General features: G+C 47.6%; 4 protein-coding genes across 4 annotated transcripts; 2 read left to right on the forward strand and 2 right to left on the reverse strand.

Annotated features, from left to right (window-relative positions):
• The first annotated feature begins 7,239 nt into the window (after positions 1 to 7,239).
• Positions 7,240 to 50,838, forward strand: Ttbk1 (tau tubulin kinase 1). Its single transcript, XM_036167938.1, is given in 16 exon segments — positions 7,240 to 7,291; positions 10,730 to 10,891; positions 15,497 to 15,644; positions 16,076 to 16,149; positions 16,383 to 16,523; positions 17,265 to 17,369; positions 17,582 to 17,647; positions 18,223 to 18,315; positions 18,393 to 18,518; positions 20,921 to 21,075; positions 23,646 to 23,877; positions 24,050 to 24,228; positions 26,853 to 27,414; positions 45,565 to 45,747; positions 45,749 to 47,115; positions 47,735 to 50,838. Coding segments are annotated over 15 exon segments (3,921 nt in total). The 5' UTR covers positions 7,240 to 7,291; positions 10,730 to 10,783; the 3' UTR covers positions 48,117 to 50,838.
• Positions 50,839 to 61,704: 10,866 nt separating this feature from the next.
• Slc22a7 (solute carrier family 22 member 7) lies at positions 61,705 to 68,784 on the forward strand. The gene is made up of 10 exons (XM_036168303.1): positions 61,705 to 62,185; positions 62,789 to 62,892; positions 62,993 to 63,147; positions 63,263 to 63,431; positions 66,058 to 66,181; positions 66,468 to 66,577; positions 66,985 to 67,199; positions 67,305 to 67,413; positions 67,915 to 68,121; positions 68,509 to 68,784. The coding sequence occupies exons 1-10, from the start codon at positions 61,793 to 61,795 to the stop codon at positions 68,540 to 68,542; spliced, it is 1,620 nt and encodes a 539-aa protein (XP_036024196.1). The 5' UTR covers positions 61,705 to 61,792; the 3' UTR covers positions 68,543 to 68,784.
• Positions 68,785 to 69,121: 337 nt separating this feature from the next.
• On the reverse strand, positions 69,122 to 71,855 carry Crip3 (cysteine rich protein 3). The gene is made up of 8 exons (XM_036168228.1): positions 71,790 to 71,855; positions 71,380 to 71,474; positions 70,948 to 71,005; positions 70,728 to 70,859; positions 70,011 to 70,082; positions 69,793 to 69,887; positions 69,643 to 69,700; positions 69,122 to 69,489 (listed from the first exon to the last, which is right to left on the reverse strand). Exons 1-8 carry the CDS (start codon positions 71,830 to 71,832, stop codon positions 69,428 to 69,430), a joined length of 615 nt encoding a protein of 204 aa, XP_036024121.1. The 5' UTR covers positions 71,833 to 71,855; the 3' UTR covers positions 69,122 to 69,427.
• A 15,473-nt stretch (positions 71,856 to 87,328) lies between these two features.
• Znf318 (zinc finger protein 318) lies at positions 87,329 to 117,605 on the reverse strand. The gene is given in 11 exon segments (XM_036167351.1): positions 87,329 to 91,467; positions 91,751 to 91,869; positions 92,353 to 92,452; positions 92,914 to 93,114; positions 97,692 to 97,996; positions 100,339 to 100,438; positions 102,729 to 104,186; positions 105,700 to 105,846; positions 105,848 to 106,346; positions 114,688 to 114,839; positions 117,023 to 117,605. Coding segments are annotated over 11 exon segments (6,702 nt in total). The 5' UTR covers positions 117,509 to 117,605; the 3' UTR covers positions 87,329 to 88,332.
• Between the last annotated feature and the right edge of the window lie 25,908 nt (positions 117,606 to 143,513).

The raw sequence follows: 143,513 nt of genomic DNA on the forward strand, positions 1-143,513 counted from the left end.
GGTCTCACATCCTGTGACTGCTTAGTAAATCTTTCAGAGTGTGCTGACAAGAGAAGCTCCGAGGCTTTGTGCATCCAGAGCAAGCACTCGACCAACTGAACCTAACCCAAGTCCCAGACCCTGTCTCAATTACAGCAACAATTAATAAGTACAGGACAAACGAGCTCATTACCACTGCTTGTGTTGAGAAAGATGTTCTGGCTGGAGAGATGGCTCAGAGGTTAAGAGCACTGGCTGCTCTTCCAGAGGTCCAGAGTTCAATTCCCAGCAACCACATGGTGGCTCACAACCATCTATGGTGAGATCTGGCGCCCTCTTCTGGCCTGCAAGGACACATGCAGGCAGAACACTGTATACATAACAAACAAACAAACAAACAAATACAAGAGCTGTTCAGGTGTGGGGTGGGTAGAGCACTTGTATGTCCTGCTGGAGGCCCAAAAACAGGGAGAGAAGGGAAGGGATATAGTTTCAGTTCTCCAGAAGTTTCTATGAGCCTCATTCAATTCACAACCCCTCACACCCTTTAATCCCTCCAAAAATAAGTACTGCCCTTATTTTCATAGTAAATACCAAAACGCAATAGCTAAGATTTATCACATTTTAAAGATTTCATCACAAATTTGCACCTTACACACTGTGGTTTAATTTTTACTCATATTATGTCTTTTTTAATAAGTCTATCTTTGAAAAAAAATATATGTTTTGTTTTTGGTTTGGGTTTTTTGTTTGTTTGTTTGTGTTTTCATTTTTTGGTTTTGGTTTTTGGTTTTTGGAGTCAGGGTTTCTCTATGTAGCCCTGGCTTAAAAATATTTTTCTGGCCAGGCGGTGGTGGCGCATGCCTGTAATCCCAGCACTTGGGAGGCAGAGCTAGGCAGATCTCTGTGAGTTCAAGGCCAGCCTGATCTACAGAGCGAGTTCCAGGACAGGCTCCAAAGGTACAAAGAAACCCTGTCTCGAAAAACCAGTATTTATATTTAAATTTTATGTATATGGGTGTTAGGCCTGGATGTAGGTCTGTGCAACATGTGGGTACCTGGTACCCAAGAAGAACAGAAGAGGATGTTAGGTGCTCTGTAACTGGAGTTAAAGGCAGCTGTGAGTCACCATGCGGTTGCTGGGAATTGAACTCCAGACCTCTGCAAGAGCAATCGGTGCTCTTAACTACTGAGACATCTCTAGCTCCATTGTTTTTTCCTTCCTTCCGTCCTCCTTCCCTCCCTCCCTCCTCCTCATTTCTTTCTTTCTTTCTTTCTTTCTTTCTTTCTTTCTTTCTTTCTTTCTTTCCTTCTCCCTTCCTTCCTTCCTTTCTTCCTTCCTCCCTCCCTCCCTCCCTCCCTCCTTTCCTCCCTCCCTCCCCTCCTCCCTTTCTTTTCTTAAAGGTTTATTTTCTTGCCAGCAGGCATGATGGCCACACACCTTTGGCCCCAGCACTCAGGAGACACAGGCAGACCAACCTCTGAGTTTCAGGCAGCCATTGCTACAGAGTGAGACCTTTTCCTTTTCCTTTATGTTTGTGAGCATTGTGCCTGCATGTATGTGTGTGCACCACACATATACAGTTGTGCCCACATGTATGTGTGTGCACCACACATATACAGTTGTGCCCGCATGTATGTGTGTGCACCACACATATACAGTTGTGCCCACATGTATGTGTGTGCACCACACATATACAGTTGTGCCCGCATGTATGTGTGTGCACCACACATATACAGTTGTGCCCGCATGTATGTGTGTGCACCACACATATACAGTTGTGCCCGCATGTATGTGTGTGCACCACACATATACAGTTGTGCCCGCATGTATGTGTGTGCACCACACATATACAGTTGTGCCCGCATGTATGTGTGTGCACCACACATATACAGTTGTGCCCGCATGTATGTGTGTGCACCACACATATACAGTCCCTGAACAGACCAGGAATGGAGAGTGGGTCCCCTGGCACTGGAATTACAGGCAGTTGTAAACTGTGCTGGGAACCGAACCTGAGTCCTCTGAAGAGCAGCAATGAATGCTCTTTACTGCTGAGACATCCCTCCAGTCCCTCCTAGTGTGTGTGTGTGTGTGTGTGTGTGTGTGTGTGTGTGTGTGTGTGGTGTGTGTGTGTGTGTGTGTGTGTGGTGTGTATGTGGTGTGTGTGTGTGTGTGGTGTGTATGTGGTGTGTGTGTGTGTGTGGTGTGTATGTGGTGTGTGTGTGTGGTGTGTATGTGGTGTGTGTGTGTGTGTGTGTGTGTGTGTGTGTGTGAATGTGGTGCATATATGTGGTGATGTTTGTGTGGTATGTGTGTATGGTGTGTGTGTGAGTGAATGTGTGTGGTGTATATGTCTGGAGTGTGCATGTGTGAATGTGGTGTATATGTGTGATGTGCATGTGTGTGCATGTGCAAGTGGTGTGCTTGTGTGGTGTGTGTGTGATGTGGGTGTGGTATGTGTGTGATGTGTGTTTGGTGTATGTGGTGTGTGTGGTGTGGGTGTGTGTGGTATGCATGTGTAGATTAGAGGACAACTTGTGGGGTATGCTTTCTCCTTCTACCCTGTGAGTCCCAGGTTCCATCTCAGGTTGCTGGTTTCACAGTAGGTATGACCTGCTGGGCCATCTCACCAGGGCCCATAGTATGTCTATCAGTTCTCCTTTAACAGACAAATTGGGACACATTTTTAATGTGTCTGTTTGGGTAAGACCCTCAGTGGCACTGAAGGAACTATAAAAAGGAACGTGAGCCTTTGGGGTCTATTTGGCTTTGGAAAGATGGAGCCCTAGCTCCAGAATGGGGAGGAGGGCCGTACCCAGTGCCGCGATATGGCTGTGCTGGGAAGTGTCAGAGCACTCATACTGCTGAGAAGACAGAGACAAAGCCCGTGGAAGGTTCCTTCCAGCTCACCTCCACATTTTTGCCATTTGACAGCCAGACTGGATATGCTCCCTGACAGGAAAAAGTGGCCAGATATAAACCTAGAAAGCTGGACTGGGTATGTTCAAACAATGGTGTCAGGCTGTGCAGGGCCAGGTGTGGGAGAAAGCAGGCGCAGTGGACGTGACATTGGCCCCAGCTCCCCCCTTGTCGAGTTCCTGGCTACAGCGAACCAGCTCAGGCTGAGCTGGCTATGTCAGCTTACACACCACCACACACATACACACCACACACACACACACACACACACACACACACACCACCACCACCACCACCACCACCACACACATGCAGACACCACACACACACACACACACACACACACACACATGCAGACACCACACACACACACACACACACACACACACCACACACACACACATGCAGACACCACACACACACACACACACACACATGCAGACACCACACACACACACACACACACACACACACATGCAGACACCACACACACATACACCACACACCACACACACACACACATACACATACACACACACACACACACACACACACACACACACACACACACACACGAGGGCAGAGTGAGAAATCCATGAGGCTGGTTCACAGTGTTTAACCGAATAAAAAAAGCACTAGGTTTGGGGCTGGAGAGACGGCTCAGCAGCTGAGACCACACTCTTCTCCAGCAGAGGACATGAGTTGGTTTCCAGCAGCCACACGGCAGCTCCAGTTCCAGGGAATCCAACACCTGCTTTTGACCTCTGCCAGCACCAGGCATGCATATGGTACTCAGTCATATATACAGATGAAACATCCATACACATAACGAATAAATAAATAAAAATTAAAAATAAGTTTAAAAAAACCATCAGCTCATCTGTTAGAATAAATTTTACTAAAAGAACATTGTGAGCCAGGTGTGGTGGCATATGCCTATGATCTCTGCCTTGAGAGATAGAGGCAGAAGGATCAGGAGTTCAAGGCCAGCCTCAGCTACATAGAATATTTGAGGCCAGCCTGGGCTCTGGGAGGCCTTGTCTTAAACAATAACAGTAACAAGCAACAAGTAAAAATCTACACCAAGACTACAGAGAAGTGTAGGCTGGGTGGTGAGGGGCCAGAAGGTATGGCTTAGAAGCCATGAAGAAAGCACGAGGCTTCTCAGACGATTCAAAAGGAACTCCATAGGGTCCAGGGACCAAAGCTAGGGATGTGTGTACTAAAGAGTTTAAGTCAATAGGCTGGAGAGATGGCTCAGCAGTTACGCACACTGGCTGCTCTTCCAGAGGACCCGGATTCGATTCCCAGCACCCACATGGTGGCTCACAGCTGCCTGTGACTCCAGTTCCAGGGGTTTGGACCTGGTTCCCTCAGGCACCAGGAGTCTGCACAGACTTACATGCAGACAAAACAGCTGTACGCATAAAATAAATAAACAAAATCTTTGTAAAAGCCATTTAAATCAGAATTGCTAAGCAACACATGCACTTCATATACTTTGCAGTGCTATGCACAGTGGACAAGCAGCAGGCGACCCAAGCGCCCCGTAAGAGATGCGTGGATGAAAAAACATCTCAAATAAAAACAGATGGTAACAACAGAACAAACAAGAAAGCCAAACCCCAAACAGCAACAACAAAACCCTGAGCCGCAGCAGCTCCTAACCACTGAGCAACCCTCCCTCCAGCCCCAACCTAACCACTGAGCCACCCTCCAGCCCCAACCTAACCACTGAGCCACCCTCCAGCCCCAACCTAACCACTGAGCCCACCCTCCAGCCCCAAGACCCTGGACTTTTGTTTTATTTTGTATTTTTTTTATTTTAAAGGTTGAAAAAATGCTAAGTATGGAAATAAACGGGAAAATGTATGACCAGTAGTCAGAAGATAAATTAAAATTAAATTACCCAGAAATTACTCAGACAAGGAAGTTAATAGATAAGTACATTAAAACAGTTGTAATTATTTCATACTTTGAAAGTTACAAGAAAAACTGAACATGTTTAGAAATGTAGATAGATGATCTGGGAAGGAGAGGATCAGGAATGTTCCCCGGAGCCTTGAGCATGCAAAGCGGGCATCCTACCACCTGAGCTATGAGACATAGAAAGCTTTTTTTAAAAAGACAGAGTCTCACTCTGCAGCCCTGGCTGGTCTGGAACTCCCACGTAGATCAAGCTGGTCTTGAACACACAAACGTCTGTCCACATCTGCCTCCCCAGTGCTGGGATTAAAAGTGTGCACCCGCTCACTGGCCTGGACTTCCTTTTCTCCTTTTCACTCTCCATTCTCTTCCTGTCTCTCTTCTTGTCTGTCTCTCTGTTTCTCTCTGTCTCTCCTGTGTGTGTAGTGTGAATATTTGTGTATCTGCGTGTGAGTGTGTGTATCTCTGTTAAGTGTGGGACTGTGTGTATCTGTGTGTCTGTGTTTGTGTGGGTATCTGTGTCTGCATGGTTATCTGTGTCTGTGTGTGTATCTGTGTTGTTTGTGTATCTGTGTCTGTATGTGCATCTCTGTGTATGTGTAGCTATGCCTGTGTGTATATCTGTGTCTGTGTATATATCTGTGTTGTGTGTGTATCTGTGTTGTATGTGTATCTGTGTTGTGTGTGTATCTGTGTCTGTGTGTATATCTGTGTCTCTGTGTGTATCTGTGTTGTGTGTTTATCTGTGTCTGTGTGTGTATCTGTGTCTGTGTATCTGTGTCTGTGTGTCTGTGTCTGTGTGTCTGTATATCTGTGTCTGTGTGTGTATCTCTCTGTGTGTATCTGTGTGTGTGTATCTGTGTCTGCATGTGTATCTGTGGTTTGGCCACAGGCTCTTTTACACACTGCCAGCCAAAGTCCTGCATATGATAGAAAACATGAAGCAGTTGTCTTTTTGAATCTGCTTCTTCACTTAACATAGTGATTTCTAGTGGCATCCACGTTCCTGAAAATGCCATGATTTCATTTTTAAAAATGTATTGTTATTGTTATCAGTATTGTGTATGTGCATGATGAGTGTGGGAGTGTATATGTTAGGTTGCATACATGCTTTAGTGCATATGTGGTGGTCAGAAGACGTTTGGTGTTCTAGGGTTAGAACTTAGGTTGTCGGGCCTCTGAGACAAACAATACCTGCAGAGCCATCTTTCCAGCTATGTGTGCACACGCATGTGCCTGTGCACAGGTGCACTCACATATGTGGAGGCCAGAGGATTCTCCTCTTTGATTGCTGGGTGATATAGGGTATCTTCTTTCACTGAATCTGGAGCGAAATTGGCCAACAAGCTTTGAGGATTCACCTGCCTGCTTCCCCAGTGCTGGATCTGGAGACGTGCACCACAGCTCCTGGATATTTACACCTGTCCTAGGATCCAAACTCCGGTCATTATGCTTACGCAGTGAGTGTTCTTGCTACATAGGGCGTTTAGAGAGAGTAGATGATTTAATGTGCCTGGCAGGTGTGGCTACTGTTATTATTGTTGAGGATGCTCACTCTGCATTTGTTGAGGACATAAGCAATGGGAGAAGGAGCCGAGAGAGGCGGGGTGCAGAATATATTCAGAGAATATTGAGTAATCCCATCTGTCAGAAGAGTAATAGCCTTATGGGCTCACGTTGTAAGAGTTTTTAATGTCACAATAAAGAGTGTGCATCTTATTTGGTAAGCAATAAGAAACAATGACAGAGTGTGTCCTCAGTTGGAAGAAAGGGCCAAAGAAAGAGAAGGTAGACCAGGAGAGAAGTACATGATGAGGAGAGGGTTCTAGGTGAGGGGTGGTGTGTCCGAATGTGGGACGGTGTTAGAAGAGACCATGATAAAGACATATGGGAAGGATGGGTACAGGCCGAGGAATGGGCTTAAGAGGGAAGTACGACGGCTATGTGGAGGATGGAAGGGGGGTCAGGGAGGCTAAATGGGGGATATCCTGGGACGTGGGGGAGATAAAAGGTGATGGAGGCAGGTAAGGAGCCAGTCAAGTGAATGGCACAGGTCATTTAAGACCGGGCAGCTCTTAGGGGACCATCTGAGCGTGCTCAGGCAGGGTCTAGGGGGGCAGAGTGGAACGTGATGTCAGAAAAAAAACGGCAGTGATGTAAAGGCTGGGGCGGTGGGGCGGTGATGTCAGGGCTGGTGCTGATGCTGGCGGCGCAGTGCATTGTGGGCAGCTCCCCACTCCGCTGCTGCCACCGCCGCCGCCGTCGCCCGAGGAGGATCCGGGTCGGGCCGCGCCGGGCCGGGATGGTCGGGGTCGGGAGGCCGCCGCCGCCGCGGGAGAGAGCGGGCCGCCCAGCGCCGCACTGAGCCGCCCCCGCCCCGCCCCGGCCCCGGGGGATGCGCCGCCCCGCGCCGCTGCCTTCGCCGCCGCAGCCGCAGCCGCAGCCGCAGCGGACACCGAGCAGGTGAGGCGGGGCGGGGCCGGGCGGGCGGGCCGGGGGTCCCTTCTGGGGTTCATCGGGCCTCCCGCCGGCCTCACCTCCGTGGCTCGGCTCCCATCCCGAAGCGGGCTTGGGTCTCCGTGGCTGCCGTCAGGAGCTGGGACGCTGGCCTACACTGCCTGGGCCGCAGCCTGAGGCCTGGAGCCGCTCCCTGCCCCCGCACGGACCCACCCTTCCCAGCCCATCCCCAGCGGCCCCCTCCCCAGCTCTCTCCCTAGGATTTCCCTCCTCGCTCTCCCGTCACCTCTGACAGGTCACTCAGCTGTCTCCAGACCCTCTCTCATCCCCAGTCCCTCCCTTCCTCCCACCAGCCTCCCTTTGACTCCCCAGCTGTGTCCAGAAGCCCCTCCCGTGGTCTCTTGGGGTCACTCCGTTCCTGCCACCACGGTCTCCTCCAGTCTCTAGACTTTCCCCCTCCCCTCACTCATCCCGTCTCTCTGACAGGCCCTGTTCTCTGCGCTCTTCTCAGCTCTTCTCTCCTGTTCTCTCCTCCTCACCTGGCCTCTGAGATTCCCACACCCACCTGCCTCACACCTTGCACAGCCACACATCAACACTTCTGCTCCCAAACCACAATATGCTCCTAAGCACTTAGCGCTCTCTCTCCACTTACCCCACATTCTCGGGCATGCACACAGCCATGCCTGCACACACACACACACACACACACACACACACACACACACACACACACACACACACGGACCTCAGAGGGCAGTAATCAAGCACCCAAGCTTGTCAACCCAGACTGGGATAGCTGGAGTCCACGGAGGCATCCTCTGGGAAGGGTGGTGGATAGAATGGCCAGCCCCCCAGCCCCATTCCTTTTAAGACTTTCCCAAGTATCAAGTGAGCAGCACACAGATTTCCCTCATCTGCCTGCAGAGCCCACCATATAGGACTAAGGCCCCTCCAATTGTTCAATTTTTTTTTTCCCAGAGCTGAGGACCGAACCCAGGGCCTTGCGCTTGCTAGGCAAGCACTCTACTACTGAGCTAAATCCCCAACCCCTCAATTGTTCAACTTTTTAATTTTTTTTTTTTTTCAGTACTGGGAACTGAATGTAGGGCCTTGCACTGACTTGTTAGGCAAATATCTTGCCATATCTCAATCCTCCCCTTTGGATTACATTTTATTTATTTTGTGTGTGGAGGGTGTGTGCCTGCCACGGCACACATGTGGAGGTCAGAGGACAAGATGCAGGGGTCTGGTTCCCTCTATTCATCACATGGGTCTCAGGAATCGAACTCTGGCTATCAAACTTGATGGTGAGGGCCTTTTCTCACAGAACTGCCTGGCAGGCCCCCAGGCCCCTTTTTATTAAAAAGTACATTTTTGGTGGTGTTGGGAGTTGAAGCTGGAGCCTTGACTGTGCTGGATGCGTACTCCACCACTGAGCTTCCTCCCCAGCCTGAATTTAACTCTTTCCCTTCCCCACTGTGCTGGGGCTCGGGCTGGGGCCATGGCCTCCTACACATTAGGAACTAAGCTCCAGCGGGTTCCTGCTGAGGCCTCCTCCACACATGTTTGACTGCATTGCCAATCTTCTTTGTTTAGTTTTGGTTTGGTTTGGTTTTGTTGTTTTCAGTCAGGGTATCTTGTAGCGCAGGCTGGCCTTGAACTTGCTGTATAGCCAAGACTGGTCTCAAATCCCTCATCCTCCTGCCTCCACCTCCAGAGTTCTGGGATCACAGTCTTGTCCTGGACTTATATTCTGGAACCCCACCCCATTTCCTTCCATCTCGCCTTTGTCGTCCCTGTCTTCTGAACTCCTGACAGCCTATGGCCCTGGCGTTGTACAGATTGGAGGAGACATTTCAGCTCAGTCATTTCAAAAAAAGCTAAAAAAGAGTGATAATGGGCATGCTTTCTCTTCATGTCCCACGGGAACACTGTGACCTGGAGAAGATGTCTCAGGTCCTTCACAACCCACCCTGCCCTTATCAGGATGTCTAGACACAGGACCTGAGAAGTTAGCCCTCTCGAGGAATGTCAGGCTCATGGAGTAACTGTAATGTCCTTTTCCCCATTTACAAAGAGCTTAGCTACAATTAGCAATTGTAGTGTCCCAACCTGTTTACAAAGAACTTTCCACTTCTCCTATGCCCAGTCCCCAGCCTGAATGACTCCCTTCACTCCTGTGTGAGGCTCTCCAGGGTCATGGTTAGTGTGGCAGAGAGCACATAAAGTGTCTGTAGATGAAAGATGAGGAGAAAAGATGTTGTATCCAAATCCTGTGCTGGCTTGGCAGAGATACCAGAAAGTCATCTTTATTGGCCCCTTCTCTACACATGCGCACACAAAGCAGAGGGGTCCGTGAACACAGGCACACACTGATGCGCGCGTGCACGTGCGCGCGCGCGCGCGCACGCACACACACACACACACACACACACACACACACACACACACGTTTCTTTGGATAAGGTGTGTCTTAGTACCTCTGAAGGTTGGGATACTGGTTCCAATGCTCAACTTCTATCTACCTAAGCACAGTAGAAGCTGCATCCCTCCTGGCTGGCTCCACACAGAGGTAGGAAGGGGCTTGCTGGCCCCCGCCTACCCAGACCTGTGGTTCTCTATTGCTCTCTGCCTTCCCTCAGACAGCACCTGCTACTCTGCTCTCCCCCAGTTCAGTTTGGCCCCCATGGAGTAGACACTGGGGTACCATCCCTCTGAAATCCATGGCCTGAGTCCATGGCCTTGTGTTCACTGTTGGCACACATCCTGGCTTCCCAGTCCTGCGGCTGCCAGCGGGGTCAGTGTCCACTGAGGGTGGTGGTCACCTCTCAACAATCCATCTGCCTCCATGCCACCCTCAAGGGGCTGTTGCACATGTCCTTGTTTTTCTTGATGGTCACATCTCTCTGGTTGGCTGGGTGGCCACTCTGATGAGGGTACCCCATGGCTTACCCATGCTCAGCAAGTCCTGCCTCTCAGGCAGCCAGCAAAGCAGAGCTCCACAGGAGTTGTGTGGCACAGGCTAGGTGTGGATGACTAGGACCACAGGTAGTGAGTGACTCAGGCTTGTAATTCTTGGGTCTCAGCCTTGCCCCCTGGCTAGCGCATCTTCCCCTCCTTAGTTTGGAATGTCTCTATGGTAAACGTTTCCCCCATGGCTTGTTCACATATCACTGCCCTCTCCTGTTTTTATCCTGTGTATCCTGTTGCTGATTTTCACACCTCCCATTTGTGGTTTATATTACCTCCCTTCCACTGACCTCCATCAGCAGAAGTATTTCTCCCAGTAACTCCTTGGGCATCAGACCCTCCCCCCAGCCCCACTCCACCCCACCCCGGCTTGGGAAGGATGCCTGCCAGCAGGATGGGGCTCCTCTCCACAGCTGTCAGGTGGTCTAGGGTGGCAGCCAGGCTGTTCACTGCCCTTCCTCACTCTCCCAGGTAGATGGCCCACCAAGGGCAGGCCCTGCGGACACCCCTCCCTCCGGCTGGCGGATGCAGTGCCTAGCGGCTGCTCTTAAGGACGAAACCAACATGAGTGGGGGAGGGGAGCAGGCCGATATCCTGCCGGCCAACTACGTGGTCAAAGATCGCTGGAAGGTGGTGAGTGAGAGACCTACCTGGGCAGCGGGAAGGGTCTGGGAAAGGAGAAGAAGAGATCTGGAGACTCCCTAAGACTGGTGCCCTTGGAGCCCTTACCCTAAATGGGAGGTGTCCTCGAGCTCATTTGCATACTGCTCAAATGTTATTTTTGCCCACTCATTCTCCCAGTACCTTCTCTCCAACCCGGCTCCCTCTCACCCCTTCCCGGGCTAGGTTGTGCTGGTCCAGCTCAGCCTGAACAACTCCTAGTTGGATGTCTAGGTGTGAGCTGCAGAGCCCGGGTGCGGAGGAGGGTGGTGGGGGAGGGGGCTCCTTCTCTGCCGCACCTTGGAGAAGGACATTGAGTGAGCATGTGTTCCTCCGCTTCCGCAGAGGACGGGAAGGCTTGGGTCTGGGGAAAGAGGCCCTGCGGGCTGCTCCCACCGCATCCGCACTCCATCTTCTCCATCCACCCTCCTCCCTTCCCGGGTTCCTGCGGCAGGTGCAACACGCCGAGACTCCATCTCCCAGCGTGCCCTGTTCCTCTAACCCAGGACTTCGGGCTCCTTGGCCTGCTGGGAGTTGTAGTCCGAGTTTATTCATGTCGGGGGCGGGCAGGGGGAGATGATATCCTGGGCGGGAGGGGGCCACGTTAGGGTCGGGACAGTGGTTGTGTCTGGGGAACCTACTGTCGGTCAGCCTCGTCCAAACCCTGTTTTCTCCATCGTTTTTAAGCACCCTGGTGTCCCCTTTATTGTAGGGCGGGATGATGTAGGGTGGTATAATGTGGGAAAAGTGTGTGCGACTGTGGGGTATGCACAGAAATGGGGATCCAGAGGGGAAGAAAGAACCATAGAGGTCAGATGTTTTCACTGTGTACAGTCGTGGTGTTCGCGTGTGCGCGTCCCTGTGCTTTGGTGTGGTGAGGCTCAGCTTACTAGGGGTGCTGGGTTGGAGAGGAGGGTGGGGCCTGGGTGCCGGCGGATCTCCATGGCAACCGTCCCCCGGCCGCGCAGGTCCTCTAGAGGGCCAAGGAGAGAGGCAAAGTAGCATTTTCAGGAATTGGAAGTGGGGGTGTTAGGAGATTCTTAGGGTCTCTGAAGCGGGATTCCAGAGAAGGAGTAAATGGACAGAAATGCAGGAGGGCCGGGGCAGCCATTAAAAAGGAAGGGTGCTTGGCAAAGCGAGAAGCGCTCCTTCAAGACCTCCGGGTCCCTGGCACACCAGCTTGGTGTCTGGTAGATGGGAGGCTGAATAACATTTGTACTGAAAAGGCAAGAAAAAGACTGTTCACACACACTGAGTTTAGACTAAAGACCTTGTTGTGCTCTGCGGAAGAGGGATGTGAGTGTGCAGGGAGAGACTTGGGGGCTGCTATGGGGAGGGCGAGTATGCCAGACCTGGACTGTCCTTTAGGCTGTCTCACGGTACCTTCCCCTGGAGAGCGAGAGACCAGGTGCCAGATGCAACCACTTTTCCGGCAGGGATGGGAGTGATGTGTGAGTGTGGGAACCGGGAATCATGGACCAGAGAGGGGCTGAGCCAGGAGAAACGGGGGTCAGCGATCTAGGAGGGATATTTAAAAATAGTAAGTTGTAGATAAATTTCTTTGAGCTACAAAATAAAATAAAAACAGCAAGTCGTTCTTGAGGGGTGATCCATGCAAGCAGCATAGCAAACGACAGTAATAGAAATCCTTGTGCTTGTGCTGTACCTTTTTAAAGATAACTTATTTGCTTTTCGTGCATTGGTGTTTTGCCTGCATGTGTATCTGTGTGAGATGTCAGATCTTGGAGTTACAGACAGTTGTGAGCCATCATGTGGGTGCTGGGAATTGAACCCGGATCCTCTGGAAGAGCACCAGTGCTCTTAACCGCTGAGCCATCTTTCCAGCCGCTCTGTGCCTTTCTTGTTCTCAGAGGCTGTGAAGGTGTCCTCTGGGGGTTATCTCAGGAACTGATGGAGTAGACACAGCAGTCACCAGCACACCTGTTTCATAGGTGTGATCAGCTAACTTTCCAGTTTCATGATCAGAAGACAGGCTGAGGGTTGTCTGCCACATGAACACAATCAGTAAAAATATCAGTCCATGTGAGACTTGGGGCCTTAGGGGTGAAAGATCTTTGTGACTTGTTTCAATCTCTCTCTCTCTCTCTCTCTCTCTCTCTCTCTCTCTCTGACAGGGTTTCTTTGCGTAGTTTTTGGTAACTATCCTGGATCTCGCTCTGTAGACCAGGCTGGCTTCCAACTCACAGAGATCCACCTGGCTCTGCCACCCGAGTGCTGGGATTAAAGGCATGTGCCACCACCACCCAGCTCGATCCCGACTCTTTTATTGAGGAGAAAAAGCAGAGACTCAAAAAGTTTACAAAACCTAGATAACTTTAGGTTGTCCAGAGTGGGACCAAGAAAAGGGTGTCGGGCTGGAGAGATGGCTCAGAGGTTAAGAGCACTGGCTGTTCTTCCAGAGGTCCTGAGTTCAATTCCCAGCAACCACATGGTGGCTCAAAACCACCTGTAATGAGATCTGGTGCCCTCTTCTGGCCTGCAAGGACACATGCAGACAGAACACTGTATGTATAATAAATAAATAAATCTTAGAAAGAAAGAAAGGAAGGAAGGAAGGAAGGAAGGAAGGAAGGAAGGAAGGAAGGAAGGAAGAAAGAAAGAAAGAAAGAAAGGAAGGAAGAAAGAAAGAAAGAAAGAAAGGAAGGAAGGAAGAAAGGAAGGAAGAAAGGAAGGAAGAAAGAAAGAAAAGGGTGTCTGTGCCAAATAAACTGAGGCTCTCTTGTGTTGTGTTTCTTCTCTGGTTTAGGGAGGTCCTTCAACAGGGGTTGGGATCGTCAAAGCACACAGAAGAAGAGAAACAGGGCCTGCTGAGGGTCGAAGGGTGTTCTCTTAAGGGGCTTTGAGCAGGGACGCCTTGTGATGTTCATGGGCCCTGGGCACTTTTGTCTCATAACACCTCCTTCTATAACAGGGTACTGAAAATTGCATTTTTATGACACATTGTTACAGAGAGTAATACATTCATATTCTAGACTGAGTTTTTCTTTTGGGCCTAAAAGTTCATTACTTTATCTTTTGGTTGTGAGCCTTGCCTTCAACAGCTAAGCCATCTCTCCAGCCCCACTTTTCATGGATCCCCAAAAATGTGAGGGGCCTAGTCACTGTGGCCAGTGGATGAGAATGCCTTCATCACAGAGCAGAAGGAAAGGATGCTGGCTGAGTGACCCCTCCCTAGGGATGGGGAGAGAAGTAAAGGAGGTTCAGTTTGGGGGGAAGGCCAATAAAGAAGCTGGGGCCCTGGGAAGCTGGGAGCAGGCATGTTCCCACCAGCAGGGAGTCTGAAGCCTTGAGTGTCAGCATCCACACTTGGGGTGCTCAGTGGTCCACTTCCTGTAACCTATGGCTCCTACTCGGTAGGTTCTGTCTCCAGCTGATGCAGTTTGGAGAAAATACAGCCCAGTTATCTACTAGCTGTGTGGCCTAGCCAAAGCATGGCAGGCCCTGGGCCTTGTCACTGTCCCTGTATGCACCACTTCGAGTCAGGTGACCCTCCTCCCTTGTGCTGCAGAGCCTGGGACTGACTGTGGTGAGGTCTGTGAGCCCCTCACATACCTATCCTGTCCTCTGTGCTCACACGCAGCAAGCTGTAGAAGGATGCGGACTAGGTTATTGTCTCCTGAGGCTAGAGCTCCCCAGAGACATGCCGCTGTCTCTAGAGTCTGGGTCCCTCCCATCTGGTTGTTAGGTTTCTGTTGTCACTAGCTTCCATCAGAGGAGGGTGCTGTGTGCTTCTTCCTCTCTCTGCCCTTTCTCTTCCATGTTTCCTCCCCACCTCAGAAACTTCACCCTTCCTCATAGTTCTGGCTTCCTCTTCTGTCCTTTACTGCTATGACTATTACATTTATTGGTGTGTGCTGTGGCTTTGTGTGTCAGGATGTGTGTGTGGAAGTCAGAGGATAACATGAGGCGGTTGGCTCTCTCCTTCTTCCATGTGGGTCTTGGGGATCAAACTCATGATGTCAGGCTTGGCAGCAAGCGCCTTTACTTGCTAAGCTCCTACCCATGTGTTCCTCCCTCTCTCCTTCCCTCCTTCCCCTTCTTTGGAGACAGGGACTCAAACATCCCAGGCTAGACCTGCTATGTATCGCAGGCTGGTATTGAACCTTTACCTCCTTCCCCTTTGTGCACCACCATGCCTGGTGGATGTGGTACTGGGATCGAACCTGTGTGCTAAGCAAGCACTCACTCTACTAACCAAGCTACACCCCTGACCCTGCTCTCCAGATAACTCACAATCTCCAGAACCCTGTGTCATCAGGGCAGTCGCCATGTCTGCCTGAAGCCATGTGTCTCTTATATTCTGCTCCTGTTTAGATACCTGTCTGGTGTGTGTGTGTGTGTGTGTGTGTGTGTGTGTGTGTGTTGGAAGGGATCTATACTCATGGGCTGAGCTATCTGTCTCAGAGGAGAGGCGGTGTGGGCGCTGACTGGGTCGGGAAAGTGGGTCCTCTCCTTCAAGAATGTCACCTGCCCATCAGTGGAGAATATAGTCAGCAGAGGTGGGCTGAGGAGCTGTCCAGCTTGATCCCTGAGCACAATTCTTCCCCTCATCCACAGCTGAAAAAGATCGGGGGCGGGGGCTTTGGTGAGATCTACGAGGCCATGGACCTGCTGACTAGGGAGAATGTGGCCCTCAAGGTGGAGTCTGCCCAGCAGCCTAAGCAGGTCCTCAAGATGGAGGTGGCTGTGCTCAAAAAACTTCAAGGTACCACCCTGGGGCTGGGGAGTGGGCAGGAAGAGGTGATGGAGCCAGGGGCTGGGGAAATGATGAGATCGGAGGCTTGAGTGAGGAAACGTAGCATGGTTGAGGAAGATCCTGGTGATGGAGCCAGGGTCTAAGAAAGATGGGACCAGAGTCTAGGAGAGTGACAGGGGGTGATGAAGGAGACTGTTGGTGATGGCCACACGAGGTGGGTCCTGGCTTACACTCAACTCTGGGACCAAGGGTGGGAGTGCCGGGCTATTACAGAGGCATTCCCAGAACCAGGGCTGGCACAGGATTCGAGAGGGTGCCAGAGGGATGGCTAAATGGCTCCAGGCTCAAAGCAATTCAGATTCTCAGAACCCACATAAGCGCTAGGTGGGCATGGCATATATACACACCACACACAACAAAGTGTGTTTTGTGCCCTTCAGGGAAGGACCACGTGTGCAGGTTCATTGGCTGTGGCAGGAACGAGAAGTTCAACTATGTGGTGATGCAGCTGCAGGTGTGTCCCTGGGACCTGACCCCCTGCCTCTTTCCCCAAGAGCTGGAGTGTGACTTGGGTGGAGCATGGATGGGGAAGGGAAGCATCGGTCCCTGATGGGATGGGTAGAGAGTAGGCGCGACCCTCTGGGGGCAAGGCTGTCATAGTGGTGGTAGCTGGGATGTGGCAGAGATGAGTCTTCCCCTTTCCTTTCCCATCCTATCCCTCTTACCCATCCCGCCCACCCTGCCCAGGGTCGGAACCTGGCTGACCTGCGCCGCAGCCAGCCGAGGGGCACTTTCACGCTAAGCACCACCCTGAGGCTGGGCAAGCAGATCCTGGAGTCCATCGAAGCCATTCACTCCGTGGGCTTCCTGCACCGTGACATCAAGCCGGTGAGCAATGTGCCTGAGCGCTCCTGTTGTCTGTGGGGCCTGGCCGCTCCGCTCCAGTGGGTGAACCTCATGAGCCTTCTTCTAAAAGAAGTCTTTTAAACACTTCCTGATCCGCACCAAACCCCATCTCCTCCTTCTCACCTCTTGGCCATGCCAGGCGGAGTGCCCAGCTCTCATCTCTGTCCATTCTTCTTCATCCCTCAACCCTCTGTAGTCCTCCAGTCTAGAGGTGAGGAGGTCAGGGGAGGCCATCTTGGATCTTGGTGCTAGTCAAGGAAAGTAAAATCCTCTCATTTAAAAGGGTAAAGAGAGAAGCCTGGGAAGGCTGAGTGAACAGCCCCAGGGCACACAGCGAGAAAGTTGCAGGGCGCCTGATTCTGAGCCGGGCAGCCATACCAAACCCTACTGCTCCTTTGGGAGCTGAGGGTTTGGAGTAGGATGGAGCAGGGAGCTGAGGGTTTGGAGTAGGATGGAGCAGGGAGCTGAGGGTTTGGAGTAGGATGGAGCAGGGCTCGAAGCTGTTGCCACCAATTCTGTGACTCAGGGAAGCATCCTTGGACCTTCTCCTTTCAGTGTCTCTAAATGAGGATAGTCATTCCTGCTCTGATGCTACAGTCATACCCACTCGAATCTGGGTGGGTGTAAGAATCCATGGGCTGGGGGCCCTTCAACGCTGGCATAGCAAAACCTCAGTGAGTCTGGGGTGCTGGACCCCAGCTCACAGCTGCTGTCTTCCCACAGTCCAACTTTGCCATGGGCCGGCTGCCCTCTACCTACAGAAAGTGCTACATGTTGGACTTTGGGCTGGCCCGGCAGTACACTAACACTACAGGAGACGTCCGGCCCGTGAGTACCACTGGGCATCAGGATGGTGGGGCTCTAAGAATTCTCTGGTATGGGGACATTTCTCCTTGTAGCTGCCTAAGCAGGCTTGGTGTTCTTTTAAGGATCAGTACATCCAACCCTGCAGTGACAGCTGGTACCTGGATGAGGTGGGCAGTTAGTTTTGGTGGTGGTAAGGTTGGCAGTGTGGCTGAGATGTGGTCTCTTCTTTGCAGCCTCGGAATGTGGCCGGGTTCCGGGGGACTGTTCGCTATGCCTCGGTCAATGCCCACAAGAACCGGGTGAGTGGGTGGCATGCCCTGAGTCTAAGGGCTGAAGGTAGAAAGACAAAGCTGGGTATGGAGGGAGCTGTGGATGTCAAGGTGGGGAAAAGGAATTGGGGTATGGGCTGCAGCCTGGAGATGTAGGGAGGTTTCCCTGTTGTCTGCCCCTGATGTCCTTCTCTTCTGGGCCTCCATTATCTCTCTCCCCACTGAAAAGCCCCTTTTTTGAAGGGACAAAACATACTCAGGCTGGGCAGTGGTGACACATGGCTTTAATCCCAGCATTTGGGAAGAAGAGCCAGGCGGATCTCTGTGAGTTCGAGGCCAGCCTGGTCTACAGAGTGAGTTCCAGGACAGGCTCCAAAACTACACAGAGAAACCCTGTCTCAAAAAAAACAAAACAAACAAAAAAACCATACTCAGAACTTTTTACTGTGGTGTCTATGTACTGAGGTATAAGATGAGCCACAGCCTCAGAGAGACCCTAGCATTGTCTATCTGGGTCTGGGTGTCAGAGGTCCCCAGAAAAGGGTCCACCACCCCTTCCCAGAGGAGGACTGGAGAACTTGAGGTGACTCTCCCTCCCCTCTCAGGAGATGGGCCGCCACGATGACCTGTGGTCTCTCTTCTACATGTTGGTGGAGTTCGCAGTGGGCCAGCTGCCCTGGAGGAAGATCAAAGACAAGGTGAGGCCCCCACAGCTGGGTGGAAGAATCGGAGGGGACTAGCTGGGGCCTTACCTCCTGTGTCCGCTCCCCTCCAGGAGCAGGTGGGGATGATCAAGGAGAAGTACGAGCACCGGATGCTCCTGAAGCACATGCCATCCGAGTTCCATCTCTTCCTGGACCACATCGCCAGCCTTGACTACTTCACCAAGCCTGATTACCAGGTGTGACCCCCAGCCTGGGGCACCACTCAGAGGTCCCTGTCCCCTAACAGTGACCGTTCCCCGCCCCCGCAGCCTGGCATACTTCAATGCCCCTGCATCTGCCCCTGGACTTGTAACTATACCAAACTGTTCTTGCCCTTACAAACAGTAGTCACTGCTAAGATTTCTCACGAGCTGACCCTCCCCAGTATAAGTACTGTTCTTGTGTTATCACATTCAAGCTTCAAAATAAGGGTCTGGGGCAGGGGCATGATCATACACACCTTTAATTCTAGCACTTGGAGTTGGGGGGTGGGGGTGGATGTCTCTGTGAGTCTGAGGACAGCCTGGTCTCTGCTGTCCATAGAGAGTTCCAGGCCAGCTGGGGTACAGAGTGAGAACCTGGGTAGGGGAATGACCATGATGTCTGACAGCAGAACTCTGTAGGAAGCTACCTGGGATGATTGTTCACAGATGAGAAACTGAGATTAGAGAGACACCGTGGCTAAGAGCAGGGCTGGGCTCATTGCTTAGTGATGGGGCAGACTCTTTAGTATGTCACTGTAACCATTGTAGAACTCTCTTCCCAAACCTGGACAGGCCCTCCCCTTCTTCACCCTGTCCTACAGTGTGGCAGACAAGATCAGATAATGATCCAGAAAGAGATGCAGTGGACCTGAGACTCTCAAGCCTCTCCTGGCCTAACATAGCATGCTGTAGCAAATTACAATTTCTGTTGTTTTTGAGACAGGATTTCATGTAGACCAGCTGTCCTCACACTCAATATGTAGCTGGAGATAACCCTGAACCTCTGACCCTCCTGCCTCCACCTCCTGGATTTTAGAATGTGCCACCAGCCCTGTGTTTTACCATGCCTGAGAGTGAACCCAGGGCTTCCTGCATGCTAAGCAAGCAGACCTTCTACTAACATAGCCACATAACCAACCTCAGTAAACTTCTCTTTTGTAAGTAGAGGGTGTGTGTTCTAAAATTGTGATTTAAACAATAATTGGCCATGTGTGGTGATTCACAGCTGCAATCCCAGAACTCATGAGGCGGAGGCAGGGGCATCACAAATTTGAGGTCAGCCTGGGCTACATAGGGAGACTCTCTCTCAACAACAACAAAGATCAGGGCTAGGGAGATGCTTCATTGGTCAACAGCACATGCTGATCTTGCAGCGGACCCAAGTTCAATTCCCAGCACCGTGCCAGGAGTTTCACAACCTCATGTAACTCTAGCCCCAGGGGACCTGATGACATCTTCTGGCACCCACAGGCACCTGCATTCATGTGTATAACACCCCCCCCACACACACACACGCACAATTTTTTTTAAATAAAATAAACACAAAAACCAAAATCAAACACATAGTGTTATGTACTGCATAATCATATGACTATACCAGCACTACCACACACTGGATTGATGTTCTACAATGTCACAATGGCTGTGACATCACCAGGTGATAGGAATTTTCCAACTTCTCAGTATCCTCATGGTACCATCCTCACATTCATCACTGTGGAGAGGGAGACTGACTCCAGGTCTAAGGCTCTCCCCATGGCTCCGTCACCTCATGGGACCTATCATACTGCTGGGAGAATGTAGACACATATCAGCAGTGTTTGCCCAGAAGCCACTCTGGATGAGGCACAGTGCTGCACACCACGGTGAACTGGAGAGTGTCAATCACACAGCTGCAGCCACTGAAGCAAGTGGCCCCTGTCATCAGAGTGCCTTCCCTGGGCTCCGAGGAGAGCCAGCCCAACGCTGAACGGCTTGGGCTTCTCAGAGCTCTCGTAGCCACCTGCTACCTCTTGAACCCAACGTCCCAGTTGCTGGTGGAGCTGACACCGACTCCTGGTCCCAGCTCAGCCTCATTGAGTCCCTTGGTCCACACAGTCATGACCGCCTACATGCTGAGCCCTGTGATGTCGGCTAGAGGTGTAGAATTGGCGGGAAGCATGTAAGGAGTAATGCAAATGGATGCTCTGTGCCCAGTGCTGGGAGAGGAACTGAATGGGAGTGAGTCAGGTGTCAGCAGAGGACTGTGAGAGAGGCACCCATCAGAGGCAGTAGTCTGCAGAGAGTCCTAAGACCGTGAGGGAACCCAGTGGTTCAGGGCCACTCATGTGCCTGTTCAGATGATAGAAATGGCAGCAGAGTCTGGGGACTGTCCTCGAGGGATAGGTCTCAGGACTAGCATCCATCTGGTGGGGCTTAATCCAAGATGAGAATTTGCATACTGCTTTGTGCTATGCTTTCATTTAAAGTCAATGAGCACTGCTCCTTCCAATGCCCCCCTAGGCCCATCCCTGGCCCGGAAGCCCCCATTTCCCTCCTGCAATCCCCTCTGTTGCCCCTTCCACCTGGCCAGCCTGGGGTCACCCCTCTATCTTCCTGCTGCCCACCCCCCGCAGTTGATCATGTCGGTGTTTGAGAACAGCATGAAGGAGCGGGGCATTGCTGAGAATGAGGCCTTTGACTGGGAGAAGGCGGGCACCGACACCCTCCTGTCCACAAGCACCTCCACCCCACCCCAGCAGAACACCCGACAGACAGCAGCCATGTTCGGGTGAGTCTGAGTCAGGGGCATCATGGTGGGAGGGTAGCCTCACCTGGAGTGAGCCTCACCCGGAGCCGTCACCCCAGAAGCCAGCCCTCTCATCCTCTTTGGGCACCCCTAGTTGTATCTTCATGCTGGATGCCTGGCTGTCCTATCACAGTCTACCTTGAACCTAAGCATGGCATGGGTATCTTCTTCATACTTTTGAACTTTTGACTAAGGAAGAAATCCTGGAGAAACAGTTTGAACCCCACAGCCTGCCTTTCTCACTGTAAATAATGAACATGTATGTCTTACATCATCCAAACGCCACAGGGGCAAGGGAGACATTGATTCCTGTCTTCACAGAGCCTCAGCCGGTGCTGGGATGTCTGCAACCATGTGGCCAGTAGCTTCAGAACCATGTGGGGCATGTGGAAGGGAACCTGGGGAGGCTCCTGACTAAGAAGGGTTCCCACCTCTACTAGTCAGGATTCTTTAGGGGAACAGATAGAATGAATGTATTTATTAGAATGACTTTTAGGCTGTGATCCAGCTAGTCCAGCAATGGCTATCTATCAATGGAAGGTCCAAGAATTAGTAGTTGTTCAGCCCCTGAGGCTGAATGTCTCAGCTGGTCTTCAGTATACACCAGAATCCTGAAGAACTAGGCTCTAAGGCCAGTGAAGGAATGGATTTGCCAGGGAGACCTAGAGCAAGCAGCAAAGAGAACAAGCTTCCTTTTTCCATGTCCTTTATGTAGGCTGCCAGCAAAAGGCATGCCCAGATTAAAAGTGGATCTTCAGATTTTGAAAGATCTGGGTTAAAGGTGTAGCTTTCCACTTTAAAGATCCAGATTAGAAATGGATTTCAAATTATTTAATTAAGAAGACTCCCTCACAGGTGTGCCCAGCCATTTGGGTTTTAGTTAAATGCAGATGTAGTCAAATTGGTAACCCAGAATAGCCATCACATCACCTAACCCAGGGCCACCATTGGAGGGAGATGTCATAGAAATTGCTGGCACACCACGATGGCCCGATTCTGTGCTGAGGCTGCTTGGGGAAGTGGGGTATGATAGTACATGTCTACTTCCAGCATTTTTGGAAGGATGAGGCAGGAAGATTATGAGTTTGAGACTAGTGTGGACTACACAGGGAGACCTTGTTTTGAAAACAGAGAGGAGCCTGGGAATGTGGCTCAGTGGATAAAGCACTTTCAGTCCAAGCATAAGGACCTGAGTTAGGGTTCCCAGAACCCACATAAGGGGGACACAGTATTGTGTCCCTGTAATCCATGTGTCCCTAAGGTGAGATGGGAGGCAGGGCCAGAAAGCCCCCTGGAAGCTTGCAGCTCAGGCCAGCCTGATGCACAAGAGAACCTTACCTCAGTGGATCCTGGGAGCTAGCTGGCCAGTCTAGCTGAAATGGCAAATTCCAGGTTCACTGAGAGACCTTGTTGCAAAAATCAGGGTGAGGGCTAGGTGTGGTGACACACACTTTTGATCTCAACACTCAAGAGGCAGAGGCAGACAGATCTCTGGGAGTTTGAGACCAGCCTGATCTACATAGCAAGTTCCAGATAAGCCAGGACTGCATAGTAAGACCCTGTCTCAAAAAATAAAACAAACAAATGTGGGGTGATGGTGGCACACACCTTTAATCCTAGCACTTAGGAGGCAGAGCCAGGCAGATCTCTGTGAGTTTGAGGCCAGCTTGGTCTACAGACTGAGATCCAGGACAGGCTCTAAAGCTACACAGAGAAACCCTGTCTCGAAATAAATAAATAAATAAATAAATGAACAACAACAACAAAAAAAAAAACAAAAAAAAAAAAAGTGAGGAACCATAGAGGAAGACATTCCCATACTAACCTCTGGTCTTCACATGCATGCAAACATGTGAGCACACACACACACACACACAATTATGTCTCAAGATGGAGGCAGGCCAACCGCTAAGGTTGTCATCTGACCTCCACATACATACTGTGTCATATACACTTGTGTACACACACTCACAAAGATAAAAATAAACTAAACAAAAACAAAGTAAATAAAATTTATTAATGAGCTAACATGTGGAGCTGGAGAGATGGCTTGGCAGTTAAGGACTCTGGCTGTTCTTGCAGAGGACCTGGGTTTGATTCCCAGCACCCACGTGGTGGTTCACAGTTGTCTGTAACTCCAAAGCAGGGGATCCACCGCCCTCTTTTGGCTTTCTCAGGCACTGCACACACATGGTGCGCATACATACATGCAGGCAAAACACTCTTACACATAAAAGTAAATACATCTCTTTTTAAAAGGTCTCTGGATAAGGAGTATAAAGGGGTATTTACAGACTTGTTCTGGGGCCTGAAGGGAGCCAGCCACTGACAGTGGGCTGCAGCAAGGGTGGACATGTTCTAGTCCCTGCTGGCCATATTTCCTTGAAGCCCCTGCCAACTTGAGGATGGTCTGGTCTCTTGTGGGTCAGGGATGGCAATGGAGTGTTCACTCTGGAGGTGGTCCCCAGGGCCTGTGCTGGCAGAGAGTAAAGGAGAAAAGGGAGAAGGGCATCCCTACCAGCCTTACCAGTGACTCTCCCTGGCCTCCCCAGAGTGGTCAATGTGACACCAGTGCCCGGGGACCTGCTTCGTGAGAACACTGAGGATGTACTACAGGGCGAGCACCTGAGTGACCAGGAGAACGCACCCCCGATCCTGCCTGGGAGGCCTCCGGAGGGGTTGGGCCCTGGTCCCCATCTTGTCCCCCACCCTGGGGGTCCCGAGGCTGAATTGTGGGAGGAGACAGATGTCAACCGCAACAAGCTACGCATCAACATCGGCAAAGTAATTGCATCCAGGCAGAGGGTGTGGGCGGCCTTCCCCATCTGGGTTCCCAGCCCTTGACCCCATCCTCCCAGTCCACCACCACCTTGCTTCACGTCTCTTTTCCCCCAAGAAAGCCCCTTACCCTTAGCCAGCTTGTCAACCCCAACTCACAGCATCACCTCTCCTACAGACCCCCTGTGTGGAGGAAGAGCAGAGTCGAGGAGTAGGGGTCCCCAGCTCCCCAGTGCGTGCCCCCCCAGACTCCCCAACAACTCCAGTACGGTCTCTACGCTACCGAAGGGTCAACAGCCCGGAGTCGGAGAGGCTGTCTACAGCAGCTGACGGGCGGGTAGAGCTGCATGAGAGAAGGTGAGTTTGTAGACAGGGGTTCGGGGTGACAAAGGCCCTCTGGTCCCGTGCGCCTTCATCAGCGTGGCTGGTCTGTGAAAGTTCATATATGAGGCAGTAGTTGAGGAACCCTAGAAAGCATGGTGAGAGTATGCTTGGCCTGGGGTCAGGCTCAACAGAATTGGGGCCAGTTGGTGCCCTCTGGTGGGGTATCCAGAGAGGAAAGAGTGGACAGGCCAGTTTCTGGGCCCAGGCCTCGGTTCTAGAGGACTTTTTCCTAGATAACGATTCACAGATTCTGGAGAGCAGCAGAGGTGAGCTTCCTTTGGCCTGCAGGCAGAGAGCTGAGAAAGGGGTTTAAGGGGCTGCCGGTGGCAGGGTGGGACAAGTTTTGGGGGTGTAAGGGGTATGATTGGGGGCAAGGGGGACCTAGCAGGAACCTGGCTAATGAGGAGAAGGTTGGGGGGCGGCGCTGAGGGAACTGGCTTTTGGGAAGGGGGAGGAGTGTCAAGTCGGCCGTGGGCGGGGCGTAGCTGGCAGGGGGGGGGGGGGTGGGGGGGGGGGTGGGGGGGAGGTAGGGGGGGTGGGGGGGTGTTGCCGAGTCACCACCTGAGTGGGTGGGACACGGGGGGGGGGGCATCTGGAGGATGAAATGTCACGGTTTTCCTTTGCTCCATGGTAGACCAGGGCCTTCTGTGCACTAGGAAAGGAAAAGAGGCCCTTAGCCATGCAGGAAGAGGGCATCCTTTCTGATACCTGCTCAGTGTCTTTCCTAGTGACCTACATCAGCCTTGCCCTGGACCCTGCCCTAAACTGTCCTAACCTTCCAGATTGAACACAGTGCTAGTTTGGGGGCTAGACAAACCAAAGACAGGTCTGGGTCCCTGAGTGTGTAGCAGCACTCACTCCCGAAACTGGGCTGTCCTCCCAGGCGCCAGACACCTCACCTTCACCCATGGCGGCATGGAGTCCCTTGGTAGAGAGGGTTCTGGACACAGAGAAGGAAGGAAGGGATGTGAGTGGAGACAGAGGGGCAAGGACCTGAGCAAGACAGTTTGGAAGAGCTGCCCGCTCAGAAGGAACTTTGAGCAAGTCCGTTCGGGTCACAGGAAGTGCTCCTTCGGGGGTGGCAGGAAGAGAGTGTTACAGAAGGTTCAGGATGGCACAGGGAAGGGGTAGGATGGCCTAGTGGCCCTGGGGCACAAGAAAGTATGGAGCAGACAAGGCTGGGGTGTCCCAGGTCTCTCTCTCTCTCTCTCTCTCTCTCTCCCTCTCCCTCTCCCTCTCCCTCTCCCTCTCCCTCTCCCTCTCCCTCTCCCTCCCTCTCCCTCCTCTCCCTCCCTCCCTCCCTCTCCCTCTCCCTCTCCACATGCAGGGACATGCGCACACAGTCCACCTTCTGTTTTGTTACCTTCTGTCCTTCATGCCCCTCAGAACAAACTGCTCTCAGGAAAAGAGCTGTTTGCAGAAAGCCCCAGGGCGGCCTCTGTCAATGGTGTTTGATTGTAAGCCTTACTCACAAATACAAATATGATGTCAAATGGGATTGGGCAGTGCCGTGCAGGCTGGGCGGAGTCTTTTAGAAGCACTAATGGGAATTCTGCTCTGCACATCTCCCCTCTGCAGCTGAGTCTCTGAACGCTAATGAGCCCTGCTCATGGGTTAGGCCTGGTTTTCCTGGTGTTCTGGGGTCAGGAGCCAACACTTCCTCCACATGTAGCATCTTCCTTTAACACACACACACACACACACACACACACACACACACACACACACAAGCCCATACAGTATAAGAAGCACCCTCCCTTTGGGGCTGGCACCATGCCAAACATGTTCTGGGTGTTGGGTGAGAGTCAAAGGCATAGTTCAAGATGACGAGAAGATGACCCAGGCAGGATCCATGCCCTGAGGTCAAAGGTTAGAAGAACCCAGACCCTGCCAGGCAAAGGTCACAGTCTATTTGTAAGGAAGACAGATACACCAGCAGAACTGAGATCCATGGTGTGATGGGGGCTCAGGGTACCTTCTCGGGGCAAGTAACTGTCCATGCAGGAAGGGGAGGGTTCACTCCAGGAAGTGCTTCAGAGTAGGGTCAGAGAGCAGAGGATGGAGGCAATGGCTGTGGGGGTGAGGGTGGGCAGTTAAGGAAAAGTGGGTGATCTGAGACAGACCTGGTTAGGGAAAGAGAGGCCCTGGTACAGGCTAAGATGCAGACTCCAACTTGGGGCTGGGGACTGCAAGGCCCAGCCTACCTGGGGTTAAAAGCACCAGCTGGGCAGGACCAGAGGGTGTCAGTAGTGGAGCTGGAAACCATCTGTAAACTCAAGAGCCAGCTGGTACATTTGCCCTGGATGCAGCGGGAGGGAGCCACAGATGGAGCGTCAGTACCTGCTGAGTGTTGGAAAGACTAGCTTCCCTGGAGTAGCCCAGAGGAGAGGGATGGACTCGTTTTCTGCATGTGCATGTGCCTGGGATATGGTAAGCATCAAGGAATACTTATTGAATGAATGCATGGTAGGTGGATGGATAACTGACGTGTTTCTTAGAAAGCCATGTTGCAGGAGTCACCCTCTACCCTGCCCCTGGCTTGAGGTCCTGGGGATCTCAGAGGCCAGCACTGAGCTCCATTCGGGTGGCTCTTGCAGGTCACGGATGGATTTGCCTGGCTCACCCTCACGACAGGCCTGCTCCTCCCAGCCAGCTCAGATGTTGTCAGTGGACACAGGCCATGCTGACAGGCAGGCTAGTGGCCGAATGGACGTGTCAGCCTCTGTGGAGCAGGAGGCCTTGAGCAACGCCTTCCGCTCGGTGCCACTGGCTGAGGAGGAGGACTTTGACAGCAAGGAATGGGTCATTATTGACAAGGAGACAGAGCTGAAGGACTTCCCTCCTGGGGCTGAGCCAAGCACATCAGGTACCACGGACGAAGAGCCTGAGGAGCTGCGGCCTCTGCCTGAGGAGGCTGAGGAAAGGAGACGTCTGGGGACAGAGCCCGCTGTCAGGCCCCGAGGACGTGGCATGCAGACACTGGCAGAGGAGGACCTGCGGCAGATGCTGCCCCAGCCCGCACCACCTCAGCTGAGCCAGGCTGATGGCCGATCAGAGACATCACAGCCACCCACGCCTGGCAGCCTTTCCCACTCGCCCCTGCACTCGGGACCCCGCCCTCGACGGAGAGAGTCGGACCCCACAGGCCCTCAGAGACAGGTAAGACTGGGCTTAAGTATGACTTTCCCATCCTGAGACCCCCAGAGTTCTGCAGCCAGGCCTTGTGTGCCCCATTGTGGCCCCTCTGGCCCAGGAACCTGGCAGTGACAGGGCCATGGTGGAGACAACCAGGTATGAAGGGTCCACACCATGTGTGGAGACAGACAGGCTTAGGTTGTGGGATAAGTCTTGCATTATGAGGAGTACAGCTAGGTGACAAAGCAGGAAAAAGGCCCCCTGGGCCCCAGGGACTGCCACTAGTGGTGGCAGTCTTCAGCACAGTATCATGAGGGTGTAAAGCTGGTCCCGGGGCTGTCACAGAAGCTTTGGCACCGCACTGAAGGGATGGGACTGACCCTGGAGGCGTGGTAGCCCACTGAAGACTTTTACATAGTATGGCACTATGGTGGCTTTGAGACTTTTGAGCGATCCCCTAGGCTGCTTTGTAGAAAATGAATTGAAAGGGTAAAAAGTTAGAAGCAGGAAGGTCACGTGTCTTCAGTGGCAGGAGTACTCTGGTGGCCTGTGTAGACTGTGATGTGGAGCAAGGTGGATGGATGGAGAACAGAAGGGCTATGATGGAGGGCAGGTCGGGGGTGACAATGTCTTACTAGATGCCCGGGCTTCTGATGGCAACAATGCTGAGTGGCTTTGAGGGTGTGTGTGGATTCAGACTGGGCACAGTGACCTCTTGATATCTGAAGGATGGCCATGCTGTTATCCGTTGATCAGGAGAGAGATTTCACCTGGACTCATAGGAACCCTGGAGTGTGTGCTGTCACCCACATGCAGGGTGGGGGTCCAAGAGCTGGAGCAGGAGCTAGGAAATGCTCACATGTGGAGGAGTGAGGGAAAAGGGAGTCCTTAATCCCGACCAGAGGAACCAGAATGTGGAAGAAAGATTAGGGAGAGATGAGCAAAATCAGGGTGGGATAGGACTGGTGGCGGCCAGGGAAGAATCCGGAGAGCAAAGCATGGACAAAGCCCTGGGTTTGATTCCCAGTGCCACATAAAACCAGTGTGTTGGTGCACTCCTGCAATTCCAGTACTTGGGAGGTAGGGCAGGAAGGCTGGCAGGTCACTATCCTAAACTGCATCGGGAGTTCACAAGAATAGGCATGTTGGGAGCCCTGTCTGGCTTCTCCCCCCTCCTCCTCCTCCTCCTTCTCCTCCTCTTCCTCTTCCTGGTGTTTTGAGACAGGGTCAAAGGCTGGTTTCCAGTCCTTCAGCCTTCAGAGCTTGTGAGGTTACAGGCCCTCACAACTCTACCTAGTTTAGATGAACAGACTGAAGAAGCAGTGTGGGAGGGTAAAGGATTTGGAAATGCTGGTCTGAGGATCTGAGGCATGTCTCATGGTGGTAACGGTGGTGTGTGTGTGTGAGAGTGTGTGGGTTTTATGTTTCCTCTTAAGGACAACCCTGTCAGAATAGGTTTGTAGCCACTGTTCTGGCCAAGCTTCTCTATGTGGCATGCCAGCTGACCTCTGACTGAGAAGTGAACATCATCTCTTACACGGTCTCAGGGCCTGAGGCTTGTTACACTTGGTGGTCTTACATTGGATCTTTGTGTGGTGCCTAGGTACAGCTTAGGAACCAGCTCTGCCATGCACTTGGGTTGGGAGGTCTGGCTGGGATGGCATGGGAGAAGTGCACTGGGCCTTGTTCATGTCAGGAGAGCCTTTCTAGAAGTGATGCTCTGGTTCACAGTCTGGAGAATATCTGGTTTTGCCTTGTACTTGGAAATAGTAGTGAGACCCCAGCTGCCTGATGTGGAGGCAGTATGCAGGCTGGTATGATTTAGGCCATGACCAATGTTCCCACAATGGCTCTGGGGAAGGTGGGGGCAAACAGGATGTTCTCAGGACTTCTCACTCCCTGTTCTTCCTAATCAGCACCTCAGAACATTTGTTATCTGCCAGGTAGCAGAGATACCAAAGGGACAGGCACAGGGGATGGGGCTCCCAGGAAACGCAGTGTTGGGGCAAGGGCATAGACCGTGGTGCTGAGGAGAGGAAAACACGGATAAAGTTGGCTCTCTTTTCTGTTGTTCCTTCCTGGTCCCTGTGGGCTGGCCACTGTCTCCTTCCGGGCCTCAGAACAAGAGCCAAGCTTCCTCTCAGGTTGAGCTCTCCTGTGGATACTTTGTACATCCTAGGTGTCATGCTAACGCTGGGGAACTCCTCAGGACCAGGGACAGGCCTATTGTGCAGATGAGTATAACATGGACAGGGAAGTGAGTTGTGTCTGTGGGGTAAGGGGAGGCGGGGGTGTCTGCCAGCCTCGGTTTTCCCACACTGTGCAGAATTGAGGTGGCTTAACATTCTTACAATTATGTGTGTGCTTCTCTGAGCTCACTGATCTTGAGTGTGCACTGATGTGCAGATGTGGATGTATGTGCACACATCATTGCATCTGGGAGATTGTGGGGAAACCAGAGCAGGGAGGTCAATGGGAGAAATGGCAGAGATGGCAGCCAGCCTGGTACACCGAAGATGCACTTGCGGACTTACGTGAATGGTCCTCATGGCAACACTACATACACACTGGCAGCCTTGACTTACAAGTTGGGGAGAGAGCCTCAAAGTAGTAATATAAAATAAATGAGCAAGCTTTCCAGCTGGAGCTGATAAATGATAGAGCCTGGACATGACACCAGGCAGCTGGGTCAGTTTCTCTGCCTGGGAGCCCAATCTAAGGCATGTGTGTCACACATGTAGAGTAGCAAATGCAGGTCAGAGAAACAGACGGTCTGCGCAGGGTCAGAGTGCCTGAAGCATTTGAATGCATATGTGTGCATGCACATGCCTGGCACACCAGCTGGCTGGCCTCATTGGCAGATGTGCCCGAGGGCATGTCAATAGTGCCTTTGGGTGCCTACGGAGGAGACAGATGGAACAGGACATGTGCTCTATGTATTTCAGGACATCAGGGTGAGGCAAGACCTTTGTTCTCCAAGGCAGAGGGAGCAAACCGGACTGGCATGTGTTCACTTGGTTGCTGCGGGACAGGGGGTGCTTTGGGCTAGGCTGGGGTGGTGTGCTTTGTTACACGTTGCAATAAATCTGTGAGATTCTTCTCCGTTCCTGGATGACTAGAAAGAACACCCCCACCCCATCCTCCACCGCCTTTCTTCAAGGAATCCCCCTAGACCTGGTGTGGCAGGCTCTGAGTCTGATATGTGAACTGTCCCCACAGAAGTCATTACCACATGAACGCAATAACCAACAGCTGTGGGAGCAGATGTGGAGCTGGCATTGGCTTGTTCCTTGGTCTGCATGGTGTGGATATGGGAGTACCTGGCTCCCTTCAGGAGCAGATTGGCAGGAGCCAAGGAGACAGCTCAGCCTGGACAGAGGGAATACAGAGGGAATGCAGGTTTGGGGTTGACTGTGTCTTTCTAGATGTCTGAGGCCAATAGCACAGCAGGTTAGCATTCCTTAACCACACAGACATCTGCTGCAAAGCCACCAAAACACTGCCTTGTTAGGAGCTGGGCAGTGTGCTGGGCCTGGAGAACAAGGCCTCTTTCTCAGTCCTCAGGGCAGAGCTTGCAGTCCAGAGGAGTGGGCTGGAGGACCGGCTGGAAGATGAGCACTCTCAGTTAGGGCCATCAGGAAAAGGAAGAACTTTGATCTGCTCTAGGGACCTAGGAGGGAAGCTGGGGTGTCTTCACAAAGGTGACTTCACACTGGGTATTGAAGACAAGTGAGTGGTCACAAGTGATGCCTGGCCTGGAGCAGGGAACATGCTGGGGTCCGGTTTCAGCTCCTGAGGCCTCACTGATGGGGAATAAACTCTGACTGGGTGTTGTACCCGAGGTGCCCACACTTGCTGCGAGAGGAGCCTTTGGGCACCTGAGCCCCGTCTCACTGCAAACAGAAAATAAGGAGCCCAAACTTGGCCCCCAAAGAAGCTGACAGAGGAAGGAAACTGGTGTGGTGTGGAGCAGAGGATGGCATTAGTCTTCCCCTGCCCCCCCCCAAGGGGGTCTCTTGGGACCCCCTCCCTCTCTGACACCAGCAAGGCATACTGGAGCTGGGTGGCCCCAGTCCCTCCCCTCATTTCCCTAGAGCTGGCCCGGCCAGTCCTGGGCCACAGGGAGAGCAAGGGACAAGGAGAGGCAAAGTCTGCAGACACCAGGCTGCCATGTCCATCCCCATGTGCTTGGGAAGTGTCCCCTGTCCCCCAGGGGACAGGAGGGCACAAAGGGGGATGCTTATGGCCACCACTAATTTGTAGCTCCCCCTGCCCCCCCCCTGCGCGCACCCCAGCTCAGCAACCCTCTGGGCCTGTCATTCTGAAGAGTGTCTTTGAAGGACTCCTGAACACACAGCCCCTCACTGCTCTAAGTGCCCCTCATATCTGGTCCTCAAACCCGAGGAGGTGGCAGCCTCTTTTACCCCATTTTACAGGGGAAGAACTTGAGGCACAGAGAACTGAGGTCAAGGGTCACCCAGCAGTAAGTGATAGAGAGTTGGGGTGAAGACATCTTTGGTTTGGTGCTGGGTGTGATGCCCCATGCATGTAATGCCAATGCTTGGGAGGCAGACCCAGGAGGATTGCCAAGAGTTAGAGACCAGCCTGGACTACATAGTGAGTTTTAGGCCAGTGTGGGCTACAGAGTGAAACCCTATCTCAAAAAAAAGAAAAAAAAAAAGCTCTGCTGGTCGAGGGTCCTGGGATCCATCCCCCAAACTGCAAAACAAACAAAACACTCTCTTGACTTCTTTCAAGTTGAGTACTTGGACTCCAGAGTTCAGCCACTGTCCCCAGACTCCTGACACCTCCCTTAGGAGGCTGAGGGTGCCAAGGAGGGAGGGGCATGATGTTTTAGATCTCATGAGGAGGGCTGGGGGGTCATAGCTCACTGACAAAGCACTTGCTAGGCAAACAGGAGACCCCCGATTCAAGCTCCAGCACCGCAAATATGTCAAAAATGACCTGGAGGAGTGTGTGGTGTGGCTGGGTTAGCAAGAGTGGGGCGCTTGGCTAGGAGACCCAACAAAAGGGCCTTCCTGACTGGAAGGTTCCAGCCCAGAAGGAGCCCTGTGCTAGATGGGGCTAAGCCCAGAAGGCTTCCCGGAGGAGGTGAGTGATCAAGGTCTCTCACCCAGAGACCGCGCTGTGAGAGGAGGAGGCGGGCAGGGCGCTGGCAGTTCCGAGGCTGGACCTTGGGTGGGCAGTGCGCGCCCCCTCCTCCAGCGCCATCCGCCCCCTGCCAGGGACGCCGGTGCCGCGGGGGCTGTGAGCGGTGGGTGGTCCCCGAGAAGAGCTGTCCAGTCTGTACCTGATGCCTCTTTTTCCTCCACTCTCTTGGTCTCTTTCAGTTGGAGGAGGACAGACTCTCGGGGCACTCCCTCCCGCGGTACAGCCCCCTGCGACGACTGGCGTCCTCCGTGTTCTCCTCCTCCACGCTGGAGACGGAGCACTACCCTCACCCCGGCGGCGGCGGCGGCTCCTCGGGCTCCTCCGGTTCCCTCATTCAGCGCAGCCGCTCGGCCGAGAGCAGCCCCGTGCGTGCTCCCCACCGGCGCCACGCGCCCCTGGCCGCCGGCAACCACAGACTCGTGCCCTCGGTGCTCCGCATCTCGCGGTCCCAGCTGCAGCAGGTGTGGGCACGGTTCACCCACAAGACCTAGGCTGGGCCCCCCCCCCTCCTGGAGGGGGCAGGTGGGGGGGGCTGGGGAGCAGACAGAGACCGTGGTTCCTTCCCAGGACGCAATAATCACAGGCCACACAGCCCATCCCACCCACGTGCAATACGCCCCCTAGAAGGCTGGCCCGAGATACTGTAAAACTCCCGCCCCACCAGAGGCTCTGTCCCCAGAGGCTCTGTCCCGGGTGGGCTCCTTTGCTAGGGGTCAGCCAAAATGGTGCAGGGAGGGGTGGTGTGCTGGCGCAGTTGGACAGGACAGGGGCCCTGAGATGGAGCTACCAGCGGCTCCGAAGTCCAGGGGAAACCAAGGCGTAGGGGAGCTGAGGTGTTCCGGAGCAGGCTGGCTGTGGGGTCAGGTTCTGTTTACTCTGTAGTGTCTTGGTGGGGCTGGGTCGGAGCCACCCCTGACGGGTTGTTGGGACTCGAACCTCTGCAGATGTGCGGCTGTGTCTGTGTAGTTGGGATAGGAGTGTGATGCAGGCTGGTCAAACCCAGCTTGGGGTGTGGTGAGAGAGTGTCTACACTCAGTGATGGGGAGTGGACGGCCCTGTGACTTAGTGAACATTTCCCATGCCACCACCACCAAGGTCAGAGACTCTTCCCTTCCACATCTTACCCCATAGGTGCAGGCTGTGTCCACAGTGACCCACACCATCCCCAAGACCCTTATGTGTCACTGCCTGAGAGGCTTGACTGGCTTGTCTTCAGGAGCTGGGGATGCATAGAGGGGTTCCCAAGGACCAACCTGCAGGCGATATGGAGAATGTGGTAAAGGAGCCAGGACCCACCAGATCCTGGGCACAGGGACATCTTGTCTCAGAACAAGTCCTAGACAGACAGCTCAGATCTGCCATTCTCAGGGGACTCCCCCTGGCGGTACCCTGGGTGTGGTGCAGACGGAACACCAGGTAGGCAGGCCAGAAGATGGCCGAGACACTGCTGGGAGTGCACCCGACTCTTCCTTCCCTCCTGCCCACCCCACTCTCTCCTCTCTTCTTCCTGCCCATACCAGCCAGCAAGGCTGAAGGCGTGGTGGTGAGGAGGCTGCCGGGAAGGCTAGTGACTAGGGAGGGGAGGAGGCTAGAGTTTGCAGACCATGTGTTTTGGTGAGCTTGGGGGAGCATGTGAGTGTGCTAATCCATGACTGTACACACAGCAGGGCTGTCAGGGATGGATGCTCAGGCTGTGTTGCGCACAATTCCAGAGAATGCTATTTACGTAGACCCTGGTATGACCAGCACCTACTGAAGTTACACGGTGCTGTAGCTCTCTGTGTGTGCGTGCGCGCGCGCGCGTGCGTGCTGCGTGTGTGTGTGTGTGTGTGTGTGTGTGTGTGTGTGTGTGTTGTCCTTGGTAGCCTCCTAGGTCCCTATTTTTGCTCTGCTGTTTATGCATTTTTCCCTCTGACCTCTGTTTCCTCCCCACCCTGTGGCCCATCAACTTCCTCAAATAGCCCTGATTTTAGTAGAGGTCTTAGGGCCCCTGGACCAATATGGGGATGCTTACATCTAGTGGGCAGGGGCCAGGAGCCAAGCTATCCACATATGCACATGACCAACTTACTTCTCTAAAACTTTTTTTTCCTAAACACTAATGCCTGGGCCAAGAGCATCTTTTTCATGTAGCAACCAAAGCCAGACCCCAGTTCTAACCATATGCCCTTCTCAAGCCAGGCTGCTCACTTTGGAATGTCCTCCATCCCAGGGCTCTCTGGGCTGGTCTGGATGGCTTTGCCTTCTGCCCAGGCAGGAGTTGGGGTGGGGGGGGGGGAGTCCATGGAGACTGCTTGAGAAAGAACAGAACCCAGCACAAAGGGGAGGGGAGGGGCTGGCTACACAGCAGCCCCTCCCTGCTTCCAGCACTGCCCTCCTTACCCTCGGCCCTCCTCTCCCAGGTGACAGCAGGGGTTCTCTGTCCATCTGCTCCCTAAGTCAGCCTCTCTGGGGTCCCATGACACCAAGTACTTCGCTATCTGGCATTCCTTTCCAGAGTGTTCCACCACCAGACCTGAGCAGAGTTCCACCTCAGTGGCCAGAATTACCCCTGAGGTGTTCCAAGATCCCCAAGTGCCTTAATGCTTAGTCAAAGATAATGGCACAGGCTTGAGCCTCAGTTTTAACATTATATTCATATAACTGTTTCCCAAGCTTATCAGGATGGGGGAATCTGTCCCCCATCTCTCAGTCACAAAGGACAACACTCATGGGAAGGTAGATGTCCTTTAAAGCAAGACCCCCTCCCCCCCATTCAAAATGTCTGGCCCTCCAGAAGGCATCCTTTTGCATTGGCCTCTGTGGTGGAGGAATTTGTAAGCCCACCGTAAGTGATATTGACAGACTGTGTCTTTGGGGTGGCGCTGCTCTGACTTTTTCAAACTTCTCAAGTCTCCTCTGAACCACTTGTGTTAGGCCGTGGTCCTGTGGAGCTGGGTGGAGCTCTGCGTGGTTTGGGGCTGAGTCTGTGGCAGGGCTAGGCAAGAGTCTGTAGTGGTGGCAGACGCTTTTCCTCTGTAGAATTTCCCAGAGAACAGAGCATGTTTGGAGAAGTGAGTGTGTGCCAGGGGCAGGTGTACAGCTTCTCCAAAGCCAGCCTTGCTTAAAGCATAGTGTTTTCACACTTGGTGCCCACACCCTGCATATAGTGGTGTCTTCGGGTGCTCTGTAGTTCACCCCGTCACTGGTACACAGTGCTTCCTATGAGCTTGGCCATGATCTGGGCACCTGACAAAATTAACTCACTTGAACCCCGTACTAACCTATGAGCTAGATCCCAGGGCTACTGCATTCCATGGGTTAACCAGATACTCCCTGTACAAGAACATAAGTTAATAGAAAAGCCACTGAGGCTGAGTAACTGAGCTCTCGTCCCACGGGAATCTCTAGATATTTTGGTCTGGGTGTTGTTTTCCTGCTGGTCCCCTCCTGGAAGAGGAGGGTTGTCTTTGAACCATCCTGTCCTGTCCTAATCTCACCTTGGCATGGGATTGCATCCAGATATGAGGCACCCCAGAGCACTGGGGTCAGTTGAATTGGCTGGACTCTGTCTTGGTCCTATGACCACCCCCTTGACCCCACATTGCCCCCACGTGTTGTACAGCGTCACTGAAGATTAGGTGGGCAGACAAAGATACCGTGAGAAAGCAGGCACCTGGCCTGAGTTTAGTCCCACTGGAGGACCCGAGCAGTCAGGCTCAGCAGAAATCAGCATCACTTGCTGAGCACTGACAGGGGACTTTGAGAGGGTGTCACCAACTCATACAGAAAGCCAAACAGTGTCAGTAAATTTACCATGCCGGGTGGTGGCGGCACACACCTTTAATCCCAGCACTCGGGAGGCAGAGCCAGGCGAATCTCTGTGAGTTCGAGGTCAGCCTGGGCTACAGAGTGAGTTCCAGGAAAGGTGCAAAGCTACACAGAGAAACCCTGTCTCGAAAAAACAAAACAAACAAACAAACATTTACCATAAAGGAACCCACTCTAGTCACTCTGCTCAGCTCAGCCAGTTGCCACTGTCTTCCAATTTCGAATTTTTAATTATTGGCAACACACACACACACACACACACACACACACACACACACACACACGCTAGCAACCTAACTTTGGTGGCCCTGAGGACTCCTCTGTCCCGGGCTGCAGCTCTCAAAGCAAGGCTGTTCTTCAGTAAGCTCTCAAGCCAGGCAGCCACTTGGAAAGCTAGCTGCTGAGTTAGTGGGGCACAATGGTGGCGGTGGTGGTGGTGTGTGTGTGTGTGTGAGCATGTGTGTGTGTGCTAGTGTGAATGTTGCAGTGGTGAGCTCAGTGTGTGAAGCCACTGGATTTTTTCATTGTGAGTGGAGTAGAACCGCCTGACAGGGCCAGTGTTTTCTCAGTGGGAGAGGGTGTCCTGAGGACTGTAGGTCAGTGAAAAATGCTGTATTAAATTCTTTGTAATCAATACATCCCCCATACACTCAAGGCAGCTTGGGCCACAGCAATAACCACTCAGCATTCATCCCAACCACTAACCCTGAGCCCAATAACCAATCTCTCTCTCCGCATTTCTAGTTAGAGGGAAAACAGATCCAGCCCTTCCCAGTGGGTTGTGGGGTGGCACCTCTGAGCCAGGCTGGTCCCAGCACCCTCCTTCCTACCTCTGTCCTCTGCCCTGCCTTGGTCTCTTCTTCTGGGGCAGGGTGGTGCTGTCTGCTCAGACAGGGGCGGGGGACCCTGGGCCACTGAGGATAGAAGGAGCTGTGTCAGTGTTAATGGGTGGTTTGGGGAGAAGCCATGCTTGGGGGGATGTGGTTCCCATTGGAGGTTGAGATGCTCTGTTGGGGTTGGGGACACAGATGATGTGTTCTCTGCTGTTCTTGAGTTGATGTGGCAATTGGGGTGCAAGTGTGGACATCTAAGGGTGATTTCTGCTGTACCTCAATCTCCACTTAGCTATGGGACGCTCCTAACTGGAGGGCGGGGGCCACATCCACCCCACGTCACTGTCTGACATTTAAAGGCATCCTTCTCCCTAAGGGAGAGGCCCCAAGGCTGAGGACCATCTCCCTCAGATAACCCCACACCTACTCAGTGGACTTCCCAACCTGGGAGGCCCCTGAGCCCACCCAAGAAGAGGTGGGGAAGGAACTGGGGACACCTTCCTCAGCCCTCTCCTTTCCCTGGGTTTTCCTGTTACCCCACCACTCGCCCGCGGATCCTGCACAGGCTGTCGGTGGGGAGAATGACCACCCACGCACACGCACGCTCACACTCTGCAGCCTCGCGTACACTTCATCCACTCTCTGGACAGCAAACTTAGCAGCCCCGACCCGGAGCGCCCCCGAGCCCCTGCCGCAGATCTCTAACTGTAAGGGACGTCTGTCGCCCACTCCAGCTCTGTCCCCGCCCCGGGGTCCGTCCTCCCCGCCACCCCAACCCCTGCAGCCGTCGCACCTCGAATGTACGTTCGGTCTTTTTAACCAGCTGCTACTTGGCGTGCCCCGGGTACCGCCGGCCTCGGAGTCCCCGTCCAGCCCCGCACCCGGCCTGCCCGGGACCCCAGCTCCGGTCCCCGCCCCGCCAAGCTGCCTGCTGCTAAAATTCTTCTCTTAGGTTATCGGCCGGCTGTCTGCCTTCGCTCTCGGTTTTGTTTGCTTTTCCTTTCTGCGGCTCGTGGCCGCTGGGTCCCTGGCCTGGAGGAACTCGCCCCTGAGGGCTTCCAGGGGTAGGGTGCAGACCAGGGGCGGGGGGAGGGGGGATTGCGGGGAGCTGGCTCCTAGAGCCCGACCCCTCTATCCCGATTCCGGTTACCTCACCGCCCATAGGGTCGTCCCCCCACTTGGCCTTGCCATTGGATGCCAAAGAGCCCAGAGTTGAGGGAGAGCCAAACTTTGAGCCTAGGCCTCTCAGAGCCACCCCACCCCACTCCCCTTTGCCCATGCTCCAGTCCGCGTCCCTTGTCCCATCCCACCCGCCACTAAGGGCCCTGGGGGGCTCCCCAAACATGCCCCCACTTCCAACTCTTCCCCACCCCCACCCCCGAAAATAAAACTCAGGGACCAACATCTGCTTCCTTTGCACTTGCTCCGTCGACCCCTCCCCCAGGTGGAGGGGCTTCCGTGGGGGAAGGGGCGGGTTCCGGGGCCCCTAGAGTTGATTGACAGTATTGACGCAGAGAGGGGCTGGCCCCTGCCCCGTGAAAGGTGGGACCTGGTGGTGTGGGGAAACTCAGCCCCAGGACCTAACTGAGCTCCCTCCCTACAAAGACCTTATCCCCCTCCCGGGGATGGGGTGAAGCGAGGGATGGGAGGGTGGTTGGCAAGAAGACCCTCCCGGAGGTCTCCAGTCCCAGCCGGTTTATTCCTGAGCGCCTCTCCCTCTCATCCAAGCCTTTCCTCAGCCCCCTTTTGTATTGCAATAATACTGTATTATACGCTTGCACTATTCCCTTACCCCGGCCAGCCTAAGCATGCACGAGAAACTCAAAACCACACACACGAAGATGGGACGCTTCTTCTTTTCTTCTTCTTCTTCTTCCTTCTTTTTCTTTTCTTTTTTCTTTCTCTCCTGTTTCTCTCCGGGGTGCGTCCTCCTTAGTGTATATAGCGGCGTCAGGGGCCCCGGACCCGGGTAGAAAAGCATGCACTGAGCCCCCCACCCCCACCCCAGACTGCGAGTACTGTACAAATCCAACACTTGAAACCGACACGCACACGCGCGGCGCCGCCACGGGGGTGGGACACGGACACGCACCCACGCGCACACGGCCGTGCACGGGCAGGGGTGGGGGCGCCCCGCCGTCAGGCGTCGCTGTGCGAGGGATCTTGTGCCTTTTAAAGTCCCTGTATGTTCATGCAGACAATCCGGAGAGCTTGTGTACTACCAAATCCTGATTAAAGACGCCTTCCAGGAACCTTTGCCTTGGCCTGCTTTCTTTCACCGCCCCCCTCGGGTCCCCGAGGACCTCAGCTCGGGGTGCAGGGCGGAGGGCAAGGGGCTGGGACTGCTCTCTGAGGGACTGGGTGGGAGTGCTGACCGACTGGACTGGACTTACTCTCCCCGGCCCCGGCCCCGCGCCTCCTTTCATGGGAGAAGCTGATGAGTGGCCTCGGGTCTCTGGGACCCCGCTCCAGGTGCCGGCTGGACAGAGAGGAATGCCATTCATTGGAAGTAGGTTAGGTCCCAGGAACGAGTGTGGTGGAGGTGGGGCGCCAGACGGAGAGCCCAGTGCGCTCTACCGTGCCCTGCTTCTGTCCTTGCGCGGTGAAGGGACAGCACCCAAGCAGATTTAGCCCGGGGCGTGCAGGCTTCAAAGGGTCTAGACTAAGAGGGCCAGCACTGCAGAAGCAGGCTGAGCAGACGAGAGTCTCCGCGTCCTGCCTCTCGCCCCTCACCCCGGCTAGGCGGAAGACAGGCGTTGTGCACTGGTGACTGACTGGGACAGGTTCTGGCTGGTGGGCGAGTTCCTCCAGCTGCTGGGGGGAAGCAACCTTTCCCTTGGGGCCCAAAGCAAGTGGGAGGTGAAGGGCCAGTGACAGCCACGGTTCCTATTCCCCCAGGGAGCTCAGAAGCCTCTCCCCCACATACTTGTTGGCTCTGGGTCCTAAAGCGGATGTGGAGGGGGACACAGAGATCTAGTCATGTGTGTGAGGTCTGAGTAGACCTGGTAGCCATATTCCCACCTTCCTCTTCCTTAGCCAGAGTAGCCATCTTAAGGGCTGGGCTCTCCCTCTTGGGTGGCCGTGGTGGAGTGGAGGCAGGGCTCTTGTCCGGACAGAAATACTCTGAAGGGAGCAGGTAGAATGAGGCAGGCGAGTGATGCAGCAGATGTGGTTGAAGATTGGCCAGCAGCTCCTTAGTCTCCGTGTCCTTCCCTCTGAGGCCTGGCATTGCTGCATGGCTGGGGGCCAGAGTGGTGCAGCATGTTTTTTTAAATATTTCACTTTCCAGAGCAGAGGAAGGGATGTGGGCCATTAGGCAGTCCTGACAGGCACAAACCCTTTCCCTGGTCAACTGGGGAGTGTCAGCTAAGCCTTTGCTTTGGCACTAGCCTGTCCCTTCCCCCAGCAACCTTGGGACTTTGAGCTGTGAGTTCCAGGAATGGCTTGGCCAGGGTCCAGGCAAGAGAGTCACCTCATGCACCCTGTGTGGGCACTGGGGTGAGGTGGAGTGGAAGGTCTTCACTCCCTGGGCTAAGGAGACACCAGCTCACTCAGGAGCAAAAGGGGACCAGGTCCGGCCATCTCCCTTTGTGTGTGGTGCTGAGGGTGCCGCACTGACTTCAGCTGGCCTTTGAAACTGGGGAGACAGGCTTCAGGCCCAGGAGAACAGTGCAGTGAGCAGAAGCCTGGGGCTTTTGCTCTCTCTGAGGATCTCCGCTTGAATGGCCTGCTCCCCCTTGGGTCATAAACAGCCAGCACCACCTCCTGCTGAACTCTGGATCATCCCCAGCTGCTTTTGAAACAGTCTCAATATGGGGTCTTGTTTGGTCTGGAACCAAGGAGACCAGGCTGATCTTGCACTCACAGAAGCCCCTAGCCTCTGGCTCCCTAGTGCTAGGATTAAAGCTTTGTGCCACCATGCCTGGCAACCAAGGATCTTCAAATCAGTGGGATGAGCCTCGCCAAGGCAGGCCTGGGAGCCTACACAAACAAGTGAGGATCCTAAGGGTCACTGCCCTGGGGAAAGGGTGATCTCCTTCAGGCCGGCTAGCCCTCCACACAGCTGGGGTGTGCTGCCCTCCCAGAGTTTCCTCAGGCTTCCGAGGCTGGGCACACAGAAAGTGTCCTGGAGGTACCAGCAGACTGGGGGGGGGGGTGTGTGGTAAATAGCTCACTAGACATCTGGGAGAGGCAGGGAGAGTCCTCAGCTTCTATCTGAGGAGGGACACCTTCCTGGAAGGACAGTAGGTGGGAGAGGGGTCAGGGGACTTTAAACAGAAACCCAGTGTACCCAGGCTAGTGTGGGTGTCCCTGTTGGCAAAGCTGAGATCTACAGCCTCCCCTCCCCCACCCCCAAATGCAGAAGGTCCTCCATTCTCCTGTGTGGGAGACAGAGAGGCACTGGCAAATTCTGAGTCTCGTAGCCCTTGTCAACACACTTTCCAGTGTGCCAGTGCTTGCTCAGTGCCTCTACCTCGCCAGCCTGGTGGGTTCTCAGTCCTCCTCTTCCCCAAACAAGGAGGGCAGAAGGGCTTAGAAGGGAGGGGGACTTTTCCTCTAGTTATCCAGCTGCCGACCGACCAGGGTGGGTCTCCCTTGAAGGGGCTTTTGTGTAGAGATTCAGGAGTTGGCCAGCAGGTGTGGGAGAAAAGGTGTTTCTAACAGAGATGTCCAAGACCGCAGAAGTGGGGTGTGTGTGTGGGGGGGGGGGAGTCAGCAGTAGAGAGCTGCTGAGGGCTAGGGCTCAGGGGCGTCTGTGCTGAGTCGGGTGCTGGGTAGAAGGCATGGGCAAAGCTGCCAAGTGTCTGCCTGCCCTTGACTGTCAGTGCATTCACCCAGTCCAGGATTCCCAGCACCACTTACTTGAGCAGCCTCGTCCACTGGGCCTGCTGTTTCCCGCAGCTGTAACCCTGCAAGGCACATCAGTGGATGAAGGGTTGAAGGAAGAATGGAAAAGTAGTGTGGGCAAAACAAACAAACAAACAAACAAACCCCGCTACTGGGGACTTCTGCAGGGGTGTAAAGAGGAAAAAGTTCTAAGGAAGCTTCTAGACCATCAGAAGCTCCTTTGGGGGCCAAGGCTACCTGTCTCTGCACATGAGTTTGCACAGCAGTGTGCACATGAATGTGGAGGTCAGAGGTCAAGGTCAGGCATCTTCCTCTATCACTTTCTACCTTATTTTTCAAATAAAAAAACCCCTGATTTATTTATTTTATGTGCATGAGTGTTTGCCTGCATGGATGTCTGTGCATTGTGTGTGCCTGAGGCCCACAGAGGTCAAAAGAGGGTGTCAGATCCCCTGGCACTGGAGCCATGGATGGTTGTGAGCCGCCACATGGGTGCTATGAACCAACCCGGGTCCTCTGCAAGAGCAAGTGCTCTGAACTGCTGAGCCATCTCTCCAGCCCTTAGTTTTCAAGACACGGTCTGTCTCTCTCGGAATCTAGAGCTCATCAGTTGGTTAGACTGACTGGCAAGGCAGCTAGGGAAATTTCCCCCCAGGCATGTGCCACTACATCCTGGCTTTTTACTTGGGCACTAGTGATGGGACTCAGGTCCTCAAGCTTGTGCAGCAAGTACTTCATCACTGAGTCACCCCCAGCCCCCTCTGCCACCGCCTTTTTTGGTGTTCCTGAGGCAATCTGAATTCACTGCATAGCCCGGGTTGACTGTAGACTCACAGCAATTTTCTGTCTCCTCCGTATTAGGGTTACAGGCGTGTGCCCGCACACCAGAGATACAGGCTGTCTACCTGCTACTACTCACTCCCACAATAAGTCCTCTCAGACAGTGGATTATGCAGAAGATGGTGGATGTTGAGGGGGGATGTCACCAGTTTGCCTTGGAGATTCCTGTCTTATTCTCCACCAGCCTCAGAGCTGAGTGTACTGAAGCTACTGGTTGGGCATCTCCTTTGCCTATGCCAAAAATCATGGTGAGGTTGGAAGGGGCAGTGAACTACAAACCAGGGTGAGCAGAGCAAAAGGGAGTGAGCAAATACTCTCTCTTTGAGCTATCTGCTTATGTGACCCCTTTATGCTTAGGACCTTTGTGGGGTTGGCATTGTGCCCAGTTCTTCTCCTTGGGTAGAGCTCCCTTGCTGCACTCAAATAAATGCATGTCTGCATTATTCAATACTCGATGCATAGATTTTTAATGTCTCACGTAGTAACCAAGACACTGTGTGTGTAAAGCTGGAGATCATCAGTCTTAGTCTTCATCCTGAGTAGCCCACTTTGTTTTTTGAGGCAAAGTCTCTCACTGGGGTCTGGAACTTGCAGATTAGACTAGGCTGGCTGGCCAGTTAGCTCCCAGAATCCTACCTGTCTCTACCTCCCCAGCACTGGGACACCACACCACACACCTGGCTCAAATTTAGGTAGCAAGCACTTTACCAACTGAACCATCTGTCCCCAGCCCCTGCTCCTTAAAAAATTAAAATATGACATCATCCCCCCTCTCCTCCCTCCAATTCCTCCTATATCTGACCTTACTCTCTTAAACTGATGGCCTAGTTTCTTTGATTGTTATTCTTACACACACACACACACACACACACACACACACACACGTGCACACACACATGAATCTATAAATACAAGCTGCTGAGTTACTTTAGCATTGCCTATGTGTATATATGAGTTCAGGGCTGACTGCTTTGCATTAGATAGGCAATTAAGGGAGCTGACCCTTGGTAAAGAGCAATCCCCCTCTCTCGGCTGTCCTTATTTGTCTATAGTTCTTTGTTTAGGGGTGGATCCCCATGACCCCCTCTCATTTTAAAAACCGTCTCACATAGCCCAGGCTGACCTCAGATTCACTCTGCAGCCAAGACTGTCCTTGAACTCCTGATCTTCCTAACTCTGCTTCCCAAGAGCTAGGGTTACAAGTATATGCCACTGCAGGTGGTTAAGGATCTCTTGAGTGAATGAACAACAAAACCCTCCGGGGACTTCATTCACAAAAGAGAGAGCCACATACATCGAACAGGTAGGAAGGAAAGCTGATGAACAGGAGGGCTTTGAAGAACTGTTAACAGACAAGTGTGAGATGCATCACACCAGGAGATGCTGACAAATCAAATGGCTGGGGCATAGATGGGGCAAGGGCAGGGGTACTTCAGCATCTTAGGCTGAGGTCGGGAGAAGGTAGGAGGCAGGGTGGGGCTGAGAGGTGGCTCCTGTGCCGACCAAGGATGGGCACACTCACGTGTGCACTGGGATGACGCTGCAGAGAGGGACGAATGGGATCTGAGTTTCAGGAACTTCAGTCGGGCAGTTGTGAGAAAGATGGCTGGCAGAGCCAGGACTGAGGCAACGGGCAGGCGGCTGTGGAATACTAGACTGGCAGGAAAAAATTCTGTGGGAGCTCTGGGGGAGCAGACACTGAGATGGTTATGTGGGGCTGTGGTGCGGGAGGTGACAGAATTATTTCCCCCTTCAGGTGTCTCGTCTGGATGGACTGTGTGCCCTGTTGGTCTAGGAAGACAGAGGGCCAGTGTGTTTAAAAAAAAAAAAAAGCCCTAAGAAAGTGCTGGACACTGGGCACTTCCCTCCTCCCCCTCTGTGGAACAAAGCCCATAGGCCTGATGTAGGGTTGTCTGAGGATGCCTGTGGAGTGGATTGGACGCACAGACAGAGAAGGGACCAAGGAGAGTGTAGGAGACAGTTCTGCCAAGGGGGCTGGGCCTCTCTAGTCTAGAAGAGAGGAGGCAGAAAGGATGTGATGGAGGTCTAACAGGAGGAAGAGGTTCAGCCGTGATGGGATTGCCAAGGGCTCCACACACGGCTTCAAAGAGGAAAACTTAACTGAGTTCCCTGGAGACAGGACTGGACATAGCTCTCACTGACAGAAGGACAGGAGGGAAGGAGGCTGGTGCTCCAGGGAACCCGTCCACACTCCAGTGGGGGGACCTTCCCTTACAGGCTCCCATGGTCCTGGACAGCAGCCACAGAGGACCTGCCCCTGGTAGAGGGTTAAGGATGGGCACCTGCAAGCATAGTACATTCCAGAAAGTGACTCTGCCTCTCTGTCTGGTCACCTATAGATGGGTTTTCTGAGATGCTCACGCTTTGGGGTTAGTTGGTCGTACGCTAAAGTTGGCTCTATCTGGTGAGGGAGAAGGGGCAGGGAGGAAGGAGAGACGCCAGGATCTGTCCTCGGACGGGGATCCCCTGAGCCTTACTAGATGCCAGGGATCACTCTAGGTCCCGAGGCTACGACAACCATAAAACAGACCCCCTGTCCACCTTCTGGCAGGGGTGGGGGTGGGGTCTCCTAGCTTAGGGTACAGGTGAGGCCTCCTGGGGCCCTTGAGGGTGGGTGACCTCAGTGGGTCCCTGTGTGTACCCCTTACAGGTGTTCTCTGTGGCACCCCCGTTTGAGGTGAATGGCCTTCCACGAGCTGTACCTCTGGGCTTGCCCTACCAGGACTTCAAGAGAGACCTCTCTGATTACCGAGAACGGGCCCGACTGCTCAACCGGGTCCGGAGGGTGGGCTTCTCGCACATGCTGCTCACCACCCCGCAGGTCCCATTGGCTCCCTTTTCAGCCTCAGGCCAATGGGAAGGAGGGAGAGGAGGAGGAGGAGGAGGAAGAGGAGGAGGAGGAAGAGGAGGAAGAAGAGGAAGAAGAGGAAGAGGAGGAAGAGGAGGAAGAGGAGGAAGAGGAGGGGGAGGAAGATGAAGAGGAGGAGGAGGAGGCAGGGGCCCTTGGGGAGGTGCTGGGGCCTCAAAGTGGCTCTAGCAGCGAGCGGAGCACCGAGCGGAGCCAGGAGGGCGCCCCATCCACACTGCTGGCTGATGATCAGAAAGAGGCCAGGGGCCGGGCCTCGGTGGCGGATGGGGACCTGGAGCCTGAGGAGGGATCCAAAACGCTGGTGCTCGTCTCCCCTGGCGACATGAAGAAGTCGCCAGTCACTGCCGAACTGGCCCCTGACCCTGATCTGGGCACCTTGGCGGCCCTCACCCCTCAGCATGAGCAGCCCCAGCCTACTGGAAGCCAGCTGGATGTATCGGAGCCGGGCACCCTGTCCTCCATCCTCAAGTCTGAACCCAAGCCCTCAGGACCTGGAGCAGGGCTTGGGGTTGGGCTGGTGGCCACTGGTGGGCTGGTGGCAGTCACCTCCTCCCCCTTCACCAAAGTCGAGAGGACCTTTGTTCACATTGCAGAGAAATCCCACCTCAATGTCATGTCTTCCGGAGGGCAGGCCTCCAGGCCAGAGGCAGGGAGTGAGCTGGGCCTGGAGGCGCTCTCTGAGGTGGGCACTGCAGAGGAGGGGGCCCGAGTGCCTCTGGAGAATGGCATGGCTTTGTCAGGGCTGGATGGAACGGAGACGGAGAGTTGTGCCCTGTCTGGCCTTCCTGGGGAAACGCCCTCCGAAGTGGTAACAGACACATTGCCCAATGGCCCAGCCGTTGCTGATGGGCCAGCTCCAGCATCCCCACTGGAGCCAGCCAAGAAAGGGACCACTATCTGCCCCAGCCGCCATGCTATGCCAGGTTCTCGCCCCAGGAGCCGCATTCCTGTCTTGTTGTCTGAAGAGGATACTGGCTCAGAGCCTTCGGGCTCACTGTCGGCCAAAGAGCGATGGAGCAAGAGGGCTCGACCGCAGCAGGACCTGGCCCGGCTGGTGATGGAGAAGAGGCAGGGTCGCCTGTTGCTGAGGCTGGCCTCAGGAGCCTCATCCTCCTCTAGCGAAGAGCAGCGCCGTGCCTCTGAGACACTCTCTGGCACAGGCTCTGAGGAGGACACACCTGCCTCAGAGCCCACAGCAGCCTTGCCTAGGAAGGCTGGGCCGGCAGTGACCACCCGGAGCCGGATTCCTCGTCCCATCAGTGTGCCCACGCCTGCAGAAGGGCAGCAGCTTCCTGGCAGACCCTCAGCATCTGACTTGGCTATCACCAGCAGGTGAGAAACCCTGCCAGGACTGGTTGTGGGCAGAGTGGGCAGAGAAGGCCTCCAGGGATGTCATAGAACCAATGTTAAGGACTATGACATCCTCCGGCATCTCTCGGGTCTACTACCATCTCCCATCTGGGCACTGTGTTACTTGTGACTCAAGTGTTAGCTCTGTCTTTGGGCACAAGGGAACAGGAACAGCATTGCTAGAGGGGGATTTGGTGAGGTGGGACCAGGGGAGGCTGCTGGAGACCAGCAGAGCCTACACACAGTCCCTAGTTCACATGGGACATTTGAAACCAAAGGGACATCCAGTAACTGGCATGAAATAGTATTTTGTATTGATATTAACGTAGGAACATTCTAGATTAGAATACAAAACCCATGGGCATTTTAAAGATGACACATGCATGGCCCTTAAGGAAAACCTGTAGCAGGCTCCTCCAGTCATAGCCCCAAAGGCCCTGCACTGCAGGATGGAACACCAGGCCTGATTATTCATCTGTGCCTGACCGCTTCCACCTTACCCAGCTTTGATGCCGCAGATCTCTAGGGCTCAAAGACATTCTGAAAATGTCCCCCTGTCCCCTACCCACGTCCTTTTCTCTTGCCCTCTGCCCCTCAGCAGGCTCCAGCTGCAGAAGCCAGCAGGGTTGGCCACTGCTGTGGACCTCCGTCCCAAACACTCCTCGAGCCGAGGGCCTGGCCCAGGTCGCGCCCAAGTCTCCAGGCCTGCAGCGCCCCGCAGTCCCGGCCTCCCCGCCTCCACCGCGCGCCAGCCCAGCGGGTCCCCGCGGAGCCACTCCCTGTCCCGCAAAGAGAGCTCCTCCCCGCCGCATCAAGCCCGGCCCGGCGCCCCTTCCCCTCGGGGGGTCCTCCAGGCCAGATCTCAGCCCGAGGCCTCCCCAGGGGCCCCCAAGAAAGGACCCAGAGGGAAACAACCGCAGACTCAGCGCGCAGCAACCAAAGGCCGGGCGGCAGTCTCGGAGGGCCGGCCCGGGACCAGATAATGACATCCGCCCACGGCTCTCTGCGGCGCCCCCTACCCTCACCCCGGTCCCCACCCGCAGCCGGCCACACTGGAGCAGCTTCCAGCACAGCCTTATGCGCCCGCGCGCCACCGCGGCCCCAGCTTCCCGCCTGCACCCACCAGGACGCACGTGAGCACATGTTGCGCCCTGCAGCCCAGCCAGCCCACTGACCCCGGAGGGTGCGTGTCTTGGTTCCTCTCTCTGCGTCCTCCCTCCCTCCTACCCTCTGCAGGGACAGGCTCACAGCAGATCCTCTGCCCCGGGAAGGCTCAGCCACTTACGGTCCCGAAGACTCCGCTTTTAGGGCCCGTCCCCTTCACCCACCAGGTCTTGGCTGATTTATACGCCCCCACCCACCCACCCAAGGGGCTTACATCTGCTTACATCTCCTGCGGCCCATCTTGTCCTGGTCCCCATCTTCTTCAGCCTCCATCCCTACCCAACAGGAGAAACAGCCTCAAATTCCAGATGTGTGCAGGCTCTGGCCTGCCCACAGTCTCCTAGGAGCCATGGTGTTCATGGAGTCTAATCTGGGATTGGAGAAGTGGGACTCGGGTCATTGGTTTATTTAGGCTTCAGCGGACACCTCTGGTCTGGCTAAAGTCAGCTCTATGTGAGGCACAGGGCATATGGTTCTTGAGAGGGGGTTGCTCCCCATGCCTCTGGGGAACAGAAATACCTTTCCTGAATAGAAATGAAAGAGGCCTCTAGAAGCTTGGAGCTGCATCTCTGGTCAAGTGTTTCCCAATGGGAATCTGGAATGGGGCTTTAATCTCTGGTCCTCTGGTCTAGTGCTCAGGACCCCTTACCATCAGGAATTCCTTCCTGCTTTCTAATCTCAATTCTGCATCTTCAAGTTTCAGTCAACTCTCAGAGTTCCGTGTAGGTGGAGGGACTGGTTATCACGGTCTGTGTGCTGGTCATTTGAGGACTCAGGGACTCTGTTCTAGTCATCCTGCCACCTCTGCTGTGGCAGTGTGCTGGCTTAGACATCTTCTCCCTCAGTGGGCACAGGAAGCAGGATGAGGCGAAGTGGCTCCCGGAGGCAGAGTCTAAAGGGTTCATTTCACTTTAGACTGTATGTGATGCTAGCTGGCACCCACCCCCGCCCCACCCCAGCTCACCCTGGGCCCCTCTTGCTCTGAGCCAGCCCACACAGCTGAGATGCTCTGTGCCTCATTTGGCTTCTGCATTAGCTCACCCACCTCCTCAGGAGCCTCAGCTGCTAACATCTGGGGCAAGCAGCACTCTGCTGGCTGCAGAGGTCTAGGGCAGGGACTCCCTGCAGGCCTCCCATTAAAGCACTCCCAGCCTCCATGCCCTGCTCTCGCCCTCCTGTCCTTCTCTGAGCCACAGAGAGCAAACCAAGACATTCAGATGATGAGGAAGGAAGGAAGGAAGGAAGGAAGGAAGGAAGGAAGGAAGGCAGGCAGGCCATGGTGCACCAGCAGCCCAGCCCCACCTGTACCCAGGATGACTGACTGGAAGCAGCTTGGTGCCCGCTGAACTCCTCAGGGAGAGTCAGCTGGTCTGGTGAGTTGCTTCCACGAGAAGAAGGTAGCTGTACAGACCAGCCCAGGGAGGACACCAGGGTGGATAGTCTTGGAGGTCTATCCCACGCTGTGCGGAAGCTCCCAGAACACTCAGGAAACCTCTCTGGATTCAGTTGTCTTTGCCACAGAGGCTCCTCTCTAATTGCCCTCTAGTCTAGCAGAGGGTAGAGGACCCACTTCCTCCCACCCAGAGCTTTTATGAATGACAATCAGCTCATGCCAGGTGGGGACCAGGGCATGACCCCTGGTGCCCAGGCCCTGGGCCTGCTCCTTGCCACCAACCGAACCATGAATGTAGGGCCCTCCCCCCAGTCTCATTTCTGCTCTAGGACCAACAACACCTTGGTTTGGAGATGGGAGGAAAGGGAGGCCTGAGAAAGCCCCAGGCTCACCCCAGCCCCAGCTTCACCCAGCACTTGAGCTGGCACAGATATAAAACCCAGTCTACCCTTAGGACTCCAGACCTCCACAGGGCTCCAACCAATCTCAGGCCTCTACGTCAATAGTGTCATCAGGCTAGAAGGAAGGAGGGACAGGACCAGCAGAGGTGAGTGGTGAGGGGACCAAGTGGCCCCTCTCCCCAGGAAGGAACCAGGGCAGGGGATACCACGTCTCCCAATGCCCCCCCACCCCCGGCTGAAGCCCTTTCCTCGAGAATCATTCACCCTTTGCGCTAGGCCCTTCAGGTTCCTCCCCCGCTCCACGAGAGTATCACACCACCCTCATGTCCCAATCCTTTCTGCTCATGGCTCAGATGTGGGGTGTGTTCACCTTAATAAGCCTTCCCCCCACTCCCAGCCATACTGTGTGCAGAGGGGTGCAGGAGAAGGGCCCTGCCCCAGGCACATGGCTCTCTGGCTTCCCAACTCCTCCTGCGGGGCCCGGCCTGCTCAGTCTCCTGAGCCCCTTGGGCAGGTGTTAGGGGACAGGGAGTTGCCCTCCCCCTCCCTGGGAAGCAACAGAAGAATGTTTACATGCCAAACCGAATGTAACAGCCCTTGGCCACCCCTCCCAGTCACTGCATGGCCTCTGCCCACCCTGTGACCGCCCACCCCCTGACACCAACACTATGGAAGAAGCTGTCACCACCAGATGGGGTCTTCAAAGGGAAGTAGCCATTACACCATTAAAAAGCCTGTGGACCTTTCTGTTGGCCTGGACTCTTTTTCCCTTTAGGGAGGGCAGGGCAAAGCCCGGCCCCTGAGGGTGGGGGTGGGCAGGAGAGAAGAGACAGGATGGTGCGAAGTGGGCAGAGATGTCAACTGCACAGAAGGAAAAGGAAGTTCAGCTTGTTGGGTCTGGGTGATTTGTTTAGGGTCTCCCAGAAGGAAAGTGTCCTAGCGAGGCTTGGACCTGGCTCCCTGGTTGTCTCTGCGGAAGGCTGTGGACTCTCCATTGGGCCTAGCACAGAGATAGAGCAAAACTACCATTGCCCTAAACGAAGCAGCTAGAAGTGACTTCTAGCAAGGGCGGAGCAGCTCACAGTCGCCAACGCCAAAGCAGAACCCGCCCTGACCACCACCGCCTGAGACTCAGCCTCAAGTTTATCCTATGGATGCACTTTTGAGACAACACAAGTTCAAAGTCACCCACCGTGCCACGCTGCAGAGCGAGCCTTGCCTACTAATCTGAAACCTAGGAAGTTGTGCAAACAGTGAGGGTTCGCCTTGGATGGTACACATTTGTTTTGTATCCAAGCCCGACAGAAGAGCCAGGCTTGGTGGCCTCAGGCCTGTAATCCTAGGAGCTACAGGACAAAAAGCAGGGGGAGTTTTTAAAAGCTCAAGGCCAGCTTGGACTACACAGTAAATTCAAGGCCAGCCTAAACTAAATGTAAGACTCTCAAAAAAAGAAAAGAAAAAAAGCCATGGCAAGCTATTTATATTTATTATTTCACCTATACGTGTTTTCAGTGGAATGGCAAGATTTTTGAGGCAAGGTTTTGCCAGGTAGCCCAGGCTGGCCTCAAATGTGCCATCCTCCTGCTTCAACTTCCCAAGTGCTGGGATCACAGGTGTGTACCACTTTGCTTAGTTAGGTGGCGATATTAACGTCTTTGATTAGGAGACACTGCTCTTGACCCTATTTATAATATATGGACTATGCATGGAATTACTTTTCTTCCTTTAAAAAAAAAAGTATTTCATTTCTCTCTCCCCTGTGATGGCAATGGTTTTGGTAAGAGACTGTGGTCCAGGAAAAGAAATAGCTCAAGAGAGATCGTATTGGCCATTGTTTGGGGTGGCCAGCAAAGAAAGGTCCGTGCGTATGACAAGGACTCCACTGTGGGGCACTGTGAGACTCAGAACGAAGGAAGCCCTCATGTTCTTATGGACCAGTCTCCACAACCAAGAAAGAGCAATGTGTGAGGCCATGAGGCTCTTGGAACAGCAAGGCAGTTGGATGCTGAGTGTCTGTGGCCCTACAGGGGGTGGGCTGGATGAAGGGAGGTTGCCATGGGGTGAGACAGGAAGTACCCTTTGTATTTGAATCCTAAATTCACCATAGGTGAGTCTTTTCACTTAGCGGACAAACAGTTTCTTCCCCAGGCCTGGCTCTGAGCCCCACCTGGGAGGGAAGTGAGACCATCCAGGCTTGAAAGCCTCCTCTCCCTGCCTTGGGGGTGCTGCACTTGGATATGCAGAACCTCAGCATCCCGGGACCCCCTTCCTCTAACTTGAATGCCAGTGGGCTTCGGGGCCTTGGGCAGGGTGTACTTTCTCTTTCCTTCTTGTTTAACGTGTCCAGAGCAGGACATACTTGGAGTAAATGCTAAAAGCATATCAAATACAGACAACTCCTGTGCATGACCCTGATCATCGAAAGATCTGTGAACGGCTTGGTGTGTACCATCACGGACCTTTTTTATGTTTATAATAATACCTATCTCTCTCTGTCCATATATATTTCTTATAAATAAAAGAGGAGCATATTATAACTACTGTTCAGAAATGTGACTTTTATTCCCAACAGTATGTGCTGAAATACACTTCCTCCCCACCCTGTGACACCGGATCAAATCCAGAGTCTTGTGCGTCTAGGCAAGTGCTCTCCTGCTGGGCAGTCTCCAGCTTCACTCCATTTCAAAACGGTTATTATTAATTTATAAAATATGCTGGGCGGTGGTGGCACACACCTTTAATCCCATCACTCAGGAGGCAGAGGCAGGCAGATCTCTGAGTTCAAGGCCAGCCTGGTCTACAGAGTGATTTCCAGTATGGCCAGGGATACACAGAGAAACCCTGTCTGGGGGAAAGCAAGTATTTTATTGTTATACAATTTATATACAGCTTTCCACCTTAAATCACACAGCTCAGTGTTCACAGTTGTGTAACTGTCCCCACAATCAATTTCCATCATCATTTCCATCATCCACAGAGAAACTCCCTGCCCATTAATTAGCATCTACTCACATTTCTACTTAACCTCATAGCCTTAGGCAATCACTAATTTACTTTCTGTCTATAGGTCCACCTATTTGGGGGCTGGGAATGTAACTCATTTTGGTAGAATGTTTGTCTGTCATACACAAGGCCGTAGGTTTGAATCCTGGCCCTGCATAAACTGAGTATGTTGATATCTGCTGCAATCCCAGCACTCAGAGGGCAGGAAGATTAGAAATTCAAGGTCATCCTCAGACCAGTAGTGAGTCGAGGCCAGACTGGATATAGGAAACTATCTCCAACCAATAACAACAAAACCCCAACTGCTGACTTTAGACATTTTATATACATAAAATCATATAGGATCACTTTGTGATCTTTCAGTTAGCATAGTTTCTTCCCCTTTATAATTAACAAATGATATTCTACTATATGGACACACGGCATTTTACTTTCTACTCATAAGTTGATGAACTATTTTATTATTACAAATAATACTACTATGTGCAAGTTTTTGAATGTGTTTCATTACTCTGTGTGTGTGTGTGTGTGTGTGTGTGTGTGTGTGTGTTTGTGCTGAATTGCTAGGTCATGTGATAATCCCACATTTAACATTTTGAGGAATCACCAATTTTCCATTTTTTTCCATTTGTACCAAAAAGAACACAATGGCCTCTGTGTTTTTAATGACTATATAATAATGTCACACCACACAAACGTTTTTGTATCTAACTTAACCAGTTCCCTATGGGCTTCTCATCATACTGGATCCCAGTCATGCCAAAGTGAATATTATGGTTCTGAAGTCCCTTTAGACCTGAAAATGCTTATCTAGGAATTTCCAGGACAAACCAATGGAAGAAAAGTAGTATTTTCTTCCATTTTTAAATTGCTTATTATTGATTGAATGAATGAAAGAATGCCACAGATTACATGTTAATTATGTCGGTGTCCAGTCCATAAATGATTTCTCAGCCTGTTTCTTTTCTGAGACAGGGTTTTGTGCAGCCCAGGGTGGCCTCAAACTTCCTATGTAGCTAAGGGTGACTTTTGAATGTCTTTTCCGCCCTCTGAGGGCTGGAGCTATAGGTGTGCTCCATCAGGCTGGTTCCCTCCTCCCGTTTAGTTAGTAAACTATCTGGGCCTGTGTCTGGCACTGTACCCTCTCAGATGTAGGGACAAACAGGTACAGTGGTAAGGAATAAACTTTCATTTTCCATGTGGTATGTCAGACTGGGAGCATGAAGAATGGCTCCTTGTTGGATATGCCTCTTTTTTTTTTTTTTTTAGGTCTTAAATACAGGCTTACAGCACAATGGGAGACCTCTGAGAGCAGAAGTTAGCTTCGATGTTTTACAATCTTGCATCTAAGCTGTTGATGCCCTACACAGACAAGGAACTTCCCTTAAGCATTCAGGAGGGTGGAATCTCACAGGTAATTAGCATAGGGAGGATATCAAGGTCAAGGTCAGCAAGCAAGGAAACAGTTACTCAAAAAGGGGGCCAGGATCCTACAGGTTCCCCGCTTTTACTAAAAAATGAGCTTCTGACTTAGGTTACAAGGGATGTCAGCAGGTCACCTTACCTGTCATGGAGACACCTGTCCAGGCCACACAGGCGTTCTGTCTTAGGTTGGTGAGCGCCCTCCCCCCAGACATTACCAGTCTCTGAATACTCATTATCATACAGGCCCAATCATGTGAGAGCTGAAGAGTTAACTGTTGCCAAAGACCTTTAAGTGGCCCTGGGCTTGCAATCTGTGTGATCGACACAGAAAAGACCAACAGAAGGCTTAACCCACCCATAGCCGGTAGGCTAAAGGCAGCTGAGCCATTCCCTTCCTTAACAAGCCTTACTGCAAATTGGAGTCCTTGTAGGATGGTATCCCAAAAGCAAATGGAACTTGAGTTTGTAAATTTATAATTTTCAGAGCCAATCGAAATGTATATAACTATTGATTTAAATTTGTCATGCCCAATAGAATGAAAGATTAACTGTGGTAGCTACTTTTGCTGCCAGGGTCTCCACTGTGCTAGCTGTAGTAACCAGTTATGAAATGGCAATCCCAAAAACAGTAGTAGCAGTGGTCATCACTGTTACAACAGCAATAATGGCAGCAGTGATGTAAAATTCTCTTCTGGAGCGTGTAGGTATCCATTGGCAAGGACACAACTCCAGGAACATGAACCGCTGAGGCCCATTATTCTTGATCCCAGCACGACTTAAGCTGGCAGCTCTGCAAAAGAACAACTAAGAACCATAAAGGAAAAACAGGCAGCTCACAAGCAGCAGAACTAATGGTCTCATAATGGCTACATTCAGACTCACAAATTTTAAGGTATCTTCAAAGGGGGCTAAATGGATTTCAGGAGGCCAAAAAATGTTGCACAGATCCACTCCTGAGAAGTAGGTACTGCTCCAGCATGAATAGGATTGTGAGATTGAAAATGCTTAGCTGGCATGCTACTGTTAATAAATGGAGGTCAGTGATCTTCAGTGTTATCCTTAATCTCCTAGGTGACTGGGTGACACGTTCTCAAACATACTTGAAAAAGCAGTTACCATACATTACCTTCTGGAGAATCCAACCACATAGCTGCAGTTCCTAGGCTTACCTTAATGCTTGCCAAAGCTGGCCATATTGGGCTTTCAATCCCCATTGGCATTGGAAGGGGAGAGTTTTTCACAAAGGCCCAATAGGTCTCTGCTATGTTGGGCTTCAGCTGCAGCCACAGGGAGGGATGTGCCTCTTTTTTAAAAAACAAAACCAAAAACAATCAAGTGTTTTTGTTGTTGTTGTTGTTGTTGTTGTTGTTTTTTTGTTTTTTTGTTTTTTTTGTGGAGCTGAGGACCGAACCCAGGGCCTTGCGCTTGCTACGCTCTACCACTGAGCTAAATCCCCAACCAAGTAATCATTTCTTTATGTTTGGAAGTTTTCAAGGGAGCTGGGCTGTTGTGGCGCACACCTTTAATCCCTTAATCCCTTAGGCACCTGGGAGGCAGAGGCAGGTGGATCTCTGGGAGTTCAAGGCCAGCCTGGTCTACAGAGTGAGTTCCAGACCAGCCAGGGTTATAAAGAGAGACTCTGTCTCAAAAAAAGAAAAAAGTGTTCAAGAGGCTCAGCAGTAAGAGCACTTGCTGTTCTTCCAGAGGACCTGGGTTCAATTCCCAGAACCCACATGGCAGCTCACAACTGCCTGTCACTCCAATTCCAGGGGGATCTGAGGCCCCTTTCTGGCCTCTGCAGGCACTAGATATGCACAAGATGCAAAGACACATAAGAGAATTTTATAACTAAAAAGCTTTCAAGGTGGTGACAAGTTGGGTAGAGTAGTAGCCACTGAAGTGTGAGGATGGTCAGGTCTTCAGAATCCACAGAAAGCCAGAACTTACCGAGCGTCTGCACTCCCAGCCCACCTACACTGAGATGACACCAGCTAGCATGGCACACACAGTGACACACAGCAAGAGACGGAAAGTGAGGAGTAATGTCCAAGGATGTCCTCTGACTTCCATATATGTGCCTGTATACACACACACACACACACACACACACACACACACACACACACAAAGATTTAAAATTATCTTTCAAAATACATCTGTGCAAGATAAACTAGCTGGTGTGGTGGCTCATGCCTTTAATCTCAGGAGGCAGAGACAGACAGATCTTTGTGAATTCAAGGTTAGCCTGGTCTACATAGTGAGTTCCAGCCCAGCCAGGGCTATGTAGTGAGACCCTGTCTCACAAACAAACAAACAAATGAATGAATGAATGAATAAACTATATTTTAGAGAATCACTGTGTAGCAAAATATATGTATACAATGTATTTCATAGGATACAAAAATTATAATATCAAATACAAAGAAAAATGAAAGGAAAGCAAACAATTGAGAATGTCAAAGAAGCCATTGGTGAAGGGAGACCCCTGAGGTGGCTATGCCCATGCTTCTCGGCTGCCCAGTGTCTCATCTTCATGGCCCCTGTTTCTGTCTTGCATGCATCTCTGTCCACTGTCCAGCGTTCATGAGGGAGACTGGCTTATCATGTTTGAATAGTGAGTAAATGTCAGCCATGAGAGGGTCACCAGGGCTGGAAACACGAGCAGCTGAATGGAACTAATGAAGACCTTGGGGTGAGGGACAGGCTCCACATGGAGGTCAGGAAGATCTCGGGGTGGGGTCTGTCTCTACATACCTCTTATTGGTAAGATGAGACAATTATTTAGACAAATCCTTCTGCCAGAACCAATTGTTGAATGATTGGAGTCAGGAATCAGATCTGTGGAGGTTCAAATGCATGCCTCTCGGGGATGGTAGCTGCAGGGTGGAGGACACCTTTCTCCTGGGGCGCACTGGCTCCTCTGGCTCCTTCTCTGAGCTCACAGATTACCTGCCTGCTCCTCATCCGGCCAGCACGATGCCTGAATGACTTTCTCCACTCTGCAGCTCTCAGCATATCTGAAGCAAAAGGAATCCCAGCTCAAGTTTCTCAGTAAGGGCTTGCTGGGCTTCACTGCACGCCCTTCCCTCACCACAGCACCTGCATCTCAGTGTGCCTCTTGGACCACACTCTGGACAGATAGGAGTGAGCAGCTGAAGAGGACAGGCCATTCCCAGCTGAACCTGCAGCATGAGCAACGTGTGCAGGTGTGAGTGATGGTAGCTCATTGGTCATGGCAAAAACCAGGGAGCACAAGATGGGAGTAGAGACTGAGCAGGCCCAGGTCCTGGAAGGGTCTCCACCATGTAAGACAGTAAGGGGACTCCAGGGACCCTCTACTCAGGCTCTTTCCTAGGTTCCCAAGACATGCCAAAATGCAGCTCAGTTGTAGGAACTATCTGATGTCCACAGATAAGAATCTGTTCATCATTCGGGCCCATGGTAGCACTTGCCTTTAATCCCAATAGTCGAAAGGCAGAGGCAGGTGGATGTCTGAGTTTGAGGCCAGTCTGGTCTACAGAGTGAGTTTCAGGAGAGCCAGAGCTACACAGAGAAACTCTGCTTTGGGGGATCATAATGCCTCGGTACATCTCCTGACTCTCCCTAAGAAAGCTTTCTCCTTTCTGTTCTGTGGTCAAAGACAAGACCCAGAGAGAGGATTGGCTTAGACAAGGTCATCTAGTCAGGGTCTAGATGAAGATAAAGAACAATGGGAGGGGCTTTTTATAAAAGATTTATTTTTGTCGGGTGGTAGTGGCACACATCTTTAATCCCAGCACTCAGGACTCTGAGTTTGAGGCTATCCTGGTCTACAAAGTTCCAGGATAGCCAGGTCTACACAGAGAAATCCTGTCTTGAAAAAACAAAAGAAAAAATAAAAAATTTTATTTTTATTTTATTTTATATATATGAATATGCCTGCATCTATATATGTACAAGATGTGCATGCAGTGCCTGTGGAGACCAGAAGAGGGCATTGGATCCCCTAGAATTGGAGTTACAGATGATTGTGAGCTGCCATGTGGATACTGAGAACTGAACCCAGGTCCTCTGCAAGAGCAGCAAGTGCTCTGGGCCATCTCTCCAGCCCAGGAGGAGCTCACGTCAAGTGGAGGGGACACCTTAGAGAAGAAACTAAGATGTCCCCGGTCACTGGGTGCAGGGTCTGCTGAGATTTCCCATTGGCTTCTCATGGTCGAGGCCAGAACAAGAGCTAGCTAGGACTGAAGCCAGGATCATTCACGTCTGTAACCTCAGCACTCCACAGCGGATGAAGAGGAAACACCCTGGGTTCAAGGACAGTCTGGGCTACAGAGTGAGGCACTATCTTAAAACGAGGGAGGGAGGGATGGAGAGAGAGGAGGAGGAAGGGAGGGAAGAAGGGAGGGATGGAGGGAAGGAGGCAGGGGTGGAGGGAGGGGAAAAACATAAAAGCTGAGGCCACCAAGCCATGGCTGAAGGAGGGTCGGTGCTCCTCCTTTCTCAGCAGTATGGGGCAGACATTGCACAAGGTGATGGGCAGAGTGTGCAGACTCTGAGAGCTCAGCCAGCAGCAAGAGGGAGATAGTCTACAAGCCCAGTCTCAGCAGCTCTCTACACATGCAAGAACACACCTACACACACTTACACACATACACACACACCTACACACATACACTCAATACACACACCTACACACCTACACACACTTACACACATACACACACCTACACACATACACTCAATACACACATATACACACACTTACACACATACACACACACCTACACACACTTACACACAATACACACACCTACACACATACACACACTTACACACACACACACCTACACACATACACTCAATACACACATACACACACACTTACACACATACACACACACCTACACACATACACTCAATACACACACCTACACACCTACACACACTTACACACACACACACCTACACACATACACTCAATACACACACCTACACACCTACACACACTCAATGTATACACATGTCCACATACATTGAATACACACATAACCCCCCCCCCCCCCCCACGTGTGCGTGCACTCCAATTAAAGCCATTCTTCACTATTTATTCAGAGTTGATCTGTGCCCTTACCAGACTGGGTACTTCATACCTGTCGTCCACATTGTCTCCTGCCTCTAAACACTGTGGTAACCGCCACCATCATTCTCTATGACATTGGAGAAGAGCCCTGCCGTGTTGAGTGGGTCAGGGAAGATGAAGCCAGGGTACAAATTTCTCTCTGAAGAAAAGGCTTGCAGGTTTAGATTTACCTATAGCCAAGGTATAAAGAGGGAGAGGTGACCACTGTGTTATTATTTATTCAATGATAATAATAATAGTAGAAGTACTATAACAATAAATCAATCAAATAAAACACCTAAGTTAGGCATTGCAGTTCTTGCCTTGAATCCCAACACTTGGGATGTAGAGACAAGATCATGAATTCAAGGTCATCCTCAGGAACAAAGTGAGTTTAAGGTCAGCCTTGGCTATGAGAGACCCTGTCTCAAAAGAACAAAACAAAACAAGAAAAAAATACAACGGTAGACTGACAGTCCTGCTAAGACCTTCACTAGCCCCATTGCTAGAGGCGGTGTGGTGGTGTGAAAGAAAACAGCCCCCAAAGGGCATGGCACTCTTAGGAGGTGTGGCCTTGTTGGAGGAAGTGGGGGTGGGCTTTGAGGTTTCCTATGCTCAGGATACCGCCCAGTGTCTCAGTTGACTTCCTGCTGCCCCATGACGTAGGACTCTCAGCTCCAGTACCACATCTGCTTGCACGCCTCCATGATAATAGACTGAACCACTGAAACTGTAAGCCACCCCAGTGAAAAGTTTTCTTTATAAGAGTTGCTGTGGTCATGGTGTCTCTTCACAGCAATAGAAACTCTAGCTAGACAGGCAGAAAGTCTTTAGCTGAGGCTGTTTGACCCCCCAAGACTAGCTCCTCTCCTCAGCCCACTGGGACCCTCTTCAACACAGGCACACACACACTTTCCTCCAGGTTTGTGACCTGGCTGAACCTTCCGTAGATCCCCTACGGGCAGAAACGTGCCTGAAGAATCTCTGTGTCCTGCAGAATGCCTGAGTTGCATTAGACTAAGCAAGCATCTGTACTTTTGACCCCTACACCAGCCCCTCTTTCCTCTCTCCTAGCAATGATCCTCATCATGTGCCTATCAGCACACACCTAACAACCCGACCATCACTGTGTGCCTATCAGCACAAACCAAACATTGTTGTTATTTCGATGAAACACCATGACCAAAAGCAACTTGAGGAGGAGAGGGCATATTTCACTCACACCTCTATGTTGTAGTTCATCACTGAAGTTAGGAACCCAGGAACCCATGTGCAGGGATGGCACCAACCACAATGGGCTGGGCCCTCCCTCAACGATCAGTGATTAAGAAAACGCTCTACAGACTTCCTGCCTACAGCTGATAGATATTATGCGACATTTTCTCAGTTAACTCTAGCTTGTGTGAAGTTGACATAAGACTGGCCAGGTAGATGAGAATCAGTGGAGCTTCTTGAAGGTGCTACATGGACTCTTGGCAACTGGGGCAAACAGTGCGCCAACGGGTCATCTGGGTTGATCTTGAGAAGAGGCAGATTGGATGTCCAAAGAGTGTTCCTGAGACTGCAAGAGGGGCCAGCACAGGCCCAGGGGTGACTTAGGTCAGGCACCCACTCCAGACATGGGTGAGGGGTAGAAGGAAAGCTTGGGAGGTTCAGCAGACGGCTCCCTTACATAAGTCCAGCCCTCATCCTGGATCCTGGGCTGTGGGTCAAACTATGCTGTGGCTGCAAACAGGCAAGGCTGACCTAAAGCTTCACAGGACAAAGGCCATCCAGGACAGCAGGTGCTGTGTCCAGGGCACCTCCTCTTCTAGACAGCCTTGGCACTATAATAAGTAGCTAGGGTTTCAGTGCCTCCTTGACACCCAGCTGCCCTCTTATGCTGGCCCTTGGCTGTCCTGCCTGGCTTCTGAGGTCTACCGAATGAAGACCAGACCCATAGACACCGTGACCTCGGTGGATGGTAGCCCTTCCCCGTGGGCACTAGGCTAGTAAAGTAAGATCTCTAGAAGTGTGAATGATGGGGAGGGGGAGGGCCTGGGCCAGCCCCTGAGGGCTGGATTCTGGCTTACGTCAGTATAACCATTTCCACTTCCAGAGTCCAAAGGTCCATGTGGCAAGCAGGTTGAGCTGTGCTAGACAAAACAGAGGGACCTCTGGTGGGTGGGCAGCATGGGCTTTGAGGAGCTTCTGGACAAGGTGGGTGGCTTTGGCCCCTTCCAGCTACGGAATATGGCACTCCTGGCCCTGCCCCGAGTGCTGGTACCCATGCATTTCCTCCTGCCCATTTTTATGGCCTCCGTGCCTGAGCACCACTGTGCCTTGCCTGGTGCCCCTGCCAACCTTACTCACCAGGACTTGTGGCTGGAGGCCCATCTACCACGGGAGACTGATGGCAGCTTTAGCTCCTGCTTCCGCTTTGCAAATCCCCGGCCTCTCCCCAATACCACCTTGGGGACAGAGGCACACAGCTCTGGGAAGCCTGAGGGCGAGTCCTCCACAGTACCCTGCTCTCAGGGCTGGGAGTATGACCACTCAGAATTCTCCTCCACCATTACAACTGAGGTACCTGAGCCAGGGTGAGGGATGTGTGAATGGGTTGGGCCTGTCACTGCCTTGGGGCTTGTTGTGTGGGTGTGAGATAACCGTCCTGTGCTCTGAGAGTTTTGTTTGCCTGTGTGTAGAGGGTCTATGGATATAAAGCCCTGAGTTGAGTTCTGGGCTTGAACTGAGGGGTTCATTTGCTCTAATTCACTGGGAGATGATGAAGGCAGGGGAGAGCTAAGGTGGCTTGGAGGTGGGGGTGGGGGATGGGGTGGGGTAGGGTGGGGGGTTGGCGCAGAAAGCTGAGAAGGATGGAGAAACCGCAGAGGCCTCCATTTTTCTTCTGTCCTTCATTCCAGGCCTAGGTCTGAGATTTCCATGATTCATCCAGAGAGGAAGGGTGGATGGAGATGGAGTCTCCCCAGGGGTGGGGGAGAGGCAACAGGATTCCTGGGCAGTGGTGAGGGTCCAGAGAGAGGGAGTCTTCCCTTTCCAATGCTGAGGTTGCTAGTCAAGGATGGGGATATCTTCTGGAACGTCAGGGTTGCCCTGGAGCCTGGAGAGGAGGTTCTGGCTGGAGAGGGGTTCATACACACAAAAGGCCCCTCCCTTGCCGATCTGCAGTGGGATCTGGTGTGTGAGCAGAGAGGACTAAACAAAATTACATCTACCTGCTTCTTCATTGGCGTGCTGCTGGGGGCTGTGGCATACGGGTACTTGTCGGACAGGTGAGATGGGCACAAGACAGATAAGGGACCGGGCCAGGGGACTCTCTCTCACAGTGCTGGGAAGCCCCAGTGGGACCTGACCTTGCATGGCCCTTTGCAGGTTTGGCCGGCGCCGGCTTCTGCTGGTGTCCTATGTGAGCTCCCTGGTGCTGAGCTTGGCATCTGCAGCCTCGGTCAACTATATCATGTTTGTCGTCACCCGCACCCTTACCGGCTCGGCCCTGGCTGGTTTCACCATCATTGTGTTGCCTTTGGGTGAGGCAGACAAACACGGGCAAGGCCTGCAGGGCCGGTGGGAGGCCGTTAGAGTGAGATGGGCCCATCTGGTCCCTGCTAACTGTCTCCTTGTTTCGGATGGCTCTGGGTCTAGAGCTGGAGTGGCTGGATGTGGAACACCGTACCGTGGCTGGTGTCATCAGCTCCATCTTCTGGACGGGAGGTGTGCTGCTGCTGGCACTGATAGGGTACCTGATTAGAAGCTGGCGGTGGCTTCTGCTAGCTGTCACCCTGCCATGTGTTCCAGGCATCATCAGCATCTGGTAAGAATTACAAGCAGCTGGGAGTGAGAGACACAACCAAGACAAAATTCACTAGAGGCTGGGGTGCTAAAACAGGGGCTGGAGAGATGGTTTAACTGTAACAGCTCACACTGGAGGACCCAAGTTCAACTTCCAGGACACACGTCAGACAGATGCCAGTCCAGCTCCAGGGGATCAAACACCTCTGGCCTCTATGGGCACCTGCACACACACACACACACACACACACACACACACACACACACACATATACATACACAGAGAGACAGACAGACAGACGCACATACATACACACACACATACATACATACACACATACATACATACACACACTCATACATACATACACACACACGTAGACACACACACAGACACACACAGAGACAGACGGACAGACACACAGATAACACACACACACACACATATACATACACAGAGAGACAGACATACAGACACACAGATAACACGCACATACATACATACACACACTCATACATACACACACACACTCACACACACGTAGACACACAGAGACAGACACACAGATAACACACACACACATATATTCATACACAGAGAGACAGACACACAGATAACACATACACACACATATATACATACACAGAGAGACAGACACACAGACACACAGATAACATGCACATACATACATACATACACACACATACATACACACACTCATACATACACACACACACATATATACATACACAGAGAGACAGACACACAGACACACAGATAACATGCACATACATACATACATACACACACACATACATACACACACTCATACATACATACACACACATACATACACACACTCATACACACACTCATACATACATACACGCACATACATACACACACTCATACATACATACACACATACATACACACACTCATACATACATACACACACATACATACACACACTCATACATACACACACACACACACTCACACACACGTAGGCACACACTGTCAACCAAAAATAATGAAAACAAACAAAAGAACAGGGAGACTGAGGGAGGGGAGGGGCTTAGCTCAGTGGTAGACTGCTTACCCAGCATGCACAAAGCCCCAGGTTTATCCTCAGCACTGAATGAACCAGTTGTGATGGCATATGCCTCTCTAAGTATCAAGGTCATCCTCAACTATATAGGGAGTTTAAGGGCAGCCTGGGTTATGTAAGATCCTGTCTGGGGGAGGAGGAAGTAAAAGAAAAAATATGGCTGTCTTGGAAAATATCTCAGTAGGTAAAATACTTACCATGCAAAGCATGAGGACCTGAGTTCAAATCCCCAGCTTCCATGTAAAAAGCATGGCATAGAGATGCGTACTCGTAATCCTTAGGAGATAGGGAGTTAGAGTTTGGAAGATCTGGGCTTGCTGGCAGCCAGTCTACCTGAATCATTAAGTTCCAGGTTCAGTGAGAGACCCTGCCTCAAAAAACTAAGGTGGAAAGTGATTCAGGAAGACACATGATATCACCTGAACCTCTATGTACACATGCACACACATACAAACATGTACACATGCATATACCCCAGAGAGAGAGAGAGAGAGAGAGAGAGAGAGAGAGAGAGAGAGAGAGACTAAGAGATGCAAAAACAGAACCAGAGACCAAGAGACAAAAAGGTATCAAGAGAATTCAGAAAGACAGAAGCCAACAGAAAGATGCCACAGGAGCAGAGAACAAGGCACAGGAGCTAGAGGCTGAGCCAGAGAGAGGTAGTGAGCACCAGGCCAGGACTGAAAGGTGAATTCAGAGGGTCCAGTGGAGACCCAGAGACAGGCAGTGAGACACGGACAGGAGAGACAGTGGTGGAGAGTCAGACACCGCCAAGTGGAGGCGGGGTTTGCCTTCAAGGGACTGGGATGGGACATGGCCAGCGTGGTGGTGGGAACTAAGGCGGGAGAATGGCGGGCCTAGCGAAGGCGGGTGTGTTATTGCCTCCTAGTGGTGAACTATGTAGCAGTTCATCCCACTTCCTTCTGCTGGAAGAGTTGGCTGGTGCTGGGGGCTAAGGTTTTTTGTTTGTTTGTTTTTGTTTTTAGCTCTTTTTTATGTAATTTTTAAATTTTACATACCAACCCGTTCCCTATCCCTCTCCTTCTTCCGCTCCCCCTCAGGGGCTAAGGTTTTGAGGGTAAGACCAATTCAGTTGTTTTTTTTTTTTTTTTTTTTTTGGTTTTTCGAGATAGAGTTTCTCTGTAGCTTCTGGAGGCTGTCCTGGAACTCACTTTGTAGACCAGGCTGGCCTCGAACTCACAGAGATCCACCTTGGCTCTGCCTCCCGAGTGCTGGGATTACAGGCGTGCGCCACCACCGCCCAGCTTTGTTTTATTTTTCAAGACAGAGTTTTTCTGTGTAGCCCTGGCCTCAAGTTTAGAGAGCTGTCACCTCTGCTTTCCAAGTGCTGGGATTAAAGGCGTGTGCCACCACCGCCACCACCACAAGGTAGCTCTTAAATTGGGCTTGAGTTCCTGGGGCTGGGCAGTAGGAGATCTGAGGGTGGGGTGTCTTTTCAGGCAGAGGGGACCTGGAATCTACAGCCTGGGAGCTCAGGAGGTAGGCGGCTTGCAAGACTGGCTTCTTCTCCCCTAGGTGGGTACCTGAGTCTGCAAGATGGCTTCTAACCCAGGGCCATGTGGAGGAGGCCCAAGCATACTTGATCCGCTGTGCCACACTCAATGGGAAGCCTGTGGGTGAGGACAGCCTGAGCCAGGAGGTGAGGGTGGCGGTTTGTATGAGAGAGCACACAGGGGTGGGGAGGGTGGGGTGGGTGGGGTGGGTAGTGTGTCTAAGTGCCCCTTCTCCTGGGTCCACCATATATGACTAGACAAGCCTTTGCCTTCCAGAATAGAATAGAATAGTCCGCCTGGCTCTGGGGGGTCATCTCCTTTACGCCGGGTCCCCCGTGCGTACTCCCAGCCCCAGTCCTGCTGAAGAGAGAGAAAGCACACTGGCTTCCGAGACAAGCTCTGATGTCACAACCTTGCTTTCTCTCTCACCAGGCCCTGAACAAAGTGGTCGCCATGGAAGGGGGGCAGCAAAGACCCTCATACCTGGACCTGTTCCGAACACCGCAGCTCCGACGCATCTCACTGTGTTGTATGGTGGTGTGGTAAGAGGGGCTGAGTTGGGTCTGGCGGAGTGAGGGTTTTGGGAGGAAGGGGCTGGGTGTGAGAAAGGTGAGTGTAGCTTTGGAGGGTAGAAGATCATTCACGCTCTTGGGGACTGTCACAGGTCCAGTGGAGTAGGCAGCAGAGACGTGTAGGCTCTATGACCTCCTATGTGACCGCTCTTATCCTTACCATCTATTTTTGTGAAACAAACGGGTTGTTGTTAGTTCCTGTGTCACAGGGTTGCTACGATGATTAGGGTAAAAGGCATTTTGGCCACGTGGAACCTACTTGGGGATTATGGGTGGCTGGGGGTGAGGGGGATCCTAGGCTGCAGGCTCTGAAGAACCAAAGGACAAGAGAGGCAGGGCAGGAGAGGGCTCTTGAGGATAACTGTGATTCTGTTCAGGTTTGGAGTGAACTTTTCCTACTATGGCCTGAGTCTGGACGTGTCCGGGCTGGGGCTGAATGTGTACCAGGTGCAGCTGATGTTCGGGGCTGTGGAGCTGCCCACCAAAATCACAGTCTACTTCCTTGTGCGTCGCATGGGACGCCGCCTCACCGAGGCTGGGATGCTGCTGGGCGCCGCTCTGACCTTTGGCATCAGCCTGCTGGTGTCCTTGGGTGAGCTGAGGTCAGGCAGTTTGGCTCCACCCGGGGCCTAGACTCCGCCTCGATCCAGGGAGTTCTTGGCATCGTTCCTTTACTACAGGAATCCTTTTCCTCCAGAGACCAAGTCCTGGATCACTGCTCTGTCGGTGTTGGGAAAAGTGTTTTCTGAAGGTGCTTTCACTACAGCCTACCTGTTCACGTCTGAGTTGTACCCTACTGTGCTCAGGTGAGTTGGGGTCCCAGGCAAATGACCTGCCTTAACGAAGGCATCTGTGGTCACGCACTGCCCTATCCATTCTTTAGCTACAGTCAGATACATGGTGGCTATTTGCCCAATTCTTGGAGAACACAGGGAATTTTATCTTCTGTACTGTGTGACTTTGGGCCAAGTCAGCCTTATGGGCTTCTTTGAAGAAAACAGTCCCAGGAATACCCATCCTAACCATGGTGTTGCTGAGCCCTTAGGGATTGTCTCTGGGCACAAGGCCAGGGGCTTCCCCTCAGATAGCGGTGCCTGTGTAAGCTACAGACCTCCCTTCCATACTATCATCTTGTAGCTTCTTGTAGTGGTTCCTGAGTAGCTCTGTCAGAATAGGGGTGCCACCCTCTGGGGGGTACTAGTTTAAGAGCTCCTGGTCTGTGTAGGGGGTGAGAAGCCAGTATCAGGGGCTGCCAGCCCGGGAGGGGAGCCCTGTGATGCATGGCTCCCTCATCCTCTCTTGAACAGACAGACAGGATTGGGGCTCACTGCACTCATAGGCCGGCTAGGGGCCTCTTTGGCTCCACTGGCGGCCTTGCTGGATGGAGTATGGCTGATGCTGCCCAAATTTGCCTATGGGGGAGTTGCCCTGCTGGCTGCCTGCACGGCACTCCTGCTGCCCGAGACAAAGGCTGCCCAGCTGCCAGAGACCATCCAGGACGTGGAAAGAAAGAGGTGTGTATGTGTGGGGCGGATTCGAGGGTTCAAATGCCCATGACCTTAGGATGCAAAGCAGAAGACGGCTGCACAATTACACTTGACACCTGTACATTTGTACACAGGAGAGTGTTTCAAGGTGTATGCCCCAGTGTGTACAAATTGTGTCCATAAAAGCATACACAAGTCCGTACTTACGTATATACAAATGTCCAAGAGATATACATGTGCACATTCAACTATGCCCACACATCAAGACTATGTCCAGACACATGTGACTCACTTGTGGGAAGGAGTATGTGTGCTTGTATGCAAGGAGCTGGGACAAGCCCTGAGCCATCCCTTGTAGGCTCCAGGACTAAACACCATATTCCTGACCCCCTCCTTCCTCATTGTCCTGTCCAGTATTCAGGAAGAAGGTACGCTGATCCGGAACTGAGTGAGACTAGAGATAGCCCTCCCCAGCAGCTCTCCAGGAGCTTGGGACAGAAGGCAGGCTCTTGAAACTGGGACATCACATCCCTATGCCCAAGGGCGGAGCTGCCACTGGCACCTTCTGTATCCATCGTGTCTCCAGCAACAGGACAGCCTCCCAGAATGCACTGGGCTACTGGAGATTACAGGCACCCTTCATGCCTGGGGGATTCTGTAAATAAAGATGCCTCATGGGTTGAGGCAGCATTGAGATTTGGGGAGCTCTCCAGATGGGGAGCCATTGACTTGCCACTGTTCATCTCCCAAGTGGATAATGAAACTTCCTTGCAGACAGGATTTATTGTCATGCTCAAACTGAACAAAGTGATTCTAGAAATGTTGCTAAAGTCCTATGATTATCTTTAGTACATATGAGACTGATGGGTAGGCTGTCTACAGTGCAGAGCTAGGATCTGCCCAATTCCAAGGCTGGGACCAACAGATAGAGCTTCTTGTTGCCAGGGCTACCTCTGAAGCAGCGGACTTGTGCCTCTGCCTCCATCACTGTCTAGGCTTCATAGCTATAGAGCTGAAGGGACGAGAGTCAACACTGTGTTAGAGAAGCCAGAGAGCTGAGACTCAGTAAATGACCTCCAAACTGGAGCATCGCTGGGAGAAGGGACTGGGAAGCCAGGAGGTCACCATTCTAAGTGGGGTAGCCTATCCAAATAGGAATGGGGAAGCAAAGAATTGGCAGAGAAAGTGTAGAGTCGGGTCTACCACAGAGCCCATGCCCATGCCCCAGGATTTCTTCTCCCTCTCGAAAGGACTAGGGAATTCCAGAGCTTCCAGTGGACCATGGAGGAGAGGGTGGGAAGCCTGAGTTAGGATGGTCACTCCCATGAATGGCTCATTTGGATCTTATCTCCACTGGGTCATAGATGTAGCAGCCCACATTGCCAATGTTCACACCTGTAGGAGAAAGCCTTGTCACCAGGGGCTTTGGTGGAATGGGTGTTGGGTTGAGAGCTGAAGGGAGAGAGAGGAGGGTCCTGGGATGTCTGATCACAAGAGAAGTTGTCCACACATTCCCATAGGCCCAGTGTCTGGGTTCAGGCTGCCCACCTTTGGGGCCAAACAGGTATCCATAGCAGGGGATGTGGCAGTAGGGTGTGCCGTCATGCTGAAACATAGAAAAGAACCTCCTCAGCTTGCCTCTCTTCCTACTTCCAGACCCCTTCCTCCTAACATAGCTTCCATTCCCGCCATGCCAACCTCTGCGTGACTCCCAGCAGTCAAGGTCTTCCTGCAACGTTGGCACCTGAGGCAGGGTCGGTGCCAGTTTCTGCCCAAAGACATCACCTTCTCAGCTGGTGGTGGAGAGAAGTGATGTGTCATCCATTCTAGGGGCGGGCAAGGCCAACCCCTGTCTCGTCCCCCTGCCCTGTGCCACCTACTCAGTGTTCCTCTTCAAGTCTTCTGTTGGCACTCACCAAAATAGACAGGCTCTCCACATCCGGGGCACAGCGAGGTCTCCCCAGTGAATGTCTTTGTGTAGGGGGGACCTTTAATGGGAAGAGGTCCCAGCTAGAGCTGTGGTGGAGGCCAGGCCTAAACAGAGCCCTGCAGCCTCTCTTATCCCCAAACCCACTCATGCCCACCACACCACACCACAGCCCATCTTCATTAGGGGCCACCTGCCCTGTCACCCACCCAGGGCCTCATGAGCCCACCAGTTCAACATGGCAGTGCCGGGAGTAACTCAAGCACCAGGAAACCTGAGCTGACACACGAGTTGGTCAGGGCAGCGGTGTCAGGTGTTGGGGAACCTGGTGTCACTGCCCACTGTGGGGAGCCAGAGGCAGGCACAGGGACTAGAGGAGAAGCTGAGGAGCTGGCCCATCCAAAGGAGCCCTCACTTCGGGTCTTTCTACTGCTCCAGCTGGGAAGGGCCAGAGTCCAGCCAGCCTTCCTTCTGACTAGCAGTTTCTGTCTTCTCTGCATGTCACTTGAACAACGAGGGTGATCATGCTGTCTGTCCAGTTTACCCTTTAAACTCAACTCACATGAGAGAACAGAAAAGAACAGGGCCACTGGACCGCTCAGAGCAGTCACAGGCCTGTGGCGCAGAGGGCAGGGTAGATGATGTAGTGTCCACTGCAGTCTGAAGGGTCGGGGGAGCAGAAGAGTTGAAGCCCACCTTCACTTACTTTTCTTGGCCTGGGGGAGGCCAGCCCTTGGCCTTGGGGGGCTAAAGTTGCTGGGGCTGAGGGAAACTCTGCTGGCAGGGGAGGGAACAGGGAGACTGTAGAGATAGCAACCCACACCACCAATGTTGACCCCTGCAGAGAGAAGACCCAGTAAGGGAGGTCAGGCCCTTGTTCTTAGCCCCAGGCAGAGTTACATGGCCCCTTCTAGGCTGGAACTTACCTCTAGGTCCAAAGAGAGCCCCATAGCAAGGCTTGTGGCAGTATGGCCTCCCGTTGTGCTGGGCACAGGCAGAGGGAAGGGGTCATTCAGGGCCAAGGGTCATGTCTCACAGGCCGTCTTAGCATTGGCTGTCAGGTGCAAATGTGCACTGTAACCAGCCTGATGGGTCTGATAGGGCTGGGTGATAGGCTAGCATGTCAGAATTGCCACTGTGGTATAGGGGTTGAGGGTACGGGTGGGACACAGAGCAGCCGCTTACCCCTCCCTCAAAGCCGCGGGCCAGCAGCATCACTGAGACTCCCAAAATTTGGCCGGTATGAGGCCTATCAGATGGGTAGCCCCTGAGGTTGCCTTTGGCAGGTTTCCAGGGCTGAAATTGGGGTCTATCAGGGTGGGGGGTGTGAGAAGGTTGCCACCCTGGTCAGGCCTCACCTCTGCATGCCCGCCAGGGGACAAGACGCTGTGACAGTGCTCACATTTCAGGCAGAAACGGTGCCAGTTCTTGCCTAAGGAGCTCACTTTCTCAGCTGTGGGGAACAAGGTGGATCCGGCTGCAAAGTTGGGTCCGGCGCAGAGAAGCCCTCCTCTTACCCTTTCAGCTTTCTGGGGGAACCAGCCCAGCCAGTCTCCTCTCTGGAGACAATGAATAGTATCTCCAGGAGGAAGCTTCAGCCCACCCTGGTGCCTCTTGCCTTAGGCTCTTGGAGGTGTGGCACACACTCGGACACAGGGACGGGGACACACACACACACACACACACACACACACACACACACACATAAAGGGACCCTGGGGCAGGGGGGGGGTTCACACTTATCTTTACTCCTTGGTCCCAGCCTCACCGAAGTAAACAGGTTGCTGGCAACGCGGACAAGTCCAGCTCATGGTTCTTCATAGGACAGCCTAATCCAAATAGCAACAATAGGCACCTGCAGGTAAGTCCCGCCCCCCACCAGCCCCGCCCACTGTCCAGCTTTGATCTCATCAAGTTGTGGACGCTCATTGGACACCAAAACCTTAGAGCTGAGGGACAGGGCAATTCATCAATTTACTTTAAAGAACTTCAAAGAATGAGTGGGATCCAGACTTGGGAGGGAAGAATCCCTGAGTTCAAGGGCTCCTTTCTAGGTCAGTGAAAGAAAGCAAGCAAGGGGCAGGCAGGCATTCTTATATCTAAGTGGTTCATTCCTCCTTAGTGGAGTGGGCTGGCTGCTATGTAAGTGATATGAAGAGCCCTTAAATGAACTCATGAGCCAGTCTGTAAGCCCAAAGTGTGGTCCTGCACACAATCCATGGCTTGCTCATAAGATTCTCACGCTTGTTAAATTTGAAAGTTTAAGTTAAAATGTTGTGTAGTCACTGATGACCATACAGGATGAAATGGAGAGTTCCAACCCAATGGTCACGCAGCTGACACTGGTTAAACTAAGTGGGCCACAAACAAAACCCCAACCTGAAAATCATGAACCTGGGAAGAGACTAGTGGGGCCTGGGGATGGTGGTGACGGTAAAAAGAAAGAGGTGAGAAGGTGTGTAGGATGGCAGCAATCGGATATATTACACACATGTATGAAACTGACAGATGACTAAATTAATTTAAAAATGGAAAACCAGCAACCACTGCCCCCAAAGCCTGATAGAATAGATTTAAGTTATAGAATGCATCTTGACTTTTAAACCAGACTTTATTATAAATATTAAATCTGTTGCCAGTTATAGTCATTCAGATCAGTCTTTAGGTTTTCATTTTATGTGGATAGGTGTTTTGCCTGTGTGTACACTGATGTACTATGTGTATGCAGAGCCCACAGAGCCCAGAAGAGAGGTGGGGTCCCTAACCCTGGACTTGCAGATGGCTGGGCTCTGTGTGTGGATTCTGGGCCACTAGTGCTTGTAACTGCTGAGCCATCCCTCCAGCCTTAGTCAGACGGGATTGTTGCTGTTGTTGTGTTTTTATTTGTCCAGACAGGGTTTCTCTGTGCAGCTTTGGAGCCTGTCCTGGATCTCGCTCTGTAGACCAGGCTGATCTCAAAGTCACAGAGATCCGCCTGCCTCTGCCTCCTAGGTGCTGGGACTAAAGGCGTGCGTTGCCACCACCCAGCCAGATGGGATTTAAAAAAAAAAATGACATTTAACAAAGTAGTGTAAGTAAAAACACTGATGTAAAAAGATTTTAAAATGTGTCAAATAGCCCAAGGCTGGGGAGTGATCTCACTCAGTAAAAATGCCTACAATACAATCTTGAGATCCTGAATTTGGATCTCTAGAACCCAGGCACTATGGTATCATGCCTATAATCCCCACAGAGAGGTAGAAACATGAGGACCCCCAAGGTTTGCTGGCCAGCCAGTTTAGTCAACTAGTGAGTTCTGGATTCAGTCAGTGAGTTTTTTTTTTCTTTTTTTTTTTTTTTTTTGGTTTTTTGTTTTTTTGAGGCAGGGTTTCTCTGTGTAGGCCTGGCTGTCATGGAACTCACTCAGTAGACCAGGCTGGCCTTGAACTCACAGAGATCTGCCTGCCTTTACCTCCTGAGTGTTGGGATTGAAGATATGCTCCACTACTGCCCAGCTATTTGTAACTTTTAAAGATTTATTTATTTATTCATTTGTATATGAGTGCTCTGTCTTCATGCACACCAGAAGAGGGCACCAGATCTCATTACAGATGGTTGTGAGCCACCATGTGGTTGCTGGGAACTAAACTCAGGACCTCTGGAAGAGCAGTCAAGTGCTCTTAACCCCTGAGCCATCCTTCCAGCCCCTATTTGCAACCTTTAAAATAATAAAATTTAAAATATTTTAAAAGAAATATGTTCTCATAAAAACTTGCACTTGAATGTTCATACCACTAGCTGCAATAGGTGATAGGTGAAAAAAATCTCTGGAATTCATCAGCTGATAAGTGGATGAACAACATGTGGTATCCAGATGTGCTGGTTAGTTGTGTCAACTTGACACAAATGTAGAAACCTCAACTCAAGAGCTGCCCCCATCAGACTAGCTTGTAGGCATGCCAGTGGGGCCTGTCCTCACTACTGCCTGATGGGGGCCTGGCCCACTTTAGGCGGGGCCACTAGTAGTGGGTAGCCATCCCAGCCTTGGCCTGGAAGTTCCAACCCCCATTGAGGCTTCGGTAATGGTCACGCCCACGAGGCGGGGCTGAGGGAGGAAGCTGAAGACCCAGGATGGAGAGGAGAGGTCTCTCTTGGTTCTGGGATGCTGGATGCTGGAGGTAGACTGAGCAGAGTTCTCCAGAGAACACAGCTGGACTGCGCCATACCTTTGCCAGACCCTACAACCTATCCCTTCATTTGTAAGTTACCCCACAAAATAAACCTCCCTTTTAACTACGTGGAGTGGCCTTAATAATTTCACCAATAGCCACCCCTAAGTAGATGGTCCTGGTGGTAAGAAGTCAGGCTGAGCAAGCCAGTCCGTAGCATTCTTCTGTGGTTCTGCTTCGGTTCCTGCCTTATGTTCCTGCCCTGACTTCCTTCCCATCATGAAGAACTGGAAGTTACAGGATGAAGTAGACCCTCTCCTTCTCCTGGTGTTGCTTTGGATTGTGGTGCTGATCACAGCCACAGAAAACAAACTAGAGCAGTATCCATACCTGAGAACACTATTCTGTGGTAAAAAGGAGTGCAGCACTATAGCATGGGTGAACCATAAAAACACTGACGAAAGAAGCATATGCCACTTACCAACTCCTGCCCAACTGCAGCAGCTCCCCTTCATGTACCCAATGCCAGGCTATGAGCACTAGTGACTCCTATAGCCTCATCCTCTGCTGGAGGGTAGACAGAACCCGACCCACAACAGCTGAACCTGATTGAAAACTAAAAAGGCAAATATAGTCTTGAGGTAAATTAGGGCTGCCAACTTCCTGTTCTTACAACCAAATGTAAGCTGTCTGGTCCCTTAGTGAACTCCATAGTGTAAGGACCAGGGCAGTCTTGCCTAGTACGTAGTGTTTCCAATGCTTTGCTCAATCTCTTGCACATAATGCTCAATAAATAATGTCTGTTGGTGAATGAATGTAGAATACTATACAAACATTCCCTGGGTGTGAATACTGGTACTAATGGAAGAGATGTGGAGAAAAGTGGGGTCCAGTAGTACTCAAGAGTTGGTAACAAGGAAGGCTTTGGATCAAGAGAAGCTCAGCTGCTTAGGTGCAAGGTCTTTTTTTGTTGTCTTTCTCTCTCTCTCTCTCTCTCTCTCTCTCTCTCTCTCTCTCTTTTCTTTTCTTTTCTTTTCTCTTTTCTTTTTTTTTTTCCAGCACTTGGGATTGAACGCAGGGATTGATCATGCTAGGCAAGTGCTGAACCACTGAACTATATTCCCAACCATGCAGCTATTTTCTTAAAACACATAACTATCAACTAAGCTGGGCGTGGTGGCACACACCTTTTATCCCAGCACCTGGGAGGTAGAGGCAGGCAGAGCTCTCAATTCAAGGCCAGCCTGGTCTACAGAGCAAGTTCCAGGACAGCCAGGGCTGCACAGAGAAACCTTGTCTTTAAAACAAACAAACAACAAACAAAAAAACAAAAACAAAAACAAAAAGCCAAAACAAAACAAAAAGCCAACCAACCAAACAAAAACGTCAGGTAACTAATTTAGAAAACCTGAAAATTTGCTTTGGCAGCAAACCATCCCTACTATTTATAGTCATTCACAAGACCTACTAATTAAGCTTAATTAGCATGTAGCACAAATTATAAGCATCATTAAATACGTGGCAAATTAGAGAATGTGGGAAAGTGTGGTGTAAACTATAAAGCTCCACGTGGGTATCACTATTATTATGTGTTTGGTTAACTCTGATTTGGTAAGTTTGATCACAATTATAAACTCTACTAATTTTATGTCTCTCTAGACTGGCTCATGGATATGATCACATGCCTGTGACTTATAAGGCAATACCAAGAACTGTGAGCTGGACATGTGGCAAATGCCTATAACCCCGGCAGAAGGATGGCAGACTAAGGCCAGTCTGGGTTATACCAAGAGACCTTGTCCCAACACCACCATGCCACCCTAATCAAACAAACAAACACACAAACCTCCTTTGTTCTAGATGACTGTTTCAAACTTCAATTGACTAGAGGGCTAGAGAAATGACTCAGAGCTCAGAACATTGTTTTGCAGAGGCCTAGGGGTTGATTCCCAGCAATGACGTGGCAGCTCACAACCATTCATAACTCTGGTTCCAGGGCACCCAATGCCCTCTTTTGATCTCTGCAGGTACACAGACTTGTGGTACACAGCGACACATGCAAGCAAAACACTCATATCCATGAATATTAAATAAATCTAAAATACACTAATGGACTAGAAAACGTTTGAAAGGAAAATAACTCAGTTCTGTAAGTAAATGAAAAATTGGCTATTTTTTAACCCTTACTGCCAATATTCTGTGTGTTTTCTCATTGTATATGCCCTTTAACTAGGAAGCTCTACTTTTTGTAGTTTGCATTCCTTAATTTAAAAAAAAAAAAGGAGTAGGGAATGTCAGTTAGTAATAGGATTCATGCCTAACATGCACAAGGTACTGGGCTCAATCCCCAGCATCCTGGCGCTCACACACATACAGAGGAGAGAGAGAGAGAGAGACAGACTGAGACAGACTGCAAGACTAAGAGATTGACTCTCAATTTGCTTTCTTGAAAACGGCAATCCCTACCTTGTAGAGAACCTGTATATATGGCTGATCACATATCATCTCTCTTGTTTTCTAGCACCATCTTACCCTTATATAAGCCTTTTCTTTTTCTTTTTTTGAGACAGGGTTTCCCTGTGTAACCCTGGCTGTCTTGGAACTCACTATGTAGGCCAGGCTGGCCTCAAACTCACAGATCTGCCTGCCTCTGCCTCCCGAGAGCTGGGATTAAAGGTGTGCGCCACCACACCTGTCCCCTTACAACTCTGAATATGGTTCCCAACATTAAATGCTTGGAGCTGTTGAGTGGGCTACACTTTGTGACTTGGTGAGTCAACCGAAATAATTCAGAATCAAGTGTAGGAAAAGGAAAAATGGATTGGTTTGGGGGCAGTGAGGGTTGAGATGGATCCATTCTATAAGTCTAGGCTGACCTAGAATTCATTATGTAGTGAAGGGTAGACTTCACACCCACCACACCCAGTTAGGAAAGATAAGATTGGCTTCTCAAGTGTCAATGCATCTTATACACTAGCATATAAAAATAACTATATGTCATTGGGTTTGGTCTGCTATCATTTCATTGAAGAGTTTTACATCTATATTTCTAAGAAAAAATTGTGAACTAATGTAAACTACATTAATAGAATGAAAGGAAAATCACTCATGATCAATTCAGTTTATTCAGGATTACTCAACAAAATGCAACAATCTCATAATAAAAATTCTCAGAATATTAGGAATAAAAGGGAACTCCAATATGATAATGGCATTTATGAAAAATCCACAGCTGACATCATACTGAATGGGGAAATACTGATCCTGTTAAAAGCAGAAACAAAGAGCCAGAGAGGCAGCTCAGAGGTTAGGAGCACTGGCATTCTTCCAGAGAACCCAAATTCAATTCCCAGCACCCACACGGCAGCTCACACTTGTCTGTAACTCCAGTTCCAGGGCTTCTGATGCCTTCACACAGACATACATGCAGGCAAAACACCAATCCACATAAAATAAAAATAAATCATATATAATATAAAACCTGCAATATAAATTAAAATAATATATAATATGCATCTATTATACATATAAAAGCAGGAGTGGTGGTGTGCAAGTCTTTAATCCCAGTGTTTGGGAGGCAGAGGCAGGGAAATCTCTGAGTTCAAGACCAGCCTGGTCTACAGATCGAGTTCCAGGACAGCCAGGGCTACACAGAGAAACCCTGTCTCGAAAAACACAAATAAACAAACAAGGGTGGAACAAATACACATGCCACTTTCATCCATTCTACTCGGCACCACTAGGAGGGCAAAGTGAGCAGTTAGGCAAGAAAAGGCATCATAAGCTGGAGAGTCAAAGTTTCAGTACTTGGGAGGCTAAGGCAGGAGATCCTCCAACTTGGTTACATGGTGGGTCCCAGGCTAGCCTGAGTATGGAGTAAGACTATCTCAAAGTTTTTTAGTGCAGGGATTATCAACATGAACACTCATACTAGGAGAAAATGTTGCCTGTTTTATGATGTGATTTCCCCTCAATTAACAGAAACACTGAGACAGCAGTTAGAATGGTAGTTACATTTTGGGAAGTACTGCCTGGAAGAGAACATAAGAGGTCTCACAATGTAGCCTTGGCTGGCCTGGAACTCACAAAGACTTACTTGCAGCCTCCACCTCCTAGGTGCTGGGATTAATGGTGTGTGCCACCACAGCCAGCTAATACTCTATTTTTTTTTCTTTTGACTTGGTGTTAACCAATGAGTTATGTTCACTTTACAGAAATTATTAACAATCATGATGTGTATGCTTTTAGAAATATGAGTACTATACTTTAATATGTTTATTTTTTAAAGATAGTACTGTGTTATCTATTAATGGATGCACATCTAAGAGAACTGAAAACATGCCCACACAGAAAACTTATATGTGGATATTGTTATTATAATCCTAAACCTAGTAGGATAAAAATATTGTATGTCCCTATAATGGAATAGTCTTCAGCCATAAGATATGATACCTGAACATTATGCTAAGTAGAAGGAACCAGACATAAAAGGCCACACATTTATGAAGTGTCTAGAGCCGTGAAGGTTATATAGACAGAAAGCACTGTTGGTTGCCAATGGTAGGCGTGGCCTGAGAACAGAATGATTAAGAACCTGCTGATTCACGTGTTTAGATGTGGGGGATGTTCTGGTGGGAGCTCCACTGCAGCCGCTGGTACCCTGGCATCCTATACCCAAAGAGTCTGGAATGTTCTGGTGGAAGCCCCACCTCTCTGCCCAGACCCCGCCCCTCAGAAAGTCCCACCAAACACAGCTCCTCTCCCAGAGATGCTCAAGACAACGCCCACAGGTTATTTAAACTGCACCCCAGAAAACAGACATGTGGTTTTTTTGGTCTTTCTTGCCTGTCTCCTCTCTCGGGGCTGGAGAATCACCCAGGAACACTTTACCCATTAAACCAGGACTTTTTCTAATTCAGTTTGATTTGGATTACTGTGTTGGCGGAGAGGCTTATGGGGTGCAAAAACTTTTCAGGGGAGGCATGGGAAAACTCTGGAATTAGTGGTGACAGCTGTAAATGATAAGTTTTATAATAAAAATTAAATTTTATATTAAAGTTTAGGTTTTATAGCTCTTTGAACAGATGAAGATAGGTTTCTTCTGTATCCCAGAATCTAATCAATATTTATATGTATAATTCAGCTATTATTTGGCTTATAAGGGCTTATTGGGAAATGTTATAATTTTTGCTATTTTCTACAGAGAAAATATTTTACTGTTTAAAATAACCCTGGACTTTTGAATTATAACCTGATTTTATATCCAAGCTATCTGTGTATTATTTCTCCTGAAGTTGTACATAAAATGTTTTTACATCGCCGGGCGATGGTGGTGCACGCCTGTAATCCCAGCACTCGGAAGGCAGAGGCAGGCGGATCTCTTTGAGTTCGAGAACAGCCTGGTTTACAAAGCGAGTTCCAGGACAGCCTCCAAAGCTACAGAGAAACCCTGTCTCAAAAAAAAAAAAAAGTTTTTACATTCAAAAAAAGAAAAAAAAAGTTTAGGTTTGAGACAGAGTTTCTCCATGTAGCCCTTGCTGTCCAGAACTAGCTCTGTAGACAAGGCTGGCTTCTGCCTGCCTCTGTCCCAAGAGCTGGAATTAAAGGCATGTGCTATCACTGTTCAGCTAACAGTTTATCATTTTAATATATGTGGATTCTGGCATAATAAACAAACACTTGATGGGAAAGCATTCTTTAGAAATGGTCTCTTCCCCTGGGACTACCCCAGTACACCTCAGCCACACTCCAGACACCCCTGGAGAACTGAGGGTAAGTAGACAAGAAGCTGGCACAGAACAAGAAGAGCAATCTGAGATGAGAGCTCGTGACCAAAAACTCTGCCTGTCCCTGGGAAGAGGAACATGACAGGAGGTAAGAACAGATGTGGAGCCAGAGAACACTGTGGTGACAAAATGTCAGCCACACAGAGCCACTGCATCTGGCTGGAATTTTCAAGTGCTAGCACCTTGGCTCTCAAGTTTGGTTTAAACTCAGTGATTATTATTTGAGTTGCTCTTTGGAAGGAATTAGAGTCTTTGAATGGCTCTGCATCCTGAGTGCTGCTGGGATTAAAGACGTGTGCCACCACCGCCCAGCCTAAAAGAGGCTTTTGCCAAGCCAGGAGCAGTCAGTTCCTAAGAGGCGGGCTCCTCTGCTGCTGTTGCTAAACCTCAATTACATTTGGAGTCTCTTTCTTTGACTGATATCCCACCCCTACTGCAACACAGAGCACAGATTCACCTGCACTGTCCTGTAGCAAGAAGCCCTAAGACACTTTACTTCTCATCAGCTTTAGTAATTCTTTTTTTTATTAGTATTTAAGATTTATTTATTTATTATGTATACAGAAGAGGGCACCAGACCTCATTACAGATGGTTTGTGAGCCACCATGTGGTTGCTGGGAATTGAACTCAGGACCTCTGGAAGAGCAGTCAGTGCTCTTAACCTCTGAGCCATCTTTCCAGCCCTAGATTAGTATTTATAGTGTTATGAAAGTTACCAAAACCACAGTCCATGACTCTAAAAGTGCCTGGATTTACAGATCAGGAGAAAAATTAGGCTAACAGTTTTCTGGATAGATCTGTAACTGTGGTAGATGACATTTAAATGATCACAGGGATTAAAAGGCTAAGTTAGGCTAAGATTTGTTAGGTCCTCCTTTCCACCATGGTACTAAGCCCATAATATCTAAGTCACAGAGGCTCATAAAAGTACCAACCTTACCAGCATTTGAGATGAGCAGAATAAGGAGTTTCCTTAGTAATTGTAAGGACACTTGTTTGCCCATGTGCCAACCACATGTTTCAGTGTGCATAGAGGCAGTAAGACTGGAGAGGCTGCAGAGGTGGCTCAGCAGTTAATAGCACTGGCTGCTCTTCCAGAGGACCTGGGTTCAGTACCCAGCACCCACATAGTGGCTCACAATTGTCTGTAATTCCAGTTCTAGGGATCTGATACCTTCTTTGGTCTCCATAGGCCTACATGCATGAGGTTAGTCTTTCTTTCTTTCTTTCTTTCTTTCTTTCTTTCTTTCTTTCTTTCTTTCTTTCTTTCTTTCTTTCTTTCTTCCTTCCTTCCTTCCTTCCTTCCTTCCTTCCTTCCTTCCTTCCTTCCCTTCCTTCCTTTCCTTCCTTCCTTCCTTCCTTCCTTCCTTCCTTCCTTCCTTCCTTCCTTCCTTCATTTCTTTCATCTTTCTTGTTTAAGATGGGGTCTCACTATGTAGCCCTGGCTGGCCTAGATCTCAATATGTAGATTAGGCTGACACTGAACTCACATAGACCTGCCTGCTTCTCCTCCCGCATGCTGGATTACTAAAGGCATGCACCACCACACCCAGCCTACTACTTCTTAAGCATCCTCTTTGTGACTGCCCTTCTTTCTGATCCTCTTCTGAACATCTGTATCCCATTCCTCTAACACCATATCCAATTTTACCTTTATTCTTACATGAACTAGGAAGTAAGGCTAGAACTAAGACAGAGCCCACCTGCTGAAGACACTGGGACACATGGCCCAGAAAAAATAGGGAAGCTTGAAGTCCAGTTTTCTCAAAACTACACTGATTTATTTCTTAATTTATTTGTGCCTGTGCCATGCATGTGTGGAGGTCAGAAGACAGCTTGGAGGAGCTGGTTCTGTCCTTCCACTGTGGTCCCAGGGATTAAAGTCAGGACACCAGGCTTGGTAGCAAGCACCTTTATTGACTGAAACATCTTACCAGTTCCCACAATTTTAACATCAGAGATGGAGTTTAGTAATTTATTCAATGCTAGGTTAGGTGTACAGTGGCAAGTCTAACATATACACCCATTATGTCTATTCTTACCTCGTTCTTCCTCTAGATATAAAGACACAAATATACATATTTACTCACCAACTGTTTCATGGTAGCTAAAATAAAGGGCTTTCTCCATATAGTTGTAAACAGCCATACCCACCTTCTGTAAGTTAGGCCTAAGGGTGATTGTCTACTGGCCACAAGAACGCTCCTTAGTTCCATGATCTCTGTGTTTTCTATCCCTGCATTCCTGGAGCAGAGATGTCTGCTTCAGTCCTTCCTTTTGAAAATCTGGAGACTTCTGAGGCACTCCCTGAAAAAAAAAAAAATAGATAGATGGGTGAGAGTCAATAACAATGTGATCATAACTACTGTAATATAGGAGGTAGAGGAAAGCTGGATGAAATCTTAACAAAGTATCAAAGTAATGGCGCAGTAATGCTTCAATATGGTTGATGTTCATGTCTTTGCTTTCTCCACAGTTTTTTTACAAAGTCTTTTAAACATTTTTAATTATTTTGTGCTTGTGGTGGTGGTGGTGGAGTGGGCACATTTGTGAAGGTGCCCACAGAAGCCAGAAGAGGGTGCCAGATCTCCTGAAGCTGGAGTCATGGGTGGTTATGAGCTAGCTATCTGATGGGAGTGCTGGGAACTCAGCTTGAGTCTTCTAGAAGAGCAGTACATGCTTATACTCAGAACTCTATCCTTTGTTCTTGCATTATATAGTTGTCTGTTTCTTCCTACTTATTCACTGATTTTAAGCATACTTATTTTCTGCAAAATTCCTTAATTTTGTTTACATTTATTTGTGTATGTGTGTAGGCACATGTGTGTGCAAGTCAGAGGACAACGCACAAGAGTCAGTTCTTTTCTTCCACCCTGTTGGTGGGACTGAATCCAGGTCACAGGCTTGGCAGCCAGCACCTTCACCTGCCGAGCCACCTCACCAAACAGAAACATTTATTTATTTATTTATTGGCCCAGATCATTCATGAATGTAAGTAACACAGTAAGTTAATACATCTAGCTATGGATTATCACTCTATTGTCTATAGTAACAATTTGGATATCTGTTGTGGATCTGCAAAAGTAAGCTTTGTGAAGACAAATGTCTAGATAACATTTACTGTCCAAGTGTTTGTACAGAGTAGAATAAAAGTGACTGGAGATTCTTGAAGAAGGTATGCTGCCTTGGTAGCAGTGGCAGTAATTTACTAAGTCTTGAGGAAAAACATCAGGACCTATTTGTGCTGATAGAATAAAACCAACAATAGAAGCTGAAGTCAGGGATGCAGTAATCAGGAAAGACCAGCCTTGAAAAAGTGTTCAGCACACAGATGTATACAGAAAAGGAAAAGAAAAACAACCCTGACCTGTAATTTTTTAGTTCTAGACAATTCTAACATAATCTTGTGTGTGTGTGTGAATATTTTATATAGTGTACATTTTCATTGTCAGACAGTACAAATACAATTAAAAATGCTCGCCTAAAGATAATTTTGTATGGCTTTTGTTTGTTTCCATGAAATGGGGTAGTCTTAGTTTTGATAAAATGTCAAGAAAATGTTAGGACATAAAACATTGAATTATTCCTTTAGCCAAGTCATAGAAATTTTAGAGTTTAAGTGGCTGGCATCAGCACGCTTACTTGGCTGGAAGGAAAACATCAGAGTTCTCAAAAGCCTCCAGCTCTTTCCTTGCTAACTCGTAGTCAGTCTCCCTCCTTGCCATCTTAGTTTCTTTCTAGGAGCTGTAAGGGTAGTGCTCCCCTCCTAGCCGGGTATCACTATTCCAGAAGGTTATGGAAAGGAGGGGACCACCGGCATCCTTGATACACAGAGCTGTCACAGAGCTTTGTGTGTAAAGAACCGGAACAGAAGGACAAAAAGACAGCTGGCTTCTAAAATGCTTAGCATTCAGCAAACACAGGCAGCAACTGAGAATTTTTAATCCACATACAAATTGCTAAGTATTAACATTCAGTAAAGGAAAACAGCTATTAACCACACTGCTTTTTCCCAACAATAGTTTTATTGAGGGTGCTCCTCTATGTACTAGGCAACTGTGCACTATGAATACAATGAGGGAAAGCATAGTAAGCAAAAATGACTTCTCTTACAGTGGTTAGTGGGCATATTAGTCAAAGAGACAAGGAACGGTAAAATTATAACCATGTTAAATGCTGCCACATAAACATACACTTTTATGGATGTTTTCTTCCAAGTGTATATGGGTCAGGATATTTGGATACTGGTGACATTTTTTAAAAGATTATAAACTCTAAAAATTGCACTATCAATGAGAATATTACTATATACATAATTAAAATTATATAAGCAAGCCAGACATGTTGGTACATGCCTGTAATCCTGGCTCTTGGGAGGCTGAGGCAAGAAGACTGTTGCAAATTTAGGTCTATCCTTTTCTACAGTTAATTCTAGGCCAGTTTGGGCTAGCATGAGAAGCTGTCTTTAAAAAATACCCCACAAAACCAAAATGAAATTAAATAAACATAACTGCAAAATTAAACTCTACCCAGTCCCAATGGATACATTCACAAAACACTCCTGTACCTAAGGCTCAGGAGACACTCTAGAAGAGGGGGCATAAGGTACTGTAAGAGGCAGAGGAGCAGAGAGTTTGCTGGGAGATTGTGTCCCCCAGCAATGTCAGAAGCTACACCCATAAAGTCTCACCAACAAGACCGCCAAAACATGAGCTGACCAAGGATGACACTAAAAGACACGTCCACAAGACCTCAACCTACACAAAGAGCTTCAGGACATTGAGGAAAGCTGAGAAAGTCTTCTCCAGGAAGAGCACAACAATAGATTATCCAATACAAATTGTCAGCCTTGAAAATATACATACAAGTAACAACATTGTACAGACTGAACAGGTTATATATTTAGGCATATATATGTACATATATATGCATGCAATAACAATGAAAAAAGACCATGAATTTGAAAGAGAGCAATAAGGGTATGTGGGAGGGTTTGGAGGAAGAAATGTTGTAATTATAAGCTTGAAAAGAAAATGAGAAATTCTGTGAAAGGACCAAATAGGTATTTGTGCTGCATTGGGCTAAACAGACATTGATTATACCGTTGATAAATACAAATGTATAAACACTTAAACTCTAAATAAAGAAAAATGTGCTTATAATCCCAAACTACCCCCACATTTCTATTGTTTTCAGATAAATTATCAATGAATGAAGACTTAGGTGAGCTTTAATGAGGAGACACAAGTCTTTGAAGTACAGGAAAATTAAACCACCCCACTTAATTCTGCTACAGGCTCTCTCCTCTCTGACACACCCCACACCACACCCCCGCCACACACACGGTTTTTATATTATGTGTGTTCATTCTCCATTTTCTTCAGTCCCAGAAGCTGACGATCTGATAAGACATATATTTTCACATGCTTTATACCCAAACACTTTTTTCACTTTTTCGAGACAAAGTGGGATGGTTAGGTCTGAGTATTTTACTATATTGCTCAGCAGTGTTAGCAGAAAGATCACTCAAGTATTACATGCTCTGTGCGACCAGTTATAAATAGAAAGATGGCATATAAGGCAGGAAAAAAAGCATTCACCAAGCAAAGAGCACTTTCAGGAGGTAATGTAAACAAACAGGGCAAAAATAGGCATTTGTCCACATTTAAACATTACTGCTAATTTCTCACTGCTTAAGTCATCCAGGAGGAATTGTCCCTGGAGGGCTGGAGAGATGGCTCAGCAGTTAAAAGACACTGGCTGCTCTTCCAGATGACCCAGGTTCAATTGCCAGCACCCACATGGCAGTTTACACCTGTCTGTAATTCCAGTTTTAGGGCTTCTAATGTCCTCACAGACATACATTCAGGCAAAATACCAATGTACATAAAGTAAAAATAAAAAACAACATTGTTCCTGACTTAACCCTAATTTTATCACAGTACAGCTCATGTAAAGATCTGAGCCCACTCTTAATCTCCAAGATCAAACATTTAGTACTGTGATAACAAACAGTAAAATGTCTAAGTGCTAGCTACTGGGCTAGAGTTCTGCACTTACTTTCACGTGGCTTTTCTGGATGGGCTCCAAAGCTAGATGTCATTAATCAAAGGGTGAAGCCCATCCTGCAAACTACAGTATCCTAAAAGCTGTTCCCTTTGCTAGTTTAGGACAGATATGAAGAATGTCATTCCTTCAACTCCTAGAAGGGAATATTCTAGAAAAAAACCCTAGATTTATAGACAACTTTGAAATAGACCTCAGAGCAATTCTTCAGTTTTTTAAAGCTAAGGCTCAAAGTTCTTTATGTAGTTTAAGGTAGCTCCAGCAGCCTAAACCAGTCTGCCCTTACATACTGCCTCTTCCCCTCCTAGCCTCTCTGGCCCCTAGTAAACTAGAGGGAAAGATTCTTACTCTGAAAAGTACCATTAATCCCTCTTCTGAAGGAGCAGTGGAACTGAGGCCTGAGAGTGAGTACAAACTGGCATTCTAACTTATCTTTCCCTAGACTTCTGTGGACGACCTCCTCCAGTAGGAGAGGAGACGCTTTCTGAAGAAACGGTCTCTTTGGGTTTCAGTTTTTCCACACAGCACTTTCTCACACACCACACAAACACACATGCTAACACTTTACTTTGCAAAAGTAGATCAAAGGTTACTCAGGTAAATATTTGATGCTGAGATGAGGTAATAATTCTCACCTTTAAAGGAACAAATACAACATGCCAACTCTGATGATGTAAAGCAACTTATCCAAAATCATGGCAAAGCAAATGGCTGAGACATTCAAGGATCTAGGTCTCTCACACCCATGCCTTTTCACAACAGAGGCCATGACTGGTAAGTTGGAATTAACTTAGGCTCTGGAAAAACTAAGGATTCTCACCAAATGCAATCTAGGGAGTCTGTATAAGGAAACTGGGAAGGCGACCTAAAGAAAGAGATTGGTAAGGCTGATTCTGCTCAAGTCTCCATTAAGCCAGGTTACAAACTGCTGGCCAAGGAATGGCAGAAGGAAACTGGAACAGAGTGTACAAAGCCCAAGGCCTGGGCTCCGATTCCCAAGCGCATCTTGCTCAAGCACCTGAATGTCCTGCTGGAGCTCCATTTCCAGAAGCACCCAGGGAGAGCCAACACAAGGGCACTTATAGAAAGAGCTTCCCAACAGGAGATCCCAGTACCAGACTGCCTTTTCTTCACACCGAGGCAGCACAGGGTATAGACTCTACAACCTACTATTCTGACAAGAAGGAAGTAGCTCCTGAGGAGGACAGCTGCCGGCTGGGTAGATAGCAGGACAGCAGTTCACCATTCTAGTTTCTTGTGAAGCTTGAATGTGTACGGTGTCAAGACAAACATCCAGAAAGAAGTATGAGATGAGTACATTTATTCCAAAAAATTAACACATTAAAAACAGTTAAATTTGTCCAAGCCGACTTCATAAATCCTTTCATCTTTTATTAAACAAAATGTACAACCCAAAACATCACACTATGGCGATAATAACTTGGGTAAGGGAGAGGTAGAGGGGGTTACATCTATGCTTGTGCAACAGAGAATGTGTCCAATCCCAATTTCAGATCTGCTAGAGTTCACAACAGAAATGGCTGATAATTTAACATAAAATGGTACTGGACCACAATATAATGAGCAAAGGCTATTTCAAAACTAAAAGTGCCCTCAGAAATACAAACGCTCTGGTATTGAGCCACAAATAAGCCTTACCAGTTTGTCGTCTTCCAAACCTGAGCCTGCCAGCTTTCTTTCGTTTACTGAGGCCATTTCCAAACCAGTCTGTAAGTGACCAGGACCATTTGAAGCAAAGGCAACAGGGTAAGGAAGGACGAGCTAGCATGCCAATAAGAGAAGTTAAACAGCAAACCCAAGAGCTACTCCCGTTGCATTTCTACCAACGGTGAGACAGTCTCTTCCGAAGGAATGGACACCTAAGGGAGGAACAAGTCTTTCTTCATACGTTTCCATTTCAGCTAGCTTTTCTGATGTTTCTCCAGGAGAGCCATCAACTGCCCAGGAAAGTGGGTAGGAATACACCACAGTAACTGAAGTCAGCTGTCCCCTCCCCTCACACTCCTCACAGCCCGAATCAAGCACACTTTGAGGTGAGCCAGATAGACATTTGATTTTAATAACAAAGAGAAAAGAATTTGGCCAAAAATTTAAAAAATTTAACAGAACGTATTTTTTAACAGATACGTAGAGAAGTTAAAACTGATTTGTCTAATATTTTAAAGGGAAGGGAGTGGGGGAAACAGGCAAATTTTCTTAGCTCCCATGAACATTTACTGTGAAGGTTCCAGATGGGATTGCCAACTAGTCCTGATCAGCTGGGGTCCAATTTCTATAACCCAGTATGACTCATCCATTCAGGTAGTCCTGAACACTTGCTCTTGTGTGGTCTGGGATGACATCAACTGCAGCTTCTTGTTCAGGCATTTCCTGAGGGCCTAGATGGCCTCCGACTACCTGGTCCCTCGAGGGGGATGCCGAGGTTGGAGTTCTCACCACGTCCACAGCACTGCCAACGTCTTCACTTACTTGAGGAACTGCCTCTGAAACAGGTACATTCAGAACTCCAAGCGGTGGTGAGCTCATCTCCAAGGAATTACACTTAAGAAAGTCATCTGGCTCAGAGAGTGGACAGCACAGTTTCTCTTTTGGCACTCCAGCTGTCCGTGTGACAAAATCAACAAGGTCTGGAAGGCAAGGGGATGGTCCAAGGCCTGAAGGACTGACTGCTGTGGACTCCATTCTGAGTAAATCTTTCGGTAATTGTGAAGTTTCTTTTACTTCCTCAGACAACATTCCTCCAGCCAATAAGTCAAGGGCCTGGTGTGTTCTCTCACCTCCTGAGTCATGGTCAATGTTTTCTACAGGGTGTCCTGTTTCTAGACAGTTGGAGGTGATTCTTCCATTTCTGGGATTAGATGAACTATGTTCACCCTCTGTTTCAAAATTAAGCACCAAAGTTTTGGGAGATTGTAGTGGAAACCCGGAAAAAGATGGTATTGGTTCAAAGTCAGTGGGGCTGGAAGGATTACACACTACAGATAGTACAGAATTTTCTTCACACATTTTCTGGGATGGGGCAGGTGGTGATCTATGTGCTCGTTCTACATGAGCATTGCAGAAATCAGGACACACATCCCCCAGCTTCCTCAGGGCAGCAAGCCCCTCTACCTTTAAGTGTGGAGCATCCAGGTTTTCCAGGGCTTTGCTTTCTACTGTCACTGTTAGTTCTGGACAGGGGTCTTGTAGCTCCACAGCTTCTACCCCTAGCTTCTCTGGGTTCCTTCCTAGTTTCTTTGGGCTCTCCCAAACCTCTGGTTTCTTTAAACACATATCTGATCTGGGTGGGGATAGCAGAAGTAATTCAGGCACACCTTTTGGACTCTGGAGCAACGATGGAAATGAATCTATTTTTGCCCTTTTGGAAGAGAGAGACTGACTCAATTCAATTACTACTTGACCTGCATTTTCATGTCCTGTCATCAATTTCCTAGACCGCTCTACCTCTTGGTCAGTTGTTGACAGTTTGGGTTGTCCTATTTCTCTTTCCCATGTGTTTCTGTTGCTGTGGTTCAAACTGGAATCTTCTATGCTGTGGAGTCCAAGGCTGGCGCCTGCTCCTTCTTCAACTGCTCCCTTTCCTTTTAGTTCGGTGTTTCTCTTCACTTCTCTTTCTCTACAGTCCTCAGACTGGTTCAACTCTTGGTTCTTGTTTTGGCTATCTACAAGGTTAGTTTCTACCAACTTCTGAGACCCTTTGGTATGACAGTGTGTATCTGGTAGATGAGAAGCTGAGTCTGTACCAGATGTCCCTGGCTCTCCCCGGTCAAATTTGATTTTCCCCTCTGGAGGGCTATCCTTACCAGTGTTACTCTGCAAGGAAGCAGAAGTCCACATGGCCGAAGTCTCTGTCTTTGGGGTAACCATTCCATAAGGCCTATTTTGGTACAACCTTGTCAGAGGCTGTAGGAAGCTATAGCTGCTGTCTCTACTTTGGGGATCTACAGGCTCTACAACTGACCATTTCTCTACAGACACCAGACCTTTTGAAATGGGATCTTCAAGTTGGCTAATTACAGGAGCAGTGACCAAACCACTATCTTGAGGCAGGTCCTCTGGGGATTCACTACTGTTCAAAGCAGAAGTGGAAGAGCTATCTGAACTTTCAGTTCTGGAGAGGCTGCTGTTTTCCCCGTTGGCCAGCAGACTGCTACTCAGCTTAGTCTCATGGGCCCCCTTCCCACCACTGCTGTAGAATATACCATACAGGTCCTTAGCATTGGCTGTCGCTAAGCACAAGTTTCGCTTTTCTAATTTTTTGGCCTGCTCACTGAATACACTTGAGAGGGGTGGTGGAGGCCGCACTAACATAGAGATTAGGGTCTGGTCCCGGTCACTCTCACTCACCCCAGGAGCTGTCTCATCAGAAGGAATAGCAACTGGCTGTTCTGAGGCCGTGAAGGCTACAGGCAAAGCTGGGTTCAAAATCTTAGGACCTTGGAAGCCACAACCGAGCGTCTGAGATATAACAGAATCGGATTTCACTGGAGCTAAGACATTTGCTTGAGTAGGAGATGGGGCAGACGGAGGAGGTATAACCAGGGGTGGTGGAGGTGGAGGTGGAGGTGGAGGTGGTGGAGGTGGTGGTGGCCGAGCCAACATTTGCTCAGGTACTTGGGATGGCTCATTCTTTTCAGCCAGTTCCACTTTTTCCTCTGGAGATCCTTTTAGAATCACCTCTTCCCCTCCAAAAGCTTTGGAGATGATATCTGGAGGCAAGAGTAGATCAGATGAAGACTCTTTAACCACTGGCAGAGGTCTGGCAGACGTCCCAGAGGACTTGATGGACAGAAAGGTGTTAAGAGGGGCAGGCTTGCTCACTGTGGCTGACCCCGATTTGCGGAGTACCGTGGATGGGATAGGCAGGTTGGGTCGGATCTTAGTCTGTGTTGAAGTTGTAACAACAGGTGTCCAGGGGCTGGTATGCGCAACAACAGTTTTCCCAGAAAGCTTGATTCTGATGGGTTTTGCCTTTGTGGTTTCAGCTTTTCCATCGTCTTTGTCCTTACTGGTTTCCATAGTGTCTTCCTTAGGGGCACTTGGGGCCGCTGCTGAACTTTTTTCCTCCTCTTTCTCTGGCTTCTTCCAACTGAACTTTCCAAAGGAAGATGCTGCTGATGGCTCCTTCTTTACCTCTTCTCTTCCTGGGAGTTTGAGGCTAGCGTTCCGTCTAACTTCACCCTTTTCAGGGGAGTTCCCGCCCTCAGAGAGCTGTTCCTCTAAGTCCGTGGAGGCCTTGTCCTCTTCCTTCGGTTCTCTGACAACCTTTGCCTTTTTTTCTACCTTGTCCTCCTTTGGTTTCTCACTAAGTTTGCGCTTCAGCTCACTCTGCCGCCGTCGCTCTGTCTCTAGGACCACGGCCAAGCCAGCCTGGCGGTCCAGATTTCTCCGTTCTTCATACAGTGGGTTTTCTTCCACATATTTCTGACAAGAGAAAAGATGAAGGCTCAATAAACTACCAAGTTGCAGTAAGAGAGAAAATCTTGGCCCTTGCCACTGCTCCAACTCATTTAAGAATAGATCACTGGAAAAATCTTTTCAAGAACTACAGATAATTTGATTAACTTAGCATCTCTCACTCGGACCGAGAACTTCCTAGTGGTTAGATGGGATGTGAATGTCAGCGACTTTCTAACGCTGATATTTGACAAAGTCAAAGGAATTAAACAGAAAAGTGGGGAGCCCCACAAGGACTACACAGACCAACCTTGTATTTCTCATTGTGCTGGTGACCCTTCACATGTTGCTCTCCAGAAATTGGATCCCCCAAAAATTCCTCACAAAGTTGGCAGTAAAATCCAGTGACGGGAATCAGAAACTCAGAGCCTGAAAGAAATAGAAAAGAGGAAGCAAGCCTTTTCCATCAAGAATGACAGCAACCAAAGGCAAATGCCATCACTCTTTTGCAGTAAGATGACTGTACCCACTCTGGAATCAGAAGTGGCATTTAGGTGACTCCTGAGGGCACACTCTTTCTGGCCTAAGGCCTGAACTCTAGAGCTAGTCTTTCTACCTCCTGGGTACCCCCTAGCCAGGTCCACTCCTTAAGCTCTGGTCTGCACCAAGCATCTTAGAGGAGCTTTAAGAACCTTGTTCTCAAATAGTTAACTCCCTCATTTGCATGAAGGGATCTCATGTGAGTACTAAGTCCTCAGGGATCATCTCTAAACAGATGCAGTAAGCACACTGACTACTTGTAAAGGCAAGAAGCAAAATTTCAAAGACATCTGACTTCTCAAACTTCTTAATAAAAAACACTTCAAAACCTTGTAGATTTTAGTTGAATAGGCAGGCAGGGAGGAAACCTACCTTTTGCAGGAACAGTTATCTTGTCAGTTCGCTTTCCAGTGTCTTGCTTAGCCTCACTCTGGGTCTTTGAAGCCCAAGGTCTGTTGTAGGGATCCAGTGTCTATTTGCAAGAGGCAGAGGCGCTCACACAACAGCACTAAAATCTCAATGACCCATTTTTCTCTCTTTTTCTTCCCCTAAATATCAGACCAGGGAACCAGTAGTCCTTAGCTACCCACCCCTACCCACCAACTCTGCCAACTGTTTAAACGGAATCACCTGTGGAAAAGGTAAAAACATGTTAGCTCAAGTACTAGAAACAGACAAATAAAAATTCAGGTACTCAAGGAATCAAAAGAGACAGAAGCCTCACTTACACTTGGACGGTGTTTAGTTATAGTAGGTCCCCTGAACTGAGCCCTGGGGAGAGTATCTCCTTTGTTCTTATCTCTTGGCTCTTCAGATTGGGGCTCCTGCCCATTTGAGAATGTTTCATTTTCCAGCTTTGTAATGCAGATGGATGCATAGAAGTTGGGGAGGAATGAGGGTGATAGCGGAAACAACAGTGGTCAGGACACCTACCTGTGTGTGCTTCTTATTGTGCATATGGGTGAAGAAGTCAAACATGGTCCCACATATGGTGTTGCAGTCTTTGCACCAGTGATTGCCAGCATCATAATACTCATAACCAGCAACAGGCTGCTCAGACTGCTTAGAGGTCGGCTGGAGGCTTTCAGTAGAATTAGGGCTCTTAATATAGGACTTTTCATTTACTTTTGATTCCTAGAGAGAAAAACTTACACTTATAAATCATTCAAGGCAGACTAGTAGATTTATCGACTCTTAAAACAGCAGGTGGTTATAATTATAGGAAATACAACTATAGGAATTATGACCATATGTCTAATGCCTAAAATAAAAAGCTATATAAGATGGGGATAGTCTTAATAGAACATGCATTCAAAGCTCAAGGAAATGAATTAGGTAGGCCCTACAGTTCTTTCATATCAAGAACAAAACTATTGGGGCTGGAGAGATGGCTTTTAAGAGCACTGGAATCTTGTAGAGGACCAGGAATCAGTTCCAAGTACCCACATAATGGCTCACAACAAACTGCCTATAACTCCAGTTCCAGGGGCTCGGACACCCTCTTCCGGCCTCTGAGGGCACTGCATGCATGATGTTCATATACATACATGCAGGCACATTATTCATACACATAAAAATATATAGAATCTTAAAAAAAAAACACATATTCTTATATATCCTAAAGTTTCTCTAGAAGAATACCAAGATCATATGGGATAAGTGAGATGGCATCAGCAGCCTGATGATCTGAGTTTGATTTCCAGAATTCATAGAGAGCACTAGATTTGGTGTCATACATTTGTAATTCTAGCCCTCCTAGGGAGAGATGAGAGGTATAAACAGGAGAAATGTCTAGAAGCTCATGGGCCAGATAGCCTGTAATTTGAAGCTCAGCAGAGACATCAAGAGAGACCCTGCCTCAAAAACAAAGTGGAAGGAGAGAAGTAACTCCTGAAAGTTGTCTTCTTACCTCCTCTCATGTGCTATCACACATACAGCTAAATAAAATGTAATTATATATGTATGTTCATCTGTATGTGTGTGTATATCTATTTTATATATGTATATATATACATATATGTGTGTGTGTGTGTGTGTGTGTATATATATATATATATATACATACATACATACATACATATATAAAATAGAGACTAGCCAAGACTGTGGAATGAACTGACTGCAGCTGTTGATGGGAACTAGAGCACAACAGTGGGAAGGAATCATCTCACTATACCCTTTAGAAGATACTTAATGTATTACCTATAGAAACAAATATGCTAAATTAAAATAAAAATAACTAGAAAGAGAAAAGGAAATGTGAAAGGCAGCTAGCAGGTTAAGAATATGAAGGAAAAAAGTCACAGGTCAAATCACTGTTCTTATGTGTCCTGGTATATATGGAAAGCCAATGCTGTACAGACATAAAGCAGACAGAAATGTCCATGGACTGACCTAAAGGGATCACATCAAATACTCCTACTAAACTGCCTAAAAGTCACCAACACAAGTTAACTTTAACAATTCTATTCAGTGTATGTGTGTGTGTGTGTGTGTGTGTGTGTGTGTGTGTGGTGTGTGTGTGTGTGTGTGTGTGTGTGTACATGTAGGTTCATGTGTGCCAAGGCATGTGTTTGGAGATCAGAGAACAAAATCTGGAATCAGTTCTAGCCTTCTACCTTATTGAGGAAAGATATAAGAAAAAAAAAATAATTATTTTTTGTTATGTATACAGTGTTCTGTCTGCATGTATTTCTGCATGCCAGAATGGGCATCAGATCTCACTATAGATGGTTGTGAGCCATCATGTTAATTGTTGGGAATTGAACTTGGGTCCTCTGGAAGAGTAGCCAGTGCTCTTAACCTCTGAGCCATCCATCTTTCCAGCCCCAAGGAAAGAAACCTTTTGCTTCTGCTGCTATGATATCTATTCTAAGTTAGATGGCTGTGGTGATTTGAATAAAAATCCCATAGGGAGGCACTACTAGGAGGTGTGGCTTTGTTGGAGGAGGTGTGTCACTAGGGGGTGGGTTCTGAGGTCTCAGAAGCTCAAGCCAGGTCTAGTGTGACATTCACTTCCTGCTGCCTGCCATTCTGATCTGACTGTACAACTCTCAGCTACCTCTCCAGCACCATGTCCGTCTATGCGCCACCATGCTTCCTGCCATGATATAATGGACTGAACCTCTGAACTGTAAGCCAGCCTCAACTAAATGCTTCCTTTATAAGAGTTGCTGTGGTCATGGTGTCTCTTCACAGCAATAAAGCCCTAAGAACGAAGTTGGTACTAGGGACTGAGGTATTGCTAGCCCACGCTTTTGTTTGGAGGAAGGCAGTGAAGTGCTTTAAGCGAGAGTTAATGGGGCGTACTAATAGTAGTATGGAAGACAGGGGTACTGAGGTTGGTTTGAACTGCGGGGACCTGGCTCAAGAGGCTTCAGAGAACAATCAGAAGAGAATATTAATTTGTGGCCTAAAGATTGTTCTTAAGATTTTATGGCCAAGAATGTAGCTGCTTTTTACCCTTGTCTGAAAAGTCTGCTTGAGGCTAAATTAATGAGTTTTGGATTAATGGTTGAGGAAATTTCAAAACAGCCTAGTATTGACTCTGTCATGTGGTTATTAGTCACTTTTATTAAGATCTATAATGAAAAGGAGCAAGCTGAGTGAAGAAAAATACAAAATGTACAGTTTGAGGAGAAAGGGGCACCAGGAAGTGGAACGGAACTAAATCCTGTGTTCAAGGATATAAAAACAGATGAAAAGCCTGATGTTACAATGAATAAAGGGAGCAGTGACCTCAGGGCAAGATCCCATCCAGCTAAGCTTCCAACTTTAATTCCTTGTGAAAAGGAGCTAAAGAAAAGTTTAGGGTTGGATGTGGTAGGAGCACACTGTTAATCCTAGCACTGCAGAGGCAGGGGGACCTCTGAGTTTGAGGCCAGCCTGGTCTACAGAGCAAGTTCCAGGACAGCCAGTAAAGGAAACCATCAAAAATAGAACACTGGTGAAGATATAATTGAACAAGTGGCTCTTGTTCCAGTCCAGCAAACAGCAGAATTTGGCAGTTTGGCCACATGGTTCTGGCTTTAGAGTCAAGGATAGAAGAAAAGGGGCTGTGGAATTTGCCTCTACAACTAACTGCTGAGGCCAGGCATTTATCAGGGGTGTTCTTGCATGGAGACCATTATGTGAAGCTGTGAAGGTGAAACTTGGATTGCCTTGGAGACCCCAAGATGTTAGAGAGGCCAGAGCCGTGGGTGACCTGCCGAGGAGAGCTGCTGACAGGGAGTGGAACCAGCCCAAGAGAGAAGTGTGCTGCAGTCAACAAAACTGAAAGGAGTTGGAGATCTGAAGAGATCTTTGGCATCATACATGGAGCAGCAGAGTTTGCAGCTGGTTTTTGGTCTTGCTTTGGTCCAGTATTTCCTTACTATGCTCCCTTTTAGAATGGTAATGTATATCCTGTGCCATTATATGTTGAAAGTATGTAATCTGTTTTTTTTTTTTTCCATTTTGATTTTACAGGGGATTACAATTAAGAGATTGCATGAATCTCAGAATTTTTAAACAAGTTTGAGACTGTTACAGACTATGGGGACCTTTGAAGTTGGACTAAATACATTTTGCATTATGATATAGCTACAAGTCTATGAGGGCCAGGGAGTAGAATGTGGTGGTCTGACTAAAAGTTTCCCCCACAGGACCATAGGGAGTGGCACTATTAGGAGGTGTGGTCTTGTTGGAGGAGGTGTGTCACTGGGGGTGGGCTCTGAGGTCTCAGAAGCTCAAGTTAGATCTCGTGTGACATTCACTTCCAGCTGCCTGTCGACTGGTTGTAGAACTCTCAGCTACCTCTCCAGCACCATGTCTGCCTGCGTGCCACCATGTTCCTACCATGATGATAATGGACTAAACCTCTGAACCTGTAAGCCGCCACCTCAATGAACTGTTTTCCTTTCTATGTGTTGCTGTTGTCATGGTGTCTCTTCACAGCAATAGAAGCCCTAAGACAGTAGCCCTTGAGCTTCTGGCTCATTCTTCTGTTTCTATTGGCCATCTCATCTTAGAAATGCTGGATTTATAGACAAAATGATACTGAATCCCACTTTTTTACAGGTTCTGAGAATTACTCAAGTTATCCAATTTGTATAGTTAGGTTCTTCTAACTGCTGAACAAGCCACTCAGCCAGAATTCTCTTTTAAAAATATAACTCCCCGATAGCTATCAATAACAAATAACTTTTATTTATATGAATTCATCACTAGGCTGGAAAAAGGCACTTAGGAAATTAGAATCTTGATTAGATTAATTATAGGGAACAAGAAAGAAGAGCAACCTGATGAGGCCAAGAAGCAGGTAAGGGAGTCTAACAATCACTAGCTTTGTGTGACCAGAGGATGGAGAATGTGGTAGCACTGAGTGTGGTGGTGCATGCCTTTAATCCCAGCAATCTAGAGTGAAAGGGGATATCTGTCAGTTCAGGGCTAGCATGGTCTACATAGTGAACTTCAGGCCAGCCAAGGCTACATAGTAGGACCTTGTTTCAAAACCATATTTGTGGCAGTGGCACACACTTTTAATTCTAGCACTCGGGAAGCAGAGCCAGGCGGATCTCTGTAAGTTCGAGGCCAGCCTGGTCTACAGAGCAAGATCCAGGACAGGCTCCAAAGCTACACAGAGAAACCCTGTCTCGAAACAAACAAACAAACAGATATTTGTGAGCCTCTGCAGCAGTCCCTAGGGAAAAATAACAACAGAAAAGTAGTACCTTGTTGGCAGAAGAGGAGTTTAAGGGTGGCAACTCTTTCTCTGGGCTCTTAGCTTTCTCTCCTTTTTCAGGCTTCTCTGCGGACTCTTTACTGTCATTTGAAGATTTCAGGGGTTTATCAAAGATGTCAATTCCCAAGATCTGTGCCACTTTGTCCAGTTCAGATTGCTTCTTTTCTGCTTCTTCTGTCTCTTTATGCAGCTCTGCAATATCCTTCATAATGCTATCCTGAAGTCGACTCACCTCCATCAGAAGTGGGTCTTTGTGGCCATCCTTCTCCCTTCGTTTCTTGCGCAACATCTCCCCTGAATGGTCAAACGTTTACCAAAAGAAATCCAAGGGAGATAAACTAAGAGAACTCATTTTTAAAATTTGTAAGTAGCAGCCTACAGAGCTACATGACTACAAAATCATTTTCCACCAAAAAACAAAGCAAGTAAGATTCTATTTCCATAGGGTCGAGGGACAAGTGACCCTCTTCTCTTCTGTATATGGATCCTGAGCAAAGGCTGTACAGAAGGACTTCAGGAGCTCCAGAGCTCTCCGAGCGATATACGCAGGTCTGTATGTGTGTGTCTCCTCAAAAGATGATGTGACTTTATCTGATTTAAGAACATTTTGCCAATTTCTACACTGGTTTATGCCTAATGTCATCTCTTGCTCCAAATGGAAGGTCTTCATGGGTCAGTCCTTAAAGGACAAAATAACTAAGTTCTTCATTTTAAACATTACAAATTCAGACAGAAACAATTATCTTTTTCTGTCCTCTTCTCTTTCGTACTATTATCCAGTTGCAGTATTTAGAAGCATTGTTATTTTTTCCCTCATGCACATGAATTTTTAAAAGCACAAATGAAGAAATGGAAGGCATAGCAGTACATATCTGGAATCCCACCACTTTGAAGGTAGAGACGGGAGGATTAGGGAGTTCAAGGCCCTCCTGAGCCACACAGTGAATGTGAGGCTAGTGTGGGCTACAAAAAATACATAACAAAACAAAACAAAAACAAAAATAAAACAAGAAAATAAGAGGAGGAGAGGGAAATAGAATTAAAAAAACAGAATACCACTGAACATTTTGGGCTAAAAAGAAATCTCCTAAAGTGATGAGAGATACCAACAGGAGACTACAATCAACTCAAAGTGGCTCAACTAGCTAAACTTGGAAAACTTTGAGCATGAAATAAATAATGACAACGACAGATGATAATCTACTATCACTAATGAATAAACAACATGACTAAGCAAAGTGGAGTAGGGTTAGAAGTTCCTCCTTAAAACAGAAACCACACTATATACAGGGAATAATAAAATTAGAAAAATCATTATTTAGCAATCATTAAAACATGTTTTAGCAAAACAAATCAAAACATGATTTAGCAAAATATCAAAACAAAAAATGTTTCTCAGAAACATTAATCAGAACTGAGGGGAAGAAGCTTCAAGAATGATTTTTACTATCATCTCAAAGATTCCCCAAAAGATATTCCCCAATGTGAACTTGAAGTTGCTTTCGTCATGGTCTTGCCAAAATGTATACGCTAAACTTAATCATTTAAAAAAAATCAGATAGACTAAAACGAAGACATATCCTATAAAATACAGGAGCTTTTATTCTAAAATATCAAATTATGAATGGAAAGAATCAGGAACTATTACTAAAAGGCAAAAGACTAAAAGACTGTCAACTGAATGTGATAATCTTTCTATTTCTTTTTCTATAAAGGACAATTATAAAACAACTGGTAAAATATAAGTGAGATTTCTAGACAAGATATTACCATTAATTTCCTAATTTTAAAAATCTTTTGCATGCGTGTGTATGCGTGTGACTCTGTGTGTGCACATGTTCACATGTATGAGTATAGGCATACACATCCTACTGGAGGTCAAAGGGCAACCTTGGGTATCTGTCCTCACCTTCCATCTCGCCGAACAGGATTTCACCTGCTGCTGCAGACACCAGGCTTCTGGGGAGTCTCTGTTTATCTCCCATCTTGCCATAGAAATGCTGGGATTGTAGATGCATGCTACTGTATCTAACTTTCTGTGGTTCTGGGAATCTAAACTCAGGGCCTCATGCTGGCACAACAAGTCCTTTACCCCTAAGCCATCACCCCTAATTCAATAATGCGGATTAGTGTATTGTGCACTTGAATTCTTATTAGGAAATACACACTAAAGTTCTCAAAGGTATCATATCTACAATTCACTCTAAAAGAGTTCAGGAAAATTAAACACTCAGTGCCAAGCATGGTGGTGTATGCCTTTAACCCCAGCACTTAGGAGGCAGAGGCATGTGAATCTGAGTTCGAGGCCAGCCTGGTCTATAATGTGAGTTCCAAGTATAGCCAGAGCTACACAGAGAAACTCTGTCTTGAAAAATAAAAACACAAACTGACATTTGAATACCAAGAGAGGAAGAGAGGGGGTAGGAAGAGAGAGCGAGATCGAGAATAGAACTGTTAATAACTGGAGAAATGAGGACTACCTGAGGACTCTTTGCATGGCTACTACAACTGTTCTCTAGGTTCATGCCCAAACTGTTCTCCCTGACCCCATCTGAGCACCAGCACCTCTGCACTGGGGTTTCCTACTGAGTTACTATCTATACAACAAGGCAGGCAGACAAGGAGTTGGCTGATACCTTGTTGTTTATGAAGGCGCTCCAGTTCAGTCCTGAGAGAAAACATTTTCTTCTGCCGGGCTTCCTGGTCAGTCTTCAATTTTTCCCGCTCTTCAATAACCTAAAGAGTACAAAATGGTTATCATCTGAAGTTCCCAAAAGAGGTCAGGAGGGTGTGTGTAAGGAGAGCTGCACCTGTGTTAAAGATCCTATATGGTGATATAACTGAACTTCAAGATTATGGAGAACTAAAATGTTGAAGACCAGAGCCAAACTATTTTGAGCTATTTTTACTCCTTTAAATCATCCACAGCCCACACCTGTGGACCACCTGATTTAACATCCTTGTTATTACCAAAATCATACAATGTATTCTTAGCAGACCCCAGCTTCTATCAAGTCAAAAGCTAAGAACAGCACTGACCACCATATGAACCCACAGCACGTCTCCTCCTCTGCTGTATGTCTTACTTGTGCCCCTACCAATGTAGTCTGTAAGTATTTTTATAACTTACTTTGTTCTGTAACTAACAAAATCTCACATAACTTAGCTGGGCGGTGGTGGCACACGTCTTTAGTCCCAGCACTCAGGAGACAGAGGCAGGAGGATCTCTGAGAGTTTAAGGGCAGCCTGGTCTACAGAGTGAGTTCCAGGACAGCCAGAACTAGAGACCCTGTTTCAAAACAACAACAACCAAACAAAAGTAACAACAAGCAAATCTAAGAGGAAAACAATAACAAAACCTCACATAACTATAGCCATAGTGAAACATGGTATTTGTGTTCCTGGGCCACAGACACTTACACTTGGCTCCAGAATACGTTTTTTTTCTTTAAGGCAAGAGTTCCTCTCTGAACCCAGGGATAAACATGAAGGAATGAAATGTGGTTATGACTCACTATATTAGTTGTATTATATATTCCATGTTATTTAAGCTTTACGTTTTCTCTATTTTACATTAGGAAAAGTGAGGTCATATAGGATTCAGTATCTCAGGGTTAGAAATGCTCAGCAGCTAAGAGCAGTATTGATCTTGCAGAGGATCTGAGTTAAGTTCCCAACACCCACTTCAGGTGGCTCATAACTGCCTGTAACTCTAGGTCCAGGGCATCCCACATCCTCTTCTGAACCCCTTGGGCACCTACACTCACATGTGCACAAGTCCATATACAGATACAAATATATATACATAATTAAAAATAAATCTTAGAGCTGGAGAGGTAGTTCAGTGGTTAAGAACACTGCTGCTCTTTTAGGAAATCTGGGTCCTATATATTTCCTACACCTACACAGTGGCTCACAACTCCCTGTAACTCTGCAGTCTCAGGAGATCTGAAACCCTCTTCTGGTCTCTAAAACACCAGGCACATATATAGTGCATAAACACACATGCAGACAAAATGCTCATTCACATAAACAAATAAATTCTTAAATTAAAAAATAAAAAGAATCTTAAAAAAAAAAAAAAGAAAAAAAGAGAAAAACAACTCACCAGATGGTGGCAGCACATGCTTTTAATCCCAGCACTCAGGTGGATCTCTGTGAGTTCGAGGCCAGCCTGGTCTACAAAGCGAGTTCCAGGACAGCCAGGGTTACACAGAGAAACCGTCTCAGAAAAGCAAAAAATAAACAACAACAACCAACCAAACAAACAAACAAACAAAACTCACCCCAGGTCACAAAAGTCAAAGTTAAAATACAGACACAGATTGGGCATGGTAGCACATTCATTTAATCAGGAGGCAGAAGCAGGTGGATCTTTTGAGTTTTAGGCCAGTCTGGTCTTCAGAGTGAGTTCTAGGCCAGCCAGGGCTAAATAGCAAGACCATGGTCCCAAAACAAACTCACAAACAACCAAATAGATATAGCTGTCCTGAATTTTATTATCCCTTAACCAGTTACTAACAGCTAACAGAAAAAAAAGCAAATATGGCTTGTCTTTAATAGGCAAATGAGAAAAACCATGTATTATCAGCCCTGACTTAGTGTGAGGCTCTTAAAGGGAAAGTGCTCAGTCTCCAAACACTTTCTTGAAGCTTATGTTTTTTTTGAAACTTAAGACTGTCAATGAGACTTAAGGCTAAAGTTCAAAGTATTTGAACACCATACAAAATTCAAATGTTTTTGTCTTCCAAGGCTTACATTTCTTTACGTGGAAAAAGACGAGACTATATGGTGCTTCAAGGTTCCCAGCTTCTACCCTCAGTATCTTCAGACTATACATGACAGAGAAATAAACTTAGAAACTGTAAGGACAAAACATTAGCAGCTCAAAGGGGCTATTACATACATTACTTGGTAATGATGTAAACCTCCAAAAAAACCTCCTCTAAAACACAGGTATAAACTATCTGTTTTTGTAAATAGAAATAGAAAACTCAGGCATAGGATGCCCAAAGCTAATATTCACCTTCTGCTTCTGGGAAGCACGGTTCTTCTCGTCAGAGGTCTTCTCTGGATTATATCTTATGAGTGATGGAATGGACACCTGAACAGGAACTTGCTTAACAGAAACCGAGCCTAGCACTGACACCTCTTGTTTGGACTTTTCAGGAGTCACGGTGGGGATTACAAGGAGATTGGGACGACTAGCTTGTTTGTTTGTAGCTTGTTTGATGATTGTTGGTATTAGCCTGTGTGGTTCCGATACTGGGAGGCTTGATGGCTGAGAGGCAGGATACATGGGCCACCTTGGGGCTGTGTAAGCCATGTAGTGCCTATAAGCATCAAAGGACGGAGAGGGAATGACAGATCCCTGGTAGTTTGGAGGTATCCGAGGTGGAGCAAACTGGGGGGGTGGCCTTGGTATATGGAACTGAGTTAAAGGGGCAGGGTGTGGAAGTCTAATTGGAGTAGATGGAGCTGATGGCAACATACACCTAACAGGAACAGGTGATTGAAACCCACTGCCAACTACGTCTGGTCCTGAAACATGACCCATTGGATGGTCAGACTTTAGGAATGGAGGGCTATTTTTTGTGAGCAGGTAAGGATCTACTGGGGAGGCTGGGTGTGGATGGGATACTTCTGGGGACTGTGTATTGCTGGGATGTGGCTCCCTGCTCTCCAGTCTTTGAGAATCTGATGAGCGCCGATCAGTTGTGAAACTGTGGTCAACTGAGGAACAGCGGTCAGCTGAAAAGTGTCGGTCAGCAGATGAACGCCGGTCAGCTAAGGAGCGTGATGATGGCTTCTTGCCATGAAGTCGCTCCTGGGTGCGTGCAGCCAATTTACTAATTTCTGCTACTCCAATATCCAGTCCTATGGTCTTAAGCAAGTCATGAATCTTGGCATATTCTGGATTGCTCTCTTCTAGTGATTCTAGCTTTATCGCTGGAGTTGATGGCAGAGAGCTTGCTTTCTGTCTTGAACCTTTACTCTCAGAGTCCCCAAGGGCCTTAGGTGGAGATTCTGCTTTCATATCCTCCTCTTCATCCCCATAGAGAAATTTCTCCTCATCCTCAATGTCAGGGAAACTTCGTCTTCTTTTTTCCTGTGTACTGGTAGGATCAGCCAACATGCTCAGAATTCGGGAAAAGCCACTGCCATCCTGGCTAGCTCTCTCATGGGGCAGTAAGAAGTCTGTATGTCGCTCAAGTCCCTCAGCCTTCAAATTCAATTTTTCCTTATAACAGAGAAAACTGTCAAATTTGTCACTGAGAGGATTGCTCTCTTTAGGTATCTCACGGAAGGGACCCCACTGGTACAGGTTACTCTGAGGTTCCTTCAGGTCAGCCTCAGCTGTAGTTCCCTTACTTTCAATCTCTGAAGCAAAAGCAGAAATAGCACCACCTAGTGGAGGAGGTGAATGTTCTGAATAGAGAGGGTGATCCCGACGGGAGCTGGGTCGGCTGGAAAAGCTCTCCAGCTGCAAACACAAGCACACTGATTTAGCATCTGAGAAAAATCGAAGAACACTAGGAACTGAGATGTTTCTTCAACAGGAGAGATCTAAGTATATAAAAAGTCATCTCAGCCAAGTTCAAAACTAAGTCCCCATCTCTCCAACAGTCTCTGCCACAGACTGAGTGGTTGTGACCTTTAGCCATGTGTTCTATTCTTCATCAAGGAATTTGAATTCAAAGGGATTTTGGACATTTTCCCTAGCTTGTTTCCCTTTTTTGTTTTCTCTTAAGAACTGTGTTTCTTATTATTGTTGTTGGGGTATTGTGATTGTTGCGTATAGTTGTATGTGAATATATGGACAAACATGAAAACAGTGTGAGTGTGTGTGAGAGAGGGGAGAGGGATGGGGGAGAAGAGAGGGGAAGTGTGTGCATAGATGTGCACACATGAGCACAGTGTGTGTGAAAGAGAAGAGGGAGGGGAAGTGTGTGAATAGATGTGCACACATGAGCACAGTGTGTGAGAGAGAAGAGGGAGGGGAAGTGTGTGCATAGATGTGCACACATGAGCACAGTGTGTGTGAGAGAAGAGGGAGGGGAAGTGTGTGCATAGATGTGCACACATGAGCACAGTGTGTGTGAGAGAAGAGCGAGGGGAAGTGTGTGAAATCATGGGCACAAATTAGCACTTTGTGTGGATTTTATAGGAGTTATGATCTGGGAATCAAACTTAAGTCATCAGGCTTGCCTCTAGCCATGCTGCTGGGGGTCTAACTATGCAGCTCAGGGTGGCCTTAACTTTCAATGTGCCCTAAAAGTATTGAACTTGGAATCCTCCTGCACTGGTCTCTCAGCTACTGGGATTATAGTTGCATACCGTCTCACCCACCTTATCTGCATATCTATTGATGACAAAGAAAAACACACAAGTGGGACCACTCTAGAGACAGAATACTCTGGAACTCTAACTGATCAACATCCTCTTGTTTTTCTAAATATTTCAGTACTTGCTCAGAAGCCTCTAGTCACACTGGTAGTCTTGCCTGACCATCTTCTCATAGGAAGAGAAAACAATGTCAAGGCCAAGACTGTTGTGACTCATCTAAAAGTTACACAGGAAGTTGATGGTTCCTAAGTCAGAACCATTTGATCTCTAGTCTAATGTCCTACAACTCATACATTATCTTCTTCTAAAAAGATAAAGAAATTAAGATTATCTTCTTCTTTTGCCCTTAAGCTTAATTTCCAAGAATCCACATTCAGAGATTCCTATAGGGCTATTCAATTTATGGGGGGGAAAATCAAGGCAGATACTCTCTGAAATCTATTTAGAAAGTAATGTCGTAACAGAAGCCCTTGTTGATGCATTATGAGCCTACAGTTTAATCTGGAGAATCCTAGGAGTAGCTGACTATTAGGCATAAGGATGTCAGCAGCACAGCACAAGTTACACAGACACTCTTAAGGAATATGGTCCCAGGAAAGTATCAGGAGTTAGGATATCAGAGGGACTATCAAGAGAAATACAACAGAGACCTGAAAGGAAGGCTTCATGTCCACTTCAATTCGCTTCTTCAGAATGGACTTCTTGGGCATCACAGGCACTTCTTCAGGCTGATGCAAAGAATATCCTGGCTCTGATGTTGCTAGGACATCTGACAACCCAGGGATGGAAGAGCTAGTTCCCATCATCATCATCGAGTCCCACAAGCTCCTGACTCAAGCTCCTATTTTGCTCTTCTTCTTCCTCTCGCTTCCGCCTGGCAAGGTCCAGTTCTCGAAACTCGGGGTCTAGAAACCCAGGGCTGGGGCTTCTTCTTCGCTGTCGATAGTTGCGAGCCCCAAATGTGAAACTTGAGTGGTCCCCTCCTATGCCATGTCCTTTTTCTGTGTCATCATAACGGGGCCTTTTGGTCTCCCGGCTTCTTTCCTCAGATCGTATAGAGTAGGAGGAGCTTCTGAGTTTGTCTCTACTCCGTTCTGCTCCCCTTAACAGTTCATCATGACAACTGATATGGGAACTATACTCAGGTCTATGCAAAAACGTTTCCCTTGCTCGGTAGTCCTCATCGAGTTGTCCCAATAAGGGACTAAGTGGCCCCTCCTCCCGAGAAATGTATCGTTCAAGGCTCCGAGAACACTGGGAGCTTCTAGTGAAGACAGAATCATCAGCCAGATCATCCCTGAGAAAAGAGACAAGCATCACTGAATATATTGGCCTTGGAGAGAGAAAGGCCAGACAATGCTAAGATAGTATTATTTAGGAAGGGGACAAAAGAATGCTTAAAGCAAAAGCAAATGATTGAAATCCAAAGAGAGATTCCCTCTCCCTTTCCCAGGGTCACCAGCTGCTTTATCGATTCATCAAGAGGTGCTATTACTAATACATCTACAGAACTCTTAGGCTAATTATTGTTTTAATTAGTCTGAGGATACAGAGTATCTATCATACTGGAGCTCAGGAGATACAAGTATCACAAAGAAGCTAGAGAAATGATTCAGCAATTAAGACTGTATACTATCTTCTACAAGAACCAAGTTCAGTTCCCGTACCCATGTTCAATGGCTTACTCCCATTTCAGGGGATTAGACACCCTCTTCTGGATTATAAGGGCACTTGCATTCACATGTGTATACTCACACAGAAGCACATATATACATAAAATTGAAAAATAAAAATAAATCTTAAAAAAAAAAAAAGCAGCGTCCTAATCAATACAACTTGACTGGTTGGACCAGGTTATAGCCTTTAATCCCAGCACCATGGAGGCAGGAAGCTCTCAATTCCAGGGCTACATAATGAAACACTTTCTGAGACAAACAAAAGACAGAATGGGCTGGAAAGACGACTCACCCGTTAAAACCACTGCATGCTCTTCTAGAGGACATGGGTTTGATTCCCACACTCCCAGCACCCACATGATGGTTTCACAAGCAAGTGTTACTCCCAGTTCCAGGGAATCCAATGCCCTCTTCAGGCCTCTTCCTCAGGCACCATTCATACACACAGTACACAGACATACACGTATGGGAAACACCCATACATATAAAAATAAATAAGTCTTAAAAACAAAACAATAACAACAAAAACTTGACTAGTTAGATTTAAGCTCTTTATCAGGAACAGCATCCCTAGCATTAACTGAGAATTTATTAAAAATGATGATTCTAAGCAGACATGATGGTACATACCAGTGAGGTTACTGAGTTCAAAGTTAACCTGGGCTACAGAAACTTTGAGGACAGATTGGCTATAGGACCCTATCTCAAAACAAAACAGAAAAACAAACAAAAAAGAACTACAGATTTTTAGGCCCCACCCCACACCTACTGGGCCAGGGTTCAAATTGTAATGAGATTTCCAGGTGATTTGAATGTGCTTTAAAGTTTGAGAAACATCATTCAAGAACAATGGCTTCCAAGCTTTGTCCCATGGTTTTGGGTTGTTTCTCCCCCCGCCCCCAAAACAGGGTTTCTCTATGTAGCTTTGGAGCCTGTCCTGGATCTCTTTGTAGACCAGGCTGGCCTCGAACTCATAGAGATCCGCCTAGCTCTGTCTCCCAAGTGCTAGAATTAAAGGTGTACACCACCACCGCCTGGCTTGGGGTTGTTTCTTAATTTGTTTTGTCTTCCTTAGCTGTATAGGGGATAGATCCTGGGCTTCCACATCTAACAGGCAAGTGCCTATCACTGAGCATATATATGTATCTCCAGCCCACAGAGATTCTACAAGGCACTTAGGAGCTGCCTCAGGAAAGTCCAAATTCACATCTACATACCCAAGTCTGACATATTTCTACTGGGGAAAAAGTTTGATTATAAGGATAACTAAGACCCCAAAAACTGTTTGGTCACTCTCTTTCCTGTCTTGTCTTGGATCCTACCATAGGACCCAGCAATAAGTGATGTTTTGGCTCACTGTATATTTTTATTTTTCAGATCTTCGTAATATAAAGGTAAAAATTCAGGAGATGGTTTTCCTTTTAGCTCAGAGACAGATAATAAATCTAGCCATTTTGGGGTACAATGGCCACAGAGCTTCTATGATCCACAAGACAAGGGTTTTGATTTAAATCACAAATGGAAATAAAGATCCTCTAGGATTTTTTTAAATTGCATTTAAAAAATTGTTTTCTGCCAGGCAGAGGAGGCGCATGTCTTTAATTCCAGCACTCAGGAGGCAGAGGCAGGCAGATCTCTGTGAGTTTGAGGCCAGCCTGGTCTACAGAGCGAGTTCCAGGACAGGCTCCAAAGCTACACAGATAAACTCTGTCTTGAAAAAACAACAAAACAATTGTGTGTGTACCTGTCTCTGTGTATGTAGGCACATGTGTGGAGGTCAGAGGAGAGAGAATGTGTGCCATGGGAAGGAGTCAGTTCCCCCTTCTGTTACATGTGTCCTAGGGCTGATCAAACACAAGTCTCAGGCTCAGTGGCTAGTGCTTCCACCTGCTGAGCCATCTCACCAGCCCAATCCTCTACACCAGGAGATCCTCTACAATTTCAGAAATCTAATTTCATCTAAAAAAAATAAATTATGAAACCAGTAATCTTAGGACTTAGGAGGCTGAGGTAGGATAATCACTGTGAGTTTGAGACCAGACTGGCATAGAATGAGTTCCAGAAAGCCTCAACTTTAAAATGGAAAAAAAAAAAAAAAAGAAGAAGAAGAAGAAAGATCCAGAATGAATTACCATCCAGGGGTAATTATTAACATCTTTTTTTAATTAAAATTTTTCATTATGACACAGAACAGATACATGGCATAGGAAGGGATCACTCAAGTTTTGCATTTGGGACTCACAACTATTGATAGCCCCAGGCCCAGCCCTGGGTTTCTAGAAGAGGGTGTTGGATCCTCTGGAGCTTAGAGGCAGTTGGGGCTGGAAACCAAACTTAGATACTCTAAAAGATCAGTGTACATTCTTAGTCACATGCCATCTCTCCAGTTGGCCCTATGTTACTGTGAAGCTGTGATACTTTGTCTGTGCAAAACACCTGATGGTCTAATAAAGAGCTGAATGGCCAATGGTGAGAGAGGAGAAAGGATTGGTGGGGCTGGCAGGCAGAGAGAATATATAGGAGATATGGGAGGAAAAAGAAGGAGCCAGAGAGGGAGGAAGATTCCAGGGGCCAGCCACCCAGCTACACAGCCAGCTGTGGAGTAAGAGTAAGATTTACAGAAGTAAGAGAATGGGAAAGGCCCAGAGGAAAAAGGTAGATGGGATAATTTAAAGTTAAGAAAAGTTGCCTAGAAACAATCTAAGCTAAGGCCAGGCATTTATATGCTTAGGATGTTCTCTATGCTGTGAATGTGTTGCTCTGACTGGTTAATAAATAAAGTGCTGATTGGCCAGTAGCCAGGCAGGAAGTATAGTTGGGACAAAGAGAGAGGAGGATTCTGGGAACAGGAAGGCTGAGTCAGGAGACACAGCTAGCCCCCCGCCATGAGAAGCAGATGTTAAGATATCGGTAAGCCACAAGCCATGTGGCAACTTACAGATTAATAGAAATGGGTTAATTTAAGATATAAGAACTAGACAGCAAGAAGCCTGTCATGACCATACAGTTTTTAAGTAATATAAGCTTCTGAGTGATTATTTTATAAGTGGGCTGCGGGACTGCGGGGGCTTGGCAGGACCCAGAGAGAAACTCTCCAGCTACATTCATAGTTAAGAATAAACTTCCAGGTTGGGGATTTAGCTCAGTGGCAGAGTGCTTGCCTAGCAAGCACAAGGCCCTGGGTTCGATCCTCAGCTCCAAAAAAATAAAAATAAAAGAAAATAAAAAACTTCCATGTGTGATTTATTTGGGAGCTGGGTGGTGGGCCCCCAAAGAGCAAGAACCGACAACAACATATCTGTCGATACCAGCGGTTCTCCTATGGGTCATGACCCATGGGGAGAGTATTAAACTACCCTTCCACAGGGGTTGCATATCAGATATCCTGCATATCTGATATTTACATTATAATTCATAACAGTAGCAAAATTACAGTTATGAAGTAGTGATGAAAATAATTTTATAGTTGGGGGTCATCACAACATGAGGAACTGTATTAAAGGGTTGATGCATTAAGAAGGTTGAGAACCACTGGTCTACAGATATATAAATCCACAAAGAAGCTTATACAACAACATTTATAGTAGAATTATTTATAACAGCTAAAAGAAAAGGCAACCCAATGATATTCATCCATTTACTAATAATGAAAAAACAGAATTTGGTATATTCATACAATTAAATATTAATGGTAATAAAAACAAACACTATAAACATAGATGAACCTTAAAATATGTGAAAGCTAGTTGAAAAGAATTATACACTGGGGCTAGAGAGATGGCTCAGAGGTTGAAAGCACTGGCTGCTCTTCCAGAGGTCCTGAGTTCAATTCCTAGCAACCACATGGTGACTCACAGCCATCTATAATGAAATCTGGTGCAGGCAGAACACTGTATACATAGTAAATAAGTAAATCTTAAAAAAAAAAAAAAAGAATCATACATTGTACCTATAAAAGTAGAAAGTACAGCGGGTAGTGGTAGCATTGGTAGCATACATCTTTAATCCCAGCACTCGGGAGGCAGAGGCAGATCTCTGTGAGTTCAAAGACAGCCTGATCTATAGAGAGAGTTCCAGAACAACCAGGACTGTTACATAGAGAAACTCTGTCTCAAAAATAAACAAACAAACAAACAAACAAATAAATAAAATACTACTTAGAACTGAGATAAGGTAAGGGGAGTAAGGGTAAGTATATCAACATTTCTCCAGTCATAATAAAAATGTTATAAAATTTGTTGTAGTGGTGGAAACACAACTCTGTGAATATGTATCTTAGTGTCTTAGAATTTTTCATTCAACTTGTTTACACTCCCATTTTAGAATAAGAGATACCCCAGTTAGGGCTGTTAAGGTAAGACCATAATCTTGGTAACTTGGTGTCCTGGCTAGTTTTATGCCAACTTGACACAAGCTGTAGTCATCTGAGAGGAGGGAGCTTCACTTAAGAAAATGCCTCTTGGACTGGAGAGATGGTTCAGAAGTTCAAAGCACTGACTGCTCTTCCAGAGGACCCAGGTTCCATTCCCAGCGCCCACATGGCAGCTCACAACTGCCTGTAACTCCAAGATCTGACACCCTCACACAGACTTACATGCAGACAAAACACTAATGCACATAAACAATTTTTAAAAAAAAGAAAAGAAAAAAAGAAAAGCCAGGCAGTGGTGGCACACGCCTTTAATCCCAGCACTCGGGAGGCAAAGTCAGGCGGATCTCTGTGAGCTAGAGGCCAGCCTGGGCTATAGAGTGAGTTCCAGGAAAAGTGCAAAGCTACACAGAGAAACCCTGTCTCAAAAAACCAAAAAAGAAAAAGGAAAAAAGGAAATTCCTCCATAAGATCAGGCTGTAGGAAGCCTGTGGAGCATTTTCTTAACTAATGTTTTGTGATTAACCACCACCCTAGGGTGGTTGTCCTGGATTCTATAAGAAATCAAGTGGAGCAAGCCAGTAAGCAGCACCCCTCCATGACCTTTGCATCAGCTCCTGTCTTCAGGTTCCTGCCTTGCTTGAGTTCCTGTCCTGACTTCCTTCAGTGATAAACTATGATGTGGAAATGTAAGCCAAACACATCCTTTCCTCACTTGCTTTTGGTCACAGTGTTTATCATAGAAATAGAAACCCTAAGACACTTGGCTGTTACCAAAAAACCTAATAGCAAGACTTGACAGATTCAGTAAGAGGGAAAAATATTGGGGGCAGCAGTCTCAAGAAGAAAAAGAAAAAATAATATGGCCCTTTGGAAATTGGCCTAAAGGTTTTATTTTAGAAAGAGTGAGTGTGTGTGTGTGTGTGTGTGTGTCTGTGTTTGGCTATGACCACTTGAGTACAGGTGCCCATGGAGGCCAGAAGTGGGCATTGGAGTCCTTGGAACTGGAGTTACAGGTTTGCAGCTGGTTGTGTGTTGCTGGACATGGGTTTTAGAAACTGAACTCAGGTCCTCTGCAAGAACAGCAAATGTTCTTTTTTTTTTTTAATTTATTCTTATTTATTTATTATGTATACAGTGTTCTGCCTGCATGTGTTCCTGCATGCCAGAAGAGGGCACCAGATCTCATTATAGGTGGTTGTGAGCCACCATGTGGTTGCTGGGAATTGAACTCAGGACCTCTGGAAGAGCAGTCAGTGCTCTTAACTGCTGAGCCATCTCTCCAGCCCTGGAAATGGTCTATTTAATTAGCTGAAGACCCAGACCCACCATCAGGAAACATACTGAATATGCTAATGACTCTACAATCTTATTTTACTGGATGTTAACTATCCATATAAAAAGTAATCACAGGCTGGAGACCGTTCTTCCAGATGATCTGGTTCAATTCCCAGCACCCACATGGCAGTTCACAACTGACTGTCATTCCACTTCCAGGGGACCAACACCCATGGCAAAACACCGATGCACATAAAATAAAAGTAAATTAATTTTAAAAAGTAATCACAAATGTGCAGGTGATAAAATATTAAACACAAAACTGGGTGCTGGTGGTGGTGCACACCTTAATCCCAGTACTCGGGAGGTAGAGGTAGGAGGCCAGCCTGGTCTATATCCTGAGTTCCAGGACAGCCAGGGTTACACAGAGAGATCCTGTCTTGAGAAAACTGGAAAACAAAAATACACACACACACACACACACACACACACACACACACACACACCAGACTTTCAGCTCCCCTTTAGACCCTTATTCTCACGTTCTGTAAAGCAGATTTCTCTAAAACACGATTCTGGAAATATTACAGTTCTAAACACCTTATGAAGGAAATTAAACTTTTCTAACTTAAAAAGATAGTTATTAGGAGCATATGTGCATAACAAAGAGGAAATGTCAGGTTAGGCCTCACAAAAGGAAACCCCGCAAGGAAGGAAGAGAATCACACCCTATACCACCACCCTAGTCCACCTACTCAGTCACCTCCCAAAATAGAAGCCAACTGAAGGGCAAGAGCTGGTGACTCCATTAGTGGTCCAGTCACATACCTTGCAGCCCTATCTTCAGAAGCCTCAATGTTACATAAGACTATCCTGCCTTGCTTCACTGCATCCATAGCCATTGGAGCCTTGAAGTAAAGAGCACCAGTAGTACCTCTGTCCTCAGACTTCCTGCCCAGCTGTTTCCATCTGCCTGCCTATACTCTATACAATACTCAACATTACCTGTAATAAACAATATTTCTTGATTAATCACTAATGAATCATTTATGAAACCCCAATGTGCTAGAGACTAAAACAGATATGCTCTAGGATGGAGAAAATGCTGTCCTATACTCTCATCTTTACCTTTTTACATTTGTGAGGTAATAAAATTATTTATTCCCCATATATAATATATATAATTGAGGTCTATGTTCAACACTGTGTATTTGTCCTTTCTTAGCACTCAAAAATTTTCTGTTTGTATGTTTTTTCGAAAGAGGCTTTCTCTGTGTAACAGCTCTAGCTGTCCTGGAACTCACTTTGTAGACCAGGCTGGCCTCGAGCTCACAGTCACAGTCACAGTCACAGTCAGACACACACACACACACACACACACACACACACACACCCTCGCCTCTGTCTCCCAAGTGCTGGGATTAAAGGCATGTGCCACCACTACCCGGCCATTCTTAAACATTTTAAAGATCCCTAAGTTTCTATTACTATTTCATACACTTAATATACATACATGCATTATCCACTAGTTTATTTACATGCTTTCCTTATCTATATTCTAGCCTGGACAAGCTAAAAAAAAGAATCATTAAAAACATTATTTTAAGCAGGGTGTTGGGCTCATGCTTGTAATCTCAGCACTCAGGAAGCAGAGAGAGGACGATTTCTGTGAGTTCCAGATCAGCCAGGACTACACAGACTGTCCCATGGTCCCCCCCAAAAGCCAAGTTAGTACCACAGGCCTTTAATTCTAGCACTAGGCAGGCCAATCTCTGTGAGTTCAAAGCCATCTAGGGCTACATAGTGAGACTCGATCTCAAATAAATAAATTCTCCATTAATAAGAAAACAAAAGCCAGGCATGGTGGCACACACCTTTAATCCCAGCACTCAGGAGGCATAAACAGGTGGGTCTCTGAGTTTTAAGGCCAGCCTGGTCTACAGAGTGAGTTCCAAGACAGCTAGGGCACACACAGAAACAATGTCTTGGGGGGAAAAAAAGAAAGCAAACAAAGACTTCCCATTTAAAAAAAAAGGAGGGGGGGGACTCCTCTTAAATTTGATTATGTCTCTTGGCCTTCTCTTTCTAGCTGTATGACAATGTTCTTTTTCTGGCACACATTTCATGCAGAAACAGAAGTCTATGTCAACACACTTTTTCTACTCAGTCTTTCCCAGTGTTAGATCTTCTACTAGACACAGACATAGGGGTAACTTCAGTGCTGGCACCATACTTTCAAACATGTCACTCAGAGAACAGCAATATTTCTGCCTTCCAAAACTAATATGAAGTGCCCTGCCATAGCTGAAACCTACCTGTCCATATCCTCCAGATTATCAACTGGTGATCCCAACCGGTCACTAAGTCGACGCCGTTCTGGTGTGTTAACACAGAAGTGGTCATTGCCAACAGTGATTCTTAAACTCTGCTCCAAAGAAGAATCAGAACACAGACCAGGAGAACGTCTCTACAAAGTTAAAAACAAAAACATACAGTAGTCAACATATGAAGATATCTCTATGCCCCCAAATGTATTCCCTGCTCATAAAAGTGTTATCAAGGTAAGGAATCATTTCACAATAAAAAAGTTTTAGCAATATCCTTAGAGATAAAAGCTTATATTCTCCACTCCTAAGATATGACCTCTTATTTTTACGGAATATGGGAATAGCCAAATAAATAACATCCCTGCTTTCAGGACCTATACATACCAAACTTAAGGGGGAAAAGCCAAAACCAATTCTAAGTACTGGAAAGTAGCAATAAATGGCCCAGTCACTAAAGAATGAACTATAAGAGACTAAGGAAAAGAGACATCACCCCAGATAGGGTAGCTAACAGCAGCATTTCTGAGATGTTGTCATTTAACTTGAGAAGTAAATGGGAAGCTTATAGGTCTTTCAAAGAAAACAGATGTTTCAGGCCAAGGGAAGCAACATCTCAAGAAGGAATTGGCATGCTCTGGGCATCAGAAAAGTGGCCAGTACAGCTGCAGCAATGTGACAGACAGAAGAGAACAAAACTGCTTAGGAAATCTGGACTGGACTCTTGGCATGGTGAGAGCCATAGAAGGTTCTAAGTATCAATGTCATGTGACCCAACAATACTCTTCCTCCAGGTGCCTGCACTACTAGATCTTTCAATCCCTTAGGGTCTTCGTTCAAAGCTCACATCCCTTGAAATCCTATCAAAAATGGCAACTCACTGCTTAATTTTTGTTTTAGCCCTTAATCACATTTAACATACCACAGGCCACCGCCAAGACCAAAGATGCTCAATCTATGCTTCCTAAATGTATAAAGTGAAGGCTTACAACCAGTTTGGGGTGCCAGTTGAGAGTGAGTACTGTTCTTGCAAAGGACCAGTTTGGTTCATGACACCCGCCTCAGGCAGCTAACAACTAGCTCCAAGGGATCCAAAGTCTCCATTAGCGTCTGCACTACTATGTACATATCCACACACAGGTACACAAGGATACAATTAATTAAAAAATATTTTAAAAATCAGTTTGATTGCTGAACACAGAAAAACTGGTGAGTAGCAAGGCTAAATTGTAAAGAAGGCAGACGTTAACAATCCAAAGAAGAGGTAACAGGGCCATAAGAGGTTAGCCTGAAGGTACACCTAACAAACAGGTCAGATGAGGCAGAAGAGAAAGGAGATAAAACAATCTCCTACAGGCCAGAGAACTGGAGCAAACACAGTATCGAGAAGAGACACGAGGCAGGGGCACAACATTCTATTCTGATTCCTCTGTAGTGAGGGGCTTTGTAGTGATCTGTCTTCACAGTGTGACAAATCAGTGTATCTATGACCAGAGTCCAAGGACGTGTTTTATATTGTGCTATTCAAGAGAAACTCCTCACTAACAAAGACAGATGAACTGAAACCAAACAAACAAAACCTCCAAAACACCAGGCCACATGCAGAGACTCGACTAGAATTGTAGCGCCACCTGAGAGGTCAATATCACATCTACGTTCGGACCTACACCCACCATTACCATAAATTAATGTCACACTCTTCCTCTAGCAGCACATTTGAACATTTAGAACCGCGGGCTGTGAGAATCAAACATGTGAACTGAACCACAGCCCATCACTTGCAGCTGTCACCTTGATTGTTACTTGAACCGTTCTGAGCTGACTCCTCAGCTGTGCGGTAAGGAAGAGCACTCATGGCTTTACCTCAAGGGGCTGTGAGCGCTCACAGAATGCTGGTCGCTGCTGTCGCATCGCTAGCTGGTGGGCAGCAGCCACAGTCACTGATTATGCACACCTCGCTTCGGAGCAACAGCTCCAACTGAGACCCCATGACAGCTACAGGCAGCATCCAGCCTGTTCTGGTTCAAGCTTTCCTAAACTCAGGCCGTAAGGGAAATGAATCTCACCAAACCCCAGGGAAACCTCAAGGCGCCAGTAAGTATGGACGGAATTCCCTTCGCTTCAACTTTTCCACATAGCAAAAGCCTCTTCCCAAGAAACCGGGCGTTCTGCTCCGACCCGGCGACCGAGAGGGTCTCGGGTCCGGTATGGTGCAAACCAGGCGCCCGGGGCTGTCAGGGAGCCGGGGGACGTGGACACTCGGACTCCAGCGTGGAGGCCCCGGGGCTTGGGATCGAGGGGCGACCCAGGCGAAGGGTGGGATTACCCGACTGCCGCCGTCGCCGGGATGGTCTCCGCGGCCGTCCCGAGCGAAGTCGGCGCGGGACTCGCTTCGAATGCTGCCTCGGAAGCCAGCCAGGCCCGGCGGGTAGAGTCGCCGGCTCCGCGGAGGCGACGGGGAGCCGCGGCGGGCGCGCGGCGGGGACGGGGAGACGCGACGACCCCGAGGCGGGGACGGCGAGGCCCGGCGCCCGCGGGGCGGAGACGGCGAGGCCCGGCGGCCACGGGGCGGGGACGGGGAGCCGCGACGGCCCCGAGGCGGGGACGGCGAGGCCCGGCGCCCGCGGTGGCCTGAGGGCGAGCGGTGCCGGCGGGAGGGGAGCCGCGACGAGCTGGAGGGCGGCGGCGAGGAGGGGCGGCGCGCCGGGCCTGAGGAGGAGCCCCCTGGGCGGCCGCCGGCTCGCGAGCCGCTCACGCCGCCGTCCTTCGGCCGGTGCGAAGAGGCAGAGGAGCGGGAGCCACTGCGGTACATGGCGACCGGGAGCGCCGCGGACGCGGGCCCCGAGCGCGCCGCCACAGCTGCAGCCGCCGCCGCCAAGACCGCAGCGCGCCGCCCTCGCGGACCGAGCAGCCCCCTCCCCGCCGCCCCGCCCGCCCGCCCGCCCGCCCCCGAGGCCCGGCCGAGCGCGCCCGGAGGCCAGCGGTTGGAGGGCGCGGGCACGCGCCGACACACCCCCGCCCTCCCCGGCTCCCGGGGCCGGACGCAGAGAGCGGCCGCGCGAGCCGGCGAGCGAGCGGGGCGGGGGGAGAGGGGAGGAGCGCGGAGGCCGCGCGAGCCCCGAGGACGCGCGTCCAGAGATCCGCAGGCCCCGCCTCTCGGCTCGCAAGATGGCGGCCGGCGAGCCGCCCACTTCCCCTCCCCCGGCGCCCACGTGACGCGGAGCGGCCCGGCGGGTGGGAGGGGCGTCGGTGTGTCCCTGGGAGTGGGTGCTCGGGCTGCCGGAGCGTGCCTGTGCTTTTCCTGCCCACTTCGACCCGTCTGATTTACGGTAACCGATTAGAGGGAGAACAGAGGCTGGGAACCTCTACGAGAGCACCCGCTGACGCCCTCCCCCTACAGAGGAAGCTTGACATTGTCAGTAACGTTCCAGTCCGATAATTCATAGAGGTTTAAGTCGAGGATGAGAAAGTGCAGGGAGGGGTAAATACATGAGCAGTAAAATTCCCAGAAGTTCTGACCAAGCGCTATGGTAACATGGTGTTGATGCTCACCGTCAGAGCAACCCGTACCTTGTACCTTGACAGGCAGGAAGAAGCCCGGCAAGTTCTGGAGACATTCATAATTTCCTCTCCAGACTAGAGGCATAACCCCCCCCCCCCCCCAGCCAGTGTCAGGGATTTGCATCCTAAAAACAAAAAGTCGGAAAACAAACAAACAAAAAAGATAGCAAAGGGAGGCTCACAACCATTCATAACTTCCAGTTCTGTGGGATCCAACACCCTCTCTGGCCTCTACAGACATCTGTCGTGGGGTGGTGCACAGACATTCATGGAGGCAAACACACACACACGGGGGGGGGGGGGGGATATAAATCTTTAAAGAAGAGGAGGACAAAACAAGGGTCAGTCAAAACAGGAAAATAGGGACTGGATAGATGGCTCTGCCTCTGGATCTGGGATTCAAGGTAAGCACTGCCTTTGTAAAAAGCCCACCGAGGTGACAGCCGAGAAAAGAGCCATCGTCTGTAAGCTAGCCATATGCATTTCGGGGAAACGATTTTGGAAGATAACAGCATGCTGCACCACACAGGAAAGGCCTTGTTCTTTTTGTCCCTTTCTGTACCAAACCTTGCTGTCAGAAATGACAGCCAGTCAGAGAGCAGAGAGGAGCAAACTCCGGGGAGTAAAAGCCGGGCTGTGGAGAAGTCCAGCCCATGTCCTAAACCTACCAGGCTTCAAAGCTGTCACTGAGAGCTGTTACCGGAAATGAAGTTTAAAGGTTTGTTTGGTTTGGTTCAGAGTTTTTGAGACTGGAACTCTGAAAGGCCATGAGGACAACCTTGCATGTTTGATCTTCCTGCTGCTGTCTCCCAAGTTATGTGCCTCCTACGTGCCACAGGCTTTGTGGCCCTGCCCCAGTTAACACTACTCACAATACTGAAATGTGTGAAAAGTGAAGGATTCTGCAAAAACTTTCATCCAGGACACAATTCTTCACAGGGCAGGCATGAAGGGCAAAGAGGAGATTTTCTCTGATTATATACTGTAGAGACGTAACCCTTTGATTAAAAAAAAAAAAAAAAGTACTTTATTGTTGGAGAAAGACAGAAGAGGCAAGGTTAATACTAGTATAGCAAATTCTGATTTAAAATATATTAATTCTGGGGGCTGGAGAGATGGCTCAGAGATTAAGAGCACTGACTGCTCTTCCAGAGGTCCTGAGTTCAATTCCCAGCAACCACATGGTGGTTCACAACCATCTGTAATGAGATCTGGCGCCCTCTTCTGGCCTGCAGTCATACTGTATACATAATAATAATAAATAAATAAATCTTTAAAAAATATATTAATTCTGATTCTAAAGAGTAGTAGTCCATATTTATGTTCTCAGCTCCTGGGAAGTAGAAGCAGGAAAATCAGGAACCCAAGGTCATCCTCTGATACATATCAAGTTTAAGACAGGCCTCAGGTAACTGCCACACAATAAGCATTGACTTCAAGTAACTATACACTGTGATTTACCTTTGCTTACCTTTACTTAAATTCCATGGGAGTGTAGATAATTAAATACATAGATAATATGATATAGATGGGGCACATACCTCTGGTAGAGTAACTTTTTCATTAAATTAAATGTATATTTAAAAATGAGAGGACCAGGCAAATATCATAACAGGTTCCTGCTAACTCAGTTAAGAACTAGTCCTGGGCCAAACCGCTCCCCATCCTCACAGGTAACAACCAAATAAGGACAAGGCCTGGGACTTGTCCAGAATGCCCTAGAATGAAAAAGCTGTAGCTTTAGCCCATTCCTGCGAGCACTACCAATGAGAAATCTAATACGACTGCCACTTTCATAAGCCAATCATAGATAAAATGGCCTAACTGTCCTAGGAACTCCCCTTAGCTGTGCTTAAAAGGAGTTTACACATCCCTCCCAGGTCATCGCCTTTTTGTACAGGTGAGCTCCCCACATGCATGTGGTATAATAAACACTTGCTGATTGCATCATCACTGGTGGTCTTTTACAGGACTTCTTGAGGACTCTAACAAAAAATTATATGAAGGTAAGGGAATCTAGTTGGTAAAATTTTTATACTGGGGTCATGTGGGAGGCAGAGGTAGGCAGATCTCTAGGAGTTCAATGTCTGCCTGGTCTACATAACAAATTCCAGACCAATCAAGGCTGCATAGTGAGACCCTATCTTAAAAACAAAAAACAAAAAAACAAACCCAAAAATAAACAAGCAAAATTATATAATGAAATATGATGAGATAAACGTATGTTTTTATAAATATGTAAATTTGTTATATTTTAAACATAAAATAGCAAGTAGAAATATTTTATAATTTATGTTTTCTTTGTTTTGCCTTTGCTTTGAAGTCAGAAATCTGATTTTTATACAAATTTATGATTTTGTGTTTAGCTAGTGAAAAATATAAAGCTATTGTTTAGAGCCAACTTATTGTTATTTTTTATGTATATGAATGTCTGCATGAATGTCCATGCATCATGTGGGTGCCCAGTGTCCAGAGAAGGTGGTAGGATCACCTGAACTGGAGTCCCAGATGGTTGTGAGCCACGGAGTTCCAGGCCAACCAGGACTATATAACGAAATGCTATCTTAAAAAAAAAGAAAAAAAGGCAATGGTCCTAGAATTGCTAACTACCCCCCCAGTTACATGACCACACATTTGTGGTCCAGTAGCCAAGCAAGATGCTCAGTCATTTCTGTGCTTCGTGATCACGTAATCTATGCTCAAGCATGGTGTAGCTATGTAAGCCCATATGCACGTGTGCGGGGGTGGGGGGACCTATAAAAGCAGATTCCACCTATTCCTTCCCTCTCTCCCTGCACGGTCATTCCATAGGCCTAAGCACACCCCTTCTATTCCCTTCCTTTAATAAACTCTTATAGTGGGGTTTGTTGTGCCTCGTGGCTTCTCTTGCATGGTAAACAGTGCCGCTTAATAAATAACATCGATGCCAAGATGAAGTGGGCCCTCCCAGTGCCCTGCACCTGGGATCCTGTAGCAAGGTTTGCTCTACCTACAACTGCCCACTTTTCCATTTGCCCAGCCACTGGACCACTTCGCACAATACCAGCTGCTACAATTGGTGAGTTTTCCCTTTACCAGCCAGTGTAAACAGTTCCTTGAATCCATGGGAATGACTGTCGGTCATCCAGTGTTCCTCTGGTGTCCTTGGGGCTGGGAAAGGCCCCCATCCATGGCCTTCATCGGCTGTGGTCGGCCCCCATTCCAGGCTTAACTCTTTAGCCATTTCCCATTACTGCGGTCTGAGATATTGTTCTCACTGTCAGACCTTCGTCCTCAGGCTGCGTATACCCCGGCCCTCATTCTCTTGCTTGACGAAGCATTGAATGATTTGTGCCAGTTGCCCAGGCTGGCCTTGAACTCACAGAGATCTGTCTGCCTCTGCCTCCCAAGTGCTGGGATTAAAGGTGTGTGCCACCACTGCCTGGCCTCTATGGCTAACTAGTGGCTTAGCTCTGCACTCTGATCTTCAGGCAAGCTTTATTTGTTACATCACAAGCAAAATATCACCACATTTCTCCTTTTTTTGTCTAAAATAAAAATAGAACTATGTACTAGTTTTTCTTATATTAGTTATAACCTTCTATTTTTCCCCCCAAAATTGGGAGTAACTATATACAATATATACAGGCAATAAATACATCAACAACATCTAGTCCATTTGCATTTGACAAATTCAGAGAAAATACTCCATTGTATGGCCTATCTTGGTGAGTCCAAAGTCTTATACCTAATTCACTTTCTATCCTAACTTGCATTACCACCCAAAACTGTCTTTTGATGTCTCTCAACCTTATACACTTTACACCTCTTTAGTAAGTTTCTTTTTTCTTTCCTTTTTTTTTTTTTTTTTGAGCTGAGGATTGAACCCAGGGCCTTGTGCTTGCTAGGCAAGTGCTCTACCACTGAGCTAAATCCCCAACCTGTAAGTTTCTTTTCTGAGTTTGGTAAATAAGGAAAACTATAACTTTATAACTATCTAGTCTTCAACTCCTGAGAAGAAAATAATATTAGCTGAGTAAACAGGAAGTACAAGCAAGCAACTTGCGAAAAATGTGAGAAATGACAGAAACATCTGGCTGCCTGGACAGTCACCCAAGGTTCCTTTGCAACGTTGGGGTGTCCACATTTGGCCTACTGGCCTAGAATATCTGACAGTCTTTTCTGTGAAGTAGGATTTTCTGAAGGGCCTTCCTACCTTGTCTTGGCAAGGTTCAGAGACTTTTCTTTTGTGTCCTGCTTGTCCTGTTTGGACAGCATACTGTCAGCAGTCAAGGTAAGGGCATTTTCTAGCCCAGTGCCTAACTTTTGCCACAAAGAAAGTAAACTCCAGTAAGAAACTCACAATGTAACTTCAAGAGCAGTTTACAGAGGCACAACCCAAATTAATTAATGAAGAAACCTTAGACAAACCCAAATTTTTAAAACTCTGTTTAAAAAAAAAAATCTGGCAAGGAGAATGAGAGAAGAGAATGAGGGAGAAAGAGAGGAAGGTGGAAGTATTAGAATTACAGGGCAGTAACATCACCAAGGGCCATCCTGTCTACTTTTGAAGGGATTTTAAAACAGTGGTTTTGGAGGAAACAAGATCAACTGAGGAGTTGGCGGGTGAGTGAGCAGAGCTTGACCCGAGAATGCAAGAGAAGGAGCCATCCAGCCACCAAACCAGGTCACCAGAGTCATAAGCCTCTCCTATACCGGCTGGGAACAGCTGAGGATTTTGTAGAGCACTCGGGGAAGAAGCTGTTGCTGTGGGACATGACCAGATTGGACTGGAGCATTCTACCCGAGGCTGGCCTGGGGTTCAGCTGCTGATAGTTCAAAGTTGAACAACTTGGAGGCATTGGCAAGACTGCTCTGTTGATCAACCTGTTCAGCTGAGATCCATTCGGGAGAGGTCTCAGAAGCCTACAGTCTAAGGAAACAAGACCAGCTGAGGAGTTAGCGAGCAAGCAGAGCGCTACCTGAAAGAATGCAAGAGAAGGAGCTGTCCAACCACTGAACCAGGTCACCTGAGTCATAAGCCCACCCTACACCAACTGGGAACAGGTAAGGCCTCATCTCCAGACCAGCAGACCAGGTAGGTCTCTAGCCCCTAGGCTCTGGGGGCACATTACATGCTACCCCCCCCCCAGCCATTGGAGCCCCAGGGACCAGGCAGCTGCCTTTCCCTGCTCCCTTACCAAGAAAACCAGCCTCTGCGACCCCAACAACCACTGGAGTCATAAGCCCATCCTGCCCCGACTGGGAACAGCCATTGGAGCTCCAAGGACTGGACAGTGGTCTCTATCCCTGCCCCCTCACCAAGAAAACCATCCCATGTGACACCAACAACCACCGTAGCCATAAGCCCACACTGGGAACTCTAGCTCCCTAAGACAGAACCCACTAACACCAATTGGACTAAGCTGCTCCTGGAGAAACAGCCCATCAGTACCAATTTGACCAAGAACTCCCAGTAGACCAAGACTACCAATTGGAACAAGATGGGCACCCTCAGACACAGACACTGCCTGCACCGAGTGGAGGAAGAGATGAGTAGATGCCAGTGCACAAATACAGGTAACAACATAAAGACCTATTTGACAACATCAGAACCTAGCAATTCTACACCTGCAAGACCTGAACATACCAAGACAGAAGAAGAAGAAATCAATCCTAAAAATGACTTTAAGAAGATGATAGAGGCCCTTAAAGAGGAAATGAAAAATTCTCTTAAAGAGGAAATGAAAAAACTCCCTTAAAGAGGAAATGAAAAATTCCCCTAAAGAAATGGAAGAAAATACAAAGAAAAAATTGGGAGAAATCAAAGAAAGCCAAGAAAAAGCAATTAAACAGATGAAGGAAACTATTCAAGATTTAAACATTGAAACAGAGACAATGAAGAAGACACAAACTGAGGGAATGCTGGAAATAGAAAAATCTGACTAAATGAACAGGAACTACAGATGCAAGCATAACCAACCAAATGCAAGAGATAGAACAGAAAATCTCTGACGCTGAAGACACAATAGAAAAAATAGATTTGTTAGTCAAAGAAAACACTAAAGCCAAAAAAGTCTTAACACAAAATGTCCAGGAAATTTGGGACACCATGAAAAGACCAAACCTAAGAATAATAGGGATAGAAGAAGGAGAAGAATGCCAACTCAAAGGCATAGAAAATATATTCAGCAAAATCATAGAAGAAAACTTTCCCAACCTAAAGAAAGAAATACCTATGAAGATACAAGAAGCTCACAGAACACCAATAGACTGGATCCAAAAAAAGAAGTCACCTTGCCTCATAATAGTAAAACCACTAAACATACATAATAAAGAAAACATATTAAGAGCTGCAAAGGAAAAAGACCAAGTAACATATAAAGGCAGACCCATCAGAATAACACCAGACTTCTCAATAGAGACTATGAAAGCTAGAAGGTCCTGGACAAATGTTATGCAGACACTAAGAGACCACGGATGCCAACCCAGACTATTATACACAGCAAAACTCATAATCACTATAGACGGAATAAACAAAATATTTCATGATAAAACCAGATTTAAACAATACTTATCCACAAATCCAGCCCTACAGAAAGCACTAGAAAAAAAAAATCCAACCTAAGGAAATTAGACACACCCATGAAAACTCAGGCAATAGATAATCCCACACCAACAATACCAAACAAGGGAAACATACAACCCTATCACCAAAACATAACAGGAATTAACAATCACTGGTCATTAATATCCATCAATATCAATGGTCTCAACTCACCTATAAAAAGACACAGGCTAACAGAATGGGTACAAAAACAGGATCCATCCTTCTGCTGCATACAAGAAACACACCTAAACTTCAAAGACAGATACTACCTCAGAGTAAAAGGCTGGAAAAGGGCTTTCCAATCAAATGGACTTAAGAAACAAGCTGGTGTAGCTATTCTAATATCTAATAAAATAGACTGCAAACTAAAATCAACTGAAAGAGATCAGGAAGAACATTACATATTTATCACAGGGAAAATCTACCAAGATGAAGTCTCAATTCTGACCATTTATGCTCCAAATACAAAGGCACCCACATTTGTAAAAGAAACATTACAAAAGCTTAACTCGTACATCAAACCTCACACACTAGTAGTGGGAGATTTCAACACCCCACTCTCACCACTGGATAGATTTACCAGACTGAAACTTAACAGAGAAATAAAGGACCTAACAGATGTTATGACTCAAATGGACTTAATAGATATTTATAGAACATCCCACCCTAACACAAAAGAATATACCTTCTTCTCAGCACCCCATGGAACCTTCTCAAAAATTGACCACATGCTCAGTCACAAAGCAAATCTCAACGGATACAAAAACATTGGAATAACCTGTATTTTATCAGAACACTATGCCCGAAAGTTAGATTTCAACAACAAAATTTACAGAAAGCCTACAGTCTCATGGAAACTCAATAATGCCCAACTGAAGCACCAATGGGTCAAGGAAGAAATAAGAAAGAAATTAAAGATTTCCTAGAATTCAATGAAAATGCAAGTACAACATACCCAAACTTATGGGACACTATGAAAGCAGTGCTAAGAGGAAAATTCATAGCAATAAATGTACATAAAAGAAGTTGGAGAATTCTCACACCAGTGACTTAACAGCACACCTGAAAGCTCTAGAACAAAAAGAAACAAGCTCACCCAGGAGGAATAGATGCCAGAAAATAATCAAATTAGGGCTTAAATCAATGAAATAGGAACAGAGAACAATACAAAGAATCAATAAAACAAAGAGTTGCTTCTTTGAAAAAATAAACAAGATACACAAGCCCTTATCCAAATTAACCAAAGGTAGAGAGAGAGAGCATCCAAATTAACAAAATCAGAATTTAAAAGGGAGACCTAACAACAGACAATGAGGAAATCCAGAGAATCATCAGATCATACTTCAAAAATCTGTACTCCACAAAGTTGGAAAATCTAAAAAGCAGGCTGTCCAAAGGACAATCAGACTGCAAACCACAGATCCAGGGAGGCTACCTAGCAGGGAGGACCCTAGGATGACTGTGGTTTATAATAAGTTTTGGTTTTGCCCAATCACTGGGCATGCTTTAGTGAAACATTTCACTATTAGGATAATAATTTGTACCGTATCAAGCTGATAAAAGGATATACTGGCTGTACTTTCAGAAGGGGAGGCTAAAATCTTTTTAGATTATAGATTAATCTATAGAAAAATGTCTGCCGTAAATCAAACAGTGAAGAGGAAGATGAATAGGAATCTCACTTACGCAACTTAAATAAAACATAGCTCTCTGAACAGATGAAGATAGGTTTCTTCTGTATGCCAGAATCTAATTGATATTTATATGTATAATTCAGCTTTATTTGGCTTAAAAGGGCTTATTGGGAAATGTTATCATTTTTAGTATTTTCTACAGAGAAAATATTTTCCATATTCAAATAACTCTGGAATTTGAAATTATTATTATTATTTTATTTTATTTATTTACTTTTGGTTTTTCAAGACAGGGTTTCTCTGTGTAGCTTTGTGCCTTTCCTGGATCTCCCTTGGTAGACCAGGCTGGCCTTGAACTCACAGAGATCTGCCTGCCTCTGCTGGGATTACAGGCATGCACCACTACTGCCCCCCATAACCTGTTTTTATGTTTAAAAAAAATTAAGGGCTGGAGAGATGGCTCAAAGGTTAAGAGCACTGACTGTTCTTCCAGAGGTCCTGAGTTCAATTCCTAGAAACCACATGGTGGCTCACAACCATCTGTAATGAGATCTTCTGTATACTAGTATACTAAATAAATAAATAAATAAATAAATAAATAAATAAATAAAATCAATTAATTAATTAAGTGGAAAATACTGAAGGACCACTGAATTCGATGTTGTATTTACATATCTGTATCTGTATAAAATAATGATTATAAATGCTTGTTTAAAAAGGTGAAGTGTGCCTGGACAGGTGACCTGCTGACGTCCCACGCAACCTAAGTCAGAAGCTCATTTTTTAGTATAAGGGGGGACCTGTAGGGTCCTGCCCCCCCTTTTTGGGTAACTGTTGCCTTGCTTGCTGACCTTGACCTTGATATACTCCCTATGTTAATTACCTGTGAGATTCCACCCTCCTGAATGCTTAAGGGAAGTTCCTTGTCTGTGTATCCTGTATATTGGGCATTAACAGCTTAGATGCAAGATTGTAAAACAACAGTAGCGAACTTCTGCCCTCTGGGGTTCTCCCATTGTGCTGTAAGCCTGTATTTAAGTCCTCCTCCCTCCTTCAATAAATGGCATTCAGCATTAAAAAATTAAAATTAAAATTAAAAAATAAATAAAATAAACAAAAAGTTGAAGTGAAAATGTAAATTTAACAAGAAGTTGTAGATTTTCAACACTGTACACAAACTCCTTTGTTACAAATAAATATTTATGCTTCTAAAAAAAGAAAGTAAACCATGGTGATATTTTATTTGTACTGAAATGTGATTTATTTGTATGTTAATAAATAAAGTTGCCTGGGGGTCAGAGCTAATAGCAAGCCATAGCAGAAGCTATGGGCGGTGGTGGCGCACGCCTTTAATCCCAGCTCTTGGGAGGCAGAGCTAGGTGGATCTCTGTGTGTTCAAGGATACAGCCAGCATGGAGACATATGCCTTTAATCTCAATACCAACCTTAGGAGAGCTGGAGGTCTGTACAGACAGGCAGTGACGAGGAGGTCGTGTGGCTGGGTTTACAACCAATGAGAAGCCAGAACAGAAAGTCAATAAAAGGACAGACACACAGGAAGTAGGCTCTTGCTGAGGGGAAGGACAGCAGCAGCAGTGAAGGGTAAGAAAGGGTTTTTAGCTCTTAGCTATTGCTCTGACCTCTTGGGCTTTTAACTCTGCATTTGGCTCTGTGTTTCTTATTTAATAAGACTGCTCATCTACAAAACTCCATACAGAGTTTCTTTGATGCCCATTGTCTTCTTCAAAATAGATTTGTGCTGCCAGGAGCAGACATGTCTCATGGTCACAAAAAAAAAAAAAAAAAAAAAAAAGAAAGAAAGAAAGAAAGAGAGAGAGAGAAAGAAAGAAAGAAAGAAAAAAAGAGCCTACACTATTAAAACACCTTAAATGCCATATCCTGTAGATCTCTGAAGTGTTTGAAGACAACCTGCCTATCTAAAATATATCTCTGGCCTTGAAAACATACCTAATATGACTATAAGTTCAATTGTAATAGGTAACTAATTACTAACCTGCATTTCTTTATTATCCTAAATAGTTTGTAATAATAACTTTCAAGGACTAGCAACTTGCATTATATTGTTAAATGAGATGTATAGATACAATACCTTAAACAAGATTAAAAAACAGTATGTTCTAACAAAAATAATCTCAACTTCGTATCAATATACAAAGATCTATATCAATGTAAAATATTTAAAACATGTAGTTGGTTTTTGAAAGTAGATTCAATAATCTACCCTTTTATTCTATCATTTCTATATCTCCTTTTTTCCTTTTTCTTTCTCAAAACAAGAACCCTGAATCTAATCTCCTTTGTTCAACTTTTTTCCTGTCTGTTACCAATAACAACTTGTAACCAGCCACCCTAAATGATGACAAATACCCATAACCTATTAAAAACCAAAAATCATTTGCCCCACCTCTTGGGATGTAGGCATTGTGTTCTTAAATTTACTTCCTGATGTCTAGGGGCAACAGCATCTTTAGGGGGTCCTGAAAAGAAAAATTTGGATTAATTGTCTAGTCCTGGGATAAGTAGCTATATCATCTGTTGTTCAGTCTCTGTGTAATGAAAAAGTACAGAGCTTGTCTCAAGTCCTGGCTAGAGTAGTCTGAGGCTGGATCATCTCAGCTAGCCACCTCAGGATTTTCCTGAGCAGTTTATAGTCCAAAGCCAGCTTAGTGGCATTATCATAATCTGCCCCGGCCAGCGGGGTTTCAACCGGGGCGACCCACCTGTGGGAGTGAATGAAAGAGACAGGGGACATGAGAGACTGACAGCAAGACAAGATTCTGATCAAGCTGCAATTTTTATTTCTCTCCACAAGGCTTATATAGCATAGGAGGGGAGGGGGCAGGAAGGAGGGAAGGGGAAGGGACATGGAAGGCGTGCAGAACGTGGGAGACGTGCAGGTCGTGCAACTGCAAGATGTTGGTTGGCTAAGGTGACTGGTCAGGGGCCATTTGTTCTGTTGCTAGGCTACCTGACCATGGAATGCTCTTTACATTTGGTTGCCATGGCACCTGACTGTGGAATGTTCTTATCTTTGGGAGCCTCCGGTTAGTAAACAGGTGTTACTGCTCTGGGGAAGGGCGGTGGGCTTATGACTTGTTCTCTGGCTTAGCTAGTACTTTCCATGGTTCATGTTTGGTTCCTGAAATCTTGGTCCCTAACAATAATCCATGTGGAATCATCTTTGTGGGGCCTCATCATCCCTTTGGAGACTTCAAAGGTCACTGTTAAGCATAGTCATGATTCACTGCAGAGAACTGATAAAGACTCAAACCCAAAATCATGTACAGGAAGCTAGATGAAGCCTTTTTCTAGAATTAGTTAGTACTCTATATGACCATTATTATCACGACAAAAAGTTTTATATATATATATATATATATGTATCTTATAAATTTTGGGATAATGTTTATACTTTAAGAAAAGCTCCTTTCCACTGGGTGGTGGTGGCGCTCACCTTTAATCCCAGCACTCAGGAGACAGAGGCAGGCAGATCTCTGTGAGTTCGAGACCAGCCTTGTCTACAAAGGCACAAAATTACACAGAGAAACCCTGACTTAAAAAACAAAAAAAAAAAAAAAAAAAAAAAAAAAAAAAACAAAAAAGAAAAAGAAAAAAGAAAGAAAGAAAAGAAAAGAAAAGAAAAGCTTCAAAGAGTTAAAATAAAACCAAAGGATTATGAAATTACTGGTAATAAAATAGTCCCTAATTTTGTTTTTCTTCTGTCCCATATCAGGTGGCTCTTCTGACACGAGACAGAGATTTTGAGTTTTACTTTAACAAGGATGTTTGGGTTTAAAGAAGGAGAGAGCCACACTCTGACTCCCAAGCCAGCTTTAATTTTTAATTGAACTAGACCATTTGCATTATATGTTTGTAGAGAACAGCAGAAACAAACATTTAAGATAATTTATGAAATTTTATCCTGTTGAAAATGTGATATATCAATAGGCCAGTTTACTCTTTTTCTTGAGACATTTTTTTTGATAATTTGTCCTTTTTCTTCAGATGTCTCCTTTGTCCAGTGGTCTTCAGATTCCTTAGCTGAATTCCTTCATGTGGTGATATATTGTGTATAGCAATAAAGCTTGCCAGAGGATCATAGGTCAGAGCCAGCCACTAGATTAGACATAGAGGCCAAGCAGTGGTGGCATACACCCTTAATCCTATCACTCAGGGAGAGATTCTGTCTGGATCTCTGTGAGTTCAACGCCACACTGGAAACAGAGTCAGGCAGTGGTGGTACACACCTTTAATCCCAGTACTGGGAAGCACACATGACTTTAATCCCAGGAAGTGACGGCAGGGTGGAGAAAGGTATACGAGGCATAAGGAAACAGGAACTAGAGCAGTTCAGCTGAGACCCATTCTGGTGAGGACTCAGAGGCTTTCAGTCAGAGGATTCATGGAGTTGGTGAGGTAATAGGTGGTAGCAGTGGCTTGCTCAGCTTCTCTGATTTTTCAGCTTTCACCCTGATATCTGGCTCTGGATTTTTTTTTATTAAAAGACCATTTATGGGGTTGGGGATTTAGCTCAGTGGTAGAGTGCTTGCCTAGCAAGCGCAAGGCCCTGGGTTTGGTCCTCAGCTCTGGAAAAAAAAAAAAAAGACCATCTAAAGCCTGGTGGTGGTGCACGCTTTTAATCCAGCACTTGGGAAGTAGAGGCAGATGAAGCTCTATGAGTTCAAGACCAGCCTGGGCTACAGAGTGAGTTCCAGGAAAGGCGCAAAGCTACGCAGAGAAACCATGTCTCTGGGGGAAAAAAAAAGACTACTTAAGATTCAAACAACACCTTCATTCTCCTGAAAAGACAAAAACAAAACCCTGCCCCAACCCTAACTTTGGGAAGGTTTCTTTTTGGCAAATTATATCTGATCAAATGAGAAGCATTTGTTAGTCTTATAAGTTAGTTTAGATCGAGCAGCCATGCTGTTTGATGAACTGTCACCTCTTTTATTAAGAGGTCTCTCTTGTTCAAATCAAACCTTTATCAATTTTGGTGGTATCCATAGCTTATCTTCTCCTGTAGAAACAAAAGCAAAACCTCATCCCCAATGTAACACATGTCCTGGTTTCCATTCTGAGGTCGGCACATCTTTAACCTATACAGACTGATTTAATTCTATAGTTTTTTCTGTTATACAATGTCTCTCTGCAGCTGTTGTTCCTTTCTCATTAGCACTGAGAAAATTCAAAGTTAATAAAGCCTTATGCAATTTTTTTCTGAGGTCTTTATTACCCCTTTCTGTTTATTTAGCATATGTTTTAGAGTTCAATTTTATTCTATGACTGCTTGCCCTGTAGGATTGTGTGGTATAGTTGTAATATGCCTTTTATTGTAATAAGCAATAAACTGATTAATTTTACTTCAAACATATGCTGGAGCATTGTCAGTCTTAATTTGTACAGATATACCCATGATGGTTATAACTTCTAGCAAAGGCGAGATTACAGAATCAGCCTTTTCAGAACTCAGAGCAGTTGCCCATTGAAATCCTGAATAGGTATCTATGGTGTGGTGTATATATTTTAATTTTCCAAATTCTACAAAATGAAACATATCCATCTACTAGATTTCATTTCTTTGAGTACCCTTTGAGTTACTTCCTGCAGGTAGTGGAGTTTGGTTGTATAAAGAACAAGTAGGACATTTCCTTGGCTTGTTGCCAAGTGATGGAAAAAAAAATCTCCTTTCAAATCCTTGCTATTGACATGGTGTTTTTAATGAAATTCTGAGGCCTCTAACACATTTCCTATCAATAGTTGATCAATTTCTTCATAACTTTGTGCTAGAGGGCCTGGAAGACCTGTATGGGGATCAGATGTGTGTTATATATAAGGAGTGATTTCTATTTCTGATTATTTTTTGTAACTGAATAAATAACAAAGTTAATTCTGACTCATTGGGAATAAATTCAGTAGTTTCAATGTGTAAAACAACTCTTTCTTCATAATGAGAGTCAGTAACTATCTTAAGAGGTTCTGTAAAATCCATTAATACCATCAGAATAGCATATAATTCTGACTTTTGGATGGAGTCATAATGGCTTTGAGCCACTATACTTAAATTTGCTGATTTGTAACCTGTTTTTCCTGATTTATTTGTATCAGTATAGATTGTAGGGGCTCCAGATATAGTTGTTCTCTCTACAAAGTGAGGAAGAATCCAGTTAGATCTTTTTATAAATTGAATTCTCTTGCTTTTAGGATATTTGTTGTTAATCTCTCCCAAAATAAATTACAGCAAGCTCTTTGCTAAGGTTCACTTTCTGCACATAATTTGTCAGTTTCATCATTATTAAAAGGTACTACAATTTCTGCTGGGTCTCTTTCTGCTAATTGATAAAGTCACAATTTTCCTTTTAGAATCCACTCCATATAAGCTTTTAATTTTTTACTCTGTTTATGTGGTAATAAGATCCATTCTAAGATAATATCTTCACTCTGCATTAAAATTCCTGTAGGGAATGTGTAGAGTGTAAAATAACCAGAATGCAATCAAGCTCTGGATCCACATGATCCACATGAGCATCCTGTAATTTCTTTTCTACCAAAGCCAATTCTCTCTCAGATTCAGCTGATAATTCTCTTGGACTATTTAAGTCCTTGTTACCTTTTCAGGTTTGGAAGTAATCAGTTCTGGATTTTCTATTCCAATTGTGGACCATAGATAGGAAATGTCCCCTAGCAATCTTTGAAAGTCACTAAGAGTCCACAACTCATCTCTCCTAATTTTCACCTTTTGGGGTCTAGTTTTTTGGGGTTTTGTTTGGTTTTGGTTTTGGTTTTGGTTTTTCAAGACAGGGTTTCTCTGTGTAGTTTTGTGCCTTTCCTGGATCTCGCTCTGTAGAACAGGCTGGCCTCAAACTCACAAAGATCTGCCTGGCTCTGCCTTCCGAATGCTGGGATTAAAGGTATGCGCCACCACCACCAGGCCTGGGGTCTAATTTTTTGTAGACCAATTTTGTATCCTAAATAACTAATAGACTCTCCTCTTTGTATTTTTTTTTTCCAGGAGCAATTTGTAGTCCCCAAGAAGACAAAATTTTCTTTACTTCTTCAAACATTCTAAAGTATCTATATTAGAATCAGCTAGTAAGGTGTTGTCCATGTAATGGTAAACTATAGATTGAGTAAATTACTTATGTATCGTTTCCAATGGTTGACTTACAAAATATAGGCACAGGATAGGGCTATTTAATATTCCCTGTGGGAGAACCTTCCATTGATAACCCTTAACAGGCTGAAAATTATTATAATTAGGCACTGTGAAGGCAAAGTTTTCTCTGTATTTTTCTTAATAATCTCCCTCTCCAAGAAGTAGATCTTGGGAGATTTCCCTACCTCTAGCCCCACTTCATTGTTCAATGGTCTTAGCCTCATCTTTCCACCAGGTCCTCCATTGTAACTGAGGACCAGCCTCCAAGACTGCTGTAACCAAATCTCTCCAGTCTTGAGGGATAATTCTATTACAAGTTGACCACGAGTTTAACATCTGATTTACAAAAGGCGAATACATACCATATGAGACTATTGTTTCCTTGAATCTCCTCAAATCTAACATTTGCACAGAAGTCCATTCAGCTCTTATACAACCTTGAGGATACCTATCATTTGGCAGTTCTTCTAAGGTTACTGGATAAATTAAGGTTGGCTGTTTGAAAACCTTAGGCAGTTCCTTTGTAACCTTATATATCTCTATGATCTGTTTTAGTAAGTTTTTCTGAAATTTTTATCTTGGCACTCACTTTTTTAGTGATAAGACAAAAATAATCAAACAGATAATATCTATATTGACATTATATAAATCCCATCTAAATTAATTATCCTTTCATTTAATTGCTCCATTTTCAAACCGTCTAGCATACTGTCATACATTTTTTTAATTTGGGGGAAAATTCTCTCATTTAACTAATTTCTCCCTTTAAGAATTCCCAGTTATACAGGGCGCTGGTGGCACATGCCTTTAATCCCAGCACTCGGGAGGCAGAGCCAGGCAGGTCTTGGTGAGTTCGAGGCCAGCCTGGTCTATAGAGTGAGATCTAGGAAAGGCGAAAAGCTACACAGAGAAACCCTGTCTCGAAAAACCAAAAAACAAAGAAAAAAATAAAAGAAAAGAAAAAAGTATTCCCTGTTATCTCACCAAATCTGCCAATGATGACAATTCAGATGTGAGTCTGACCACTTCTGTGTAGAACAGTAGAAGCCTGAGCAGGTTTCAAGGCAGCTACCTAGTATGGTAGCAGCCCGGGGAGAGGGTGCAGGGAGAGCCCACAACCCACTGGGGGAGAAGAAGCCAAAGAGCCGACCATCTGCACAAGGGAACGTGCAAAAGCAGCTAACTCCTGCGGTTTTGGGAGCCCCAAACCCTGCTGAGTTTGCTGCAGATAGGCTGCAACAGACACTTAACCAGCCGGGTAGTGACTCCAGCTATGTGCAGCTCTGGCCTGTGCTGATGGCTGCAGAATGGCAACTTTTTCGTGAATTTGTGCCCCAAAGTTGGACACAGATGTAACATGAATCCTAATTGGTCTTAATAATAAAAACCTGGAGTCAGATATCAGGGTGAATACTGAAAGATGAGATAGGCAGAGCAGCCAGCCACTACAAAGACTTCTTACCTCTACTGAATCTTCAACCTGAAAGGGAGCTGAGCTCATGTTTCTTCCCGCCTTATATTCCTCTCTCCACCCAGTCATATCACTTTTATCTTCACCTCCCTAGTGCTGGGTAAACGCATGAAGTCCCAAGTGCTGAGATCAACAGTGTGTGCCACCACTGACTGACCTCTGTGGCTAACTAGTGGCTTAGCTCTGCACTCTGATCTTCAGGCAAGCTTTATTTGTTAGATCACAAACAAAATATCAGCGCAAAAATCAGTAGCAGAAAGCAAATCAAAAAATACATGAAGAAGTTGTAGTTCAGTTAAGGAAAGCCAGCGCAAGCTGAGACTAGGTGACAATATGGAGGGCATGGTTTCTGAGGATATCAGCATCATTAATAAGAGGACTGATAGTGATGCCGCACGCCTTTGATCTCAGCACTTAGAAGGCAGAGGCAGGCAGATCTCTGTGAGTTCAAGGCCAGCATGGTCTACATACTGAGTTCCAGGACAGCCAGGAATGTGTAGAGGTGGCTGAGAGGCTAAGAGCACTGTCTACTCCAGAGGAGTTAGCTAACAAGGAAGACCCTAAGAGGGAAGGGGAAATAGATGAGATCTCCATGAGTAAACTGGGGGTGAGGGTGGACAATGGAGGGTAGGGGACAGGGGTTGAGAACATAAGGGAATGGGATGGTTGAGCTGGAACAGGGATGGAGTGGGAGAGCAATGAAAGAGATACCTTGATAGAGGGAGACATCATGGGGATAGGGAGAGACTGAATGCTAGGAAAATTCCCAGAAATCCACAAGGATGACCTCAGCAATAGTGGAGAGGGTGCCTGAACTGGCTTACCCATGTAATCAGATTAGGGAATACCCTAACTTTCATCATAGAGCCTTCATCCAGTAACTGATGGAAGCAGATGCAGAGATCCATAGCCAAACACCAGACTGAGCTCCAAGACTCCAGTCAAAGAGAGAGAAGACAGCTTCTATGAGCAGGGGGTTGGGGACAAGATCATGATCAGGAAACCTACAGAGACAACCAAACTAAACTAGTGGGCACTCATTAAATTTAGACCAACAGCTATGGAGCCTCCATGGGACTGGACTAAGCCCTCTGCATAAGTGATACAGTTGTGTAGCTTGATCTGCTTAAGGGGCCCCTGGCAGCAGGATTGGGATCCCTCCCTGGGGCATGAGATGGCTTTTTGAAGCCCAGTGTCTATGGTGGGACACCTCCCACAGCTTTGAGGCAGGGAGAGGGACTTGGACTTGCCTCAACTGAATGTACCAGGCTCTGCTGAGTCTTCATAGGAGGACTTGCCTTGTCTGAGGAGGGAATGGGGGATAGGTTGGGGGTAATGCTGAGGGGCAGGAGGAGGGAAGAGAGGGGGAATCTGTGGTTGGTATGTAAAATGAATAAAAAATTTCTTATTTTTTTAAAAAAGAGAACTACCTATTCTTCTAGAGGATCCAGATTCAATTCTCAACACCTTTAGGGTGGCTCACCACTGCCTACAACTTGTCCCTTTTCTGGTCTCCATGGGCATCAGGCACACACATGGTACACACACATTCATGCAGGCAAAGTACTCATACACATAAAAATAAATAATTTAAAAAAGAAGTGAAGTATTTTGCATCAGAAGATAGGAAACATGTCCAAGGAATCTAAATAATTGTCCAGGCTTCACCCATTACCGACTCAAGAGTAAGAAAGAGTAAAGTCATATGAAAGATAAAGATGTTTCCTTGGTTGAAAAGTACCTCCAGGGCACCTTGCTCACACAGGCACACCTAAGAAGTTGTTTTCCTGGATCACAGTTCATGCTCAAAGGCCCAGGGAGGCAAATGGTGTGGTGTTGGTTCCAGGGGCCTGGCTTGCGCTTGAGCCAACAGCACATCTTGGAACCATCCACTCTTTGCTGATTTTGCACAAAGAATTTGCATGGTTCTAGAGTTTTTTCACTCAAGTTTTAGAGGAAATGTGAGAACCCAAGCAATATCTGAAAGTTCTAAGTCCTTGCAGGTAGCCCTGAGAAAGCAATGCTCAAAGCTGTGAGCACAAAGTCTCAGCTTCTTTGGTGGCCCCAGGATATTAGAGATTTGGCCAAGGAAAGTGGTAGACAACAATAAATGGAGCTAATACAAGAAACATGCCACATGGGCTACAAATGTCAAGAACACAAGCAGGCTGCCCAAGCCCAGAGAGCTCATACTCTGCTCCGTTGCTGGACACAAAGCTACAGGAGTTGCTGTGTTTTGATCCATTCCTTCCTTGCTATCCCTCCCTTTGGAATGAAAATGTTTACTCTATTCCACTTATAATGCAAGTATGCATTTTATTTTTTATTTTTCAGGGGCCCATAGCTAAGAATTGACATTTAATATGGACTTTTGATAAAAGATAAGTTAGATATGAAACCTTAGACTCACAAATGTAAGATAGATAGTATATCTTCTTTAATTTTGCCAAATATATGTAGATTAGTTATTATAAATAGATTAGATATTGTAACTGTAATTCTTGCTTGATAATTGTTTTGTTATCTGTAATTTTACTATGTGAAAGTTAAAACCTTCCTCTTTGAAAAAAAGGGGGAAGTGCTGTGGGATGTTCTGTATGTTAAATGTGTTGCTCTGATTAGTTAATAAATAAAACACTGATTGGCCAGTAGCCAGGCAAGAAGTATAGGCAGGGCAAGGAGAGAGGAGAATTCTGGGAAGTAGAAGGCTGAAGCTGCCTTCTGCCTCATGACAAGCGAGATGTAAGGTACCGGTAAGCCACGAGCCATGTGGCAAAGTATAGATGAATAGAAATAGGTTAATTTAAGATAGAAGAAGTAGATAACAAGAAGCCTGCCACAGCCATACAGTTTGTAAGCAATGTAAGTCTCTGTGTGTTTACTTTGTTGGGTCTGAGCAGCTGTGAGACTGGTGGGTGAGAGAGATTTGTCCTGACTGTGGGCCAGGCAGAACCAGAAAACTCTAGCTACATTGGAGGCCAGAAGAGTGCATCAGATCCCTTGGAATTGGAATTACAAATGATTGTGAGCCAACCATGTGGGTGCTGGAAATCAAACATTGGTCCTCTGAAAGAGCAGCCAGTGCTTTTAACAATCTTTCCAGCACCTTAAACAATGTTGGAACTGTTAAGATTTGGGGGACTTTGGGAATGGGACTAAATACTTGTTTGTGTTATGAAAAAAACCCAGGAACCTTTGGTGATTAGGGATCGAATGTTATAATTTCAATATATAATGTCCCACTAGGCTTATGAGGTGGAGGCCTAGTCCCAGGTGCTGATGCTGTTCTGAGAAGTGATGGAAATGTGAGGGGAAATAGGCCACTAGGGGCCTGTCCTAGAAGTTTCCATTGTATAATGTTGAACACTGGACTCTGAAGGTTACAACCTGGCCTCCAGTGTCCCTTCTTCTCTCTGCTTCCTGTCTGACAAGGTGAGTAGCCTCAGCCTCATGTTCCCAAGGCTAATATGTTCCACTTCACTATTGGTGCAGAATCAATTATGGAATATTGCTTTAACTAGGCAAAGACGTGCTACATTTGTTTATGCTGCATTTGTTTAATGATATAAACATGTATTGCTTTGCCTGTATAAGGCACCTGCTTGGTCTAATAAAAATCTGAATGGCCAATAGCTAGGTAGTAGAGGGATAGGCAGGACTGGAGGGCAGAGAGAATAAGTAGGAGGGGAAATCTAGGCTCAAGAGAGAATGGAAGAGAGAAGGAGGGAGAAGGAGAGGGAAATGCCTGGGGCCAGCCAGCCAGGCAGCCGCCAGCCAGTCAGACATGGAGAATGTACAGAAGGAAAGAAAGGTAAAAAGCCTGAGGCAAAATGTAAATGAAGAGAAACAGGTTAATTAAGTTATAAGAGCCAGTGGGACAAGCATAAGACAAAGCCAAGTATTCATAACTCATATCATGATTTGGGAGCTGGCTGGTGGCCCAAAAGAAAGTTGGTTACAATCAATGAAGCCAAGGCCACTGACACAGTAAGCCTAAACACGACACTCTCTTAAGCTGTTTGTCAGGTACCTTTTCACAGCAACAAAATGTCAAACTAACACAGAGCCGGAGAAGAAGGACACATTCTGAAACTTTCTTTCCCTGTAATGAAAATGCGGAAGCAGCTGCAGCAGCTGGGCTGGGGAAGGATCTATACAGAAGGGTTGCTGTTAGTACGAGGAAACGGAGATGTAAGAGCCTCATGGGAATAGGAGGAGCTGTGCCGATTTCCCACTTACAGCCAAGGGCACCCTTGCCTCTACATGCAAGATGGACAAGACAGTTGCCAACCTTCTGCTCGGGGCTATATCTTTATTGAGAGCTATGTGCCAAGAGAGTGGGAAGATAAAACATTGACAGTCTTTAGAGAACTGGGCCTAGGCACTCCTTGTATGATAGTTTAGATAAGAAGTACCCCCTAAAGGCTCGTGTATTAGAAACTTGGTTGCTGCCTAGCAGAGGTGGTGGGTGCCTTTAATCCCAGTACTCAAGAGGCAGAGGCAGGAGGAGCTCTGTGAGTTCAAGGCCAACCTAGTCTACAGAGCAAGTTCCAGGACAGCAAGGCACACAAAAAAAACCCATTTAAAAAAAAAACAAAAACAAAAAAAAAATGCATATGTAGGACTGGGAAGTGTGAGGGTGATAAAACTCACAGGATGGCTTTTTCCTCCCTTACCTCATGTCTCTAGGACTGTCAAGATATAATTTGTTGAAGGAGGTACAGCCACTGCCTCTGAGGTCCTTAAGATCATTTTACTGGAAAACACAACTCTTTAGTCTCAGAGGGTCCTAAGCAAGCCACCTTGGGACTTTGCAGTTGGCCTCGTCAGTGTGGACTTCTGGTGGAGGAGCCATGGCCAGACAAGCTTAACCCAGGCCTCCTTTCTGCCTTGTTGGGCTTGGGGAGTGAGGGACCTGGAACAAAGACTGGAACCCGCAATGGCCACCACAGTCCCTGGTGGTTGATTGGCCTGTCGTCAGTGGTACCTGAGTGTAGCCTGAGTGTAGCTGGGAGTTTCTCCAGTCCCAACCCCGCCCTACAGTCCCACAGCCGCTTATAAAATAATCACTCAGCGGCTTATATTGTTTACAAACTGTATGGCCAATCGCTTAACTTTCTTGCTAGCTGGCTCTATTATCTTAAATTAACCCATTTCTATTAATCCATGTTTTACCACATGGCTGTGGCATTACCAGTCTGCTGGTAAGTTGCTTCTTGGGCGGTGGCTGGTGTCTCTCCCTCCTCTGCCTTTCTTCTTCCTGTCTCTCTCTTGGATTTTCTGCCTGACTATAACCTGACTCACCATAGACCAGAGCAGCTTCTTTACTAACAATCATAGCAACACATATTCACAGCATACAGAAAGACCATCCCACAGCACCTGAGGGGACAAGAAGATGGTGTCAGATCCTCTGGGACTGGAGTTACAGTCAGTTGTGAGTTGCCTGACATCATAGATGCTGGAAACTGAACTCAGGGAACCAAGGGGGAAATGTAGGGTAAAAGGCCAGGGAAAATACACCCTGACCCTAACTTAACCCCAAGACCAGGGCCAAAGACTTGAAATCACACAGTCACACCCTGATCTTCCCACAAAGTCAGGCTACAGAATCCCACCAGTCCCTGAGCTTCTCCCAAAGTCAGGCCACAGAATCCCACCAGTCCTGAGCTTGCCCCACAGGCCACAGAATCCTACCAGTCCCTGAGCTTCCCCCAAAGTCAGGCCACAGAATCCCACCAGTCCTGAGCTTGCCCCACAGGCCACAGAATCCTACCAGTCCCTGAGCTTCCCCCAAAGTCAGGCCACAGAATCCCACCAGTCTTGAGCTTGCCCTACAGGCCACAGAATCCTACCAGTCTCTAAGCTTCTTCCAAAGTCAGGCCACAGAATATCACCAGTCCCTGAGCTTGCCCCAGAATCAGGCCACAAAAGCCAATCTCAAGCCACCCTGAAGCCACCAAGAGACCCCATATAAGCTCTGTACTCTATTCAGTTTGTGGCTGTTTCTTACCCTAACAAAGGCAGCCACCCTCCTGGATTCTTCCTTCTCAATAAATCTCTTTTTTTTGTTTATTATAATTTATTGGGTTCAATAAAAATATGTTGGATATTAGACCTTTATCAGGTGACAGTTTTTGTTTTATATATCTGATTTCTTGTATACTTTTTAAAAATATATTTATTTTATTTTTTTCATTCAGGTATTTGTGTTTTAATTTTACGTATCAGCCATGGGTTCCCCTGTCCTCCCTCCTCCCACCCCCCCTTTTCCCCAGCCCCTCCCCCTATACCCATCTCCTCCAGGGCAAACACTCCCCTGGGGATTCAGCTCAACCTGGTAGATTCAGTCCAGGCAGGTCCAGTACCCTCCTTCCAGGCTGAGCAAAGTGTCCCTGCATAAGCCCCTTGGGATTACTCTAACTAAGCAAGTGAAGGACCTATATGACAAGAACTTTAAGTCCCTGAAAAAAGAAATTGAAAAAGATGTCAGAAAATGGAAAGATCTCCCATGCTCATGGATAGGCAGGATTAACATAGTAAAAATGGCGATCTTACCAAAAGAAATCTAGATTCAAAGCAATCCTCATCAAAATACCAACACAACTCTTCATAGACCTGGAAAGAATAATACTCAACTTCATATGGAAAAAACGAAAAACCCAGGATAGCCAAAAGAATCCTGTACAATAAAATAACCTCTGGAGGCATCACGATCCCTGACCTCAAGCTCTACTGTAGAGCTACAGTAATAAAAACAGCTTGGTACTGGCATAAAAACTGACATGTGGACCAATGGAATCAAAGTGAAGACCCTGACATTAACCTGCACACCTATGAACATATAATTTTTGACAAAGAAGCCAAAACTGTACAATGGAAAAAAGAAAGCATCTTCAACAAATGGTGCTGGCATAACTGGATGTCAATGTGTAGAAGGCTGCAAATAAATCCATATCTGTCACCATGCACAAAACTTAAGTCCAAGTGGATCAAAGACCTCAACATAAATCCAGTTACTCTGAACCTGATAGAAGAGAAAGTAGGAAGTAGTCTTTAACGCATTGGCATAGGAGATCACTTCCTAAATATAACACCAGTAGCACAGACACTGAGAGAAACAATCAATCAATGGGACCTGTTGAAACTGAAAAGCTTTTGTAGAGCAAGGGACACGGTCAACAAGACAAAGCGAGAGCCTACAGAATGGGAAAAGGTCTTCACCAACCTCACATCTGACAGAGGGCTGATATCCAGAAAATATAAAGAACTCAAGAAATTAGACATCAAAATGCCCAACAGTCCAATTAAGAAATGGGCTATAAAACTAAACAGAGAATTCTCAACAGAGGAAGCTCAAATGGCTGAAAGACATTTAAGGAATTGCTCAACATTCCTAATTATCCGGGAAATGCAAATCAAAATGACTCTGAGATATCACCTTACACCTGTCAGAATGGCTAAGATCAAAAGCACAGAAGACAGCTTATGCTGGAGAAGATGTGGAGTAAGGGGAACTCTCCTCCACTGCTGGTGGGAATGCAAGCTTGTACAGCCACTTTGAAAATCAATATGGTGCTTCCTTAGAAAATTGGGAATCCATCTCCCCTAAGACCCAGCTATAGCACTCTTGGGCATATACCCAAGGAATGCTCAATCATACCACAAGGGCATTTGCTCAGCAATTGTTTGTAATATTGTTTGTATCAGCATTGTTTGCAATAGCCAGAACCTGGAAACAACCTAGATGCCCTTCAACTGAAGAATGGATAAAGAAAATATGGTACATATACACAATGGAGTACTACTCAGCAGAGAAAAACAATGACATCATGAGTTTTGCAGGCAAATGGATGGATCTAGAAAAAATCATCCTGAGTGAGGTAACCCAGACTCAGAAGGACAAACATGGTATGTACTCACTCATAGGAGGATACTAGATGTAAACCAAAGATGACTAGAATGCTGCACAACTCCAGGGAGGCTACCTAGAAAACGGGACCCTAGGAAAGACCCAGGGATCACCCAATGACAGAGAAATGGATGAGATCTACATGAACAAGCTGGATGTGAGTAGGGGTAATGAAGGGCAAGGTTCGAGGGAAAGAGAGCTTAGGGGAGCAGGAGATCCCAGCTAGATCAAGAACAGAAAGGGAGAACAAGGAATAAGAGACCATGATAAATGATGATCACATGAGAACAGGAAGAAGCAAAGTGCTAGAGAGGTCCCCAGAAATCCACAATGATACATCCTCTGTAGACTGCTGGCAATGGTCGAGAGAAAGCCTGATCTGACCTAGTCTGGTGATCAGATGGCCAAACACCCTACCAGTCATGCTGGAACTCTCATCCAATAACTGATGAAAGTGGATTCAGAGATCCTTG

This window comes from Onychomys torridus, chromosome 18 (assembly GCF_903995425.1).
Source record: "Onychomys torridus chromosome 18, mOncTor1.1, whole genome shotgun sequence".
In the NCBI taxonomy this organism is placed as follows: Eukaryota; Metazoa; Chordata; class Mammalia; order Rodentia; family Cricetidae; genus Onychomys; species Onychomys torridus.

Coding starts and splice junctions, on each gene's coding strand:
- Slc22a7 (XM_036168303.1), top strand. CDS start 61,793: ATGGGCTTTGAGGAGCTTCTGGACAAGGTGGGTGGCTTTGGCCCCTTC. Junction 62,186..62,788: donor CCTCCACCATTACAACTGAG/GTACCTGAGCCA, acceptor GCCGATCTGCAG/TGGGATCTGGTGTGTGAGCA. Junction 66,182..66,467: donor AGGACAGCCTGAGCCAGGAG/GTGAGGGTGGCG, acceptor CTCTCTCACCAG/GCCCTGAACAAAGTGGTCGC.
- Crip3 (XM_036168228.1), bottom strand. CDS start 71,832: ATGAGCTGGACTTGTCCGCGTTGCCAGCAACCTGTTTACTTCG. Junction 71,006..71,379: donor CCCCTGGCGGGCATGCAGAG/GTGAGGCCTGAC, acceptor GCCTGTGCCCAG/CACAACGGGAGGCCATACTG. Junction 69,701..69,792: donor CTGCTGGGAGTCACGCAGAG/GTTGGCATGGCG, acceptor TCTATGTTTCAG/CATGACGGCACACCCTACTG.